Below are 144179 nucleotides of genomic sequence, written 5' to 3' on the forward strand. Positions count from 1 at the left end.
CCACTGAGTTACTAGGGAGTCCACCGCCACTGCTTGTGGGTCTCTCGACCTGGAACAGTACCTCCGAAGCTTCTTGTTGAGGCGGGAGGCCATCATGTCTATTTGAGGTACGCCCCAAAGACTTGTCACCTCTGCGAACACCTCTGGGTGGAAGCCCCACTCTCCTGGATGAAGATTGTGTCTGCTGAGGAAGTCTGCTTCCCAGTTGTCCACACCCGGAATGAAGATTGGTGACCGCGCCACCGCGTGCTTTTCCGCCCACAGGATGATTCTTGTTACCTCTGACATTGCAGCTCTGCTCTTCGTTCCGCCTTGTCTGTTTATGTAGGCCACAGTCGTTACATTGTCCTACTGAACTTGAATGGCTTAATGTTTCAGTAGATGTGCCGCTTGTAGAAGACCGTTGTACACGGCCCTTAGTTCCAGAATGTTTATTGGAAGGATGGATTCCAGACTTGACCACCTTCCTTGGAAGTTTTCCCCTTTGGTGACTGCTCCCCAACCCCTGAGACTTGCATTCGTGGTTAGGAGGATCCAATTCTGAATCCCGAACCTGCGGCCCTCTAGGAGGTGAGAGGTTTGCAGCCACCAGAGGAGCGAGATTCTGGTTTTCGGTGACAGACGAATCCTCTGGTGCATGTGAAGATGAGATCCCGACCATTTGTCCAGGAGATCCATTTGGAAGGACCATGCATGAAATCTTCCGTACTGTAGAGCCTCGTAGAAGGCAACCATCTTCCCCAGAAGGCGAATACACTGATGAACCGATACCCGGGCCGGCTTCAGGACATCCCGGACCATTGTTTTTATCACCAACGCTTTCTCCTCTGACAGAAACACCCTCCATACTTCCGTGTTGAGGATCATCCCCAGGAAGGACAGTCTCCTTTTCGGCTCCAGATGCGACTTTGGAAGATTCAGGATCCATCCATGATCCTGGAGTAGCTGAGTTGAGAGAGCAATGCTCTGCAACAGCTTCTCCCTGGAAGACACTTTTATCAGCAGATCGTCCAGATAAGGAATTATGGGGGTCATTCTGACCCATTCGCTCGCTGCTTTTTATTGCAGCTGAGTGAACGGGTATTTACTGCGCATGGGCCGGCGCCGTAGTGCGCCGGTGCATGCCAGACGGCCGAAGGCTGTAGCTGGGCTACGATCGCCTCTGCCATATCGACAGGCAGAGGCGGTCGCTGGGCGGAATGGAGGCATTTGGGCACCTTTTCGTGGGCACGGTCTGGCCAACGCAGGCGTGGCTGGACCGTTCGGGGAGCGGCCCGCAGCGGCTGCGTGACGTCATATGCAGCCGCTGCGGGCCAGGGAGCGACGAGTAGCTCCCGGCAGCACGCTAAAGCTGCGCTGGTCGGGAGCTACTCTTGAACTGCAAAGGCATCGCCGCTGTGCAATGCCTTTGCACTTCTGCGAGGGGGGGGAGGGGCGGCCAATTTTCCAATGGCTTCCTGTAGGATAGCACTTACTGTCAGCGAAACTGGTAAGCCGGATTTCAAGAACCTGTGAGGTGGGAGTTCTTGAAACTCCAGTCTGTACCCCTGGGTAACAATATCTTGTACCCAGGGGTCTATGCCTGATGACGCCCAGACATGACTGACATTTCTTAATCTTGCTCCCACCTGCCTGTTCTCCAGGCTGGGAGGTCCACAGTCATGCCGAGGATTTTGAGGAAGCAGAACCAGGTTTCTATTCCTGGGAACCTGTTGGTGCAGGTTTTCTGGATTTCCCCCGACCTCTGAACTATGTTTCCACCGAATGTATGAAGGAGGGATCGCAGCAGGTATCTCAGATACCTGCTGTGATCCCTCCATTACCACATGCAGGCTGCCCCATGCTTTGCATTTCTAATATTAAACCCCGCAACTACCGCAATCTACTGACAAATCACATGCAATATGCGATCCTTGATAAATGGGCCCCAAAGTCTCTTGGATAACATTTCTTCCACATTCTGGTGTTTGGTCTGAACAACAACTAAACCTTTTGACCATGTCTATATGCTTTTAAGCATTGAGTTGCTTATTAGATATTTGCAATAACAAGCAGATGTACATACTGTCTAGGTAAGTAATGAATTCTGCTAATTTTCTGTAATCATTCAAGGTCCAAAACAGCGACAGACTGGGGCTCAAAAACGACCCAAGCATTTGTGAGCACGCGCGCCTTGCCGCGAGTCATGAAGGCGTGGACTCGCAGCACGCCCACATCTCCATGGAGACCAGTGGGGGTGGCTGAATCAGAGAGCCGGAGGCTCCGCAGCACGCGGCCTTCCCGGCTCTCTTTGTAACCGGATCGGTCCACCTGCCCATCGGCCGTTCTGGCATGTGCCAGATGACCAGTCGGCCCTGGTCCAAAATTATATACTTATTAGTTACAGAGGATGCTCACAAGGGCATACATACAAATCGTCTAGAGGTACTATGTCTACAGACTGTCAACATGAGAAAGCTGGCATCAGGAACCAACCTGACATGGTTGAACTGCTGCAAAAAGCATACTGCAGCGCTGCCATTCTCATGTTAATATAATTTGCGTTGACATTGTGACTGTAGACTTTATATACTGAATAACTACAACCCAGTCCCACCTCCTGGAACTTGTGTATTATTATAATCAGGAGATTAAGTGGATGATGAAATGTATTAACAATAACATGTTAAAATGGGTGTTGTTATGGCCAAATGACCGTAATGAAACCCTTGTTAAATAAGTAATAGTAAAGGAAAAGAAAAGAAGGAAGTCCAAGTGTACCATCTGAAGCACTACACCTTGCCTGGCAACAGCCTGTTATTCAAACAACAAAAGCTGGGAAAGCACTAATTGCACACTTGCCTACTTTTGAAAAAGCATTTCAGGGAGATGTGAAAATAACACCTATCAGTGCAGACCTGTACTGCTACATCTAAGAGGCCTGTCATGAAAATGACTTACATCCTAATGTAAATGGGCCCCAAAGTTAGTAAGATCTACTTGTTGAAGAAGACTCTTATATTTTGCAGGATTTGTTTGTGTATTATGCTTTACAAGAGGTTCCATATACTGTGAGTGGCCACAAGAAATGCATGTAGCCATAAGGATCGTGTCTTATAACCAATATAGGGAAATGGCACTGATGATACCATTTAAATGTATGTATCTATGATTTTTTTTTCAAGGAAGATTGAGGGACCATTCAGGGAGTGAGGGAGATTGCTACTATTTCAGGGAGTTTCCTGTCGAATGAGGGAGGGTAGGCAACTATGACTAATTGCAAAATAACCGAGCCGGCAAGGGTACTTTTCGGGTACCCTGTTCGGGCGTGGCTCCTCCCCCTCGTGACGTCAAACGTCCCTTACCCCACTCCGATTTAGGGGGATTTATGAAACATTAAGAAGTGCTGCCCATAGCAGCCAATCAGATGCTAGCCCTCATTTATCTAGCGTGTCTGACGACGATAGCAAGCAGCTGATTGGTTGCTACGGAAAAAAAAACCATTTCCCAGAAGGTTTGACGCAACTCCCGAATGAAGCCACATACGCGCATGCGCCACTAGCTCGCGCATCAGCCACATGATCATCGGGCACGCGCCGAAGTTTTGAGCCGGGCTGCTGGCAGCGCGTGCGATGGAGCGAAAATGCGCATGCCCAGAGACGACGTCACGCCCCATAGCGCAGGCGCAATGCTACAGTGGTTCCTATGTCGCGGGAGAGAGACAGAGAAGATGGCGGCGGCTGTAGAAAAGATGTAAGTGAGAGTGTAGTTCTTGGCTTAGGGATGGTGAGGCTGAAGGGTAGCGGCGGATACCCGACCTGGCAGCTAGCACGTGCATCAGCAGACCCTCCAACATGACCCGCCCCACTAGGTACAAAATGCTCTGTTTCTGGACTTCCCTCTTAATTTATGATTTCCATCACCTGTGTTGAACTAGTTAAATGATAAGAAAGCTGTTTCTTCACAGGTGATGGCAATAATAAATTAAGAGGGAAGTCCAGAAACAGAGCATTTTGTACCTAGTGGGGCGGGTCATGTTGGAGGGTATGCATCAGGGTTTGACTGGGTAGTGTTACAGATGCGGGTGTGAGGTGGGACGGTGACTCTGAAAGTAGTAGCAGCGCTATTGGTGAGTGATGTGAGGTTTGTACATAGAGATAAGCGATGTGCATCAGCACGGTGCCTCCACGGAGATCTCCCACTCGTGTTCCTGATGGAACTCTGTGTATATGCGCCCTACTGGCTTATGCTGAGCTCATCACTGCAGAGTGCTGCTTATTACACTTGTGTGGGGTGGTTCTCTTTCAAGCTCTTGTGTCTTCTGGTCCAGTAAGGGAGTGGCCCTGCTGAGGCGCACAAGGAGTCAGTAGTGTTTGCAGGACAGCAGTTAGAGGCCTGGGACCTCATGGCACCCCTTTGTGAGCAGCAGCAGTGTGCTGATGCACTCTGGTTTTAGTTGTACCCCTTTCACACCGAGCCTCTTACATGGGTTATTGCTGGGGCAAGCCTGCACGACCTGGATCCTGGCTCTGTATGAAAGGGTCATCCTGGGTCAGGACCAGGGTTATTCCCGGTTCTGACACGTGTTGGCTGCAGTGTGAAAGGCAGACTTGGCTCATGGTTGAGGCTAGATCCAAGTGGCCTAAGGGACCTTTTCCGTCAGGGGGAGGAGCCACGACTCAAGGTGGAGGAGCTAGGTCAGCGGGACAGTTGCCCTACTATCCCCGCCACCAACTATTACCTTTAGTAATTAGGTGGCGAGCGAAGCGGAGCGAGCCACCGAGCCCGAAGCGTGGCGAGCGTACTTTTCGGGTACCCTGCTCGGCCGTAGCTCCTCCCCCTGGTGACGTGTCTCCTCCCCTAGGTACGTCACAAGGTCCCTTCTCCCACTCCGATATAGAACCAACCCTTGGCTCATGCCTACAGGCTCTTTATTGGGTGACTCAGGATGCTTGTAGATGATGTCATCTGCATGCGCCCTGTATTGACGATGATGACCGGGGAATGAATATATATATATATATATATATATATATATATATATATATATATATATATATATATATATATATATACATACACACACACACACACACACACACACACACACACACACACACACACACACCAGGACTTTTGTGGTCAAAAAGCTTGTGGATTAAAGCGTTACAAAAAATGCAGGTGTCAAGCTGAGCATACTCGCCTTGACAAAGGGGCTGCAGGCCCCGAAACGTTGGCACCTGCATGTTTTGTAATGCTTTAATACACAAGCTGTTTGACCACAAAAGTCCTGGAGTGCTGCTGTTTTCTTCTGTTTCTATACCCATACTATCTGACGGAAGGCACCTGGGCACCATTACAGATACTTCAAGGAGTGCCGTACTATATATATATATATATATATATTAGTGCATGGAAGGCGGCACTCAGGAGACTTTAAAGCACGTTTTTCTACATTCTTGAAAGTCTCCTGAGTGCCGCCTTCCATGCACTATACATAGAGCCATCCTGCTCAAGGAGGGCACCGGAGCATATTCCCAGCGGGTACGAGGAGTGCCAGACCCAACAGAGCTATATATATATATATATATGTGTATATGTATATGTGTGTATATATATATGTGTATATGTATATGTGTGTATATATATATATATATATATATATATATATATATATATATATATGTGTATATTGGCAAATGTCCCGTCACTCGCCTAACACTGTGTATATGCTGCAGTGCCTTCCCAGGGGAACAAGTCCTCCATGTATTGATGTGGAATAAAGGTGGCACTCAGACAGACTTCATAGGCAAAATGAAAAGGTCAGCTTTAATCGACCAACATGTTTCGGGGCTCAACCCCTTCCTCAGGGCCTCAACAACCCTAGCTGAACCACAGATGATACATATATACACCAACATTAACAAACAATCAGAAAACCCTAATGTGACTCACCTGCTCAACGGCGCCATCCTGACCGTCCAGACGCTCGGCAGCGTTCCCACGTCGCCCGTCCGTGACGTCATCAAGCTGAGCCTGGAGTCCGTCACCATGACAACTCCAATGCCCACTCATCCGCCGCTTAGGGCTGTATTCAGGGTCTCGCGCTGCCGGCCCATGACGTCATCCGGTGGCGCGTCGCAGAGCGGTAACTAAGCAACCTAAAATACAAAAGTGAAAAGAGACATAACTAAAACATGGAAAAACACCAGAAAAATAACTGTTACAACTCACTGCACAAAGTAGATCAATCCCGGCCTTGATGAAAATAAAGATGTATATTATATAAGCATGGGACCGCAGGCAGAATTTAAACAGGAGAAAGCGTCACTAGAACTGACTAAAACAATGTTACAGAGGTGACTCCCACTCTTACTAGTCATACTGGTTAAAATGCCAGTTACAAATGAAGGTCTGTATGGGATAAAGGTAGCTGACTAACTCTATAGGGGCTAGATTAGAGAAAACACTGTAGACCAAGGTTATATATATATACTGCATTCAGCTTGGCACTCAGGATGAAGAAGTACAATATAGGGGTGCCTTCCCAATATCTTAATTCATAGTTACCAGTGTCTTTGTATACCAAAAAATGAGGCGGCACTCGTTTTTTGGTATACAAAGACACTGGTGTATGTATGTATGTATGTATATATATATATATATATATATATATATATATATATATATATATATATATATATACATATACACACACACACGTGGGCCGTTTTGTGGGTCGTCCCATCGAATGTGCTGCTTATCACATAGGGTCATCCGGTGTAAGACGGCAAGCAGTTGTTGCATGTGATGATATATTGTGGAGTGTGTACGGCAGCGCACTGTAGCATTACATTGCGTCATTGTTGGCTGCGGCACATCGTACACACCGCAGTTGTTCATTTGAGAATTTATGCACATTGAAATAATGTCCATAGCATATACGGTTTAAGGAAGAGGTTGGTTGGGATTTTAGTGGTCAGCACAACCGTTACTGCTGCTGTTTCAGTAACACATTGCTATGAATTAATTACTATCTTGTGCTTTAAAGCCCAATAAACAGATAAATGTAGTTTAATGTATGTACATGAACATAGTGAAGGCACTGCCGACACGATGAGTTGCATTGTTTAGCTAGTGCCGTATAGTATGGTTATGTTTTGGCCAAACAAGGCAAGTCCTCTATTTTGTGTTCCTCATCTTAAACATTATATAATAGTGTAGCGAATAAAGTTTTGGGTGGACATTCAGTTCAGGGCAAAAGGCATGATTTGCTTTAGTGGAATGGCAAACTGTGACTGTATACATCACAGGATTTTCCTAGCAACCCATAGAAGTGTGCAGTTGAACTTGTGATGCCAGGACTTCATGATATGCTGATACAGGAGACACCCTTTGTGCTACCTGTAATATCTATGTATAAGTGTGTGTATTATGTATATTCGGTCCATCAGTTTGACTATGCATAAACTATAATACCCTTATCTGTTCCACACAGGCTCGGTGAGCAGTATTATAAAGATGCCATGGAGCAGTGTCACAACTACAATGCACGTTTGTGCGCAGAACGTAGTGTTCGGATGCCCTTTTTGGATTCCCAAACTGGTGTGGCTCAGAGCAATTGTTATATCTGGATGGAGAAAAGGCACAGAGGTCCAGGTATGACAGGAAAACGGCTGTTTTGGTAGTTGATGGATTAATATCGAGGTAGCCTCAAATTGTTTTTACTGGTCAGTTTTCTTGTTGAGCCCCTGAGTTAGAACATTCAGAATTGTGCTTGTTCTAAGTTAACGTGACCAAAAGTGGCACTTTTGTCTGGGCACCTCCTATCAGCAAGATAATCAAACAGTACGAGTGAAGAGATACAAAAAAAATAATAATAAAAATAATGGTTTGTACACATATTCAGAGACACTGGGAAGACTTACAGAAAATGATATAAGCGGGGTACACACTACACGATTTATTATGGTACCTGCGGCCACTCAGCATTACCATTGTGTGGTGTGTACACGTGATTCATCTTTGGTAAATCTGTGGTTGCCTCTTCCCATATGAAGTGCTGCACATCAGATGGGAGGATATGATGTAGTAGCGTTTTCTGCACGTGATTTATTGTCCTCGTACGATGGATCATGCAGTATGTATCGATGCATCAGGCGGACGCTAGGTGTGTGGTACAGGTAACCGGTTCTTGGGATGCCGGCGGTCAAAAGACAGACATCAGCATCCCGATGGTGAGACTCCCAACAAGGATTGGGAAAGTATGCTTACCCTAGCCCTCCCTCCTTGAAGCCTAACCCCCATCACTGATTTAACCAATGTGTTTGACAGTTTTTGTCAGTTTTCCAGTGTTTGGGAGCAAATGGTCGATTGTTATCATCCATCACCAGATTTTCATTCCAATCAGCCAGATCTGGCATATGATCTGCCAGATAATTGTATAGTGTGTGCCCTATTTCTAGTGTCTTATTGTATTATTATAAAGCCTCTGCTTTTTTTTAGATTTTGTGAGATTTGTATCCTTAGTACTGCCTTTGCCATACTGGTTCGTTCACAACACAAAGAAAACCCATTATTGCTACAAAAAGCTGTTGTGCTACTGATTTATGTAACATGGCTGAACTACCGGGAATGTTAGGGAAATCTTTAAGTCACTATGGGTTTTTGAACACCTGATTGTCCAAGGTAATGTGTTGATGGTCCAACCTCCTATAGGGTTAATGGTCCCGTTCCCCGCTGGCAGGACACTGAGTTCCGGAGGGTTCTGTTCGCAAGCCCCACCACGGCGAGCGTACAGTCCCGCAGCATGCCGCCACCCCTAACGGAGGCAGAAGTAAGAAGAGTGGTCAGTAGGTGGCCGGCATCCCGGTTAGCGGGTCGCCGGCTGTATGGCGGCATCAGTGTATGGAGCGCAGCACTGACATGCAGGCTGCGTCTCCAGGCTCAGTACTACATGCTGTATGTGTGTGTGTTTCCGCTGTGAGGGGCGAGCTGAGCTTTTTAACATTACCCTCTACTGGCAAACAGCTTACAGAGGGTTCTAACCCGCTGTTAAGCTTCTCGGGCACCTCAGCCAGTATAATTAAACCGGGAAGACTGCACGCCATTATGGGAGCGGGGCTTCACTATGAGCGGATCCAGCAGCTCACCAGCGCCATTTTCCCTCTGCAGCTCACACTGACAGGACTTGCAGGGAAGCGCAGCTCCTCCACAAAGACTCCACGTTTCCTCAGCGGTACCAGGGGGTCATAGTAAGGGGGGAGTGGTGTTAGAATACTAAGTCCTATTAAGGAGCTTAGTTTGCGACCCCACTTGAGCCTGGCTATAGCATAAAGGGCGATGTGTGGCTAGCTGGCTCCATCTTCTCTGTGTCTCCCTGCGGGCTCTGTGTGGGTTAACTTTGTTTTCACCTTTACTGTGTGTGTGTGTCTGTCCCTTCACATTACCATGTCAAGGGAGTGTGTTTCCTGCATAGTAGAGTGTTTGTCTTCCCCAGGGGATTCATTATAGTGTACCCAGGATAGTACACATTAGAAGGCTAGTGTGTCTGAACCCGTGTGGTTGGATTCCCTTAAAGGGATGATCTCACATATTTCTAATAAATTATCCCATAATGAAAAAGAGATGCAATACTTAAGACAGTCTGTGGAGGACCTGATGACTAGAGATTCAGTTCCTATACCATCGTCTCAGACCACTGCCATTTGTCCACAAAAGCGTACTCTGGCCCAGATCCTGTAGGCCGGGCCTGACCAACCTGTGGCTCTCCAAATGTTGTCAAACTACACATCCCAGCATGCCCTGCCACAGTTTTAGCATTCCCTAACAGCAAAACTGTGGCAAGGCATGATGGGACCTTTAGTTTTACAACAGCTGGAGAGCCACAGGTTGGCCAGGCCTTTTTTAGGCGGACACTGATGATGACGTATCAGACGCGGAGAAGGGTAAAGTGGACTCGTGGGGGAGGATGCAGCCCTGTCACAAGGAATACATGCCCTGATAGAAGCTATTAGAGAAGTCCTGTACATTCCTGACAAGGTGGGGGAGGTGGATGAGGAATCTTATTTTAATGTAAAAAAGAAATCCTCTGCTACTTTCCCTGCTTCAAAGGAGTTAAAATCTCTGTTTAAAGAAACTTGGGTTAATCCGGACAAGAAGTTTCAGATCCCTAAAAGGTTAATTACATCCTTCCTGTTTCCTCAGGATGATTTGAAAAAGTGGGAAAATCCACCGATTGTTGACGCATCGGTATCTAGGTTGTCACGTAAGATAGTCTTACCGGTCCCTGGGGCAGCCTCTTTAAAGGACACGGCTGACCGCAAAATTGAGACCACTCTCAAATTCCTGTACACAGCTGCTGGGGTGGCCCAGAGACCCACTATTGCTTGTGCATGTATCACTAGGGCTATTGCAAAATAGTCCGGTAATCTAATTGATGGTTTAGATTCCTTATCAAGGGGGGAGATAATTTTACTCCTACAGCATATACAAGACTGCTAATGTTATGGTTGAGGCCATAAAGGAAATTGGTTTGCTCAACGCATACACCACTGCCGTGGCAGTGTCAGCACACAGGGGCTTGTGGCTACGCCAGTGGACTGTGGATGTGGATTCTAGGAAAGGCGTAGAAAGCCTACCATTCACAGGAGAAGCCTTTTTAGGAGATGAACTGGATACGTGGATATCCAAGGCTACGGCGGGTAAGTCTACATACCTTCCTTCCGCAGCACCCCGAGCTAGGATGTCAGCGTCCTGAGTCTTACCGGTACGCTGGGGCCGCGGGGCTGGCTTCCTTGGCGATGTGCGGGCAGCGGCGGAGATGGGCTGCTGCGCCGGATCCGTGGACAGCAGTAGCGGCGGTGAGGGGGTCCGCTCGTGGCAGCCGGATGTCGCTACAGTGGGTCGCTCTTGCTGAGCCGTTGCTAGGAGACCAGGGGCAGTGAGCATTGTGGCTTTGCAAAAAGGTCTGCATTACTGAGCGCCGCCATGTTGGAGACCAAGTTTTAAGCATAGTTCCTGTTTCTTCCAGCCAATCCAGGGGAAGCTCTCCCTATAAAAGGGGGCTGGTTTAGGACAAGGATGCCAGTGCTTCAAGTTACAACCCTGTTGTAGGTGCTTTAATCTGTGCTCCCAGGATTCCTGCTGTATTCTGGTTCCTCCTGATCCTGTTTGGTCGGTTCTCTGTTGCTGCTGCAGCCCTGCCGTCTCTAGCCTGTTACTGCCTGTGGAAGCGCTCCTGGAAAACCCGGTCCAGTAAGACTCTTTGGGCACAGTCGGCCCCGGGTCTTCTGCCTCGTCTTTCAAGCCACACTCCACAGATCTCCTTCACCAGCCACGCCTTTGTACCACCGCCCACAGCCTGCAGATTATTATCTTCAGCCTCGTTTAACAAACCACAGTCCTGGTCTCCAGCCACGTCTTCAACCACCATCCACAGTTCATCATCTACAGTCTCGACTTTCAAATCACAGTCCACAGTTCTTCGCTCCCTGCAACGTCTTTAACCATCGTGCTCCAGCCTCGGTCCTCTACCTCAGCCCTGTACATAATAAATACTTTCCATTGACTCTCAAACCCCGCCTACGTTCTTCATTGCTCCGTGTTCCATGCGAAGGAACTATATTCAACCCCCTCATCTGGTTCATTCACAGCCTGCTACCTCCTTGGGCAAATCTCAGCTGCCGGATCCTCAAACTTTGCTAGACGTGACAGTAAGCACTGGCCACATGGATTCGACGGGTGATCAGGCCTCAGGAGGGGATTCAACTGCAGATATCTGGTCTCGCTTAAATAAGCAGGAGGCCACACAATCTCAAATCGTGCAGTTCATGCAGAGTATGTCCGAACGTCTCGATTCTCTGTGTTGCCATCACGGCCCCTCAAGTATCTGCAGCTGCTCCCACATTAGCACCTCCGGTCCCGTTTCCTCCTGTACCAGTACCACTTCCACGGTTGCATTTGCCACCTCCGAGTAAATTCGATGGGAATCCAAAACAATGCCGCGGGTTTCTTAACCAGTGCGAAATCCAGTTCGAACTGCAGTCGGCCAACTTCCCATCAGCACGAACCAAAGTAGCCTATATAATTTCTTTACTTACCGGGCAAGCGTTGGAATGGGCTTCACCATTGTGATAGAGGATGGATCCCATGTTATCTAACTATCCAGAATTCGTGGCCACCTTTCGAAGAATCTTCGACGAACCGGGCAGGACTTCTGCCGCCTCATTGGAGATCCTGCGCCTGCGTCAGGGCACGCATACGGTCAGTCAGTACATGATCCAGTTTCGCACCCTTTCCTCAGAACTGAACTGGAACGAGGAGGCTCGCATTGCAGCTTTCCTTAGCGGTCTTTCCGAAAAGATCAAAGATGACCTCGCAACTCAGGACGTACCTGATAAGTTGGATAAACTAATTTCTTTATGCAATAAGTTAGACCTAAGGTACAGAGAACGCTGTATGGAGAGGTTGCGGTCAGATCGTCCTAAGCCTAGAGTTGTTCTTCCACCAACACCATCATCACCAACTGCGGAAGAACCCATGCAGATTAATCGCTCCCGCCTCTCCAATGAAGAACGTCAGAGACGGCGACAAGGGAACCTCTGCCTGTATTGTGGTGCATCTGATCACTTTGTTAAAACTTGCAATCTACGTCCGGGAAACGCCCGCGCCTAGTTTGTGCTGGAGAGGTCAAGCTAGGAGAATTCTCAGAATTACATACCAAGAAAGAGTCTGCCCTGTTAACCCAATTGGAGCTCCCTTCTTCTTTTCTTCTCATCCCTGCACTACTCGACTCCGGAGCCGCCGAAAGTTTCATTACGTCAGCTCTGGTCAAACGACCTGGAATACAAACGGTTCCTTTGGATCATACCATTTCTGTTACCGCAGTGGATGGAAGTTATATCCTTGAGGGGATTATATCCTTTCGTACTATTCCTCTCAAGATGAAGGTCGGAGTTCTCCATTCAGAAAAAATCTCTTTCCTTGTAATTCCTAAAGCCTCTCATGAACTAATCCTAGGGTTTCCATGGTTAATCAGACACAACCCCCACATAGATTGGCAAACTATGGATGTTCTCTCTTGGGGACAAGACTGCTTCCAGAACTGTTTACCTTCAGTTAGACCTCTCTGTTCTTCCAGCCTTCCTGTGGAGTACCAAGCTTTTCAAGATGTTTTCAGTAAGCATGGGGCGGACACCATGCCTCCGCATCGTACTTGGGATTGTCCCATTGAGCTAGTACCCGGTAAGACTCCTCCCCGAGGACGAATTTACCCCCCCTCACTTCCCGAGATACAGGCCATGTCGGAGTATATCCAGGAGAACTTGGAGAAAGGGTTTATCAGGTCTTCTACATCTCCGGCCGGAGCAGGATTTTTCTTCGTCAAAAAGAAGGATGGGGGGTTGCGGCCCTGTATTGACTATAGAGGTCTCAATGACATAACAGATATCCGTTAACTCTGATTCCAGAACTGTTCGACCGTGTTAAAGGAGCTACTGTATTTACTAAGTTGGACTTACGGGGGGCCTACAATCTTATACGTATTCGCCCAGGGGGCGAATGGAAGACGGCATTTAATACCCGCAACGGCCATTACGAATACCTGGTAATGCCTTTTGGCCTATGTAACGCCCCAGCCGTCTTTCAAGAGTTCGTTAACGAAATCTTCAGAGATCTCCTCTACGACTGCTTGGTAGTGTATCTGGATGACATACTCATTTTTTTCTAGGGATCTGAAGACCCATCGGGAACAAGTCAAAAAAGTGTTAACTCGTTTACGAAGGAATCCGTTATTCTGCAAGTTAGAGAAGTGCACCTTTGAAGTACCCACGATTCCATTCCTCTGTTACATTCTCTCAGGGCAGAGGTTACAGATGTACCCCGCTAAAGTCCAGGCGATTCAGGATTGGGCGCTTCCAGCTACCCTTAAAGGAATTCAACGTTTCCTGGGGTTTGCTAACTTCTACCGAAGATTCATTCAAAATTATTCTTCTATCATAGCTCCTATAACCGCATTAACTAGGAAGGGAGCCGATCCTGCCAAATGGTCTCCTGAGGCTTTGGAAGCTTTTTCATCTTTAAAAGAGTCCTTCACGACTGCTCCAGTTCTTCGACAACCTGATCTCAGTCGTCCGTTCTTGATGGAGGTTGATGCCTCTACTGTGGGAGTGGGAGCAGTATTATCCCAGCTTTTCGAGGACAAGAAGGTCCATCCTTGTGCATTCTTCTCGCGAAGATTCTCCCCTGCTGAAAAAATTACGCTATTGGGGAACATGAACTACTGGCAATTAAGTTGGCCTTTGAGGAGTGGAGGTATTTGTTGGAGGGAGCTCAGCATCCAATTTCGGTGACCACGGATCACAAGAACCTCCTGTATCTACAGTCAGCCCGATGTCTGAACCCATGCCAAGCAAGATGGGCACTCTTCTTTACCCGTTTTAATTTTAAACTCTGTTACCGACCAGGTTCCCTCAACAAAAAGGCAGATGCATTATCTCGCTCCGTAAGTTCAGAAGAACCCTCTGATCTTTCAAAAGAGCAATTTATCCTGGAATCCACCTCCTTTTTCTGCAACTAATTCCTCTCCACTTCCTCCTCCAGGGAAGATCTTCGTTGCACCAAATCTTCGCAAAAAACATTCCTTCATGGGCCATGCGGGCGGTCATAAGACACTTAAATTCATTCAGCGTTCCTACTGGTGGCCTCATCTCAGGACTGACGTTCAGGAATTCGTAGCTGCCTGTCCAAAATGTGCTCAGCATAAAAGTCCCAAGGGTCCACCAGCTGGGTTACTCCATCCTTTGCCGGTACCACTAAGACCATGGACGCATATTTCTAGGGACTTTATTACAGATTTACCTACGTCTGGTGGGCGGAACACCGTATGGGTCATAGTTGACCGATTCTCTAAAATTGCACACTTTGTTCCTCCTGGCTAATCTTCCATCTGCATCCCAGTTGGCAAAATTGTTTATAGCAGAGATCTTTCGACTCCATGGTCTACCACTGGAAATCGTGTCTGATAGAGGTCCTCAATTTGTGGCCAAGTTTTGGAGATCCCTATGTTCTGCTCTTGGCGTGAAATTAAACTTCTCCTCAGGATGTCATCCCCAAACGGATGGTCAAACAGAGAGAGTGAACCAGGATCTGGAGACTTTTCTGCGTTTATTCATGTCCTCCTCACAGGACGACTGGCTGGACTTCCTCCCATTCGCAGAATTTGCCCACAAAATCTTCTTCATTAATTATGGTTACCATCCAAGAGTTCCTGACTTCCAACTTCTGCCTACGCTCGAGGTTCCTACCGCAGAGTCAACACTTCGACAATTTACTGAAGCCTGGAAACAAGTTCACAAGACTTTGCTCAAGACATCCAAGAGATATAAGACCTATGCAGATCTGAAATGAAAAGCTGTACCAAGCCTTAAGGTAGGAGATTGGGTTTGGGTTTCCACACGTAACCTAAGATTAAAGGTTCCTACAAAAAAGTTTGCTCCCAGATTTATTGGGCCTTACCCAATCAAAAAAGTGTTGAATCCTGTGGCTTACAAAGCGAAATTACCTCCGCAGTTGAGAATTCCTAATGCATTTCATATTTCTCTCTTAAAACCATTGGTACTTAATCGGTTCAGAGCCGCTGTGCCTAAATCACCCACGATCCAATCAGCACATGGAGACGAATTTGAGATTCACAAGATCCTCGATACTCGCAGACGTTATGGTCGCATCCAGTACCTTGTTGACTGGAAGGGGTATGGGCCAGTGGAGAGATCTTGGGTAGATGCAGTGGATGTCCATGCTCCAAGACTTCTTCGGACATTTCATGCCAAGTTTCCAACTAAACCACATAGGTGTCCGGAGTCCACCAGCAAGGTACTGTCAGCGTCCGGAGTCTTACTGGTACTCTGGGGCTGGCTTCCTTGGCGATGTGCGGGCAGCGGCGGAGGTGGGCTGCTGCGCCGGATTCCGTGGGCAGCAGTAGCGTCGGTGAGGGGGTCCGCTCGTGGTGGCGGGACGTCGCTACAGTGGGTCGCACTTGCTGAGCCGTTGCTAGGAGACCAGGGGCAGTGAGCATTGTGGCTTTGCAAAAAGGTCTGCATTACTGGGCGCCGCCATGTTGGAGACCAAGTTTTAAGCATAGTTCCTGTTTCTTCCAGCCAATCCAGGGGAAGCTCTCCCTATAAAAGGGGGCTGGTTTAGGACAAGGATTCCAGTGCTTCAAGTTACAACCCTGTTGTAGGTTCTTTAGCCTGTGCTCCCAGGATTTCTGCTGTATTCTGGTTCCTCCTGATCCTGTTTGGTCGGTTCTCTGTTGCTGCTGCAGCCCTGCCGTCTCTAGCCTGTTACTGCCTGTGGAAGCGCTCCTGGAAAACCCGGTCCAGTAAGACTCTTTGGGCACAGTCGGCCCCGGATCTTCTGCCTCGTCTTTCAAGCCACACTCCACAGATCTCCCTCACCAGCCACGCCTTTGTACCACCGACCACAGCCTGCAGATTATTATCTTCAGCCTCGTTTAACAAACCACAGTCCTGGTCTCCAGCCACGTCTTCAACCACCATCCACAGTTCATCATCTACAGTCTCGTCTTTCAAATCACAGTCCACAGTTCTTCGCCCCCTGCCACGTCTTTAACCATTGTGCTCCAGCCTCGGTCCTCTTCCTCAGCCCTGTACATAATAAATACTTTCCATTGACTCTCAAACCCCGCCTACGTTCTTCATTGCTCCGTGTCCCATGCAAAGGAACTATATCCAGCCCCCTCATCTGGTTCATTCACAGCCTGCTACCTCCTCGGGCAAATCTCAGCTGCCGGATCCTCAAACTTTGCTAGACGTGACATAGGAAAACCTACTCTGCTCCAACTCTTCAGTCCTTTCGGACAGTGAAATTTAAAAGTAAATCCAAAGGTTCTTCTACAGCCTTCAAAGGCAATAGTGGTAAACCCAGAAAACCTGCAACTGCAGTTTCATAGGAACAGACCTCTGGTTCTGCTTCCTCAAAGCCTTCAGCATGACGGTGGACCACACTGCCTGAAGACAGGCAGGTGGGAGCCAGATTAAGATATTTCAGTCACATATGGGCAACATCATGCCTGGATCCGTGGGTCAAAGATCTTATCGCCCAGGGCTACACACTGGAGTTTCAGGAACTCCCACCTCACAGATTCTTCAAATCAGGCTTACCAGCATCTCAAGAAGCAAGTATGAGTTTACAGGCAGCAATTCAAAAACTTGTACAGACTCAGGTCATTGTTCCAGTTCCACTTCAACTGCAAAACAAGGGTTATTAAGCCAACCTGTTTGTGGTACCAAAACCGGACGGTTCGGTAAGGGCCGTTTTAAACCTCAAGTAACTGAACCCATACTTTGGGGTGTTCAAATTCAAGATGGAGCCTCTGAAAGTGATCATCTCAGGTCTGGAGGAGGGGGAATTCCTGGTGTCTCTGGATATCAAGGATGCGTACCTTCATATTCAGATTTGGCCGCCTCATCAGGCTTCTCTAAGGTTTGCATTACAGGACTGTCGCTACTGGTTCCAGGCCCCTTCCATTTGGCCTCTCCACAGCACCGAGGGTGTTCACCAAGGTTATGGCAGAGATGATGTTTCGCCTCCAAAAGCAAGGAGTGAAGATAATACCGTACCTCACTGATTCCCAACCGCAGTGCCGCGGCACACTAGCGTGCCGCCAGCGGTTCTCAAGTGTGCCGTACAGCCGCCAGAGATGCCGCTGCCTGACTGCCGCAGTCATGACTAAGAAGATCGGCCAGCGCTGGGCACTTCTGCAGCCCAGCCTGCGACCTATGCTGATGAGCCGTGACTCACAGGTCACGCAAACACCACATCGCGTTCCCGCCTGGAGTGCCCGCCCACTGCTGATCTGTGCTGCTGCCTCCATTCGTTTTCGGCGCTCCTCACTGCTCCCACTGCTGACAGTGAAAGATTTAACAGGTTAGTGTGACATTCCTATGTGGGCAATGTGTGGAATTACTGTGGGGGCCAGTGCATTTGTGTGTTTCCCCCTTAGGGGCCAATATTTGTTTGTTCTATATCCCCCGTGTGTGTGTGTGTGTGTTTTTTTGTTTTTTGTTTTTTTGCATGGTACTGATGGTGTGCCCTGGCAATTTTCAAATCATGTTTGGTGTGCCGCGAATTGAATAAGGTTGTAAATCACTGCTGTACCTGGACGATCTGCTGATAAAAGCACCATCCAGGAAGAGGTTGTTAGACATCTTTGCCCTCTCAACACGACTACTCCAGGATCACTGGTGGATTCTGACCCCGCCAAAGTCTCACCTGGAACCAACACGGAGGCTTACGTTCCTGGGGATGATACTGGATATGGAGGCACAGAAGGTATTCCTTCCATTGGAAAAGGCATTGGTAATTCAGTCCATGATGCGGGACGTTCTAAGACTGACCCGGATATCAGTGCATCTATGCATTCGCCTCCTGGGGAAGATGGTAGCCTCTTACGAGGCACTGCAGTACGGAAGGTTTCACGCAAGGCCTTTCCAGCTGGATCTGTTGGACAAATTGTCCGGATTACATCCTCACATGCACCAGAGGATACATCTGTTGCCAAAAGCCAGGATTTCTCTTCTGTGGTGGCTTCAGACTTCTCAACTGACCGAGGGCCAAAGGTTCAGAATTCAAAATTGGATTCTGCTAACCACAGACGCAAGCCTCAGAGGTTGGGGAGCAGTCACCCAAGGGGAACAGTTCCAAGGAAAATGGTCAAGTCAAAAAAACATTCTTCTGATCAACATTCTGGAACTAAGGGCCATATACAACGCCCTTCTACAGGCATCACATCTTCAAGATCACGCCGTTCAGGTTCAGTCGGACAATGTGACGGCGTTAACGTACATAAACCGACAGGGCGGAATGAAGAGCAGAGCAGCAATGTCAGAGGTAACAAGGATTCTCCTCTGGGCAGAACGGCATGCTGTGGCGTTGTCGGCAGTCTTCATTCTGGGAGTGGACAACTGGGATGCAGAATTCCTCAGCAGTCACGACCTCTACCAAGTGGAGTGGGGCGTTCATCCGGAGGTGTTTGGGTGCTTGACATGTCGGTGGGAAATTCCACAAATCGACATGATGGCCTCTCGTCTCAGCATAAAGCTCAAGCGGTATTGTTCCAGGTCATGAGACCCACAAGCAGTGGTGGTGGACGCTCTGGTGACTCCATGGGACCACCAGGTGGTGTGCGTGTTTCCACCACTTCCATTGATCCCAAGAATTTTCAAAAGAATAAAAATGGGAAAGGTTCAAGCAATTCTCATTGCTCCGGACTGGCCAAGAAATGCCTGGTACACGGATCTACTGGAGATGCTCCTAGAGGACCTGTTACCTCTCCCTCTTCGCGAGGATCTTCTACAACAGGGGCAGTTTGTCTATCGCGACTTACCACGGCTAAGTTTGACGGCATGGAGGTTGCGCGTAAAATTCTAGCCCGGAAAGGGATCGCGGACAGGGTTATTCCAACCTTGATCCAAGCCAGAAAGGGGGTAACGTCTAAACATTACCACTGTATTTGGAAAACATACGTCTCTTGGTGTGAGAATAGGAAACTTCCTGCAGTGAAATCTCAACTGGGACGTTTTCTCCTTTTTCAGCAGTCAGAAGTGGATGTGGGCCTACGTTTGGGCTCCATAAAAGTCCAGATTTCGGCCTTATCCATTTTCTTCCAGAAACAGTTGGCTTCTCTCCCGGAGGTTCAGACATTTTTGAAGGGTGTTCTGCACATCCAACCGCCCTTTGTGCCTCCTGTGGCACATTAGGATCTCAACGTGGTGTTGCAGTTCCTGCATTCGGAGTGGTTTGAGCCTTTACAGGACGTTGACATCAAGTTTCTTACGTGGAAGGCCGTCACACTGTTGGCCTTGGCCTCAGCAAGGCATGTGTCGGAGCTGGGGCCGTTGACTCACAAAAGCCCCTATTTGATTTTTCATGAAGATAGAGCTGAGCTCAGAACTCCTCAGCAATTTCTTCCAATGGTGTCTGCGTTTCATATCCCACCCAAATGTAACTCTCTCTGCACATGTTATATCTGTGCCCCCTGCAGTGCACATGGTTTTGCCCAACTGCTAACAAATTTGCTGCTGTGATCAACTCAGAATTAGGCCCAATATTGGGTGTCCTGCTTCAAAGCAGTCTATTGCTTGCTGGATCAGGCTTTCTATACAGCATGCTTATTCTACGGCAGGTTTGCCGGTTCCAAGATCTGTACAGGCCCACTCTACTAGGTCGGTGGGTTCTTCCTGGGCAGCTGCCCAGGGTGTTTTGGCTTTACAGCTCTGCCGAGCAGCTACTTGGTCAGGTTCGAACATGTTTGCTAAGTTCTACAAGTTTGATACTTTGGCCTCTGAAGACCTTCAGTTTGGTAAATCTGTTCTGCAGGAACCTCAGCACTGTGCCACCCGGTTTGGGAGCTTTGGTACATCCCCATGGTACTATTGTGGACCCCAGTATCCTCTAGGACGTAAAAGAGAAAATAGGATTTTAATTAACTACCGGTAAATCCTTTTCTCGTAGCCGTAGAGGATACTGGGCGCCCGCCCGGTGCTTCGTGTTTTCTTGCACTGTGACTTGGTTCAGTGTTGTTGTTGGTTCAGCTGTTGCTGTTCCTGTTCAAGTTTGGTTAGCATGGCTTTCCTCTTGTTTGTGTCTGCTGCTTCAAATCTCACCACTGTTCTTTTAAATACTTCTCTCAAAGTATGTCCGTCTCCTCGGGCACAGTTTCTAGACTGAGTCTGGTAGGAGGGGCATATATGGAGGAGCCAGCGCACACTATTGCTTTCTAAATGTCCAGCGCTTTGTTTTCCTGCATTTGTTACTTAAGTACTGCGTTGTTACTTGGTTAAGTACTGCTGTTCAGCCGTTGCTGATTTTTCAAGCTGGTTAGCTTGGTTTTCTGTTATGTGTGAGCTGGTGTGAATCTCACCACTATCTGTGTATTTCCTTATCTCAAAGTATGTCCGTCTCCTCGGGCACAGTTTCTAGACTGAGTCTGGTAGGAGGGGCATAAAGGGAGGAGCCAGCGCACACTATTGCTTTCTTAATGTGTTCAAGGCTCCTAGTGGACCAGTCCCATGGTACTAATGTGGACCCCAGTATCCTCTACGGACTATGAGAAAAGGATTTACCGTTAGGTAACTAAAATCCTATTTTCTTTGTAAGGATCTCCTTATGTCTCTACAGTCTTAAGGTGCATACACACTAGACGATATCATGTACGATGTGCCCGATTAGGACACATCGTTCACTATATCGTCCAGCGTGTATGAACTATGTTGCTGACAATGCGCGCTCCCGGTGCCGTCACCCCTGCGAGTCCTGTTGCTGATGGCATAGCATTGTTTGCGAGTCGTCTAATGTGTACATAGCATTAGCCTCTACCACCTCTTATGGGAGGCTATTCCATTTGCCCACTACCCTTACTGAGAAGTCATTTTCCTTAAATTTCAAATGAACTGTTCCTGGACTTTGTTAAAACCCCTGATATATTTGAAAGTATTTATCATGCCTTACCAACCCCTCTTTTCCTTCTCTGCTCCAAACTATTGATATTGAGTTTTATTTATTTTTTTGGCTCTCTGGGTAAGTTCTGTGACGTAGGTCATGCACCATTTTAGTTGTCCTTCTTTGAACAGTCTCTGATTTATTAATATCCTTATGAAGATATGGCCTCCAGAATTGAGCAGAGTATTCCAGATGAGGCCATGCTAATGACCTATACAGTGGCATTATTACTACTTTTTTTCTGCTGCCGATTCCTCTCCCAATGCAATCAAGCATCTGACTTGCCTTTCTCTGACTTGCATTGTTACATTGCTTACCTGCCTTTAAGTCACCTGCTCTGCAAAAAATACATAATTCTCCTTTAATGTTATTTGCAATGTCACCAATAAAGATATTAAAAAGCACTGGTCCAAGTACAGATGCCTGTGGAACTCCATTGGTAACCTTTCCCTCCTGTGAATGCACACTACAAATCTTTTCTATCTTGCAACCAAGATCTTATCTGACTGTGACTCCCAGGCCGGCCACGACCCCATATCTGGTGCGGACAGCGAACCTATGCCCGCTTGTCTGCGCCCTGCCCACATCCTGGCGGGAACACTAAATATTAAAGTGAACAGATGTTTCCGTTTATGTTATGTATAAATGTGTATATATTTCACTTTTTTTGGCTTATTGTTTAAGGCTTTTCTTCCCTGTTATGCATTATGCACATACTGTGAGTGTATGCATTGACAGCATGAACTGCTGATAAAACTCTATTCATGGCTGGTTGTGTGGAAGTGGAGAGGTGTCTTAACATAGGATCTATTGATGTAGTAGCAACCCACATTTTCAAAGTTGTATGTGTTGTCTGTGCAGATTTCATTACACTGGCATATCATCTCTGAAGTCTAGTGGTAACGTACTTGCTTGGCTATGTTTTGTCGTTACTGCTTATCTCCTGGATTTTGTTTTCACAAAATGTATCCATTTTATCTAAAATGAATTTATCTAAATAGCACTTTGGTTCTATTTCTACTTTTTGGCTTTTCTAGGTTCAGCCCCTGGCCAGCTTTATACCTATCCATCTCGTCGCTGGCGCAAGAAACGGAGGGCACACCCCCCTGAGGACCCTAGACTTTCCTTCCCTTCTCTTAAACCAGGTAATTCAACGAAGAGCACAATTTTGCAAACCGTTATGGACGAACGGTTTTTGTATACTGTATACGCTCCTTTAGGATTAGGACACATCTGTACTTTAGGTGTATACACACGGTGAGATCCTTGCTATGGCCGATTTTCACTTTGCGATTTACCCTGAACTCCCCGGAGCCCAGCACCACTGATTTTGACTAACTTTTCTTGAGATATGGACTATGTGTCCTTACGATTTTGGCTTATGTGAGATGTAATTGACATGTGAGATGAACTACACCGATCTAGCAAGGATTGACTTGCCTGCACAGTCTATCTTTTTTTACGATGCCGACCTGGCGGGACCGCGCATCGGGATCGCAAGGTGACTTTCACCTTGCGATCTGCACTAACTTTTCTTTTGATTTTGACTATATAGTCAAAATTGAAAGAGAAAATCTCACCGTGTGTACACACCTTTATATAATTTGACCTGTCCCATCACACAGGTTGCATGATCTGTAATCAAGAGTTTCATTGTCCCCTGCTACACTTCTAAATGTCTGTATTTTGTGTGACACATTTGCATGTGATCAATTGTCATTTCCTTGAATAGTATTCTTGTTGTCCTTTTTGTAATCTATAGTTCAAATGTAGCTTTAGCCTTAGCAATATTGTCTGATACATTTTGTATTATGCACACAAACACTAAGTTGAATAGTACATATAATAGTCGTATGCATTGATAGAAGTGTGTATTGATATAAAGAATTCCATTCTGGAACAGCAAATTTCATCCATCCCTTTTGCATTTTATTTCCCCCTATGTTTCTTTGGTTTAATGAGTTTAGAGGTAAGCTAATAATTTATCACATTGTTGATTACCTGCAAATAAAAATCTTGATTTAGATAACCATGTGACGTTTTTATTGTCATACGACCAGAATGAGATATTACTAGCAGGGGCAAACGCAGGATTTATTCAGGGGTGTTTCCGTGGGCATGTGTATGTATGTATGTATATATAGATATATATAGAGAGAGTGATATATCTATCTGTGTGTATATATAGGTATATAGATAGATATGTATATATATATATTGTGTGTGTGTATATACATACATACATACATACATACATACATACATACATACATACATACATACAGTATGGTCGGCACTCCCGGTGTGTAAAACAGCTGTCCCGGTGCCGTCCTACTGAGAGATATGGAGATGGTGTTCTTCTAGAGAGGGGTGTTCCTCAACCCACTCTCAATGCTGAAAGAACAGGCGGTACTCCGAGGAATTGGTGAAGACAAGTGTATTGAGCAAAAAAATCAAACAGGTGGCATAACTCCGCAGAGTTATGCCACCTGTTTGATTTTTTTGCTCAATACACTAGTCTTCACCAATTCCTCGGAGTGCCGCCTGTTCTTTCAGCATAATATATATATTCACCTCTGGGCTGGCCACCGGAAACTGGTGCCGCCCAGCATTGTGTACCGCTCGTGTATATAAGGTATGCTTGTTACATGTATGTTGTATGTATGAAGCCTGACAAAGGGAAATAAATTCTGAAATGTTACTGCAGATTGCAGATTCCAGAGGGGTTTCTTTTAAATAAGACCAATGAGTGCCTACATTCGATTTGCTGTATTGTTTTACTACGGCACCGTGGCAATATTCCTGATAGAGGAGGTTGATAGTCTATTGGACCCGATAAATCTCTCTATATCTATCTATCTATCTATCTATCTATCTATCTATCTATCTAGAGTATCCCATATCCAAATATTCCGAAATACGGACTTTTTTGAGTGAGATAGTGAAACCTTTGTTTTCTGATGGCTCAATGTACACAAACTGTTTAATGCACAGTTATAAAAAATATTGGCTAAAATGACCTTCAGGCTGTGTATATAAGGTGTATATGTAACATAAATGCATTCTGTGCTTAGATTTACTATGATATCTCGTTATGGGATGCAATTATTACAAAATACGGAAAAATCCGATATCCAAAATACCTCTGGTCCCAACGTAGCATCTAGTTACCCTTCGACCAGGGGCTGGGAGGTGGAAGCAGCAGACTGGCGGACCTGTGAGGAGGGAGCTACTGCGGCTGAGCACATGAAGCCAGCAGCTTCCCCCGGACTTTCTCTGCTATGTAGCTCTCTGCTGCTGTTACTCCTGCAGCAGCTCCGCTGTCGTGATCGCGGCTTTTGCTGAGACGGAGACACTGCTGTCTCTGTCTCAAAAATTAAACATTTGGCTCATCAGGGGTGGTTTCCAGGTACTTCCATGAATACAACACCGGAGTCGCCAGATACTGCGTTATTTGGTAGAAAACACCGTTCTTCGGTCATGTATCCTTTTTCAAAGAAGCTGGATTATCAGTTGACGGAGGCTTGGAAAAACCCTTAGTATTTATCAGTTTCCATCGGCTATGACAGATAAATGGCAGAAGTCACCCTGAGTGGACTCCTTTCTTTCCACGTTGTCAGAACACCGCATTACCTGTTCCGAGAGCAACTTCTTTGAAAGACAAAGCTCTGAGTATACAAAAACTGGTCCGGGCTGTTCTCAAGCCACAACGGGTATTTGTTTATTTATGCATTCGTATGCTTGGGAAGATGGTAACTGCTTTCCAAACTCTGGAGTTCAGACGTTTTCTTTCACGTCCTTTCCAGCTGGAGCTGTTACATCAATGGTCGGGGTCGCATCTACACGTTCAACAGTAAGTTCATCTAACTCCGGAGACATGACTTTCGCTTCATTGGTGGCTCCAGCTGCACAATCTCACTGCGGGCAGGCGATTTGGTGTGTGGGACTGGACGCTCCTCACGACGGATGTCAGCCTCAAGGGATGGGGCGTGGTTGTGTTGGACTCCCATCTTCAGGGCCACTGGTCTCCACAAGAATCTCTTTTGCCAGTAAATGTGTTGGAACTGAGAGTGGTCTACAATTTGCTGGTACAAGCCACCCACATTCTTCGATCCAAGGTGGTAGAAGTTCAATTGGACAACGCGATTGCTGTAGTGTACATGAACAAACAAGGCGGAACTTAGTCGCCAGGCAATGCGAGAGGTATAACGTCTTCTCCAATGGGCAGAACGCAATGCAGTAATTCTCTATGCGGTATTCATTCTAGGAGTGGACAATTGGGAAGCAGGCTACCTTGGCCGTCATGATCTACATCCGGGAGAATGGGCACTTTACCCGGAGGTGTTCAACGATCTGATACAGCACTGGAGGTGTCCAGATGTGGCTCTCATGGCATCCCGTCTCAATCATAAGCTTCCAAGATCAAACGGGAGTCAATCACGGTGATCCTGGTGGCACCAGATTGGCCACGGAGGGCTTGGTATTCAGACCTGCGCTTTCTTCTAGCGGACGATCCTTGACCTCTTCCTCTGCGTCCGGATCTACTCCACCAAGGGCCTTTCGTGCATCCAGATTTACCACGGCTACGTTTAACGGGATGGGTATTGAGACATCCTGAAAAGGAATTCCGGAATGTGTGATCCCCACAATGTTGCGGGCGTGAAAACTGGTTACAGCATCCCATTACCATAGCATCTGGCGGTCCTATATAGCTTGGTGTGATCGAAGAGGATTTCCATCGGATTCTTTTAGTCTCTCGTGGTTCTTAAAACTGGATTTGATTCCAGACTTCGTCTAGGATCCCTGAAGGTTCAGGAAACGCCTAGCACTCCTGGTGGATGTGCAAACCTATCTACAAGGGGTTCTACGGGCACATCCTCCGTTTGTTCTACCTACAGCTCCTTGGGATTTAAATATGGTGCTGGAATTCCTGCAGTCAACCTGTTTTGAACCTTTGGAAGAAGCTGACCTTCGATATCTTACTTGGAAGACTGATTTTCTACTAGCCATAGCTTCAGCCCGGAGGGTTTCTGAATTAAGTGCCTTGTCTTGCAAACCCCCTCCTTTTCTGAATACTTTCATCCTGATCGGGCGGAGTTGTGAACACGTGCTTTTTCCTTCCCAAGGTCGTGTCGGCTTATCACATCAATCAGCCTATTGTGGTTCCATCTTTGCAGGACGATTCTGGGATACCTTCTTCTCTTGATGTAGTGAGAACCTTGAAGATTTACGTAGAGCGAACTGCGCCTTTCAGGAAGTCTGATGCTTTATTCGTGCTTTATGATGTCCCTCTTCGTGGGTGGCCTGCTACTAAGCAGACCCTGGCCCGCTGGATTAAACTGATTGTTCGTCAGGCATATCTCCACCAGTCTAGGTGACCGCCAGTATCCATTGCTGCCCACTCTACGCGTTCAGTTGGGTCTTTGTGGGCCGTTAGTAGGGGGGCTACCACGTCTCAACTCTGTTGTGCAGCCACTTGCTGCAGTATTCATACGTCTGCTAAATTCTACATGTTTGATACTTAATTTTCACTGTTTGGCCGCCTTGTTTTGCAAGGTCCTCAGCGATCTCCCGCCCAGGGGGGAAATTTTGGGACGTCCCCCACAATCTTGAATTTGTGCCAGTGTCCCCTAGTGGCTGACAGAAAAAGGAGGATTTTGGTACTTACCGTTAAATCCCTTTTTCGGAAGCCATAGGGGACCCTGGCCACCCACCCGTCACTGTTCTCTTGCCTTCATTGTTGTTCTGTTGTGTTTTAATTGTGTTATGCTCTCTTCCCTTGTATAGTTTCTGTTCTCTTGTTCCCGTCACCTCTCTGATAATTCATAACTGAGGGATGATGGGGGATAGAAAGGAAGAGCCTGTTTCACTTCTTAGGATTATTTAAAGTGCCAGCTCCCTGTAAGCCACCATCACCACCCCACAGTCTTAAAGTTGTGCCAGTGTCCCCTATGGCTTCCGAAAAAGTGATTTATCGGTAACTACCAAAATCCTCCTTTTGGATTGGGGGTATAATGAAATTACTATGACAGAGTGAAATCCTAGGTTGAAAATCAATGAGTAAAGTCACCTAAATTTGTGAATAAAGCATCATCAAGGTGAGATGGAATTTATCATGCTACATGGTGAATGCTCAGACGCCTCTAGGGTCTAACGATTTTCAGATAAAACCTAATTGCCATTATCAACCATTTATCTAACTTTGCACTGAAGATTAGGACTTTTAGAGAAACTCAATGTACATTGATTTGGTAAGCATTATTATTACTCATTGGGTAGTTCTGTCTAATGATTCTTTTTGTTTTGTGCTCTTTAACACCCCTTTCCACTCACAGACCCAGAACAGATTCTGAAGAAAGAAGGTTTGATGCCACAGGATGGCAGCAGCCTAGAAGCTCTACTGCGGTCAGACCCAACTGAGAAGAGAATCATCCCTGACCCTAGAGATGATGACAGCCTTACAGAGTTTCCTCCTGTTGCCAGCCGAGCACGGAAGGTACAGGCCTACAGCGGGAGGCAGCGTTACGTAGCGCGCGGGATGATCACGGTAAAGTTAGGGACAGACAGCCTGGGGGGAGGAGCTTTACCATGCACTGTCATCACTGTCTGTCCTTCCTTTTATGTATTATGTCTCCATACTAACCAGCTTAGGTACATTTCTTTAGCAAATTGTTTTTAGTCTGTTTCAAGTCTCAACATCCTTGACATTAACCAGTTATTGAGTATATATTTCTCTTGTGGCACTACAGGTTTGTGTCCACAGAATATACAACTTGTGTTACTGTGTAAACACAGGAGGAACGCTGCTTATAGGTGGATCAGTGATGTGCTGCAGAGTTAGCAAGTGTTCATTTGGCTGCACACCTAATTTGTCATGGAGACTGTTCCACAAGCAGAAAACTCTTGCTACGCTGTGTATTTAGTGCCTTATTTATTTTCAGGTTTCCTTCAGTAGCTGCTGAACTTCCATAGGCAATACATATAGTCCTCTTCCTCCAGTACACAATTGTACATTTGAAATCCATAATACAGGAAGCAATTGGCATGAAGATTTTCAAACCCATTGTTTGGAAATGGACTTGGCTGTGCTGGCAGCATGCATCTGCGTACAGAGTTTCTGCTTTCAGGTGCGGCCTTGTCTATTGGCGTGTCTCCTGTCGGCAGTAGTGTGTGACTTGCCGTCTTTACAATCGTTCCCACTCCCTTGTTACTGAAGAGCATTTTTGTATCTTAATTGTACATTTTTATTTTTTATCCCTTATCTCCTATTTTGCAAATGAGGGTTATGCCTGAAATATGTCTGATATTCTTAAATTGACTTGAGATTTTAAAAAGAACAAAAAACTATTTTGTCCACAGTTCTACTCGGCGCTACAGTCTCAACCTTCAAAATAACTTTGTTCAAGTCGGATGTTTATATAAAAAGTAGACTTTTAATAATGTCTCTGACTGCCAAATAGGGTAAAGTTGCAACAACCTGCAATAATGTAGCTATCCAAAGTAACTACGTAGCATAAAATTAACCACATTAGTATTGGTGCTGTGCAGAAGATTGTAAACAAATGAAAACAAAACGGTGGGAAACCTATGCAAATTACAATTCATTTAAGTCCAAAAATCACAAATTTATTCTCCAGAGGGTTTTTATTTTTTTTATTATTATTTTTGTATTTGATTTTTTGTAACCGTGTTTGTCTTTGTAGCTGCAGAGGCGAAGTCACACGGTGAACCTCGAATTGCAGCTTGTGTATTATCTGTGGTAGTATATAATGGTGCAAATTTCTGCGCTCCTTTTATATTGCTGAAAATTGTCATACAAAAGCGGATCATGACAAGAAATCAGCAGCTGTAATGGTAGAATACTTAATTCGGGATGCGGTCAAAATCTCAGCAGCCAGAAAGCCGCCGGGTTAGGGTGTGGCACTAGGGGGAGGTTATAGTTAGCCTGGGGAGGAGGAGGAAGGGGGGGGGGGGTGGAGTTATTAGGGTTAGGCTGCGGGAGGGAGAAGGTAGGGATAGTATAAACATACTGGGAAGTGTCGGGATTCTGGCTGTAGATATTTCGTACTCAACCCCTTAATTTCTTTGAATGCACTGAATCAAGGCCCACTCTAACCCACAGTTTGATTATATGACAAATCAGATGATGGAATAGTTTTCGTAATAATGTACTAAGACACATGAACACTTAGGGGTGTATTCAATAACTGTCGGAGGCTGCCGTCTTGTCAGAAAGACGGCAGCTTCCGACAAATAGGTCGGTAGGGGTTCCGACCTATTCAATACTGTCTGATTTTTTCCGACAAGTCGGGAATTCCCGACTTGTCGGAAAACACGTGGAACGACGGAATAGCTGTCGATCCGCGTACTTCTGTCGGAAATGGGGCCAAATACGACAGGTTTTGGCCCCCTTTCCGACAAACTCAATCTGACTTGAAAACAAGTCGGATTGAGGTGAGGAGAAGAGCGGTGCTGGGGTAGCTGAGATCAGCGGTTGGCGGGGGGAGCTGGCTGCTGGGGGGCATGTCTGCGGCGGAGGCGCTGCAGGGAGTGACCTCTCTCCATGCAGCGCCTCCCCCCGCAGCCAGCTCCCCTCGCCGGGCGCCGATCTCTGCTCCCCCGCGGCCTGCAGGCACCTTTTTTTCATGCAGCGCCTCCCCCCGCCGCCCCAGACATGTCCCCCTGCCGATCTCCGCCCCCTCCCTGCTGCCCAGCTTACCCCGCCGCCATCCCGCTCACGGCCGCCGCCATCTGCACTCCTGGCCGCTGCTGTCAGCGGATGCGCTGGATAGGACCCTGTGTACACCCAAATCCGACAGTCCGATTTGGCCGTCCATAGGGGTTGTCTGATCCATTCCGACAACTGCATGTCGTAATGGATCCGACTCTTATTGAATATACTCCTTGGTTGCAAAAAAATTCTGCAAGATAAAGATTTGCGATTTGAAGACTAAATGAACTGTAATTTTCCAATTTTTTTTTTATTCATAATTTTTTTTGTAATGGCACACCTAAAATGTATTTAAAAGACTAATAAACCTAAAACGTAAGCTATACAATATTAAGTAGCTACTAAGAGAACTCCCAGATATAAAGGTGAAAGTTTTAGGCACTTATTAAACCTGATGCATTTGATGTAAAGTTTCTGCTGAGAAGAGTCCTGGTTAAATTCATGATGATTTTTGCTCTTGGCTGTCAAGAAAAACAAAGATCTCTCAAATTTTTCCTAAATATGATGGCGTTATAGTCTTGAGTTTATTTTTATGCACATGAACTTGCATTCTCAGTCTTGTTGGTCCTTTATGCTATGCTGATATACTAATAATGTATTTCCATGGTATGTGCTAGTAGTGTCCCCTTTTTTTTTTTTCTCTAACGTCCTAGTGGATGCTGGGAACTCCGTAAGGACCATGGGGAATAGCGGGCTCCGAAGGAGGCTGGGCACTCTAGAAAGATCTTAGACTACCTGGTGTGCACTGGCTCCTCCCACTATGACCCTCCTCCAAGCCTCAGTTAGATTTCGTGCCCGGCCGAGGTTGGATGCACACTAGGGGCTCTCCTGAGCTCTTAGAAAGTTATAGTCTTAGAATTTGTTCTTTTCAGTGAGACCTGCTGGCAACAGGCTCACTGCAGCGAGGGACTAAGGGGAGAAGAAGCGAACTCGCCTGCTTGCAGCCGGATTGGGCTTCTTAGGCTACTGGACACCATTAGCTCCAGAGGGATCGACCGCAGGCCCAGCCTTGATGTTCGGTCCCGGAGCCGCGCCGCCGTCCCCCTTACAGAGCCAGAAGCAAGAAGATGGTCCGGAAAATCGGCGGCATGAAGACTCAGTCTTCACCAAGGTAGCGCACAGCACTGCAGCTGTGCGCCATTGCTCCTCTCACACACTTCATACTCCGGTCACTGAGGGTGCAGGGCGCTGGGGGGGGGGGCGCCCTGAGGCAGCAATAAAAACACCTTGGCTGGCAAAAAATACCTCAATATATAGCCCCAGGGGCTATATATGAGGTAAATACCCCTGCCAGAAGTCCATAAAAAACGGGAGAATAGGCCGCGAAAAAGGGGCGGAGCCTATCTCCTCAGCACACTGGCGCCATTTTCCCTCACAGCTCCGTTGGAGGGAAGCTCCCTGGCTCTCCCCTGCAGTCTACAAGGGTTAAAAAAAGAGAGAGGGGGCACTAAATTTAGGCGCAGTATACATTATATATATAGATATAAAGCTATAGGGGACATAACTCAGTTAGTCCCTGCAGTATATAGCGCTCTGGTGTGTGCTGGCATACTCTCACTCTGTCCCCCCAAAGGGCTTTTGTGGGTCCTGTCCTCGTTTAGAGCATTCCCTGTGTGTCTGCGGTGTGTCGGTACGGCTGTGTCGACATGTTGAATGAGGAGGCTTATATGGTGACGGAACAGAGGCCGATATATGTGATGTCGCCCCCTGTGGGGCCGACACCAGAGTGGATAGAGAGGTAAAAGGTATTAACCGACAGTGTCAACTCCTTACATAAAAGGGTGGATGACGTAACAGCTGTGGGACAGCCGGCTTCGCAGCCCGCGCCTGCCCAGGCGTCTCAAAGGCCATCAGGGGCTCAAAAACGCCCGCTCTCTCAGATGGCAGACACAGATGTCGACACGGAGTCTGACTCCAGTGTCGACAAGGTGGAGACATATACACAATCCAATCCGTGACTTGATCCCGGCAATAAAAAATGTGTTATACATTTCTGACTTTAACCTCTATAAATGGGTTTTAGGTTTGGGGAGAAAAAACAGGCAGTGTTTTGTTCCCCCATCAGATGAATAAATGAAGTGTGTGAAAAGCGTGGGTTCCCCCGTTAAGAAACTGGTAATTTATAAAAAGTTACTGATGGCGTACCCTTTCCCGCCAGGAGGATAAGTTACGCTGGGAGATATCCCCTAGGGTGGATAAGGCGCTCACACGTTTGTCAAAAAAGGTGGCACTGCCGTCTTAGGATACGGCCACTTTAATAGGTACCTGTTGATAAAAAAAACAGGAGGCTATCCTGAAGTCTGTATTTACACACTCAGGTACTAGACTGAGACCTGCAGATAGTGCTGCTGCAGCGTGGTTGGTGACCCTGTCAAACAGGGATAATAGTTGGCAAACATAAAAACATATTAAAGACGTTGTCTTATATATGGGGGATGCACAGAGGGATATTTTGCCGGCTGGCATCCAAAATAAATGTAATGTCCATTCTGTCAGGAGGGTATTAGAGACCTGTCACTGGACAGGTGATGCTGACTTAAAAAGCGCATAAAGAGCCTTATAAGAGTGAGGAATTATTTGGGGATGGTCTCTGGGACCTCGTATCCACAGCAACTGCTGGGAAGAAATAATTTTACCTCAGGTTTCCTCACAGAAAAAGGTACAGTCCTTTCGGCTTCAGAAAAGCAAGCTGGTCAAATGGCGCTTCCTTTCTGTACAGAGACAAGGGTAGAGGGAAAAAGCTGCACCAGTCAGCCTGTTCCCAGAATCAAGATTCTTCCCCCGCCTCCTGTGAGTACACACCATGACGCGGGTGCTCCACAGGTGTAGCCAGGTACGGTGGGGGGCCGCCTCAAAAATTTCAGCAATTAGTGGGCTCGCTCACAGGTGGATCCCTGTTTCTTCCAAGTAGTATTTCAGGGGTACAAGCTGGAATTAGAGATGTCTCCCCCCAGCCGTTTCCTAAAATATGCCTTGCTGACAACTCCCTCAAGCAGGGAGGCTGTGCTAGAGGCAATTAATAAGCGGTATTCCCAGCAGGTAATACTCAAGGTGCCCCTACTTCAACAAGGACGGGGTTACTATTCCACACGGGTTGGGGTACCGAAACCGCATGGTTCGGTGTGACCCATTTTATATTTAAAATCCTTGAACATAAAAAAATTCAAGTTCAAGATGGAATCGCTCAGGGCGGTTATTGCAAGCCTGGACGAGGGGGATTACATGGTATCCCGGGACATCAAGGATGCTTACCTGCATGTCCCCATTTACCATCCTCGCCAGGAGTACCTCAGATTTGTGGTACAGGATTACCATTACCAAGTCCAGACACTGCCGTTTGGACTGTACATGGCACCGAGGGTGTTTTATCAAGGTAATGGCCGAAATGATGATACTCCTTCAAAAAAAGGGAGTTGTAATTATCCCGTAATTGGACAATCTCGTTATAAGGGCGAGGTCCAAGGAGCAGTTGGTAGTCGGGGTAGCACTATTTTGGTAAGTGCTACAACAGCATAGGTGGATTCTAAACAGTCCAAAGTCACAGCTGGTTCCTATGACACGTCTACTGTTCCTGGGGATGGTTCTGGACATAAACCAGAAATAGTGTTTCTCCCGGAGGAGAAAGCCAAGGAGTTGTCATCTCTAGTCAGAGACCTCCTGAAACCAAAATAGGTAGCGGTGCATCATTGCACGCGAGTCCTGGGAAAAATGGTAGCTTCTTACGAAGCAATCCCATTAGGCAGGTTCCATACAAGAACTTTTCAGAGGGACCTGTTGGACAAGTGGTCCGGATCGCATCTTCCGATGCATAGGCTGATAACCCTGTCTCCAAGGACCAGGGTATCTCTACTGTGGTGGCTGCAGAGTGCCCATCTTCAAGAGGGCCGCAGGTTCGGCATACAGGACTAGGTCCTAGTGACCATGGATTCCAGCCTTTGAGGCTGGGGGGCAGTCACATAGGGAAGAAACTTCCAGGGACTTTGGTCAAGTCAGGTTATTTCCCTACACATAAATATTCTGGATCTGAGGGCCATTTACAATGCCCTGAGGCCAGCAAGGCCTCTGCTTCAAAACCAGCCGGTACTGATCCAATCGGACAACATCACGGCAGTCGCCCATGTAATCAACAGGGCGGCACAAAAAGCAGGATGGCGATGGCAGAAGCCACAAGGATTCTCCGATAGGCGGAAAATCATGTGTTAGCACTGTCAGCAGTGTTCATTCCCGGAGTGGACAACTGGGAAGCAGATCTTCTCAACAGACACGACCTCCACCCGGGAGAATGGGGACTTCCTCCAGAAGTCTTCCAATAGGATTGTACACCATTGGGAAAGGCCACAGGTGGACATGATGGCGTCCCGCCTTAACAAAAAGCTATAATATTGCTCCAGGTCAAGGGACCCTCAGGCGATAGCTATGGACGCTCTGGTAACACCGTGGGTGTACCAGTCGGTTTAGGTGTTCTCCCCTCTGCCTCTCATACCAAAGGTACTGAGAATAATAAGAAGGCGAGGAGTAAGAACGATACTCGTGGATGGCCAAGAAGAGCTTGGTACCCAGAACTTCAAGAATTTATATCAGAGGACCAATGGCCTCTGCCACTCAGTCAGGACCTGCGGCAGCAGGGGCCCTGTCTGTTCCAAGACTTACCGCGGCTGCGTTTGACGGCATGGTGGTTGAACGCCGGATCCTGAAGGAAAAGGGTATTCCGGAGGAAGTAATTCCTACGCTTACTAAAGCCAGGAAAGAGGTTACAGCAACTCATTATCACCGCATATGGCGAAAATATGTTGCATGGTGTGAGGCCGAAAGGGCCCCAACAGAGGAATTTCAACTAGGTCGATTTCTGCATTTCCTGCAAGCAGGAGTGACTATGGGCCTTAAATTGGGTTCCATTAAGGTACAGATCTCGGCTCTGTCGATTTTCTTTCAAAAAAGAACTAGCTTCAGTACCTGAAGTTCAGACATTTATAAAAGGAGTGCTGCATAGTCAGCCCCCGTTTGTGCCTCCTGTGGCACCTTGGGATCTCAACGTGGTGTTGAGTTTTCTTAAAATCACTTTGGTTTGAACCACTAAAAACCGTGGATCTGAAATATCTCACATGGAAGGTGGTTATGTTATTTGCCTTGGCTTCTGCCAGGCGAGTATCAGAATTGGCGGCTTTGTCTTGTAAAAGCCCTTATTTGATTTTCCATATGGATAGGGCAGAATTGAGGACTCGTCCCCAGTTTCTCCCTAAGGTGGTGTCAGCGTTTCACCTGAACCAGCCTATTGTGGTGCCTGCGGCTACTAAGGATTTGGAGGACTCCAAGTTGCTAGACGTTGTCAGGGCCCTGAAAATATATGTTTCCAGGACGGCTGGAGTCAGAAAATCTGACTCGCTGTTTATCCTATATGCACCCAACAAGCTGGGTGCTCCTGCTTCTAAGCAGACTATTGCTCGTTGGATTTGTAGTACAATTCAGCTTGCACATACTGTGGCAGGCCTGCCACAGCCAAAATCTGTCAATGCCCATTCCACAAGGAAGGTGGGCTCATCTTGGGCGGCTGCCCGAGGGGTCTCGGCTTTACAACTTTGCCGAGCAGCTACTTGGTCAGGGGCAAACACGTTTGCAACATTCTACAAATTTGATACCCTGGCTGAGGAGGACCTGGAGTTCTCTCATTCGGTGCTGCAGAGTCATCCGCACTCTCCCGCCCGTTTGGGAGCTTTGGTATAATCCCCATGGTCCTTACGGAGTTCCCAGCATCCACTAGGACGTTAGAGAAAATAAGAATTTACTCACCGGTAATTCTATATCTCGTAGTCCGTAGTGGATGCTGGGCGCCCATCCCAAGTGCGGTTTATCTGCATTACTTGTACATAGTTATTGTTAACTAAATCGGGTTATTGTTGAGCCATCTGTTGAGAGGCTCTATTGTTTCATACTGTTAACTGTGTTTCATATCACGAGTTGTACGGTGTGATTGGTGTGGCTGGTATGAGTCTTACCCGGGATTCAATATCCTTCCTTATTGTGTACGCTCGTCCGGGCACGGTACCTAACTGAGGCTTGGAGGAGGGTCATAGTGGGAGGAGCCAGTGCACACCAGGTAGTCTAAGATCTTTCTAGAGTGCCCAGCCTCCTTCGGAGCCCGCTATTCCCCATGGTCCTTACGGAGTTCCCAGCATCCACTACGGACTACGAGAAATAGAATTACCGGTGAGTAAATTCTTATTTTTTTTTTTGGTCACATCATGCATGACTCTTTGCCTGCCATAGTAGCATGACTTATTGTAACTGGGCATTACCCAGGACATGTTCTAATGGTTCTTTGCAGATGCAATATAGAGTAGAGAGGAACTAGAAACCAATTGAGCGTCTGTTATAAAGTGCTGAGGGAACAATTTTTAGAGTACAGTTATGTGCTGGATATTACAAAGTTTTAATGTGCTTCATCATATAATACTTGCGTGCCCAGGACCATTGCAAACTGCACAAACCGTTTTAGGATTGTTTACCCAAACGTTTGACAAGTAATGTAGCATCATAACACAAAGGCCAGTATTACTCTCTGTATGTTATTGGGGTACTATAATCTTGCAGTGCACATCTGGCATATACTATGTGCATTGCATAACCCTAAATAACATCCAGGCTTTTTTTGTTATCAGACTAGGCTGACTTAAAATCTATTCTCTTTTTACCATCATGATTGGGCTAAAACATTGCTGAAGTAGTTTTTGAGGGGTCACAAAGCTCTTGGAGGAATCACATGATCCTTAGAGAACGAAGTTTCTTTCCAATATTAATAAAATCTGAAGGTTGGAGACCCCATGGAAGATTATCTTCCTTCATTGTGTGAGTAGTCATGACTTTATCATAGCAGGTTATGTCCTGTCAATGCTTCTTGTTAAAATGCTACTATGTAATCATCAGCAGTTGGATTTAGTACCTGGCAGTGTGCAGCTGGGCACCCATATAAGACAGTTATTGTAGGCCGTATATCACAAGTAACTTGTGGTGCCAGCAGCCATATTGTGACGTCTACCCCCCAGATCATGTAATAGTTTTTGAATTATTTTACAAATCTGTGTTGTCAGAAAAATGAATCTGTGTTTTCTGACTGTTCACTTCAAGCTAGCTCTTCAGCTATGTTTGCTTTTATCACACAGCGTATTCTGGAGCCTGATGATTTTTTAGATGACCTGGAGGATGAAGATTATGAAGAAGATACACCGAAGAGACGTGGAAAAGGGAAAGCCAAGGTGAGGAAAACTGGAGGACCTGTGATTGCGTTACTTATCGTAGATCAGAGTATGTTTCAATAGTATGCACACTGGTTCTGAGAGAACCTGTAAGCCTTCCACTATTTTGTCAGCTAGGGTGGCTACCTGGGAATGACAGTGAATGGGAGTACACTCTATGGAATGTGGTCTTCCTGTAGATGTAATAATTCAACATTCTGACTTTTGTTAACTAACTTGTAATGACTGAAAGAAAAAAAAATTCTAACCATTTGCTACAATATAGGTCATGGGTCTTCAACCTGTGTTCCTCCAGCTGCTGTGAAACTACACATCACAGCATGCCCTTCTACAGTTTTGCTATTAAGGTATGCTAAAACTGAGCCATGGTATGCTGGGATGTATAGTTCCACAGCAGCTGGAGGGCCGCAGGTTGCAGACCAATGGTCTAGGTAAATGTTACTATGTGCTCTATCAATGGGTGTGCTACCAAGTGTCCACATTCAGACCATATTGGCATTCTGAACGTGTATACACTATTAATTTAGGTTTGTTTTCCACTGGTTCTCATTCCAAAGAAATCTTTTAAGCTGGATACACACTATAATGTTATCTTTCCAATCTTTCTTGTTGGAATGAAAATCTGGTAATGTGTGGGAAAAAATTACAATTGACCATTTGCTACCAAACACTGGAAAACAGATAAAAATGGACATTAAGACAAATTTATTAAATCCATTTATCCAAACAAACATTTTCCTGCATTTGAGAGCAAATGGTTGGTTGTCATTTGCTCCCATACATTACCAGATTTTTCTCTAGCATCCATAAGGGATATTTGGGGAAACTAGTACGATGGGGCATAGACGGGGTCCAAAGGAGCTAGTGTACTTAAAATTTTCTTCACTGGGTATGATGGCTCCTCCCCTCTATGCCCCCTCCCACAGGTCGTTTAGAAAAAAGTGCCCTCAGGAGAGGATGCACATCTCTGCAGATCTAGAGTTTTCTTCAGTTTCATTTAAATCTTTTTTTTTTTTTTTTCGGTATGCTGTCTGGGCAACAGCATACCTGCGCCATGGGAGTTGAGGTGGGACGGTCAGCGGCCTTCCGAGGTGCAGAGCCGCTTCCCCGCTACAGGACCACCGTCCTGAGGGGCTGTTTGTTCAGCGGGGCACTGCACCTTGACTGCTGCAGCACGCCGCACACCCCTATTGCTGCCTGAAGGTGACATCGGTTGTGAGTACACACCGGGGGGTCCGCAGTTCAAAGTGCGGCTGATCACGGGCGCGATATATCGGACCCTCCCTGGGGTGTCCCGCTAGGATCCTCCGTGACTGCACTGGCACAAACATGCTTAACCAAGCACTTGTGTGAGGTTTTAAGCTTATGGGTGACTTTGCCAGTATAAATATTGCTCTGGCGCCATTGGAGGGGCGGAGCTTCCTCAGAGCGGGACCAGCAGCGTTTGGCGCCTTCCTCTGCTTACAGAAGCCATCAGCAGCACACACTCAGCACTTCCTGCCTCAGACACGCTGGAAACTGGTACAGGGTGTAGCTAAGGAGGAGAGCTGCTGTTGTACACTATTCTGAGCCTATTCAGGACTGCATTTATTAGTGTTATTGTGATAAAGAGCTGACAGTCTCACTGGGGCTGTGCAGCTCTGGGTGTGCTGGTATTTCTCCCTCTCTGTGTATCTCCTCTCGCATACAGTAGGAAAAGCAGGCTTGCATTATAACTGTCTGTGTAAATGTATGTGTTTGTACTTACTATGAAATATGGATAAGCTCAAGAATCGCACCAGATTCTCTCCATTATCTAATGACTGTTTCCTGTGAGCAATGTAGTCAATCTTCACAAATTAGTGAAGAGGTTGGGGGAGAGGGTACAGAGCCCCACTGGTAAGGGTCTCTTAAAACTATTATGTCAGATATGTCATTCCAGCTCAATGCTAATGTGCAGGAAACTCAGCAACTACAACAAGCTGTTGCAGATTTAGCTGCTAGGGCTGATGCACAGCCCCCCCTCTCTCATGCAGGTCCCCAGAAGCGTGGTTTTGCTTTCTGATACAGATGATGATGTCCAGGATGATGGGGATGACCCGGATCCCGTTAGTGGGAATCCCGATTCTACTCAGGATATTGAACCCCTCATTTTGGCTATAAGGGATGTGTTGCAGCTCCCTCTAGAGGACGCTTCTTCGCAGCAGTAATTTTTCTTTGTACAAAACAAGCCCAATGTAGCTTTCCCTGAATCTCCAGAGTTAGATGACTTATTCAAACAGGCCTGGAAGAATCCAGACAAAAAATTCCAAGTGTCCAAAAAGTTTTTGCGCACTTTCCCATTTGCTCCTCAAGGTAGAACATTTTGTGAGGAACCCCCTGGGGTGGATGTCTGTCTCTCGCCTGTCTAAAAAGGCGGTACTGCCTGCTCCAGGCTCCTTTACCATGAAGCATCCTGGGAATAGGAAGATAGAGACTACCCTAAAATCTATATACACTGCAGCCGGCCTTTCACAAAGACCGGTCATTGCGGGTTGCTGGATGACACATGCCATTCATTCTTGGGCCATGCAAATTCAGGGGGGCCTCTTGGGGGATATGTCCTTAGTTACCATGGTTACCCTCCTGGAACACATTCAGGATGCTGCTCGTGTCCTCTTAATTCCTTCAAGGAGATGGGGAACATCAATGCTCATACGTCGGCCATGACGGTGTCAGTGCGCAGGGCCTTGTGGTTGCGTCAGTGGATTGCGGACGCAGAATCCAAACTTGTTGTGGAGTCCCTCCCCTTTTCTGGGGAATGTATTTTTGGGGTTGAGCTGGATGCCTGGATTTCAAAGGTTACTGCCAGGAAATCCCCACCGGCGAGACGTTCCTATCCGGCACAGTCTGTCCAGTCCTTTTCGGTCTTGCACATTTCGATCAAAGGCCAGAGGGGAACCTGTAAGTACCAGTCCTCAGGAACAGTCCACCAGTTCTGCTTCCACTAAAGCCTCAGCATGACAGTGCCAACCCACCCCGAGGGGATCTCAAGGTGGGAGCTCGACTGCGTCACTTCAGCCGCGTCTGGGAGTCCTCCTGCCAGGAAGCCTGGGTCAGGGAGCTCGTTTCTCGGCTACAAGCTGGAGTTTGACAGTACTTCCCCCCCCCCCCCCACCCAACGATTGTTTCAGACCCATTCTGAATCTGAAAGCCTTAAATCCTTATTTAAAGGTGTTCAAGATGGGATCCCTGCATGCAGTAATTACGGGCCTGGAAGAATAAAGGAATATATGGTCTCCTTGGATATCAAGGACGCCTATCTCCATACTCCGATTTGGTCTCCTCATCAGGCGTACCTGCAGTTTGCCCTGCTGGACGATCACTTCCAATTCCAGGCACTACCCTTCGGCCTGTGAACAGCACCGAGGATAATTCACTAAGGTGATGACGGAGATGATGCTTCAACTCCGGATCCAAGGGATTGATGTGGTGCCTTATCTAGATGATCTCTGATAAGGGCAAGATCCAGAGAACTTTTTTCTCCATATCGACCACACCATCCGTCTAATGTCCGACCATGGGTGGATCCTCAACTTACATAAGTCCCACCTGGAGCCAACTCAGAGGCTCCTGTTCCTGGGAATGTTTCTGGATACTGTGGCCCAGAAGGTGTTTCTGCCAGAGGACAAGGCGAAAACACTCCAGGAGATGGTCCGCATGGTGCTCCGACCTGCTCGAGTATCCATCCATCTTTGCATCAGATTATTGGGGAAGATGGTTACCTTATACGAGACGATCCAATATGGGAGGTTCCATGCCAGAACATTTCAATTGGATCTTCTGAACAAGTGGTCCGGATCACATCTCCAGATGCACCGGATGATTCGGCTGTCACCTCAGGCTAGGATTTCCCTCTTGTGGTGGCTTCAGTCTTCCAATCTCCTGGAGGGCAGGAGTTTCGGAATTCAGGATTGGATCCTCCTCACGACAGATGCGAGTCTGCGAGGATCAGGAGCTGTCACCCAGGGGGCGCAGTTCCAGGGCAGGTGGTCATCCCACGAAAACCTCCTTCCAATCAACATTCTGGGACTTAAAGCGATCTACAATGCTCTGCTTCAGGCGTCTCCTCTGCTCAAGGATCACGCGATCCAGATAGTCGGACAACGCTACGGCGGTGGCGTATATCAGTCGAGAAGGAGGGACAAAAAGCAGAGCCTGCATGCGAGAGGTGTCAAAGATACTCCTCTGGGCGGAAAGAAACGCAAGAGCCATGTCGGCAATCTTCATTCCGGGTGTGGACAACTGGGAGGCGTCACGATCTCCACCATCTGGTGGTCCAGCAGATCATCGACCGGTGGGGTTGCCCACAAATAGACTTGATGGCTTCTCGTCTCAACAAGAAACTTCCCTGGCATTGCTCGCGGACCAGGGACCCTCAGGTGAGGGCAATGGATACACTAGCGTCTCCTTGGCCGTACCGGCTGGTCTACCTGTTTCCTTCGATCCCATTGCTCCCAAAAGTGCTAAAGCGAATCGGGAATCAAGGTGCCCAGGCAATTCTGATTGCCCTGGATTGGCCTCGGAGGGTGTGGTACGCTGATCTTCTGGACATGTCTGTCAAAGACCCTTGACTTCTACCACTCAGAGATTTTCAACAAGGACCGTTCGTCTAACCGGACTTACGGGAACTTCGTTTGACGGCATGGAGGTTGAGCGGAACATCCTAGCTCACAAGGGCCTTCCAAGAAGGTTATTGCAACCATGGTTCAGGCCAGTAAACTTGTGACGTCAAAACACAATCATATCTGGTGGAGATATGTGTCTTGGTGCGACGAGCGCATGTATCCGCCTGCAGTGTGTCACTTGGGACGTTGCCTATGTTTCCTGCAGGCTGGTGTGGATAAGGGCTTACGTCTAGGTTCTATTAAGGTCCAGATTTCAGTTCTCCATTTTCTTTCAGAAGAAATTGGCAGTGTTGCCAGAAGTTCAGACCTTCTTGCAAGGGGTACTCCACATACAACCTCCCTTTGTGCCACCTACGGCACCCTGGGATTTGGATGTAGTGTTGACATTTCTACAGTCCTCCTGGTTTGAACCTCTGACGGTAGAAGACAAGTACCTCACGTGGAAGACGGTGAGGTTACTGGCCCTGGCTTCTACTTGACGTGTTTCTGAATTGGGGACCTTATCGTGTAAGAGACCCTACTTGGTCTTTTACGAGGACAGAGCGGAGCTCTGGACTAGACAGTTCCTGACGAATGTTGTCTCCGCGTTTCATCTGAATCAACCTATTGTGGTTCCATCCAGTTCTGACGCTTCTGCTACTCCGGAGGCATTGGATGCTGTACGGGCCTTGAAGATATGTCAGGCGTAGAGCTCGGATCAGAAAGACTGATTCCTTGTTTGTGCTCTATGATGCGCAGAAGAAGGGTTGCCCTGTTTCAAAGCAGTCCATTGCTCATTGGATTTGGCTTACTATCCAACAGGCCTGTGTGTCGGCAGCCTTACCTGTTCCTAAGTCTCTAAAGGCCCACTCTACTTGATCAGTGGGCTCTTCGTAGGCGGCTGCCCGTGGAGTCTCGGCCTTGCAACTATACCGAGCTGCTACCTGGTTGGGGAAGAACACTTTTTTATGAAGTTCTACAAATTTGATACCCTGGCCAAAGAGGATACCCAGTTTGGGCAGGCGGTGCTGCAGCAGTCTTTGCACGTTCCCACCCGTTCTGGAAGCTTTGGGAGGTTCCCATCGTACTAGTTTCCCCCAATATTCCTTATGGATGCTAGAGAAAATGGGATTTTAATACCTCCGGTAAATCCTTTTCTCATAGTCCATAATGGATATTGGGTGCCTGCCTCAGTGCGTGGACTTTTCTGCAGGATCTTGTCTCTAGTTACCTGTTCAGCTGTTGCTGTTAGTGTTACCAGCCGTTGCTGGTTGTTAAATGTTTGTGGTGTGCTGGTGTTTAAATCTCACCACCCTTTGTTCTCATGTTCCTTCTCTCATATACAGTTGTGTTCATAAGTTTACATACCCTAGCAGAATTTGTGATTTTCTGGCCATTTGTCAGAGAATATGAATGATAACTCACAAACTTTTCTTTCACTCCTGGTTAGTGATTGGGTGCAGCCATTTATTGTCAAACTGTGTTTACTCTTTTTTTAAATCATAATGACAACAGAAACTACCCAAATGACCCTGATCAAAAGTTTACATACCCTGGAGATTTTGGCCTGATTAACATGCACACAAGTTGACACAAACTGGTTTGAATGGCTACTAAAGGTAACCATCCTCACCTGTGATCTGTTTGCTTGTAATCTGTGTGTGTGTGTGTGTGTGTGTGTGCTGCACTGACGTGTCTGGATTCTGAGTCATGGGGAAAGCAAAAGAATTGTCAAAGGATCTGCAGGAAAAGGTAATTGAACTGTATAAAACAGGAAAGGGATATAAAAAGATATCCAAGCAATTGAGAATGCCAATCAGCAGTGTTCAAACTCTAATTAAGAAGTGGAAAATGAGGGATTCTGTCGAAACCAAATCATGGTCAGGTAGACCAACAAAAATTTCAGCCACAACTGCCAGGAAAATTGTTCGGGAAGCAAAGAAAAATCCACAAATAACTTCAGCTGAAATACAGGACTCTCTGAAAAAAAGTGGTGTGGTTGTTTCAAGATGCACAATAAGGAGGCATTTGAAGAAAAATGGGCTGCATGGTCGAGTCGCCAGAAGAAAGCCATTACTACGCAAATGCCACAAAGCATCCCGCTTACAATACTCCAAACAGCACAGAGACTAGCCTCAAAACTTCTGGAACAAAGTCATTTGGAATGATGAGGCCAAAATTGAACTTTTTGGCCACAACCATAAACGTTACATTTGGAGAGGAGTCAACAAGGCCTATGATGAAAGGTACACCATTCCTACTGTGAAACACGGAGGTCGATCAATGATGTTTTGGATGTGTGAGCCACAAAGGCACTGGAAACTTGGTCAAAATTGATGGCAAGATGAATGCAGCATGTTATCAGAAAATACTGGAGGAAAATTTGCACTCATCAGCCCGGAAGCTGCGCATGGGACGTACTTGGACGTTCCAACATGACAATGATCCAAAACACAAGGCCAAGTCGACCTGTCATTGGCTACAGCAGAATAAAGTGAATGTTCTGGAGTGGTCATCTCAGTCTCCTGACCTCAATATCATTGAGCCACTCTGGGGAGATCTCAAACGTGCAGTTCATGCAAGACGGCCTAAGAATTTACAGGAACTGGAGGCTTTACCATCCCCAAGAATTTACAGGAACTGGAGGCTTTACCATCTGAGAAAATAAAGAGCCTCATCCACAACTACCACAAAAGACTTCAAGCTGTCATTGATGTTAAAGGGGGCAATACACGGTATTAAGAACTGGGGTATGTAAACTTTTGATCAGGGTCATTTGGGTAGTTTCTGTTGTAATTATGATTTCTCTGACGTCCTAAGTGGATGCTGGGGACTCCGTCAGGACCATGGGGAATAGCGGCTCCGCAGGAGACAGGGCACAAAAGTAAAAGCTTTAGGATCAGGTGGTGTGCACTGGCTCCTCCCCCTATGACCCTCCTCCAAGCCTCAGTTAGGTTTTTGTGCCCGGCCGAGAAGGGTGCAATCTAGGTGGCTCTCCTAAAGAGCTGCTTAGAGTAAAAGTTTTGTTAGGTTTTTTTTATTTTCAGTGAGTCCTGCTGGCAACAGGCTCACTGCAACGAGGGACTTAGGGGAGAAGAAGTGAACTCACCTGCGTGCAGGATGGATTGGCTTCTTAGGCTACTGGACACTAGCTCCAGAGGGACGATCACAGGTACAGCCTGGATGGGTCACCGGAGCCGCGCCGCCGACCCCCTTGCAGATGCTGAAGAGAGAAGAGGTCCAGAAATCGGCGGCTGAAGACTTCTCAGTCTTCATGAGGTAGCGCACAGCACTGCAGCTGTGCGCCATTGCTCTCAGCACACTTCACACCAACGGTCACTGAGGGTGCAGGGCGCTTGGGGGGGCGCCCTGGGCAGCAATGAAAGTACCTATGCTGGCTAAAAATACATCACATATAGCCCCTGGGGCTATATGGATGTATTTAACCCCTGCCAGGTTGTCAGAAAAACGGGAGAAGAAGCCCGCCGAAAAGGGGGCGGGGCCTATTCTCCTCAGCACACAGCGCCATTTTCCTACACAGCTCCGCTGCTAGGAAGGCTCCCAGGCTCTCCCCTGCACTGCACTACAGAAACAGGGTTAAAACAGAGAGGGGGGGCACTTATTTGGCGATATTATTATATATTAAGATGCTATAAGGGAAAACACTTATATAAGGTTGTCCCTGTATAATATAGCGTTTTGGTGTGTGCTGGCAAACTCTCCCTCTGTCTCCCCAAAGGGCTAGTGGGGTCCTGTCCTCTCAGAGCATTCCCTGTGTGTGTGCTGTGTGTCGGTACGTGTGTGTCGACATGTATGAGGACGATGTTGGTGAGGAGGCGGAGCAATTGCCTGTAATGGTGATGTCACTCTCTAGGGAGTCGACACCGGAATGGATGGCTTATTTAGGGAATTACGTGATAATGTCAACACGCTGCAAGGTCGGTTGACGACATGAGACGGCCGGCAAACCAATTAGTACCTGTCCAGGCGTCTCAAACACCGTCAGGGGCTTTAAAACGCCCATTTACCTCAGTCGGTCGACACAGACACGGACACTGACTCCAGTGTCGACGGTGAAGAAACAAACGTATTTTCCATTTGGGCCACACGTTACATGTTAAGGGCAATGAAGGAGGTGTTACATATTTCTGATACTACAAGTACCACAAAAGAGGGTATTATGTGGGGTGTGAAAAAACTACCTGTAGTTTTTCCTGAATCAGATAAATTAAATGAAGTGTGTGATGATGCGTGGGTTTCCCCCGATAGAAAATTATTGGCGTTATACCCTTTCCCGCCAGAAGTTAGGGCGCGTTGGGAAACACCCCTTAGGGTGGATAAGGCGCTCACACGCTTATCAAAACAAGTGGCGTTACCGTCTCCAGATACGGCCGCCCTCAAGGAGCCAGCTGATAGGAGGCTGGAAAATATCCTAAAAAGTATATACACACATACTGGTGTTATACTGCGACCAGCGATCGCCTCAGCCTGGATGTGCAGCGCTGGGGTGGCTTGGTCGGATTCCCTGACTGAAAATATTGATACCCTTGACAGGGACAGTATTTTATTGACTATAGAGCATTTAAAGGATGCATTTCTATATATGCGAGATGCACAGAGGGATATTTGCACTCTGGCATCAAGAGTAAGTGCGATATCCATATCTGCCAGAAGATGTTTATGGACACGACAGTGGTCAGGTGATGCAGATTCCAAACGGCACATGGAAGTATTGCCGTATAAAGGGGAGGAGTTATTTGGGGTCGGTCCATCGGACCTGGTGGCCACGGCAACAGCTGGAAAATCCACCTTTTTTACCCCAAGTCACATCTCCGCAGAAAAAGACACCGTCTTTTCAGCCTCAGTCCTTTCGTTCCCATAAGGGCAAGCAGGCAAAAGGCCAGTCATATCTGCCCAGGGATAGAGGAAAGGGAAGAAGACTGCAGCAGGCAGCCCATTCCCAGGAACAGAAGCCCTCCACCGCTTTTGCCAAGTCCTCATCATGACGCTGGGGCCGTACAAGCGGACTCAGGTGCGGTGGGGGGTCGTCTCAAGAGTTTCAGCGCGCAGTGGGCTCACTCGCAAGTGGACCCCTGGATCCTACAAGTAGTATCCCAGGGGTACAGATTGGAAATTCGAGACGTCTCCCCCTCGCAGGTTCCTGAAGTCTGCTTTACCAACGTCTCCCTCCGACAGGGAGGCAGTATTGGAAACAATTCACAAGCTGTATTCCCAGCAGGTGATAATCAAAGTACCCCTCCTACAACAAGGAAAGGGGTATTATTCCACACTATATTGTGGTACTGAAGCCAGACGGCTCGGTGAGACCTATTCTAAATCTGAAATATTTGAACACTTACATACAAAGGTTCAAATCAAGATGGAGTCACTCAGAGCAGTGATAGCGAACCAGGAAGAAGGGGACTATATGGTGTCCCTGGACATCAAGGATGCTTACCTCCATGTCCCAATTTGCCCTTCTCACCAAGGGTACCTCAGGTTCGTGGTACAAAACTGTCACTATCAGTTTCAGACGCTGCCGTTTGGATTGTCCACGGCACCCCGGGTCTTTACCAAGGTAATGGCCGAAATGATGATTCTTCTTCGAAGAAAAGGCGTCTTAATTATCCCTTACTTGGACGATCTCCTGATAAGGGCAAGGTCCAGAGAACAGTTGGAGGTCGGAGTAGCACTATCTCAAGTAGTTCTACGACAGCACGGGTGGATTCTAAATATTCCAAAATCGCAGCTGTCTCCGACGACACGTCTGCTGTTCCTAGGGATGATTCTGGACACAGTCCAGAAAAAGGTGTTTCTCCCGGAGGAGAAAGCCAGGGAGTTATCCGAGCTAGTCAGGAACCTCCTAAAACCAGGAAAAGTGTCAGTGCATCATTGCACAAGGGTCCTGGGAAAAATGGTGGCTTCTTACAAAGCGATTCCATTCAGCAGATTTCACGCAAGAACTTTTCAGTGGGATCTGCTGGAAAAATGGTCCGGATCGCATCTTCAGATGCATCAGCGGATAACCCTGTATCCAAGGACAAGGGTGTCTCTTCTGTGGTGGCTGCAGAGTGCTCATCTACTAAAGGGCCACAGATTCGGCATTCAGGACTGGGTCCTGGTGACCACGGATGCCAGCCTGAAAGGCTGGGGAGCAGTCACACAAGGAAAAAATTTCCAGGTAGTGTGATCAAGTCTGGAGACTTCTCTCCACATAAATATACTGGAGCCAAGAGCAATTTACAATGCTCTAAGCTTAGCAAGACCTCTGCTTCAAGGTCAGCCGGTATTGATCCAGTGGGACAACATCACGGCAGTCGCCCACGTAAACAGACAGGGCGGCACAAGAAGCAGGAGGGCAATGGCAGAAACTGCAAGGATTCTTCGCTGGGCGGAAAATCATGTGATAGCACTGTCAGCAGTGTTCATTCCGGGAGTGGACAACTGGGAAGCAGACTTCCTCAGCACGACCTCCACCCGGGAGAGTGGGGACTTCATCGGGAAGTCTTCCACATGATTGTGAACCGTTGGGAAAGACCAAAGGTGGACATGATGGCGTCCCGCCTGAACAAAAAACTGGACAGGTATTGCGCCAGGTCAAGAGACCCTCAGGCAATAGCTGTGGACGTTCTGGTAACACCGTGGGTGTACCAGTCGGTGTATGTGTTCCCTCCTCGGCTTCTCATACCTAAGGTACTGAGAATTATAAGACGTAGAGGAGTAAGAACTATACTCGTGGCTCCGGATTGGCCAAGAAGGACTTGGTACCCGGAACTTCAAGAGATGCTCACAGAGGACTCATGGCCTCTGCCGCTAAGAAGGGACTTGCTTCAGCAAGTACCATGTCTGTTCCAAGACTTACCGCGGCTGCGTTTGACGGCATGGCGGTTGAACGCCGGATCCTAAGGGAAAAAGGCATTCCGGAAGAGGTCATTCCTACCCTGGTCAAAGCCAGGAAGGAGGTGACCGCACAACATTATCACCACATGTGGCGAAAATATGTTGCGTGGTGTGAGGCCAGGAAGGCCCCACGAAGAAATTTCAACTCTGTCGATTCCTGCATTTCCTGCAAACAGGAGTGTCTATGGGCCTCAAATTGGGTTCCATTAAGGTTCAAATTTCGGCCCTGTCGATTTTCTTCCAGAAAGAATTGGCTTCAGTTCCTGAAGTCCAGAAGTTTGTCAAGGGAGTACTGCATATACAACCCCCTTTTGTGCCTCCAGTGGCACTGTGGGATCTCAACGTAGTTCTGGGATTCCTCAAATCACATTGGTTTAAACCGCTCAAATCTGTGGATTTGAAATATCTCACATGGAAAGTGACCATGATGTTGGCCCTGGCCTCGGCCAGGCGAGTGTCAGAATTGGCGGCTTTGCCTCACAAAAGCCCATATCTGATTGTCCATTCGGACAGGGCAGAGCTGCGGACTCGTCCCCAGTTTCTCCCTAAGGTGGTGTCAGCGTTTCACCTGAACCAGCTTATTGTGGTACCTGCGGCTACTAGGGACTTGGAGGACTCCAAGTTGCTAGATGTTGTCAGGGCCCTGAAAATATAGGTTTCCAGGACGGCTGGAGTCAGGAAAACTGACTTGCTGTTATCCTGTATGCACCCAACAAACTGGGTGCTCTTGCTTCTAAGCAGACGATTGCTAGTTGGATGTGTAGTACAATTCAGCTTGCACATTCTGTGGCAGGCCTGCCACAGCCAAAATATGTAAATGCCCATTCCACAAGGAAGGTGGGCTCATCTTGGGCGGCTGCCCGAGGGGTCTCGGCTTTACAACTTTGCCGAGCTGCTACTTGGTCAGGGGCACACCCTGGCTGAGGAGGACCTGGAGTTCTCTCACTCGGTGCTGCAGAGTCATCCGCACTCTCCCGCCCGTTTGGGAGCTTTGGTATAATCCCCATGGTCCTGACGGAGTCCCCAGCATCCACTTAGGACGTCAGAGAAAATAAGAATTTACTTACCGATAATTCTATTTCTCGTAGTCCGTAGTGGATGCTGGGCGCCCATCCCAAGTGCGGATTGTCTGCAATACTTGTACATAGTTATTGTTACAAAAATCGGGTTATTATTGTTGTGAGCCATCTTTTCAGAGGCTCCGCTGTTATCATGCTGTTAACTGGGTTCAGATCACAGGTTGTACAGTGTGATTGGTGTGGCTGGTATGAGTCTTACCCGGGATTCAAAATCCTTCCTTATTGTGTACGCTCGTCCGGGCACAGTATCCTAACTGAGGCTTGGAGGAGGGTCATAGGGGGAGGAGCCAGTGCACACCACCTGATCCTAAAGCTTTTACTTTTGTGCCCTGTCTCCTGCGGAGCCGCTATTCCCCATGGTCCTGACGGAGTCCCCAGCATCCACTACGGACTACGAGAAATAGAATTATCGGTAAGTAAATTCTTATTTTAAAAAGAGTAAACACAGTTGTTTGACAATAAATGGCTTCACCCAACCACTAACCGTGAGTGAAAGAAAAGTTTGTGAGTTAACATTCATATTCTCTGACAAATGGCCAGAAAATCACAAATTCTGCTAGGGTATGTAAACTTATTAGCACAACTGTATGTCCTTTGTCCTTCGGGCAGGTTTTTTTTTTTACCTATAACTGCCTGTGGGAGGGGGCATAGAGGGGAGGAGTTAGCACACCCAGTGAAGAAAATTTTACAGTGCACTGGCTCCTTTGGACCCTGTCTATTCACCATCGTACTAGTTTCCCCCAATATCCCTTATGGACTACGAGACCAGGATTTACCGGTAGGTATTAAAATCCTATTTTCGATCCAACCACAAAGATTGGATAGATAATCTAATCTTATATTGTGTATCCAACTTAAGTCACCTTTTTTTTTTCTTCCAGGGAAAAGGTTTGGCCAGTGCCAGGAAGAAGTTGGATGCAGCTGCTTTGGATGACAGGGATAAGCCATATGCCTGTGACAGTGAGTCCTATTTCCTCTGCTTTTTCTGGGAGTATTTAAGTCCTATACCACAACTCACTGATTGCCCAGGGTTTTCTGTTCCAGTAACACTTAAGCTGCATGCTATATTTCCTTAAAGGGGTTATATCATGTGAAAATGGCCTGATGTCTCTGGTCAGAAGAATGGTATGGTGTAAAATATTTAATCTGTTTTCAGTTTGTAGCCTGCAGAGGTCACTGTTTCAGCTGCTGTGCATGGAGAGTTCTAGCTGGCAGCCAAATGCTCTGTCTAGATGGCAACAGAAACTTCTGCAGACTAGAGAAGGCTCTGCTCCGTAATAAAATACAGGATTCTTCAAACCTGCAAAACAATATATGGCGCACTATAATCCGATTTTAAATTAAGATTAAATTTTAATCTTAAATTATATTTCTCTGGAATCCATAAGGGATACTGGGGTTTACGTAATACGATGGGATATAGAAGAGGTCCAAAGGAGACTGTGCACTTTACATTTCTTCCACTGGGTGTGCTGGCTCCTCCCCTCTATGCCACCTCCCACAGGCAGTTTAAGAGAATGCACACTCTGGGAGCTCCAGAGGAATTTTCTTCAGTTTATTTTTAAGCTTTATTATTGTAGGTATACTGTCTGGGCATCAGCATACCTGCACCGTAGGAGTTAGGGGGGGGGCGGTTATTGGCCTCTGTAAGGCCCCAGAGCCACTTCCCAGCTGCAGGACCACCGTCCTGAGAAGTTGTTCTGTGTGGCACTGCGCCTTTGCTGTCACAACCGCAGCACGCCGCACATTCCTAACGCTGTGAGAAGAGTGGTAAGTACAAACCGGGTGCCCCGATTCTTGGTGCGGGCCAATGCGGTGGCGGCGTGTGGGACCCTCCACGGGGGGGCCCGCTAGAGCTCCCCTATGTACGACTGGCAGCGGTGGTGCAAACTAGCAAGCAGTGTGAGGTTTGTACATTATTTGGAGACATTGCCAGTATAAAGATTATCTGTAGCTCTGCGCCATTGTTGGGGGCGCAGCTTGCTCAGGGCAGGACCAGCGGCATTTTGGTGCATTCCTCTGCATACTCCAGCAGCAGCAAGGACACAGCTCCTCCAGGGCTTCGGGAGACACTGGAAATTGGTACAGGGGTGTACTAACAGGGTGAGAGCCGCTATTGCACACAATATAGTTTCCTGGAAAGGATAGATAATCCTGTTGTTGTTGTACTTGTCTGAGTTTGTGTGTGAGAGAGTTGTTTCACTATCACTATGGTTAAACACACATTATGCAAAGTTTGTCAGACCAGATTCTCCCCTTTTACCACTAGTTCCCTATCGTGTGACCAATGTAGTCCGTCTTCTCAAGTCAGTGTGGGGACTGGGGGGGAGGGTCAGGAGCCTGCTTGGCTCTGGGCCATAAAGACTATGATGGCTGACATCCCAGCTTGATTCTAATAAACAAGCAACGCTACAGCTGCAACAGGCTGTTGCAGACCTCACAGCTAAGGCTGATGACAGATGTCCTTCCCTTTATAGTTCAAGGCCACTTAAGCGTGGGCTTCCTGCTCTTCTAGCAAACTCTGAGGAGGATATTCTGGAAGAGGGGGAGGAATCGGAACCTGATATTGATGATTCCACTCCTGCAGAGGATATTGAACACCTAATTCTTGCTATCAGGGATGTTCTGAAAGTCCCTTTGGAAGATGCTGCTTCACTGCAGTCGTTTTTTTGTTGCACAGAAAAAAATCTGCATCACCTTCCCTGATTCTCCGGAATTAGATGAGGTTTTTAAACAAACCTGGAAAAATCCTGATAAGATAGGTTACTAGGAAGTTTTTACGCTCTTTCCCGTTTACACCGGAGGGTCGCAAACATTGGGAAGAACTCCAAGCCGTAGATGTGTCTCCCGCCTCTCGAAGAAGGCAGTTTTACTGGCCCCTGGTTCCTTTCAGCTCAAGGACCCTGGGGATAGGAAAATAGAAACTATATTTAATTCTATTTACACAGCGGCTGGCTTAACATAAAGACCTGTGATAGTGGGTTGCTGGATTACCCATGCCATCCACACCTGGGCTACTCAAATTCAAGAAGGCCTTGCAGGAGATATGCCTCTGGTCCTACAGTGACCCTCATTAAGCACATTCAGGACACTGCATGAGTATTGTGTGACTCTCTAAAGAAAATAGGCACCATTAATGCTAGAACTACTACCATGGCGGTGTCGGCGCGCAGAGCTTTGTGGTTGCGTCAGTGGATTGCAGACGCGGATTCCAAGTGCAGTGTGTAGTCTCTCCCTTTTTTTAGAGGACTGGCTTTTTGGGGTTGATACATGGATTTCTTAGGTCACTGTTGGGGAAATACACTTTTCTCCCGTCTGGGGCTACTCATTCTTTTCGGACCGCCAGATTCAGGTCAAGGGCCAGAGGTGCCTCCAATGCGGCACGAGGCACCAGAGGTAAGACTAGAAAACCAGCTGCTGCCGCTGTTTCCCAGGAACCAAGCACCAGTGCAGCTTCCACAAAAGTCTCAGCATGATGGTGCCTCCCCACCCCGAGGGGATCTCAAGGTGGGAGCTCATCTGCGTCATTTCAGCCACGTCTGGGCATCCTCCTGCCAAGATACCTGGGTAAAGGGTCTCATTTCCCAGGGCTACAAGCTGGAGTTCAACAGCGCTCCTCCCCTACGATTTTTCAAATCGGGCTTACCAGTTTTGGTAGATACAAGAGTTACGCTACAACAGGCTATCCTAAAATTAGTCCAGTCCCAGGTGATTGTTCCAGTACCACTGGTACAACAAAGAAAGGGTTACTACGCCAACCTGTTCGTAGTACCGAAACCAGACAGTTCGGTAAGACCCATTCTGAATCTCAAATCTTTGAACCCTTGCCTCAAGGTTTTCAAGTTCAAGATGGAATCTCTGCGAGCGGTGATTGCAGGCCTGGAAGAATGGGAGTTCATGGTCTCTCTGGATATAAAGGACGCCTATCTCCATATCCCCATTTGGCCTCCTCACCAAGCTTACCTGCGGTTTGCCCTCCTGAACGATCACTACCAGTTTCAGGCGTTACCCTTCGGCCTGTCTACAGCCCCGAGGGTCTTCACGAAGGTGATGGCGGAGATGATGTTCCGAGTCCAGGGAGTCAATGTTGTCCCTTATCTGGACGATCTCTTGATTAAAGGCAAGATCCAAGGAGCTTTTATTGCTCCATATAGACCGCACTGTCCAACTTCTGTCACGCCATGGGTGGGTCCTCATTTTTCAGACGTCCCAACTGGAACCGACTCGGCGACTCCTGTTCCTGGGAATGTTTCTGGATACGGTGACCCAGAAAGTGTTCCTCCCAGAGGACAAAGCGAGAACGCTTCAAGAGTTTGTTTGAATGATCCTCCAACCTACGCAAATATCCATCCTTCTTTGCATAAAATTGATAGGCAAGATGGTAGCCTCGTACGAGGCGATTCAGTATGGTCAGTTCCACACCTGAGCGTTTCAGTTGGATCTCCTGAGCAAGTGGTCCGGATCTCATCTTCAGATGCATCGGACATTTCGTCTGTCACCTCAGGCAAGGATTTCTCTCCTGTGGTGGCCACAGTCCTCCAACCTACTGGAGGGTCGAAGTTTCGGGATCGAGGATTGGATCCTCCTCACGACGGATGCGAGTCTGGGGGTCTCGGGAGCTGTCACCGAGGGGGCTCAGTTCCAGGGCAGATGGTCAACCCACAAAGCCTTACTTCCAATCAACATTCTGGAACTTCGGGCGATCTACAATGCTCTGCTTCATTCCTCTCCTCTGGTCAGGAATCGGGATTTCCAAGTTCAGTCAGACAACGCCATGGCGGTGGCTTACATAAATCGACAAGGAGGGACAAAAAGCAGAGCCTGCATGCGAGATATGTCGAAGATACTCCTCTGGGCAGAGAGAAACACAAGAGCAATGCCCGCCATCTTCATTCCGGGGGTGGACAACTGGGAAGCGGATTTCCTGAGTCGTCAGTCTCGACCCATGAGAGTGGGGTTTCCACCAACAGGTGTTTCAACAGATCATCGACTTGTGAGGTTGCCCACAGATAGACTTGATGGCTTCTGGACTCAGCAAGAAGCTTCCCTGGTATTGCTCAATAACCAGGGACCCTCATTAGACGTGCTGATGTCTCCTTGGCCTTATCGGTCGGTTTACCTGTTTCCTCCGATTCTGTTGCTTCCGAGGGTGCTAAAATGAATCCGAAATCGGAGACCAGGCAATTCTGATTTCCCCGGATTGGCCTCGGAGGGCGTGGTACTCAGATCTTTTGGACATGTCCGTGACAGACCCTTGGCCCCTGCCACTGTGAAAGGATCTTCTACAACAAGAACCGTTCGTCTACCCGGACTTAAGGTGTCTTCGTTTGGCGGCTTGGAAGTTGAGCGGAACATCCTAGCCCGGAAAGGCCTTTCCAAGAAGGTTATTGCAACCATGGTTCAGGCCAGAAAACCGGTGAAGTCAAAGCACTATTGTCCTATCTGGAGGAGATCTGTCTCATGGTGCGAGGAACGCATGTATCCGCCTGCAGTGTGTCACTTGGGACGTTTCCTGCGGTGTTTCCCTTAGGACGTCTCTTAAGTTTCCTGCAGGCTGTTGTGGATAAGGGCTTATGTCTGGGATCCCTTAAAGTCCAGGTTTCGTCTCTCAATTTTCCAGAAGAAGTTGACAATGTTGCCAGAGGTTCAGACCTTCCTGCAGGGAGTTCTCTGCATACAACCTCCGTTTGTGCTGCCTATGGCACCCTGGGACTTGAACGTGCTGTTAGATTTTTTACAGTCCTCCTGGTTTGAACCCTTGATGATGGTAGAAGACAAGTACCTCACGTGGAAGACTATGATGTTGCTGGCCCTGGCTTTTGCTATGTGTGTCTTCGAATTGGGGGCCTTATCGTGTAATAGTCCCTACCTGATCCTTTACGAGGACAGAGCTGAACTCGGGACTAGACAGCAGTCTCTGTAGTCCACTTGTAGTCCCGTCCAGTTCTGATCCATCTGCACTGCCGTAGTCTCCAGATATCGTGAGAGCCTTGAGGATTTATGTTAATTGAACAGCTCGGATCAGAGACTGATTCCTTGTTCGTGCTATATGTTGCGCAGAAAAAGGGTTGCCCTGCATCTAAGCAGTCCATTGCTCTTTGGATTAGGTTGACTATCCAACAGGCTTTTGTGTCGGCAGCCTTGCCTGTTAAACAGTCTCTGAAAGCCCACCCACTCTACAAGATCGGTGGGGTCTTCCTGTGCAGCTGCCCGCGGAGTCTTGGCCATGCAACTGTGCCGAGCTGCTACCTGGTCGGGGATGAACACCTTTATCTACAAGTTTGATACCCTGGCTAAAGAGGATACCCAGTTTGGGCAGGCGGTGCTGCAGGCATCTCTACATGTTCCCGCCTGTTCTGGAAGCTTTGGGACATCCCTATTGTATTAAGTAAACCCCAGTATCCCTTATGGATGCCAGAGAAAACGGGATTTTAATACCTACTGGTAAATCCCTTTCTCGTAGTCCCATAAGGGATATTGGGCGCCCGCCTCAGTGCGTTGACGTCTCTGCAACTTCAAAATTTTACCTGTCAGCTGTTTTGTTCCAGCTGGTTGTTTTATGTGCTGGTGTGTGAATCTCACCACTCCTTGTTTTATGTTCCTTCTCTCAAGTATGTCCTTTCTTTTTCGGGCACTATTTTGCTTAACTGCCTGTGGGAGGGGCCATAGAGGGGAGGAGCCAGCACCCCCAGTGGAAGAAATTTAAAGTGCACCAGCTCCTTTGGACCCCTTCTGTACCCCATCGTATTAAGTAAACCCCAGTATCCCTTATGGACTACGAGAAAGGGATTTACTGGTAGGTATTAAAATCCTGTTTTTAATGATATAACTCCTTTTATGTGTGATTCCGTTAAGGATATTATCTTCCTACGCTTGAGGCTGTATTCAATTCAAGTCAGATTTCCCGACTTGTCGGATAAACGGGAGTTCAAGGTCGAATCCAGATTCAACCTGTTCAGTCGAACTCCTGTTTATCCGACAAGCCAGAAAATCCTACTTGTCGGAAAGCACGTCGAGCGGGGGATTTGCTGCGGATCCACATGTTTTGTCGGATCCGCGGCCAAATCCGACAGGTTTTAGTCCCGTTTCCGACGATGTCAATCTGACTTTTAAAAATCGGATTGGCGTTGTCGGGAACGGCCAAATGCTGTCGGATTTGCCTGCTAATTGAATACTGAAATGTCGGATGCTTTCCGTCGGAAAAGATCTGACATCAATTGAATACACCCCTTTGTATGTTCTGTGAATGGGGATATAATTGTGTGTCTGTCTGTACCATCATAAATAATGGGTCAATATCTAATGATTAGAAACATTAGCGAATACTACTTTCTCTGCAGGCTTAGCTGGCACCACATGCTAGTGCTGGCATTGACCTTGTAATTGGCAGTCTGGGGATACGACATGTCCTGCAGTTCATGAGGTGCTCGCCAGGACTCTTCTGTGTTGCAAGTAAACACTCTTATCGCCATCACTGGGATTCAGCTGCCATTGGGGATTAAAACATGTTGCCTGTGTTGCTCTTCAGATGAGCGTTTCATGGACAATGGCTCAGTAATGAAATTCTACTTGTACTAATCACAATTCAGAAGACAATTAAAATAGTATATATTTTTTTTACTGGTACAGAACACATTCACAATAGTGAAGTTGCTGTGTGTTTGTTTCTTTTTTGGTATAAATGTATTTTTATTAATATGCAAGATTGACACTCCATTGTACCTGCAGATACTTAAATATTGCCGGTTGGAATATCCCCATTAACACTGCTTTTCCTGAAGAAGGGAGAAGCTGGGTTTATGTAGAGATCGCTGAGCTGTGGTTTGTTACATAACCATACAACAGAGTTGATTACCCTTCCAGTTTTTCATGGTAATGTTTCAGTGGTTTTCCTCTTAATGCTAGTACTCTTAATACGTGAGACAGCATAATGGCCCCACTAAATCCAATTTCCTGGGATGGTACATCATTTTCATGACCGCTCTGATGGAATTAAACTCCCCAACACTTAAGGTGTAGATTCTATAAAATGCAAGCCCCTTTCTTACCTGCATAGACGATGGGAAAACAACGCAATGCTTGTCCGGATTTCCCTTCATCCCCAGAACAAATTATATAATGCAGGCCTGCCCAACCTGTGGCTCTCCAGCTGTTGTATAACTGCAAGTCTCATCATGCTTTGCCACAGTTTTGCTATTAGGGAAGCTAAAACTGTGGCAAGGCATGCTGGGATGTGTTTTACAACATCTGGAGAGCCACAGGTTGGCCAGGCCTGATATAGTGGGTACAAACCGCATTCCTTCAAATGACTGAATGAGATATCTTGCATTGTTTGGTCGTATGCTTGTTAACTAATACATACATATAATATATGATCTATGTCCAGTTTGGGCGTACACACGGTGCGATTTGCACAAAATCGTTAGATATCTAATCTGCCTACACGGCAGGCAGATGAGAAGATGTGAGGAACGACGCAAGGGAGTGTGCAGTAGTGTGTACACATCAGACGATGTGGACGGTTTGACGTTCAAATTTGGCTCAAAATAACAAATCGTCTAATTCATTATCTATTGTGTACAGGGTGGGAAAAAAAGAATGATTTAAAAAAACAAAAAAAAACAAACCTGTTTGTTTTTGTCTTTTTCTCTGACGTCCTAGTGGATGCTGGGACTCCGTCAGGACCATGGGGAATAGCGGCTCCGCAGGAGACAGGGCACAAAATTTAAAAGTTTGACCACTAGGTGGTGTGTACTGGCTCCTCCCCCTATGACCCTTTTCCAAGCCTCAGTTAGGTTTTTGTGCCCGTCCGAGCAGGGTGCAATCTAGGTGGCTCTCCTAAAGAGCTGCTTAGAAAAAGTTTGTTAGGTTTTTTATTTTCAGTGAGTCCTGCTGGCCACAGGCTCACTGCAACGAGGGACTTAGGGGAGAAGAAGTGAACTCACCTGCGTGCAGGATGGATTTGCTTCTTAGGCTACTGGACACTAGCTCCAGAGGGACGATCACAGGTACAGCCTGGATGGGTCACCGGAGCCGCGCCGCCGACCCCCTTGCAGATGCCGAATAGAGAAGAGGTCCAGAAACCGGCGGCAGAAGACGTCTCAGTCTTCATGAGGTAGTGCACAGCACTGCAGCTGTGCGCCATTGCTCTCCGCACACTTCACACCAGCGGTCACTGAGGGTGCAGGGCGCTGGGGGGGGCGCCCTGGGCAGCAATGTAATATACCTATTCTGGCTAAAATATATCACATATAGCCCCTGGGGCTATATGGATGTATTTAACCCCTGCCAGGTTCCAAAAAACCCGGGAGAAGAAGCCCGCCGAAAAGGGGGCGGGGCCTATTCTCCTCAGCACACAGCGCCATTTTCCTGCCCAGCTCCGCTGCGAGGAAGGCTCCCAGGACTCTCCCCTGCACTGCACTACAGAAACAGGGTAAAAACAGAGAGGGGGGGCACTTATTGGCGATATTTATAATATTTGAGCTGCTATAAAGGGAACACACTTATTAAGGTTGTCCCTATATATATTTATAGCGCTTGGGTGTGTGCTGGCAAACTCTCCCTCTGTCTCCCCAAAGGGCTAGTGGGGTCCTGTCTTCTATCAGAGCATTCCCTGTGTGTCTGCTGTGTGTCGGTACGTGTGTGTCGACATGTATGAGGACGATGTTGGCGTGGAGGCGGAGCAATTGCCTGTAATGGTGATGTCACCCCCTAGGGAGTCGACACCAGAATGGATGGCTTTGTTTATGGAATTACGGGATAGTGTCAGCACGCTACAAAAGTCGGTTGACGACATGAGACAGCCGGCAAACCAGTTAGTACCTGTCCAGGCGTCTCAGACACCGTCAAGGGCTGTAAAACGCCCTTTACCTCAGTCGGTCGACACAGACCCAGACACTGACACTGAATCCAGTGTCGACGGTGAAGAAACAAACGTATTTTCCAGTAGGGCCACACGTTATATGATCACGGCAATGAAGGAGGCTTTGCATATCTCTGATACTGCAAGTACCACAAAAAGGGGTATTATGTGGGGTTTGAAAAAACTACCGATAGTTTTTCCTGAATCAGAGGAACTGAATGAAGTGTGTGATGAAGCGTGGGTTACCCCAGATAGAAAACTGCTAATTTCAAAGAAGTTATTGGCATTATACCCTTTCCCGCCAGAGGTTAGGGCGCGCTGGGAAACACCTCCTAGGGTGGATAAGGCGCTCACACGCTTATCAAAGCAAGTGGCGTTACCGTCTCCTGATACGGCCGCCCTCAAGGATCCAGCTGATAGGAGGCTGGAGAATACATTAAAAAGTATATACACACATACGGGTGTTATACTGAGACCAGCAATCGCCTCAGCCTGGATGTGCAGTGCTGGCGTGGCTTGGTCGGAGTCACTGTCTGAAAATATTGATACCCTGGATAGGGACAGTATTTTACTGACTATAGAGCAGTTAAAGGATGCATTTCTTTATATGCGAGATGCACAGAGAGATATTTGCACTCTGGCATCAAGAGTAAGTGCGATGTCCATATCTGCCAGAAGAAGTTTATGGACGCGCCAGTGGTCAGGTGATGCGGATTCCAAACGACATATGGAACAGGTGGACCCCTGGATCCTGCAGGTAGTATCTCAGGGTTACAGGTTGGAATTCGAGAAGTTCCCTCCTCGCCGTTTCCTAAAGTCTGCTTTGCCAACGTCTCCCTCCGACAGGGCGACGGTATTGGAGGCCATTCACAAGCTGTATTCTCAGCAGGTGATAGTCAAGGTACCCCTCCTACAACAGGGACAGGGGTATTACTCCACGCTATTTGTGGTACCGAAGCTGGACGGCTCGGTAAGACCGATTCTAAATCTAAAATCTCTGAACCTGTACATACAAAAATTCAAGTTCAAGATGGAGTCACTCAGAGCAGTGATAACGAATCTGGAAGAAGGGGATTTTATGGTGTCCTTGGACATCAAGGATGCTTACCTTCATGTTCCAATTTGTCCTTCACACCAAGGGTACCTCAGGTTCGTGGTCCAAAACTGTCATTATCAGTTTCAGACGCTGCCGTTTGGATTGTCCACGGCACCCCGGGTCTTTACCAAGGTAATGGCCAAAATGATGATCCTTCTTTGAAGAGAAGGCGTCTTAATTATCCCTTAATTGGACGATCTCCTGATAAGGGCAAGATCCAGAGAACAGCTGGAGGTCGGAGTAGCACTAACCCAAGTAGTGCTCCAACAACACGGGTGGATTCTGAATTTTCCAAAATCCCAACTGATCCCGACGACACGTCTGTTGTTCCTAGGGATGATTCTGGACACTGTTCAGAAAAAGGTATTTCTTCCGGAGGAAAAAGCCAGGGAGTTATCCGATCTAGTCAGGAACCTCCTAAAACCAGGAAAAGTATCTGTGCATCAATGCACAAGAGTCCTGGGAAAAATGGTAGCTTCTTACGAAGCGATTCCATTCGGCAGATTCCATGCACGAACTTTTCAGTGGGATCTGCTGGACAAATGGTCCGGATCGCATCTGCAGATGCATCAGCGGATAAAATTGTCCACAAGGACAAGAGTGTCTCTGCTATGGTGGTTGCAGAGTGCTCATCTGTTAGAGGGCCGCAGATTCGGCATACAGAACTGGGTCCTAGTGACCACAGATGCCAGCCTGAGAGGCTGGGGAGCGGTCACACAGGGAAGAAACTTCCAGGGCGTGTGGTCAAGCCTGGAGACGTCTCTTCACATAAATATACTGGAGCTAAGAGCAATCTACAATGCTCTAAGCCTGGCAAAACCTCTGCTTCAGGGTCAGCCGGTGTTGATTCAGTCGGACAACATCACGGCAGTCGCCCACGTAAACAGACAGGGCGGCACAAGAAGCAGGAGGGCAATGGCAGAAGCTGCAAGGATTCTCCGCTGGGCAGAAAATCATGTGTTAGCACGGTCAGCTGTGTTCATCCCGGGAGTGGACAACTGGGAAGCAGACTTCCTCAGCAGACACGATCTGCACCCGGGAGAGTGGGGACTTCATCCAGAAGTCTTCCACATGATTGTGGTCCATTGGGAAAGACCAATGGTGGACATGATGGCGTCCCGCCTCAACAAAAAACTGGACAGGTATTGCGCCAGGTCAAGAGACCCTCAGGCAATAGCTGTAGACGCTCTGGTAACACCATGGGTGTACCAGTCAGTGTATGTGTTTCCTCCTCTGCCTCTCATACCAAAAGTACTGAGAATTATACGGCAAAGGGGAGTAAGAACGATACTCGTGGCTCCGGATTGGCCAAGAAGAACTTGGTACCCGGAACTTCAGGAGATGCTCACGGAAGATCCGTGGCCTCTACCTCTAAGACGGGACCTGCTTCAGCAGGGACCGTGTCTATTCCAAGACTTACCGCGGCTGCGTTTGACGGCATGGCGGTTGAACGCCGAATCCTAAGGGAAAAAGGCATTCCGGAAGAGGTCATCCCTACCCTGGTAAAAGCCAGGAAGGAGGTGACTGCACAACATTATCACCGCATTTGGAGACAATATGTTGCGTGGTGTGAGGCCAGGAAGGCCCCGACGGAGGAATTTCAACTGGGTCGATTCCTACATGTCCTGCAAACAGGATTGTCTATGGGCCTCAAATTAGGGTCCATTAAGGTTCAAATTTCGGCCCTGTCGATTTTCTTCCAGAAAGAATTGGCTTCAGTTCCTGAAGTCCAGACTTTTGTAAAAGGAGTACTACATATACAGCCCCCGGTTGTGCCCCCAGTGGCACCGTGGGATCTTAATGTAGTTTTGGATTTTCTCAAATCCCATTGGTTTGAGCCACTCAAATCGGTGGATTTGAAATATCTTACATGGAAAGTAACCATGCTACTGGCCCTGGCTTCAGCCAGGAGAGTGTCAGAATTGGCGGCTTTATCGTATAAAAGCCCATATCTGATTTTCCATTCGGACAGGGCAGAACTGCGGACGCGTCCTCACTTTCTGCCTAAGGTGGTTTCAGCGTTTCACCTGAACCAGCCTATTGTGGTGCCTGCGGCTACTAGCGATTTGGAGGATTCCAAGTTGCTGGACGTTGTCAGAGCATTGAAAATATATATTTCAAGGACGGCTGGAGTCAGAAAATCTGACTCGCTGTTTATACTGTATGCACCCAACAAGCTGGGTGCTCCTGCTTCTAAGCAGACGATTGCTCGTTGGATTTGTAGCACAATTCAACTTGCACATTCTGTGGCAGGCCTGCCACAGCCTAAATCTGTCAAGGCCCATTCCACAAGGAAGGTGGGCTCATCTTGGGCGGCTGCCCGAGGGGTCTCGGCATTACAACTCTGCCGAGCAGCTACGTGGTCAGGGGAGAACACGTTTGTAAAATTCTACAAATTTGATACCCTGGCTAAGGAGGACCTGGAGTTCTCTCATTCGGTGCTGCAGAGTCATCCGCACTCTCCCGCCCGTTTGGGAGCTTTGGTATAATCCCCATGGTCCTGACGGAGTCCCAGCATCCACTAGGACGTCAGAGAAAATAAGATTTTACTTACCGATAAATCTATTTCTCGTAGTCCGTAGTGGATGCTGGGCGCCCATCCCAAGTGCGGATTGTCTGCAATACTTGTACATAGTTATTGTTACAAAAAAATCGGGTTGTTATTGTTGTGAGCCGTCTGTTCAGAGGCTCCTACGTTTGTCATACTGTTAACTGGGTTCAGATCACAAGTTGTACGGTGTGATTGGTGTGGCTGGTATGAGTCTTACCCGGGATTCAAAATCCTTCCTTATTGTGTACGCTCGTCCGGGCACAGTATCCTAACTGAGGCTTGGAGGAGGGTCATGGGGGGAGGAGCCAGTACACACCACCTAGTGGTCAAACTTTTAAATTTTGTGCCCTGTCTCCTGCGGAGCCGCTATTCCCCATGGTCCTGACGGAGTCCCAGCATCCACTACGGACTACGAGAAATAGATTTATCGGTAAGTAAAATCTTATTTTTTATTTTATTTTTTATTTAAATCCTGATTAATTTTTTTACATTCTTTTATTGAATTTTAATAAAAAAACAAACTAATGAGGCGCTATCATATCGGAATAATTTTATATTATTTTTATTTCCGCAAAATCACATATATAGAAAAAACATACATACACACGGCCGGTGTTGATTTAAAACACAAAATTTCAATTTAAAACGCATATCAGAAATAAGTCACCATACAGCTGTTGCACAACCCCCATATATCTCAAATAGATATAATCAATGTTCGCGCAATTGGTAAATGAGCAACAGATGTAGGTGATTCTTAGACCATTATTACAGATAGTTAGATATCAATTTTCCAAAAAGAAACCCACGTTCACTATATACCCGCAGAAGTTAATTTGTTTAGTAGGTGGTGGTTACCATCTCCAAAATTTATTTATTCAGTAAGTGATCATTACCATCTTCATTCTGTCTTTATTTTTTACTGTATCAATCAACTAGCTATAATAACTATTATATTTTAATAAAAATATCAAGTAAACAAAAAGTAAAAACCATAATTAAAAGTTATTTTAAAATACTGAAACTTAAATATTAATTTAAATTACTTGAGTGTCACCATGAATCATAGCATGGCACAGCAAACTACACACATCACACAAACTGCAAAAGGAAAGAAACAGCAATGATGTTACGTTACAATAGTTGCTAATTTCATTGCCTGATTTGTAAATCTGAATTAAGCCTACACATTAGGTTTATTGAACACATGAAAAAAGGTATTTGACTGTGGGTATTTTTCTTTATATGTATATTGAATTCTTGAAACATGGCTGATAAAAATGTCCGTTATCAAAGTTAATTTTAACAATACTTTGAACACCTTGATTCTTTTTTTTTAAATTAAAAAATAAATAAATATTTTTTTCTTACGTCCTAGAGGATGCTGGGGACTCCGTAAGGACCATGGGGATAGGCGGGCTCCGCAGGAGACATGGGCACTAAGAAAGAACTTTAGGTATGGGTGTGCACTGGCTCCTCCCTCTATGCCCCTCCTCCAGACCTCGGTTTATTACTGTGCCCAGAGGAGACTGGGTGCATTACAGGGAGCTCTCCTGAGTTTCCTGGAAAGAAAGTATTTTGGTTAGGTTTTTTATTTTCAGGGAGCCTGCTGGCAACAGACTCCCTGCATCGAGGGACTGAGGGGAGAGAAACAGACCGACTTTAATGTTAGGCTCTGTTTCTTAGGCTACTGGACACAATTAGCTCCAGAGGGAATGGAACGCAGGTCTCACCCTCGCTGTTCGTCCCAGAGCCGCGCCGCCGTCCTCCTCGCAGAGCCGGAAGATAGAAGCCGGGTGAGTATGTGAAGAAAGAACACTTCAGAGGCGGCAGAAGACTTCAGATCTTCATAGAGGTAACGCTGTGCGCCATTGATCCCACACAGCGCACACACAGCAGTCACTGTAAGGGTGCAGGGCGCAGGGGGGGGGGCGCCCTGGGCAGCAATAAGGACCTCCAAATCTGGCAATAAGCATATATGCAGGCTGGGCACTCTATATAAGAGATCCCCCACCAGTTTTTTAATTTTTCAGCGGGACCGAAGCCCGCCACTGAGGGGGCGGAGCTTGTTCCTCAGCACTCGCCAGCGCCATTTTCTCCACAGCACAACGCTGAGAGGAAGCTCCCCGGACTCTCCCCTGCTTACCACGGTGAAAGAGGGTTTTAAAACAGGGGGGGGGGGGGCACATAGTTTGGCGCAAATAGATAATTACAACGCTACCTGGGTAAACATATAGTGTGTGTTTTCCTGGGTCATTAGCGCTGGGTGTGTGCTGGCATACTCTCTCTGTCTCTCCAAAGGGCCTTGTGGGGGAACTGTCTTCAGATAAGAGGTTTCCCTGAGTGTGTGGTGTGTCGGTACGCGTGTGTCGGCATGTCTGAGGTAGAAGGCTTTCCTAGTGAGGAGGTGGAGCAAATGTGGTGTCTCCGTCGGCAACACCGACACCTGACTGGGTGGATATGTGGAATGTTTTAAGTGCTAATGTGAATTTATTGCACAAAAGGTTGGACAAAGCTGAGTCCAGGAATTATGCAGAGTCAGGCCCTGCCTGCCCCTATGTCGCAGGGACCCTCGGGGTCTCAAAAGAGCCCACTATCCCAAATAGTAGACACTAATACCGACACGGATTTTGACTCCAGTGTCGACTACGATGATGCAAAGTTACAGCCAAAATTGGCTAAAAGTATTCAATATATGATTATTGAAATAAAGGATGTTTTACATATCACAGAGGAACCCCCTGTCCCTGACACGAGGGTACACATGTATAAGGAAAAGAAACCGGAGGTAACCTTTACCCCTTCTTATGAGCTGAACGAGTTATTTGAAAAGGCGTGGGAATCTCCAGACAAGAAACTGCAGATTCCCAAAAGGATTCTTATGGCGTATCCTTTCCCGGCTAAGGACAGGATGAGGTGGGAATCCTCCCCAAGGGTAGACAAAGCGTTGACACGCTTATCCAAAAAGGTAGCACTGCCATCCCAAGATACGACTACCCTCAGGGATCCTGCTGATCGCAAGCAGGAGGCTACCTTAAAGTCCATTTACACACACTCTGGTACCTTGCTCAGACCGGCGATAGCGTCGGCTTGGGTTTGTAGCGCTGTAGCAGCGTGGACAGATACCTTATCGGCGGAATTGGATACCCTGGATAAGGATACCATTTTATTGACCCTGGGTCATATTAAAGATGCTGTCTTATATATGAGGGATGCTCAAAGAGACATTGGCCTACTGGGTTCTAGAGTCAACGCTATGTCGATTTCTGCTAGACGAGTCCTATGGACCCGGCAATGGACCGGTGATGCCGACTCAGAGGCATATGGAGGTTTTACCTTACAAGGGTGAGGATTGTTTGGGGAAGGTCTCTCGGACCTGGTCTCCACAGCTACGGCAGGTAAATCAATTTTTCTTTATCATCCACTAGGGGTCACTGGAGTACTCTTGGGATATGGACGGGCGTAGCCGAACAAAGGCACTGAATATTTAAATTTAGGACTCTCCCCCCCTCCATATCCCCGAGTACCTCAGTGTACTCTCTGTGTTTTTTCGGTGCTCGCAGCACGAACATCGGCTTGTGGGAATGCCCACATTTGAGATTTTTTTTTTATTTTACTTTTTATTTTTAATTTTTACACTTCCCTTCCCAGTTTCTTGAAAAACATGGGTCCGGGAAAGTGCCGCTGCAAGGCAGCGCATGGCGTGTCGGTCCTCACAAAGAGCACCCTCACAGCCACAGGCGCTACAAGGCAGCGCATGGCGTGTCGGTCCTCACAAAGAGCACCCTCACAGCCACAGGCAGCCTCTGTCTCCTGCAAGCTGGACGGAGCTTACAGAAAGAAGCCCCGTCACAGCCAAGATGAGACAAAGAGCTGGAAGGAAGATGAGAAGCTGTACGGAGCTTACAGGAGAAGCCCCGTCACAGCCAAGATGATCTGAGCTGGACGGAGCTTACAGAAAGAAGCCCCGTCACAGCCAGGAGGAAAGCACCGTCAGAACGGAGCTTACAAGTGCGGCACAAGGTATAGTGGGGTGTCAGGGCGGTCAGCTCACGCTGCCGCCCTGCTGTGGGGGAAAGTGTGCTTTACTGTTTGCGCTGATTACAGGGGCCCCGCTGAACGAGCGCGCTATCTACAAACGGAGCGGCCGTACGTCACTCAGAGACGCCGGCCGCTCTCCCAACGATCACCGCCAGCAGCTACTCTAAGTACCCGCACAGCTCCGAGCGGCCGCACGTCATTCAGAGACGCCGGCCGCTCTCCCAACGATCACCGCCAGCAGCTAGATCACCGCCAGCAGCTACTCTAAGTACCCGCACAGCTCCAAGCGGCCGCACGTCATTCAGAGACGCCGGCCGCTCTCCCAACGATGAAGCAGCGCACAGCTCCGAGCGGCCGCACGTCACTCATAGACGCCGGCCGCTCTTCCAGCGCTCATTACCATCCGCTGCCCGCCGCTGATTACCACGGCCACTACTGTATGAGAGACGGAGCGGCCGCACATCAATCAGGCATGCCGCCCGCTCGTCCGGACCGTAACTCCCCGGCGCTATACAGCGCTTTCCTGCTTCAGCTAGGTCCCTGCACCCGGTTTTCATCTAGGTCCCTGCACTCGTTCCCGTCCGCTGCAGGTACATGGGAGCAGCGCAGCTGCAGGGGAGGGGGAGTAAATGCCATAGCAGCAGCACAAGACTGCATGGGTTAATAAAACATAGTTTTAACCAGATCATGACCTAAACTATGTTTCTATTTGTATGAATGGCAACCATTTTTAACATGCTTCCTGTTTTTCTGTAGGCTGCCATACAATGTAATAAGTGTTTTATTACTGGATTGTGATTATCACACTATAATAGGCTATTAAGCCTATATTACCTGTATAATAGGCTATTAAGCCTATATATATATATATATATATATATATATATATATTAAAAAGGTCCTGTGCTTTTCAGTGTATGGGGGCCATTTTTAATCATTACAGTTCTTCCAGTTTAGAATTCCAGAACATTCCGACATACACCTCTCCTCCACAAGGAGGCGCAGGGGTGTTAGTGGGAATTTTTGTTCAGGTTTCACATAATTCTAGAACATTCCTGCCCTACATCTCTAAGCCACTAGAGGCAAAGGGGTGTTAGTGGGAATTTGGTTCGGATTGCACACATGTGAACTGCTTTTCACATAAAGAATACTCTGGTTTCTCTTCAGATCTAATAAATCTTTCGCTGTTGCTAAGATGTCCGTAGAGAGAAATAACCATGAGTTTCATATAATTTTTTTTTGATGCCTGGCTACGGCTGGCTTTAATATGCTTTTCAGCAACAAAAATATATATATGACACAAAAGAACTTCAATAAGTCGTGCAAGTGTCTATCCGTTGCCTATTGTGGGTCGGTCTGCATAGCTAGTAAGGCTCTAGCGCAGACTAAAAATAACTTTAAAGATCCTATGTTAAGCATTGGCAATTCAAATTCAAAGAGCGGTAACATCGGAGACTCGAAGTACTCCGCCTGCTCTAACTAAAGTCTTTTCAAAGGGCCAATTCCCTTTGGGTACCAGGGTTAATGCACGATTCTATGTCAGATCTCACACAATAACTACGAGTGAGAAGGGTGCATTACACCAGCACTCATATAGTGCGGGGTTTTTGACAACATACATTGCTAAAAACCAGTGAGTCAAGGTCTCCATTTTTACACTTAGTAGACTTTGACCACTATTTAATCGTTTCCAAAAGGACGCCATCCGCCATTGGTAAGGGCGTCTGTGTCAATAACAATGAGCTTACTGTTAAAAGAAGCTGCAGAGTATATCTGTAAAGCTTCTTCTAACGACGGGTACTTCAATTATCACTTTTCATCGTCGCTAGTCCAGCACGACAAGGCCACACTTTGTTTGGTCCTAAATTTGATATTCAGCCATTACCGCATCCAGTATCAAAACGAAATACTTGTGCCGGCGTTTAATCCCTTTACACTTCAGTTTCAAGGCGGTAGTACAAAACACTCACGCCTTATAACGACAAGTCAGCAAGCCAGTGGTTTCATGACCTCTTTTCCAATTGTGGAAGCGCGTCTTTGCAATTTGCGGGGAGGTCTCCGCTATTCACAGATTCAAGGACAAGACTGCAGGTTTGGCAGGTTGCCATTTAGTCTCTGCTGGGTTTCAGCTGTCTTTAGAATACAGGCAGTAGTACACCAACAGAGTCAGGGTTGCTTATTCCCCTTTGTTTGGGGTAACAAAACCATACAGCTCCGTCGCAGTCTCAATCAGCAAGTCACTTACTGCAGTTTGAAAATAGATTGCTGCGGTTAGTTGTGGCATATTGGAGCCACAAAATTGCATACTTGCACTTGATCTTCACAATGCTTATTTACCCATTCCGGTTTGTTCATCACAGGTTCTAGCGTTTGCAAATCGCCACAACCATTAACCATTTCAGGTCTACCGGTTCTTATACTCGGGTTTTTACCAAAGTGATGTTGGACGATGATAGCTCATCTCACATAAGAACTCTGTCGCAACAGAGTTTCTCTATCTTACACGATCTGCTCATAAGAACTCTGTCTCAACAAAGTTCCTCTAACTTGCGCTACTAATGTATACTGCGGTGGCAGATCACGTTCAAAATAAGATTATAAATACGGTAAATCAAAGACATTTACCTACTACACCAGCAAGAACAAATGTACATCTAGTAATTAGTGCAAAGCACACTAGCGGTACATTGGTGTATTCACCTGTTAAGATAATAATACGTTTTCAAAGCGATTTAGTTCGCCGCCCTTAACTCGCAGTTCCCACAGAGGGACGAGGGTGTATATACTCTGGACGAGAGTCGCAGAGGTTCAGGAGTTGTAGTTAAAAAGATCAGCGACAGCGGTTCTAAAACACGACAGATTGCTGTTGATAAATGTCCTGGAACTCCGTGCATTTTACAATGCACTACATGCTTCGCTTTCAGTCTGACCAGGGGCAGTCAGACAACGCAACGGCAGTTGCATACACAACAAGAAGTCGCATGGCAATACGCCAGGTAACTCGAATCCTCAATGGCTCAGAAGGGATCATTCCGTGAGTGGACATCTGTTAGACAGATGATCTCACCCGTCAGGATTTGGATCCTGAAAACTGGACATTAATTCCAGAGGGGTTTCATATGTGAGTCCACAGAAGGGGGTTACCCTCAGATATACATGATGGCATCTCGCCACAATTACAAAAGCTCAGTATGTGTACAAAACAACAGATCACAAGGGCAGTGGCGGTGGAGTCTCTCACATTCATGTGGCATTCAGCATCGTGTAGCTGGCATCACCATTTTCAGCTGCTATCTCCGTTGCCAAAACGGATCATAAGACAGGTCGTCACAGTCATACTGGTGGTATCTCATGGGTTTCGGAGAAGTTTGCTTCTCGATTTTCCAAGGGATACTTGCATACGATCTTGACCGCTCATAATACGTCCAACCTGTTACAGCAGGGAACGGTCTTTTACCCATAGTTACCTATGTACCTATTACCTATGTACCGCAGATGCGGTTGACGGGGTGAGGGTTCAGACCGCCATCTTAAGAAATGGAGCATTACAGTATCGGTTACACCAACCATGTTACGAGCTAGTAAGCCGCTTAAGGCAGCTCATTATTACAAAATTTCGTGTGCTTACATAGGTGGTAAACCTCGGAAGTATCCGACATCATCCTTCAAGTTACCCGTATTCTGTTAAACGGGGTGGGATGGAAAACTGCGTTTATCTGCACTGAGGGTGCAGGTATCTGTATGGTAAACTTATTTTCAAAGACGTTTGCCTCTATTGCGTCTGTACACATCTTTCTACAAGGTGTAATCAAAGTTCAGACTCTATTTATCCCACCTACAGCGCCAGGTGGCTTGAGGTTGGGTTCAGATTACAGTTTTCATATTTTGAACCCTTACAACAAAGGGGGATTAAGTTTCTCATTTTGGAAAACATTTTTCTTCTAGCCTTGGCTTCGGCAAGGGTTTTGTTTTCATATTTGGGTGCCTTGTATTCCAAGCCACCGTATTTGAGTTTTCTCATGACAAAGCAGATCTTCGGACGAATTCCGCTTTCGTATTCTTCACATCAATATACCAATAGTGGTTCCTGTGTGGACAGCACATTCTAGAATTCTGAATGTGGTACACGCATTACGCGTTTATATATGTCCCGAACGTCTACAGTACGTGATATGAATACGTTGTTTGTTCTCTATGATACTGCCAACTGGGGTTAGCCAGTTTCTCAGCAGACATTATCCAGTGGGATAATAATAATGACTACAAGTCAGGCTTACTTTAAGGCTAAGTTACAATCGCCTACGTCAGTAATAGCTCATCCCACAGGTTCTGTGGGAATGTCAGACCCAGCGGGTCGTGGAGCGTCTACGACGCGGCTACATAGCCTTTAGTGCACCACGTTTGTGCACGTTTACACGTTATGAATGGTGGCGCCATCAGCATCTAGCTTTGGGCTGCCTACTGTTACAAGTATCAAACAGCTCTCCCGCCCACGAGGGAAGCTTTGGTACGTCCCAAGAGTACTCCAGTGACCCCTAGTGGATGATAAAGAAAATAGGATTTTGGTACTTACCAGGTAAATCCTTTTCTTTGAATCCATAGGGGGCACTGGACGCCCACCCAGAGCAGTTTTACCTGGGTTGTTTTAAGCTCAAGGGAGCTTAGGGTAACAAGTTTTACTTGATTGATATTAAGCTCAGAGGAGCTTATGGTAACACATTTTCACCGATTGGTTCAAATTATAAAGTTCTATCGGTTATGGTGTCAACTGTTTAGTTGACAGTAAGGTTATGGGTCAACATTGTTGTTGTCCGTTATGTTATGGTGTCAACTGTTTAGTTGACAGTAAGGTTATGGGTCAACATTGTTGTTGTCCGTTATGTTATAGGTATTCTCCATTGTCAACCTCTCTATATAGTTCCTGTTCGCTCAGTAAAAAACACTGAGAGAGTACACTGAGGTACTCGGGGATATGGAGGGGGGGAGAGTCCTAAATTTAAATATTCAGTGCCTTTGTTCGGCTACGCCCGTCCATATCCCAAGAGTACTCCAGTGCCCCCTATGGATTCAAAGAAAAGGATTTACCTGGTAAGTACCAAAATCCTATTTTTTGCCTTATATTCCCTCACAGCCTAAGAAAGCGCCACATTATCAAATGCAGTCCTTTCGGTCAAATAAAAACAAAACAAAAGAGTAAGGGCAGAGGAAAAAAGCTGCCATCCACAGCTAGTTCCCAGGAGCAGAAGTCCTCCCCGGTCTCTACAAAATCCACCGCATGACGCTGGGGCTCCGCTGAGGGAGTCCGCCCCAGTGGGGGCACGTCTTCGACTTTTCAACCACATCTGGGTTCACTCACAGGTGGATCCCTGGGCAATAGAAATTGTTTCCCAGGGTTACAAGCTGGAATTCGAAGAGGTGCCTCCTCGCCGGTTTTTCAAATCTGCCCTACCAGCTTCTCCCCCAGAAAGGGAGATAGTTTTAAATGCAATTCACAAATTGTGTCTTCAACAGGTGGTGGTCAAAGTTCCCCTGCTTCAACAAGGGAGGGGGTATTACTCAACCCTATTTGTAGTCCCGAAACCAGACGGTTCGGTCAGACCCATTTTAAATTTAAAATCCTAGAACCTATAATTGAAAAGGTTCAAGATGGAATCGCTCAGAGCGGTCATCGCCAGCCTAGAAGGGGGGGATTTTATGGTATCCCTGGACATAAAGGATGCATACCTTCATGTTCCCATATATCCACCTTATCAGGCGTACCTGAGATTTGCGGTACAGGATTGTCATTACCAATTTCAGACGTTGCCGTTTGGGCTTTCCACGGCCCGAAGGATTTTCACCAAGGTAATGGCGGAAATGATGGTGCTCCTGCGCAAGCAGGGTGTCACAATTATCCCGTACTTGGACGATCTCCTCATAAAAGCAAGATCACGAGAGCAGTTGTTGAACAGCGTGTCACTTTCACTGAAGGTGTTACAACAACACGGCTGGATTCTCAATATCCCGAAGTCACAGTTAGTATCTGCGACTCGTTTGACCTTCTTAGGCATGATTCTGGATACGGACCAGAAAAGGGTTTATCTTCCGATAGAAAAGGCCCAGGAACTCATGACTCTGGTCAGGGACCTATTGAAGCCAAAACAGGTGTCAGTGCGTCACTGCACTCGGGTCCTGGGGAAGATGGTGGCATCTTACGAGGCTATTCCCTTCGGCAGGTTCCATGCGAGGACCTTCCAATGGGACCTACTGGATAAGTGGTTCGGGTCACATCTACAGATTCATCAGTTGATCACCCTGTCCCCCAGGGCAAGGGTGTCTCTCCTGTGGTGGCTACAGAGTGCTCACCTTCTAGAGGGTCGCAGGTTCGCCAATCAGGACTGGATTCTGGTAACCACGGACGCGAGCCTCCGAGGTTGGGGAGCAGTCACACAGGGAAGAAACTTCCAAGGTCTTTGGTCAAGCCAGGAGACTTGTCTTCACATCAGCGTCCTGGAGCTGAGGGCCATATACAACGCCCTTCGTCAAGCAGAGACTTGGCTTCGCGAACTACCGGTTCTGATTCAGTCAAACAACATCACCGCAGTGGCTCATGTAAACTGCCAAGGCGGCACAAGGAGCAGAGTGGCAATGGCGGAAGCCACCAGGATTCTTCGCTGGGCGGAAAATCATGTAAGCGCACTGTCAGCAGTGTTCATTCCGGGAGTGGACAACTGGGAAGCAGACTTCCTCGGCAGACACGATCTACATCCAGGAGAGTGGGGACTTCATCAGGTAGTCTTCGCACAGATTGCAAGTCAGTGGGGACTGCCCCAGATAGACATGATGGCGTCCCACCTCAACAAAAAACTACAGAGATATTGCGCCAGGTCAAGAAACCCTCAGGCGGTGGCAGTAGACGCCCTTGTGACACCATGGGTATTCCAGTCGGTCTATGTGTTTCCTGTTCTTCCTCTCATCCCCAAGGTGTTGAGAATAATAAGAAAAAGAGGAGTACAGACAATTCTCATTGTTCCGGATTGGCCACGAAGGGCCTGGTATCCGGATCTGCAGGAAATGCTCACAGAAGATCCGTGGCCTCTTCCTCTAAGACAGGACCTGTTACAACAGGGGCCCTGTCTGTTCCAAGACTTACCGCTGCTGCGTTTGACGGCATGGCGGTTGAACGCCGGATCCTAGCGGAAAAGGACATTCCGGATGAGGTCATTCCTACTCCGATAAAGGCTAGGACGGACGTGACAGCAAAACATTATCACCGTATATGGCGGAAGTATGTTTCTTGGTGTGAGGCCAGGAATGCTCCTACGGAAGAATTCCATCTGGGCCGTTTCCTTCACTTCCTACAGACTGGAGTGAATTTGGGCCTAAAATTAGGCTCCATAAAGGTACAGATTTCGGCCCTATCTATTTTCTTTCAGAAGGAATTGGCTTCTCTCCCAGAAGTACAGACTTTTGTGAAGGGAGTGCTGCATTTTCAGCCTCCTTTTGTACCTCCAGTGGCACCTTGGGACCTGAACGTGGTGTTGAGTTTCCTTAAGTCACACTGGTTTGAACCACTTCAAACGGTGGAGTTAAAATATCCTTGGAAAGTGGTCATGTTGTTAGCCTTGGCTTCGGCTAGGCGAGTGTCGGAGTTGGCGGCTTTGTCTCATAAAAGCCCCTATTTAGTTTTCCATATGGATAGAGCGGAATTGCGGACCCGTCCTCAATTCTTGCCAAAGGTGGTTTCGTCTTTTCATATGAACCAACCTATTGTGGTGCCTGTGGCTACGCGAGACTTGGAGGATTCAGAGTCCCTTGATGTGGTCAGGGCTTTGAAAATTTACGTGGCCAGAACGGCTAGGGTCAGGAAAACAGAAGCACTGTTTATCCTGTATGCAGCCGACAAGGTTGGCGCTCCTGCTTCCAAGCAGACTATTGCTTGCTGGATCTGTAACACGATTCAGGAAGCTCATTCTACGGCTGGATTGCCGTTACCAAAATCAATAAAGGCCCATTCCACCAGGAAAGTGGGCTCTTCTTGGGCGGCTGCCCGAGGGCCTCGGCATTACAGCTGTGCCGTGCTGCTACTTGGTCGGGTTCAAACACTTTTGCAAAGTTCTACAAGTTTGATACCCTGGCTGAGGAGGACCTTGTGTTTGCTCAATCGGTGCTGCAGAGTCATCCGCACTCTCCCGCCCGTTTGGGAGCTTTGGTATAATCCCCATGGTCCTTACGAAGTCCCCAGCATCCTCTAGGACGTAAGAGAAAATAAGATTTTAAACCTACCGGTAAATCTTTTTCTCCTAGTCCGTAGAGGATGCTGGGCGCCCGTCCTAAGTGCGGACTATTTCTGCAAGACTTGTATATAGGTTTTGCTTACATAAGGGTTATGTTACAGTGTTCCTCAGTCTCGGACTGATGCTGTGTTGTTTCGTACTGTTAACTGGTTGGTATATCCCAATTTATATGGTGTGGGCTGGTATGAATCTTGCCCTTAGATTAACTAAAATCCTTTCCTCGTACTGTCCGTCTCCTCTGGGCACAGTTTCTCTAACTGAGGTCTGGAGGAGGGGCATAGAGGGAGGAGCCAGTGCACACCCATACCTAAAGTTCTTTCTTAGTGCCCATGTCTCCTGCGGAGCCCGTCTATCCCCATGGTCCTTACGGAGTCCCCAGCATCGTCTACGGACTAGGAGAAAAAGATTTACCGGTAGGTTTAAAATCTTCTTTTTTTTAATTTTATTTTTATTTATTTTTTATAAACAAGTTATTTTAAATCCGCACACCCTGATTATGTACCCAGCTTTAGTCATGGTCATTGATAGCAATAATGCTAACTGAATTGCTGAACTATTAGGGGCAGATTCAATTCATTGCACATTGATGTAAGCATCCAAGGTGCAATGCATTGAATCTGCCCCTAGTGGTTTTCAAGCAGGAAGTTTGATCCCCACAGAGCTTTTGGGAGAAGAATGCATTGTGGAAAGTGCCTATACCCTCTACTTCATTGTTCATATAGTTTCGGATGAATCAAAGAGCATCTGTACAGGGTGTAATACTTTTTATTTCCAGCTAATTTTTCTTTCCTTTCTATTCAAACAGAAATAACCTTAAGAACTCACTCACACGGAAATATTTTTCCTGTTTTGTGTTCCATTGTATAAAGCTCATGCAGATCAGATAGGGAAACATTTCAGAATGCATAAATACACTTAAAAGCTATTTAAAGCTGCATTGCCCAATACTCGATCACTCTTACAGAACCTCTCTCAACAGAACTGGCAAATATACTTCCGTTGACTTTAAAATTGTATCTGAGGGGAGAGGTGCTGTGAGAGGAGGACCAAACACACACAGCCAGTCGCGAATACACACACGTTCTAATACACTACAAAAATGATCTCTGTAACGGTTGCTATTTTATGTTGCAGCTATTTCAGGCTCTGTCAGATATATGTATAATTTTTTTACAACAGGATTTTTTTTGGGGGGAGGGGATCTATTCCTTTAAAAGAGTGTTTCCTATGTACACCCTGTCCTATATCTGCCAGTGGCCTATTTTGGAACAATGGAATAGGTTCTCTGGGGATGTGTTAATGTTGTATGGTGTATGAATAATTTATTTTCGGAAGCAATAAAATGACTAATGCCTTTGTGCTCAAGTTCCTTAATTGATTTGGTTTATTAAATGAAAATTGACACTTTGTTGTGCCTTTTTATGTCCATTTAATTTTAAAGAGAAAGTACAAGTTGCATGCATGAGTTATTTCCATTGCCTTATACAATTCTGAATTTTATATCCTGCATAACCTGTGAAAAAATGTGCATTTTGCATAATAGTTATACGTACATTATTCAGGTTGAGTCTCCCATATCCAAATTGAAGGAATATTCTGAAATGCAGAATTTGTTGAGAATGATAGATAGTGACACCTTTGCTTTGTGATGTTTTTTATGTAACAACTCTGTTTAATGATGAAACACATAATTGCCTTTAGACTGTATAACGAGTATATGAAACATACATTTCCTGTATAGATGGAAACTTTGTTTCATGCACACATTTATTACAAATTATATAAAAAATTACCTTCAGGGTGTCTATATAAGGTGTACAGTATATGAAACCTAAATGCATTCTTTGTTGAGACTTGTGTACCATCCCCAAGGTGTCTCATTATGGTATTCCCAAATATGTCAAAATTAGACATCCAAAATACATCTGGTCCCAAGCATTTTGGGTATGGGAGAATCCACCTGTAATTAGGAAACACATTGCCTGCTCATTTTATTTTTTAAATTATATATTTTTGCTTTAAAAAATTTGGGCTCCTTACAAAAAAGTAAAATTCATGTAAACACTACAGTATACTGTTTTGTCAGAAATGGCATCTGAAAAAGAAATAAAATAATTAAGAGTTGTTCATTGCACACTGCAATATTGCCATCAGTTTATTTCTAGAACTGAATCTAATCAATAATTAGGCTACCATATAGCCAACAATGTATGATGTAAACTTATTCCATCATCCATCTGGGGGATGCTCCATTACTCTTGGTCCTAGGCATATGATCATTGTAGTCTGGCATTAAAACTGTTAACTGCTGACTCCCTCCCCTACATAACCCCTCCTACTTCCGGCAACCCCTCTGTCTTGTTTCATTGCTTTGGAGCAAGGGACAATGTTAGAAGCATAGCTTTTTATTTCAGTTTTATTTAAGTTTATTTTCATCTTAAAGTCTGGTGCTTAGCCCCTGGTTCCAGACGGCAAGCACTAACAGAGTGGGGATAGATAAAGTAGAGGCTGGAGCCTGAGACCCCACTCTCCTAGCCTCTGCAGAAGTCACCAAACTGTGACTGTGATAAGGAAGGCACAGTTGTGCAGCATATCCCCCTTTAAGTGCTATACTGCAGGCTACCGGAAGCTGCGGCCAGGTCCGTTTGGTACTGTGCATGCACCCTCCCTCTGTTCTCCCCAAAAACACCGGTAGCTGCAGTTTTCCAACCCCAGCGACTGGTGAGGTGGCTGATGTTGAAGGCTGTCGCTTACTTTAAGTGACGGGGATGGGAGGGTACTCATATCTGTCGGGGGCACTCTTCCCCCTCTATTAAGGGATAACTGCAGCCAGTCTGGTTTGGCACAGAACACCAGAATGCCCTTATAACTGAGGCACCCGATCCAGGCAGCTCAACCGCAGCACATTGGGCCAGCTCTTCCGGGTGCTGCGTTAGACCTAGCCGCCATACGGAGCTAGTGGGGCGTATGGCGCCAAGTTAGGTTCCACCCAAAACAAGGCTAGTGTTTAGTACTTGGTGTTTGGTGCTGTTTTAAGCCCTGCTTCCAACACTTTAAATGTGGAACTCTGAGTAGCACACTGTGACTCTGCTGCTTCCGGGATCGGTAGGGAGCACAGATAAGCAGGGCTGGAATTTGTTACTGTTGTACTAAACCTAGCATGTTTATAGTTGCTGCTTATTATATAACATATACTGCTGGATGTTATAAAGCAACATAACACTGCACTTTTTCCCTGTTAGGGACTTAGGCAGTCCCCCCCCCTCACTCACACACACACACACACACACACACACACACACACACACACACACACACACACACACACACACACACACACACACACACACACACTGGTTGTGAAAACATTAATGTGTGTGTTATGAATTTAAATGGGTGTATACTACAGAACAGACAGGGTTGCCTGATTGGGCCAAGTCTATGGCGAACGACATTGCTGATTTTCATCATTCTCAGGCTGGTGTTATACCCTGCGCTCAGTTGCAGCCTATAGTCATCTTGGGCCTGTAATTTGGGAAGATTCCTTGCAGGGATGGCCACATTTTTAAATCAGATGGTGGCATCTGTGGGGGCCTCAGACACTAAGAAACTGACTGTTCAATCTTGTATTGATTTTTCTTTGGAGGATTTGGAATCTGCCGCTTCATCACAGGAGGAAGGGGAAATAAATCCTTATTGGGAAGGTACTTCTGCTTGGGTGGGGGATCCCCAACCCAGTTCTGGAGTACCTCTTTTAACTGAAGCAGTCCATCAGATTCTGTAATTATAAGATTTGATTCTACTGTTCCAGAGACCAATTCAGATTCTTTTTTCAAGCACAAGAAGTCTGTTTTTCCAGCCTTTTTCTCATTTTTGGGAGGCATTGAAAGAAACCTAGCTCAAAGATCTTTTATCTTTTTTTTTTTTCACTGAGGATGACGCAAAGCTTTGGGAAGGTGGATGCTTCTATCACTAACTTATAATCGTAACGGTTAATACTATGGTTGCCTGTTTCTCTTAAAGATCCATCAGAGCGAATCCGTTTTAAAATCTCCTCTCTCTCTCTCTCTCTCTGGTCTCTGCAGCCTATATTGGCTAGCGCCTAGGTAGTAAAGGCTGTCCTGGATGGCTCAGGTGGTTGAGGGATTCCAGTCAAGGGCTCCATCTGAGGCTATTTCCTCAGCTGACCGAATCACGCAGGGTTTGGTCTACGATGCCATCCAGGTGCAGTGTCTTATTTCAGCCAGATGTTCTTTATGGCTTCGAGCATGGAATGCTGACCCTGCTTCGAAACAAACTTTGGCAGCAGTTCTATTTGCAGGCGATTTCCTGTTCTCACAATTATTTCCCAGGCTATGGGAGCCCTTACATTCCAGTCTCTGCTCCCAAAACCAAATCTCCCAGGTTCTGTCTTTAGGTCAGAAGGGAGAGTAAACTTTCAGGCCTTCAGAGGCACTTCAAGAGATTCCCATTGAGGGACATTTGGGGGACGGGTTACCCACTATCCTGCGGTTAAGGCACCAGTCAAAGATTCTGCATGATGCTTTGGGGGCACCGGTCCACGTTCAGGTGGTGGGGGCCAGTTTACTCAAGTCTCAGGAGGTCTGGATTTAATCTAGTGTGAACCATTGGGTTAGCGTGTGTATCCAGAATTTACATTTTAGATCTGGAGGGTCCAGTCCCAGACCATTTCTTTGTTGCCCCTCTTCCTCAGTGTAGAAGGACCATCATTCAGGCAGTCTTTACTCCTTTTAGATTCTGAGGTAAATATTCTAGTTCCAGTAGACAAACAGGGCCGGGGATTTTATTAAAATCATTACTTGATGGACAAACTGGACGTCCAATTCTCAGTCTAAAGTGGTTGAACCCTTCCCTTCACCTTGAAAAGTTCAAGATGGAGTCCGTACAACCAGTCTTCCATGGAGTCTCCATGGAAAAGGGAGAATATCTGACTTCCTTGTGCATCGAGGATGCCTATCTACGTATCTTCATCTACTGAGATTTGCCGTGGGTCAAGGCTCTGTCAGTTACTCTGTTGCAGCAACATCTTCAATTGACGTTGGACACACTCCAGAAATTCACAAAGAATGGAGTTTTTGGGTCTCCTTTTCAACACTGTCAAAGTGGTTTTTCTCCCACAAGGGAAGGTACACGATATCCAGTACGGAGTGAAAACTCTTGTTGCTTTTGTAAGTGTCTAGTCTCAGGGCTATGCAGCTGCTGGGAAAGATGGTGGCATCCTTCGAGACAGTCCAGTTCTCCAGATTTCATGCCAGGCAGCTGCAAAACCAACTGCTACATTGTTTGTCAAAAAAAGATGTTTGACTGGACAGGCAATCGCTGGACTGATGATTGTTGCCACAGATGTCAGCTTAACAGGCTGTGGCATGGTAGTGCAGAACAAGCATCTGCAAGGGCAGTAGTCTGCTCAGGAATCCACACTTCCAATCAACATTCTCGAGCGGAGGGTGATTTGTTTGCCCTTGGTGCAGGCCCAGTCCTTTCTGCTAGTCCTACCGGTGCAGATCCAGGCGGACAATGCCACGACAGTGGCTTATATCAAACAATGTGGCACACACAGTTGGCGTATAATGCAAGAAATTTCGCACATCCTCAGGTGGGCAGAAGTTTAGATACCAGCAGTGGACAATTGGCATCCATCGGGAAGCTCAACCAGTTATTCTCATTGCACCATACTGGCTGCACTGTCAGTGGTTCACACATTCTACAGGAGGATCCACTCCACCTTCCTCTATGTCCAGATCTGCTTCATTAAGGTCCATGTCTACACCCTGATTTGCATCAGTTGGCTTTGACGTATTGGTTCTTGAAACCAATATCCTGAGTGTTAAATGGTTTTTACAATCCTGTTGTTGAGATCATGATCCAGGTCCGGAAACCAGTTTTAAGCATAAAACAATCATTTTTTCCGAAGGAAGTAACTCAATTTCATATGAACCAGGACATTGTCCTTGAAGTATTTACGCAGGCTTCAAACCTCCTGAGGTTTGTTAATCCTCTGCACTTTTGGAAGAGGTTCGTGCTTTACGCATTTATCTGGCTCGTATGGTTTCTCTACGACAGATTCTTTGGTGTTAATGGATGTACCAAAATTAGATTGGCCAGCCTTGAAGGCATCTATCGCTAGGTGGGTCACTTAGCCCATTCGTCAGGCATATGTATCATCAAATGTGACTGTTCCAGACACCATATGGGCCCACTTAACTCGTGCGGTTGGGACATCTTGGGCTGTGCAGCACTGTGCATCTGTGGAGCAGTTGTGCAGAGCAGCAACCTAGTCATCCATACACACCTTCACCAAATTCCACTTCCATATGTTTTCACAGTGTTGGACGTAAGATTCTGCGAGCAGCTGGTTCAGATGCTCCCCTTCCCTGATTAGCTTGGTTCGGGAAATCCCAGAGTAATTGAGCGTCCTCCCAGATGGATGATGGAGGAAATTGGATTTTTTTTTTTTTACTCATCGTAAAATCCTATTAGTCGAAGTCCATCTGTGGGTCACTGAGCTCCCTTCCTGTTTTTGTCTTTCTTTTTTTTTTTTTTAGTACCAGTTTTGTATATTATCATTGTAGATTGTCGGTCTAATTTAATCATAGTTCTTTTCATTCTTCCTTCAGGTGGCTCTGCTAAGTGTATACTAAGAGGTTGCTGGAAGTGGGAGGGATTATGTAGGGGAGGGATCCAGCAGTTTAGTGCCAGACACCAATGGTCATATACATATAACCCAGAGTAATGGAGTGTCTTCCAGATGGACTTCGAGGAAGGGATTTTACAGTAAGCCAAAAATCCCAAATTTTTATATTTTTTCACCTATGTTCAAGTTAAAAAAAAAAAAAAAAAAAGTGCCAAGCATTCACTGTCCCATTTATTTGTGCGCAGTAAATACAGCTTTGTACCACTTTGCGAGAAATCATCATGTTAACTCACTGTCAACAAATCTGTATATACATTACCCATGCATCCTTATAATGGGTGACTAGATGCATCGTTTATGGTTTGTCCACACTAACAGCTGTTAATGTGATATTCAGTCATAGCTTGTTTCCTATAGTCCTGTTCCCACCATTGTTCTGAATTAATGCCACTAAACTATAGAACACAGCCCAAGTTATTTTATTATGAGATAATGCAGGCTTGTCCAATGCGCGCATTTATCTTCATGCATTTTACCAGAGTACTGTATGTTGGTATTTTAGGATGCATATATATCTAACAGTTTCTAAGAACATGGAACATAAAATGAGTTATCCAATTTGAAGTCCTATCTGTGCTCACACATCCATAAACCAACAAGGTACACACAACAGCTGCGAATCGGAGAGCACCATCTGTGCTATAGTATGCATCTGTAATAAAAATCTGTTGTACTGAAGCACAAGGATGCTGCAAATTACCAAACCGAAAGAAACCATTGTGTCATTTCTGCATCTTCTATTTTTTTATTTTTTTTATATACGTACATTTCTTACTTTTGACTTCATATCACAATTATTAGTATTTTCTGCAGCAGCATAAGAATAAATGTAGAATTAAATTCCAACCCATACCCACTAGCTCTGGCAATCACACAGACTTTCCATATGGCTGCAAGTGTGGTCTTATTTAAAGGAAGATTGTGGAAGTAACCTGTGAAGACAGTCATAGAAGAGTATTGAACATTGAGGGTTACTTAAACGTTGCATGTAGGTACGATCTGAGCGAAGCCATAGTGACCAGTCAGGTTTTTGCTTTCATTTCCTATTTTAAAACAGCCATTTGAAAGCGAATTGCAGACTCCTTTCAGGATAGTGGCTACGGTATATACCAAGCAATATGATTAATGAAAAGTAGTGTTCATTCTAGCAACCTACATCTGTCACAAACCATGCAGTTCTTCTTTCCTGCCTGGGGTGTCACTCCTGGCTTTGGTGCTTCTAACACACTCTGGTCTGTATCTCAGTGCTGAAATACAGACCAGTGTGTGCTAGAAGCACCAGAGCTGAGTGACTACCCAGACAGGAAAGAGGAACTGCATGGGTTGTGATAGGTGTAGGGTGCTAGAATGAACACTAAAAGCCATCCTAGTGACCCACCTGCTAATTCTTAGAACAGGTTGGAAACATTGTGATGATCCTGTCTTCTCAGAAGACATCAATTATTCAGTTTTATATGCTAATCTGCACTATTTATGGGATAATTGAGTGTGCCTGCAACATCTTCCATGTTAATGTATTTGTAGAACTGGAATTTGAAGAATATTCTGTTTCCCTGTCAGATTGCATGTTCAGAAACCATCATACAGTGAAAAGAAATTGACTACTGCTACAGCAAAACGAACATGGAGAATTGTTAAATTTTTCTCTTTATAAGCGTAGTATTTTTTTACCTTGTGCATCTGTTGCCTCTATGTTGGATAAATTTCCATACCAGTGTATGCAAAGTGTAATTGTTTGACCTTATAAGAGTGGATGTAACATAAAGTTGCTTTAAGAGCATTTGAAAAATTCCTCTAACAGAAAACTTGTGGTCTTGGACCTCTTCTCCCCACTCCACCCCCACTAAAGACTTACTGCACTCGCTGCTCCCCAGTCATCTTCATTGGTACTTTGGAATGCTGCCTTCTCTCAGTACAGATTGCAGCCCTCAATCTCCCCCATCCCTACCTACCCTCAGTAGTTAGTCTTTGCTTCACTTGCTCTTTCTGCTCTTTATGTGTCGGTAGCCTACTCACCGCTATCTTTCTCTCTTTTCTCTCCTCGTTTCAGACAGTTACAAACTAAAGCAAACTTCGAAATTCACCGAAAGAGGTAGTTTAAACTTGCTCGCTTGTGGCGCTAGTTTGCTATCTTCCCCACTCTGCCGTCTTTCCTAGCGCTATAGCTTAGCATGCTTTGTCTTTCAGCCATGCCAGTCGCCGTAACGGTGGTGTTTGTAAACTCGTGACCATCTGTCCATCATATCCCATCTTAGTAATTTTGCCTGGCACATTGGTTCCTTGGAGGCCACTGTGCATGTTCTTCGAGGTAGTAAGGTTCAGTTTCAGTAATAACACCCAGATACGTTTAGTGTATATCACCTTACATTATAAACTGGCACTTGACATGTTGAATGTTAAAAATAGCTTCCATTATACGGTCTGTTATTAGCCTACACTGCTCTTCCTTCTCTATTTCTGTTATGCAGAAACATAATGACATGTAGATTTCTTGCAAACTGACACAATTGGTGGTTTGAGTCTTTTCAGAACAATTCTTGTGAGTACGACTCTGGGCCAGGGTAACGTCTTCCTGGAAAATGGCTCTGCAACCTATTCCATACTGCAAGCTTGTTTTCTGCTGCATAAGATGTCATGGCTTATTGCCCATCAAAGATATGTGTCAGATGAAAAATCATAACTTTTATTTAATGATTCAAACTAACACTGACGAAGCAGTTTCTCCATTCAGAGATCCATGCATTGGGCTTTTCATTGTGAAATAGACATACATGGATTTATCTCTGCTTTATTGTCCTCAGCTGTTGTTGCTCCTATTCTCTTTACTAAACCACCACCGGCAATTTCATGCGCTTTCTTTTCCAAAGACTACTTGCAGTTTGGGTTTGCATTTTCCTCTGTTTAAAGATCAGCTACACCCCAAAGTTGAGAATTATTTAAGTATATATTTCCACTGCACTGTAGATCAGGGTTTCCCAACTTGTCGTCAGATGCAGTGCACGTTTTTCTATGTGCAACACCGGTGTAAGCATTATGGTCTGCCACATTTTAAAAGATCCACAGTTGGAGCTAAATATGTCACTTGTGATACGAAGATGTGTAAAACATGCACCGCTAACACCGGTATACATCAGAACAATGTATTTTTCTTGCAACTGGACAGCCGATGTACTGATAAATATTGTGCGGCTGTACAAACTGCACAATCCAGTGTTCTATGGCACAATATGGTGGTACATGCTGCATGGAGTCAGTAGGGTTGTCCCATCTGACGTGCAGGACATCAGATGGGACGGCATCTGTGACGACGCACGTGAATGTGCAATTAAGCATACAATGTGCGATATGCTCAATATATCGTTCTGATTCACTTCAGTACAATATATCAGCCAATATTGTTTAATGTTTACCTAGTATTAGGTTTCTCTAAGGACTAGAGTTGGAAAACACTACCGAAGACATTTTATGCCTCCTTATCACAAGCATGATGGTAAGCTAGCTAAACGCATGCTGCTCCTATTATCTTACCATACATTGAAATTGAGCATTATTACTATCTAAACTTATTTGCAACCTGACTAGTTTGCGTATTAAGCTTCAGTGCGTGATAATTATTTATAAAGTGACACAACAGTGACATGCTATACTGGTGGTATTTATAATCTATTCTAGTCCAGATTTAGTTTCCCATATCCAATAATCAGGTATCCCAATTATTCTGAAATCCAAATTTTTTCAGCACGACAGATAGTAACACATTTAGCTTTCTGATGGTTCAGTGTGCGTTTCATGCTCAATTATTCCAAAATATTCTTTATAATTACCTACAGGTCATGTGTTTATAAAACATAAATGTATTTTGTGTTTTGATTTGGGTCCCATCCCCAGGATATCTCTTTACGGTGTACAAATATTCCAAACTAAGGAAGAATCCAAAATACTTCTGGTCCCAAGCATTTCATATACATGCTGCATTACTTTGGCAAGATTTTGCCTGAAGCTTCTCTAATATATACAGTATAGGGGGGGAGGGGGGGGGGGGGTGTAATTCAATTAGGTGCGGAAAAGGGCGTGTTTAGTTATTTTTCCCCAAAGTTTCTCCATTTTTTTTTTATTTTTTTTTCTGGCAATCCAATTTGGTCATCAGGTTAAAAAATAATAATTCTCCCAAAAACATGCAGGTTTAGTGAAACCTGTGTATTTTCACTAGAAACAGCCCCATTTTCAGCCGAAAACAGGGCTGTTTCCAGGGGACTTGGTTTGTCTGCCTCAGGCAGGTGAGACAATATCTCTGACTTAGCCACGGCTCGTACCAGCTTATCATGGCTAATTGAATAGCCACCGGCGATTTAAATTGCCCGTGATCAATGATCACGGGTAATTGTATTCTTCCCATATGTTTTTTAGTCAACCCTTCCAAAAACATTTTTAAATCTGTCACTTGGGGTGTAGCTGTCTTTTATGTCATTTCTACAAATTGAAATGTTTCTGCTGACTTCTCTTTTGTGTACTTCTTGCAGTGTAAATGTGATTTTCTAGTTGATGTACACTTTTTTGGTGTGATGTTTGCGTAAAACGCTACTTCTCTAGTCTTGGAAGTTTTTGATGGTAAAATAATAGGTCTGTTTAGTGTAGGGAAACAGCAGGTGCTGCAGATCAGCCAAACTTTCAGATTGAAACCCCCGCTTTTACTTTTTCATTGATTTTCTGATGTTTGGTTATCCTATTTTGTCATGACCAATCGATGCTTTGCATTAAGTGTGCTATCTTATACGCCTAAGGCCTGATGTAAGATTGACTAGAAATATGGAAATTGCTGTAACCTTCTGTTGTCCACTTATACTAAATTGTCCGCAGTATACGAAATAGGGGTTGTTAAGTAAAAATATAATTCTCTAGGCAAAAGTGGGGTGGTGACTTTCTGAGTATTTAAAGAACTGATCATTAAGATCTTGTCCTATAAATCTGATGTGACTGTGAAGTTAAGACATTGTTCAGCATAAACTTTAACATTCCATAGCAGCTTTGTATGAGAACTACAGTATCTCCTTCCCTCTCCATTACAGATGGTTGAAGCCCCTTTTTTATTACGTTAAATCTATAATTTACTATACATAACATTCAGTGATCTGATTATTAAGATAGACCAGCAATTACGTACAGGACTTTGGAGTGCACCCTGTACATTTTGGGTGGGAGTAATAGATTACGAGCTTATAGCCTATAGTTTTTGCTTTTTCCTTGTTTTCCAGTCCCATCCAAGCTTTGCCATTTCATGTTAACCCTTACATTTCCAGTGGGGTTTTGCAAGCTTGTTCCGTCCTCCCTTTCTCTGCATCCTCACTTTTCACTGTTTTTTTTTTGTTTTTTATATTCATATTTCTCCATTCTCATCTCATTTCTCTATATTGCTCCTTCTGCTATACGCTCACTTACTGGTTTTTGTTTTCTTATGTTTTACCAGTCTGTGGGAAGCGTTATAAAAACCGGCCTGGCCTGAGTTACCACTATGCGCACTCTCATTTGGTTGATGAGGAGGGTGCAGGAGCAGAGGACAAGGAAGATTCCCAGCCCCCTACACCGATCATGCATAGACCAGAGGAGCAGAAATGTAAGTTTTGGTCTCCCATATTATCTTTCCATCATTTTTATTGGTGTACTTACACATTTTTACACAGTTGTGGTTATCTAATCAATGTAATATGTTGTAATCTTATTGCATGGCTTTATTTCCCTTCTAGGATGATGTTTGCAGAATAACCATGCATCTCTCATACCGAACTTGGCCACCCCTGATCTATTGTTTGGCATAGGTGTTCACCAATGCTAGGCACCTGCAGTTAAGGAAAGAATCAGTATTTGGGGGGGGGGATTTGTTATTCTGCAGCAGGTTACATTGGTTTCCACAGGGCAATATCGGGTGTAGAGTGGATCTTGATCCAGAGGCACCAACAGGCTAAAGCTTTAGGCTGTCCCAGGATGCATTGGGGCCTCCTCTATAACCCCGCCTCTAGGCACTGTGAGCTCAGTTTCAGTTGGTGTCTGCAGCAGCAGGTCACTTAACAGGAGGGTTGCACTGGGTAGCCCTGAAATAAAAAATAAAATATATATATATATATATATATATATATATATATATATATATATATATATATATATATATATATATTCATAATAAAAACAAAAATACCCTTCCTGCGCTGAGATTGAGCAGCACTACTGAAAGGTCCCCTGTTGGGAGGATCTTAGAAACAAAAACATATAGTAAAAACAGAGTGCGCTATGACAGTATGACTGGTTGAATAGTAATCACTTCCAGAATCAAGGTAGGAACTTCACTTGGGTTCTTTCCTCTTACGGCACTCCTAATTGGAGCCTATAGAGAAACCCTCACACAAAAAAATCACCCGACAAAAATTCACAGTTTAGTAAAAGAATTTTATATATAAAAATAATTTTTAATCCATAGTCATATATCTGACACAACATAAAACATAATGAGAAAATTTTCTTTCCAATTGATTGGACACACACCGTAATGCTAGAGATGTTACAATATCAATCCTCCTCACCTTAACGGTGTGAACTCTTGGAGGAATGATTAAAGCAAAGGTATAGTGTACAATAATTGATAAACCCTACGCGTTTCGTCCAGTCGGACTTCTTCAGGGGTGAAACGTGTCTAAAATTATGGTATAAAGAATTCCGACAAAAAACCTTTGAGTCAGAAGTAAATGGCTGGAATACAGTGTAACATAAATAGAATTGGATCTAAAAATAATTCAGCCAAATGACACTTGTAATTTAGAAGTGAGTGGCTGGAATTCAATGTATCGCTAGCAACAATTGGATCTAAAAGAGGGACGTAGACCGCATTAATTAAAAGCCGTAGGGGGTGATAAATACACTCTGCCTCCGTTTAGAAAAACAAAAGATCCATAGTGGCTGGCGGCGACCAGGATGAAGGGTTGAAAAACCAACAATAAATAAATGAAGAAGATTCTCTTCCTGACACAGCTAGAATCCAATGAGTAGCACCTTAAATGCAATGTGGATACAGCACACCAGCTTGGATATGTGTTTGCAGCACATAGGCCTTGGCTCGCTATCCTCTCCCTGCAGAGTTATGTAGCAAGTGGAAAAATTCACCGCCGGTGGATTCTCAGGTCACCCGCCTAGTGGTGTCGTCCACTCTACCTGTCACCACTGTCATTTCACTGAAGGAACCAACAGATAAGCGTGTGGAGGGATGCCTTACAGGTGCTGTACATAGACCCACTATTGAGGCCTTGTGGGCTGCAAAAGGAATTGAAGCATGGGTTCAGGCATTAAAGGAAGAGCTGCCCGAGGATATATCTGAAAATGCCAGACAATACCTATCTCACATTACCACCGCCACCTATTACATTCAGGAGGCGTCTTCTGAGGCGGGTGTGTTGGCAGCCGAGGCGTCGACTAAGTCTGTCCTGGCTCGCCGTATTCTGTGCTTGAGGTCATGGAAGGTGGACCTAGACTCCAAAAAGACCTTGGAGGTACTCCCCTTTAAGGGGGACATTTTGTTTGGGGAAGACCTAAATAAAATTGTCTGAATTGGTGGCTGCTAAGACTGCCTTTCTCCCAAATACTAATCCTGCACAGAAGGCTAAAGGTACCACTTTTCGTTCCTTTCGGCCTCAAGGGAAAGCAAAAGGTCAGGCATACCAGAGAGAATCTCGTGCTCCCAAAACCACCAAGCCCAAGTCAAAGCAGTCCTAAGTGGCCTGTCAGTCTGCTTCTAAACAAGACAAGCCTGCTGCATGACGGGGCTGGCCTCCCCCTGGGAGACCCCAGGGTGGCAGTCCGACTTCTGCAGTTCACCCAGGTCTGGTTAAAGACCACTTCAGATGCATGGGTGCGGGAAGCTGTCTCTCATGGGTGCGCAGTCTCCTTCAAGAGATGTCCCTCTTGCCAGTTTTGCACCACGGTTATCCCTTCGGATCCGTTAAAGGCGCAAGCTTTGCAATAGGTTGTGAGATCTCTCATGAATACAGGAGTGGTAATGCCGGTTCCTCTGTCCCAGGTTACTACTCGACCCTGTTTCTAGTTCAGAAACCCAATGGGTCTTTCCGGCGTATACTCAACCTCAAATCACTGAACAAGTTTGTGATAGTGACCAAGTTCCGTATGGAAACACTGCACTCAATTATACTAGCTATGGACTCCGCAGACTATATGGTATCCCTGGATATACAGGATGAGTACCTGCATATACCTGTTGCCATGTCACATCAGCAGTATCTGTGGTTTGCTATTGGCAACCTCCACTATCCGTTCTAGGCTCTGCCATTTGGACTGGCTACGGCTCCACGGATCTTCACCAAGGTCATGGCCGTAATGACCCATCTCCGTAGCCAGGGAGTCAGGATATTGCCATATCTGGACGACTTGCTGATTCTGGAAAACTCCCACGATGTCCTCAGTCATCTAGAACTAATGGTAAACTTCCTACAAGCCCACAGATGGCTCATCAATTGGAAGAAATCCTCGCTGGTCCCAGCTAAGAGTATGGTGCACCTGGGGGTCACTCCAGGACACCCACTGTCAATGACTGTTTCTGTCTCCAGAAAAAGTCCTGAGACTTCAAGACAGAATAAGATGCTTCCTTTGTCGCCCCAGAGTGTCGATACACTCGGCGATGCAAGTACTTGGCCTGATGGTGTCGGCATTTAATATGGTAGCGTACGCTCAATTTCATTCTCTCCCTCTGGAGAGGTTAATCCTTTCCAAGTGGAATGGCCTGCCTCATCGGATCAGATCTCACATGATCACTTTGACTCCGGAGGTTCGTCTGTCGCTGACTTGGTGGCTACAGGACCAGCAGGGGCCGTCCCTTCTGGATCCCCGATTGGGTCCTGCTGACAACGGACGCCAGTCTGAAGGGATTGGGTGCTGTGATGGAACAACACTCTTTTTCAGGGTCGCTGGACCAAGGAGGAGTCACTCCATCCAATAAACATTCTGGAGTTGCTGGTGGTGTTCAATGCATTAACTCTCGCCCTGCCTGTGGTACAGAACAGGCCGGTTCAAGTATGGTCAGACAATGCCACTACGGTGGCATACATAAACCATCAAGGCGGCACTGAAAGCCGCATGGCTATGATGGAAGTGTCAAAAATCCTTCGTTGGGCTGAACACCAGCTACCAGCAATATCGTCAGTGTTCATTCCGTGCGTCCTAAACTGGGAAGTGGACTTCCTCAGTCGCCAGGACGTGCACGCCGGAGAGTGGTGTCTTTATCCAGAAGATGTTCAACTCCTAGTGGACAAGTGGGGCCTACTAGACGTAGACCTGATGGCGTCTCGACACAATCACAAGGTTCCGGTCTTTGGATCAAGGACCAGGGATCCTCAAGCGGCGTTCGTGGACACACTGGCAATTCCATGGAACTTTTTGCTGCCCTACGTGTTCCCACCAGTGTCACGCAATCAAGGAGGATTTCTACTTCTAGTCATTTCAGTGTGGCCCAGACGGCATTGGTTCTCAGACCTGCAGGGTCCATCTACAGAGCGTTCTCTTCTACTTCCTCAGCTCCCAGACCTCCTTGTACAGGGCCCTAGTCTTTATCCGGACCTGGCCAGACCGGCTTGGACGGCGTGGCTCTTGAGGCATCACTCCTGAGAGCCAATGAATTCTCTGAGGCGATCATCCAAACTATGTTAAAAGCCTGCAAACCGGAATCTGCTTGGTTTTATTACAGTGTCTGGAATTCTTCACCTGGTGTGCTGATAAGAATTATGATGCATACAGATTCAGAACTTCCAGAATTCCGTCTTTTTTTATTTTATTTATTTATTTATTTATTTTTTCCTGTATAGAGTCCTGGACTAGGCCTTCGTCTGGGCTTCCTCAAGGTTCACATTTCTGCCTTTATCGGTATGGTTTCAGAGAAAAATTGCATCTATACCTGACGTTCATACATTCACTCAGGGTGTCTTACGGATTCAGTCTCCCTATGTCCCTTCTGTGGCTCCATGTTGTCCAGAATGCCCTGCAGGAATCTCCATTTGACCCACTTGAGACACTGGACCTTAAATGGCTCACGGCTAAGGTCTTGTTTTTACTGGCTATTGCCTCTGCAAGAATGGTGTCAGACTTGGGCGCATTGTTCTGTCGTCCACCCTTTCTAATATTTCATTGTGACGGCGTGGCTCTTGTAGCTTTACTCCTAAGGGCATAAGGATTATCTGAGGCAGTCATCCAAACTATGTTGAAGGCCCGCAAACCGGCATCTGCCTGGATCTGTTACACAGTCTGGAATTATTTCACCTGGTGTGCTGATAAGAACTATGATGTTCACAGATTCAAGACGTCCAGAATCCTGGCTTTCCTGCACCAAGGCCTGGACTTGGGCCTTCGTCGGTTCACATATCTGCCTTGTCGGTGTGGTTTCAGAGAAAAATTGCGTCTATACCTGACGTTCATACCTTCACTTAGGGTGTATTGCGGATTCAACCTCCTTATGTCCCTCCTGTGGCTCCATGGGATTTGTCGGTTGTCCTGAATGCCCTACAAGAGTCTCCATTTGAACCTCGAGTCAGTGTTCTATAAATGGATGGCTTACAGCAAAGGTCCTGTTCTTACTTGCTATTGCCTCTGCCAGAAGGGTGTCGAACCTAGGCGCTTTGTCCTGTCGTCAGCTCTTTCTGATATTTCATCGTGACTGAGCAGTTCTTAGAACTCGCCCAGGTTATTTACCTAAGGTGGTGTCATCTTTTCACCTTAACCAAGAGATTGTGGTTCCGACCTTTATCTCTTCCAAAGAGCGGTCTTTGGATGTGGTACGGGTCTCCGTATATATGTGGAGAGGTCTGCCTCTATCAGGAGTTTAGTTTCCCATTTTGTTTTCACAAATGTGGCTGGCCTGCGAATAAGCAAACCTTGGCCAGATGGATCAGAATGGTGATTGCACAAGCTTATGTGCAGGCTGGTCTCCCAGCTCCTGCTGCTATTAATGGCCATTCTAGTCTGTCTGTTGGACCTTCGTGGGGGGGCTCGCCGTGGCGCGTCCACAGAACAATTGTACAAGGCGGCTGCTTGTCTGTAAATACGTCTATTAGGTTCTATGCCTTTGATACTTCCGCCTCCCAGGATGCTTTCTTTGGACACTGGGTTCTCATACCTGATATGGCGCGTCCCGTCCCTTGAGGAACTGCTTTAGGACATCCCCGATGTTTCCCTGTGGAAACCAATGTAACCTGCTGCAGAAAAGGAATGTTATGGTAGACTTACCACCGTTAACTCTTTCTGCGAGATACATTGGGTTCCACAGGGCGCCCTCCCTGACGCACCTGGCTTCTATGGGTATGTATGGCATTAGTCTCTGGTACCTTCTCCTGTCGTGAGAATGTGGTTCTATGTGACTAAAATCTGCCTTCTCTCTCACCTGCTCCTGTATTGGTTTACGAAACTGAGCTCACAGTGCCTGGAGGTGGGGTTATAGAGGAGGCCCCAATGCATCATGGGACAGCTGAAAGCTTTAGCCTGTTGGTGCCTCTGGATCAAGATCCACTCAACACCCGATGCTTCCCTGTGGAACCCAATGTACCTCGCAGAAAGAGAGTTAACAATGGGAAGTCTACCATAACTCTCCTTTTCTCTCTGTGGCTGCCCTAGATAACGCCCGACACAGTGATTAAATTGTTGCTCCGTTTGAACGTTAATAGCATCAGGGGACATGTTTCATCACGCAGCCTCCATAGTTGGCGCGCTGAAATGTGTGAAAAGTTGGTTGTTTGGGCTCCCAAACAGCACTTGTTGAGTCCCGGCCATTAGTTGAGATGCTCTACGCAGCTAAACCCGATCTCTTTGGGTGCGACTTGAGCCGTAAAAATAAATATTACCCTGTTAAAAGTTGAATCGCCCCCACAATGTGATGATTGCAGAGGGCTTTGGAAACCACGCATGCGTTGTCTGCACATCCCTACTATTCACACAGCTCTCGCTATTGTCTGACTGACCTGCAGGAGCTGATTGACCTGATGCTTGCTTGACTTCAAACCATTTTTCTTCTGCTTGCAAAATATGAATGAGTCCTCAATCTTTTTATTTCTAGCCCCTTTCTACCTCTGAGTTCTTGTGTTTATATCTCTTCATTATTCTTTTTTCTGTCTCGTTTTTCAATCTAGCAAAGAAGGGTCCAGACGGTATTGCATTGCCCAACAATTACTGTGACTTCTGCCTTGGAGACTCAAAGATCAACAAGAAAACAAACCAGGCAGAAGATCTGGTATCTTGCTCAGACTGCGGTCGCTCGGGTATGAGAGGCAGGGGAAAGAGGGTGATATACTGAGCACCTACAGCAGTGCGAATCCCACAGTGTGTTAGAGCACAGCATTTTCCTGGTGTCCAAGATGGATGGGTGGCATAAGCTTTCTGCAAGTTTACATTTTAGCAAACTGTCCCATCCGTTGGGTGAAACGCATGCTCTCCGCTTCCCCCACCTTCTAACTAGTGTTATTCCTATTGCCTCTCCTTGTTAGAAAGAGTTGACAATTGTAAAGAAAAATGGTTAATATATATAAAAAGAAAAAATTATTTTGTGGTGCAATAAAATAACCTGAAACTGTAAAATCAATGATTTCAAAAACACCAAATGTCTGCTAGTTTGATAATGAAATGCAAACTGATAGAACTATGCAAATAAATGTGAATTCAATACAATAGAGCAGTCTGTATAAAGGAAATCTTTGTGGGTTTATGTTTTTGTTATGAAATTGAAAGTCCTCGTGTTTAAAGTAGGTTTAAACCCAGAACAAGAAAGAAATTAGCGATACATTTTGTTTATACTGACTTGCGTCCATTCCAGAACTTCTGCATTTGTTGGTTGGAGGCTGCTGTGATCATTGCTTTGTTGCTCACACTGTTCTGTATATATTGAGGTCAAATCATAATTTTTTTTTTTTTTTTTAATTCATTTACGTTTTAAATGACATACAAATTGCATGTTAAAGCCTATATTGCTGTTAAGTTTACTAAGCGATGTTGATGACTACTTATGTGATGAATTTACACAGAAATATGGCAACCTTCAGTTAGCAACCCCTGAATGATTTAGGGAAAAAAATTATCTTTTAAAACATTTAGAGAAATATAATACCGCATCAACGCAGTTTATCCTCCTTTTATAACATCCTAAATATTTCTGGGAGATTTACATAGACTTTAAAAAAGAGGAGCTTGGATCATCGTGTAGAAAAATAGGAGCCTGCCTTAGCTGCTTTTGTCTTCGTACAGCAGTGTTCCATGGGGACTTCCTCTGTACACTCAAGTGGCAGAAGCATAGGCCTTATTACATAAGAGAACTTACATTTTAATCCTTGCATGCTTGTTTGGACTAGAACCAGCCTTCTTGGCATTGTAGTACTTTTGTTGCACATTTAAATGGTTTTCATAATTACTTTATAGTTAATGTGGAGCTCCTTTATAGTTAGAACACGACATAGAGGATTCATGAGCAGGAATGTAATGCTATTTAAGGTACTCTAGTCAGCTAATCTTCCCCATAGAATAAACTGTGTATTTCCTTACTGTGAGTATTGTAGTAACATCAGATCATATGTCGTATTATACGGACATACTTGTTTTGCAACACTGATGAATCTGTGATATAAAATTGGGCAATAATCCTTATTGAGAGGAGCAGAATACATAAGGTATAAGTAGATCTCGTCAATGGAAAAACTGGTTACAGAACACTGCTCTAACTTGTCATTTGGGTGATGGTTATGGTGTTTTAAGTCCTCGGTTTGTTTGCGATTCAGCATGATCTGTATGTGAAGACAAGACATTACTCTTAATTGTTTTATTTTTTTTTTTTCCCTACCATTTCTCTTCTCCCTCCCACAAGTACCAAGTCGTCATGTCACCAAACCAATACTAGGCATGTCAAGTACATTTTCCTATACACATTGCTAGAACTCAATCCCAGAAGTGTCCGTGCGTTTATGGCAACTTTATCATGGTTCATGCTGGACATGTGCGTTTCAGAAGTGTTTTATACCTTGGAATAACACAACAGATGAATGTTAGTTGCTGCCAGGCTTCTCTACCTGTCTCCTTTTTTTGCTGTTAGGTTAATGTCCTACTTCCAAAAAAGAAAAGAAGACATTCCCCTTAGAGTAGAATTTGATGCTCATATTAAAATATTAGCAGTATAGAGTCACCCGTAGTCCAGAATCCATTATGTAACCACACCCTTGTAATACTATGTCAAGGATGTGACAACATAAGATATTTGGAACCATACAAATATTCAGACTCCACTCTGAGCCCCATTTTTCTTGCGGTCATAGGACACCCTTCCTGTTTGCAGTTCACGCCGGTGATGATGGCTGCAGTGAAGACTTATCGCTGGCAATGTATTGAGTGCAAGTGTTGCAACATCTGTGGGACGTCTGAAAATGATGTGAGTAAATTATAGCTGTATTCTATGCAACATTTGCAGCCACTTGAACTTTCTATACATCACCATGCCGACAACAGCTTCTGTACTACCATTCCAGGTAAAACTTGCTGATACAGTGCCTGCATAAAGAGCCTGTGCCTTAATTTGCTTTTTCTTAAGAGTTCTCAGGGCCAGTGCTCTTTATAGTTTCCTTTGCTACATGTGTTGTAATGTGCCCATTTCATTCATCCATTCTGTAGCCCCAGTGTCTCCAGACACCGTGTACTTTTCCCATTCCCACAAGTGTTCTGAGCTCCCTGTTTCCGTAGGATCAGTTGCTGTTTTGTGATGACTGTGACCGTGGATATCACATGTACTGCCTGTCTCCACCCATGGCTGAGCCACCCGAGGGTATGTGACAATGTTTCCCTATCTCTTCTCCCTGGCTATACATAGTTTTTGTTCCCCCCTAAATATGTTATGTTTGCTTTCGAATTAGTGTCGTTTTCTTTTCTTTGATTTCTCAGTGATCTTTTCCTTTTTGTACCATAGGAAGTTGGAGTTGTCACTTGTGCCTGGATCTTCTTAAGGACAAGGCTTCAATTTTCCAGAACCAGAATTCCTGACAGTTTCCTTATAGTCTATACAGGGTGAGGGACATGACAGACCCAGATTACCTGATCATTCAACCCCTTACGGAATAAAACTTTTTTTTTGTTTGTTTTTTATATATACATATATATATATATATTGCTCTATTCTCAAATGATGTATACATATAAGAACATACATGCATAAATATGCACAGTGTGTCATTTGGCAGTCTTATTCTTTGACAACGTGTAATGGTTTAGTAGTAGACCGAACACAGTTTTCTCTAAATGGACATTCTACCTGCTGGAGGTTTATCTTATGATTGACATGCTACAGAAAATATAAGTATTAGGAACTTCTTTAAATGAAGACTGGTTGTACTCTGGTTTACCAGAGTTCTAGTGTTAGTGTTGGGCCACACATAGCGGCCAAGCGGGTCCTGTTCAGCAGGACCTGCTTGGCCACAAGCGGACTATGCAGGCGCCCACACGTGCGACAGTCCCGTCGCCACCGGATCCAACTGCAGCATACTGCGGTTGAGCCGGATGGCAGGACAACGGGATTTCAAGGTGAGCGCATACATTTCACTGTGCTTTTGAAATCCTGTGGGTCACTGGCCGGATTCTGTTCTGCGGGATCTTGCTGAACAGGATCTGTGTGCACACAGAACCCCCTTCCCGGCCAAGAACAGGACCCGCTTGGCCGCTGTTTGTGACCCTACGCTTAGAGGTATATAGATATTTTTTAACATTCATTTATGGACACATCCACACCTGCGCGCGCAGATGTATACACTGTTACACTTATTGTATAGCTATGCAGGATGATCAGTAGCTTGCAAATATCCCATATGGTGTTTCTTCTTCCTTGGGGTAAACTGGTGTGTATTTCAGTAGTGAAATATTTGTGTGCAATTTTCTGCAACAGATTTATCAATGATATCAAAAGTTGTTGGCCCTTCCCAAAGAACCTGCTCTCCACTACTGTAATTGCTGCATCTCTGGTACCTGGAACCTACAACACTTTCAAAGTTTAAAGATGTTTTAATATCCATTATTTTTCTAGTGTATACATATATATATTTTTTTAGATACCCGGACTGAAGGGGAAGTGGCTGGTGGCCAATTAGTTCTATGGTCTCATATCTTTACACAGATATTACTGTAGTATAGAAACAATTACTTGAAATAATCACAATGTATTTAGTACACTAGACATTTATTTTGCTTAGTGGACATAATGTTTGCCAAATTGCCATATCCTGTCAACGTCTTTGATAAATGTTACTTCATATTGCATGTTCACCAAAAGAAGTGGCTTGTAGCACAAGTCCCTGGACTCTTAGCGGGCAATGTCACATTAGGCCCATCACAGCACACCACAGAAATAAAGGGAATCTATTGTGGAAATATGGAGTATTTTCTTCTTTTTTAATTTTTTTTTCTTTATCCAATTTTATATCGAATGTGCCACATTTATGTTAATGACTAGTCCTTCTAGTGCATTTTTTGTATATTAGAACTATGTTTTCCTGCATGTCTCAGAATAACATGCTGCTGACAACCACATGACTACAATGCTGAGAGATGAAGGCAATGGCATTGATTGGGTGGTCGGAGTAATAAGCTTCCTAAGAGCGGTCCCAAAACTACCTATGTTTATAGGTGGCAAAAAAAGGAACAATTGACAGTATACATGTATGGCTGCTGTAGGGTATTTGCCTTTGACTGATATATATATATATATTTTTTTTCTCTAATAAATTCAGTTGAAAGTGGTTTTGAAGATCCTTTCCAATGGTTAATACAGAAGTAATGTATTAGCGCATTATGACAAGCTAATTTGGAGTGAGTGCTTTCATCTGACATAGCTTCAGTGTTTCACTTTCATTATGATATGCAAGTCTGGAATAGCTGCATAAACAGCTCAAAAGTGCCTGATTGGAACATCTTAAGAAAATGATAGCAACATAACCGTATTTGCATGATTACACGTTACTCAAAATATAAGTTCTACAAGACTGACACAGTTTTGTGGCGATTTTCTTTACATTTTGGAACCTACTTACCGAAGGTAGAGCCAGGAATTAATCTGGCAGCAGGCATGGAGAACACTAAACATGGTAGCACACAAGGAGATTGCAATGTCCAGTAGGGATGAGGATTTACCTGGATTATATTATTTATATATATAGCTTGTTTTAATATCCTAGAATCCTAGAGTTATTAAGTTACACGAAAACAGGTCATTTTTTAATCTGGTATAGCTTTACTTTATTAAGACAGAAATGCACTGTGCTGCTTTTCTATATTTCTTTTTCCACTGCAGTTTGTTAAAAGAAATCCCAAAATGAAAATTTAATCGGTGGATTTATCTGTTTTACTTAATATGGGAAGGAAGTGGCTAGGAGAAAATGCATTTAAAATTATGTTCATGCCACTATTTGTGGATGTTGGTAGTAACAAAAAATGCTGTTTTTAAGGCTTTTTTTTTTTTTTTTTTTTATCAATTTTTATTGAAGTTTGTTCAATTGAAATCAGGAATATAACGGGAGGGCAAGACAAAGAAAAATGCAATAAAAAAGGGAGACTTGTTACACAAATTATAAACAGTGGTATACCACACAGTCATGAAAAAGTCCTGAAATATCATATGGCTATGCTGACAAAATGGAAGATTGTCCAGTATAAAGTGAAGATGTAACATAAAAATTTATATATAAACTCAACAATATAAGAAACAGGGTGGTTAACACAGTGATGAACCACAAATGGTTAAACAAGCTTATAGTAAGGGCGTGATACCTAACAAAAAAACAAAACGCAAGACTCAACGGCCAGTGACTCGTGCCGATCATAACGCCAGCTTACGGGACTGCCCTGTCTAAGAGCATGGTAGTCTAGATGGCCAATATTCAATCAAAAGTTCATATGGAAGTTTCCATGATGCACATGAAACAACGCTAGTAGTGAGTGCGAAGAGATATGAGTGTGTCGAGAACCTTACATTTCAGAGAAAAGACTGATGCCCAAAGGCCCGACAGTGCTGGGCAGGACCAAAAGATATGCAGTAGGGAACCCACCGGTCCACAGTTAAGCCAACACAAGTTGAACATGGATGGCCAGATGTCATAAAGCAAAACCAGTGTCAAGTACAAGCGACAGATTTTATAGAAGTGTTCTGTGTGGGATATGCCTTTTAGACAGTCAAAACAGGACTGGAATGACTTTGTTCCACTCCTCCTTAGGGAGGGAGCTGGAAAGGTCAGCCTCCCATTTCACTATAGATGAAAATTGATGAGATTTCTGAACCTGAATCAGGAAATTATACCACCTAGTAATGCCCCCTTTACCCAGTTATATCAGAGTGCCATGGCTGAAGGTATTATGAAAAACATATGTGGGAACTTGGTAAAGCTAAATAACCAATGCCGGAGTTGGAGGTATTTATAGAATACTATGACAGTAATTGCGTAAAGTACATCAGTACACCTGATGATGTGGCCTCTGACAAGGAAAGGGCTACCCTTATCCATGTATCAAACCTAAAATGTGGAATAAGATGTCACTTCCACCAAATAAAAGTCAACTGAGGGGGGAGAGACCTCGGGAGACCAGTTCCAGCCTCAATGTACAAGAAGCCCTGACCACTGATGATTGTGCTGCAGAAGGAATGGCTGCAAAATGCGGTAGCCATAAAACATCTGTCAAAGGAACCGATTTCATACTGCATTCCAGTAGAATCTGTAAGAAAAAACTCTCCAGTTGGTCACAACATAAATCAGGGAGCGCTAATCCTCTGTCCAGTTTAGGCAGTGTCAGAGTACTGTAGGCCAACCTGCGCCTTTTACCATTTTATATGTATTTGAGAAAAGTGGTGCGAAAATTACGTAAAAGGTTCTCGGGTACAAGTACGGGTATGGATCTAAATAAAGTAATTTGGGAACTAGGACCATTTTCAGTGCAGCATACGACCCATCAATGAGACATACATCCAGTCAGACATCAGTTTGGTTATCTGAGATAAGAGGGAGATAGTTGTGTAAAATCAAATCGGAGGGGGGTGGGGGGGTGACAAACATAGGAATACTCGGCTTGAAGGTTCTGGAGGAGGTCTGGGCGAAAATGGAGCTGTAAGGCCTCCATCTTTGAGCTATTAGGCTTATAATAAGATGTTAGAATAAAGCTCAAACACCTCATAAAGATGCAGTAAAGTTGAGGATTTGTTGGTAAGGGTTAGAAGAACGTTGTCAGCAAATATGCATACTTTATATCAAACTCCATATAGAATAGGGCCTTGAATATTGGGATGAATTCTGATGGCCTCTTCTAAGGGAGATAGTGGGCACCCTTGGTGAGTGCCATTCGATATGGAAAACAAAATAGAAAGCATACTGTTAGTGAGTATCTTGGCCGAGGGATTAGAATATAGGGCAATAATGGCATACAAGGCAATACCACTAAACCGAAATTTGCTAAGGACTGTACTAAGAGAGCCCCAGTGGAACCTGTTGAATGCCCTTTCGGCATCCAATGATAACTGATTAGCTTGAAGCAGAGAAATCATCAATAATATTCATAATCCGTCTTATCTGGTGTTTGCCGTTCCTGTACAGATCCTACCTGGTCCCGAATTATTAGGGTAGGAGGGGATTGAGTCTATTAGCAATGAGCTTGGCAGACATTTTTACATCAGTATGGAGCAAGGCTATCGGACGATAGTTGGCTAATAAAACAGCGTTCCATACTCACAAGGTTCGTGGGTAAAAAGTGTACATAAAGGTATCTTTAAGCAAAAACGTGGAGCGTATCCCAACTCAGTCTATCAAGAAACAGCATGCATATAAAGATTTATTTTTAGGAGATCAAGAGAAGCATACCCCACCTTAGTCATGGATGCTGGAACATTTACTGTATTATTATTATCCTTTATTGGCACAAGGGTTCTGCTGCACCCAATTACAGAGTACATAAACAAATAATCAAATAGGAAAACAGCAACTTACAGTTGATGACAGTATAGGACAAGTACGGGGTAAATAAACATAGTTACTTATTCCAGTGTCATCTGCTGATGTATCAGGTGCCAGAAGACTGCTGGATTTGGTGCAGTTGAAGATTATTAAAGAAAGGCTAAGCACATGAGGGAAGAGGGACCTGCTCATGAGAGCTTACATTCTAAAGGGGAGGGGTAGACAGACGGGTGACACAGATGGGGTACATCAGGGTTGGGGAACCTTCGGTCCTCCAGCTGTTGTTGAACTACACATCCCAGCATGCCCTGCAACAGTTTTAGCATGGCCAAATAGCATAACTAGCAAGGCATGCTGGTATGTGTAGTTCAATAACAGCTGGAGGACCGAAGGTTCCCCATCCCTGGGGTACATAGAGAGCGTTAGGATGAGATTTGTCTGGGTTTGGTGAAGAAGTGGGTCTTAAGAGCCTGTTTGAAGTTTTGTAGAGAGGTGGAGAGTCTGAGGGGGAGAGGTAGGGAATTCCAGAGAAGTGGTGCAGCACGTAGGCAGGAGAGTTGGTGTGCATTAGCAGAGCGAAGAGGACGGGTGGGGGTGTAAAGGGAGATAAGGTCAGAGATGTAGATGGGAGAGGAGTGTGTGAGGGCTTTGTAAGCGAGTGTGAGAAGCTTGAAATGGATTCTGAAAGGGATGGGGAGCCAGTGAAGGTCTAGTAAGAGGAGAGGTGGACGTAGTGCGTTTGGTGAGGAAGATGAGCCGAGCAGCAGCATTGAGGATAGATTGGAGTGGAGAGAGGTATTTGTCAGGAATGCCAGTCAGGAGGAGATTACAGTAGTCCAGTCTGGAGATGACCAGTGAGTGGATAAGAGTCTTGGTAGCAGCATCCTGGGTCAGAAAGGGTCTGATCCTGGAGATATTTTTTAGATGAAAACGGCAGGTTTGTGAGAGGTGCTGAATGTGTGGTTTGAAGGAGGAGTCAAGGATTATTCCAAGACCGTGCACTTAGGGGCTAGAGGAGATAGTAGTGCCATCAATAGATAATGAGATTGTAGGAGGTGTGGTTATGTGGGAGGGAGGGAAGATGATCAGCTCGGTCTTAGTTTAAGAAAGCACTGGGACATCCAGGAAGAGGTAGCAGAGAGACAGTTGGAGATACAAGTGAGGAGAGCAGGGGAGAGGTCTGGAGAGGAAAGATAGATTTGGGTGTCATCAGCATAGAGATGATATTGGAAACCAAAAGAACTAATGAGCTTACCTAGTGAGGACGTATAGAGAGAGGAGGACCAAGGACAGAACCTTGGGGTACCCCTACAGTTAGTGGAAGTGAGGGGGAGGTGGAGTCATGAGAGGAGACAGAGGATGAACGGTCAGAAAGGTAGGAAGACGGCCAAGAGAAGGCAGTGTCACGCAGACCAATGGAGTGAAGGATTTGCAGTGGAGTGTCAAGCAGCAGAGAGATCAAGTAGAATAAGTAGAGAGTAGTGGCCCTTAGCTTTAGAAGCATGGAGGTCATTGCATACTTTTGTAAGGGCAATTTCAGTGGAGAGGACGGAAGCCAGACTGGAATGGGTCAAGCAGCGAGTGTGAGGAAAGAAAGGAAGTAAGGCGGTTGTAGACAATACGCTCAAGGAGTTTGGAGGCAAAAGGGAGGAGAGAGATGAGTCGGTAGTTGGAGAAAGTGTTAGGATCAAAGGTAGTTTTTTTAAGAATAGGAGAGATGAGTGCATGCTTGAAGACAGAGGGGACAGTGCCTGATGAGAGGGAGAGATTGAGAAGGTGGGAAAGATGGGAACAAGCAGAAGGAGAGAGGTAGCGGAGGAGGCAGGAGGGGATAGGGTCATGTGTGGAGGTAACAAAGCTGAAAAAATTGTCCTTGCGTGTCGCGCCACTACACCAAAGGGCTGCCCTGTAGTTTCTGCAACCAAAGACAGTGTCTCTCCAAAACACAGTATTAAACAAGTGGCCCTTGCAGCCATATATTTTCTTTTTCCTCATGTGGGGAGGTGGTGAGGAGACAGGAACAAATGAGGGCCATGACTTCCTCTCCAGATGCATGGGAGAAAGATGTCAGAGTAGGTGCGAGGGATGGGGAGGGTTGGTAAGGGATGGGAGACGGCTGGTTACTGATGGACTGGTATGACGTATGGAGTCAATTTTGGATGTGAAGTAAGTGGCAAAGTCGAGCAGAGTGTGAGGAAGGGAGACGAAGTGGAGGTAAGCAGAGGAGTTGAGAGTGGCAAAGAGGCGCCGGGGGTTGGAAGACTGGGATGAGATGAGGTTCTTGAAGTATGACTGTTTAGCAAGAGAAAGGGCAGCACTGAAGGATGAGAGAATAAGTTTGAAATGGAGGAAGTCGGCCTTAGAGCGTGATTACCTCCAGTGTCGCTCAGCAGTACGTGAGCATTTTTGCAGATATCTGGTGCATTTGGTGTGCCAGGCTTGAGGTGTTAATTTGCGAGGGTGAATACTGGTTGGTGGAGCAACAGAGTCAAGAGCAGAAGTAAGGGATGCATTGTATGTGGAAGTGGCTTGTTCAGGGCATGAGAGAGAATAGGAGAGAGAAGTGAGTCAAACGGAGAAAAGGATGTGGTGTCAATAGCTTCAATGTTACACTTAGTGATGGTAGCCTTAGGAGGTAGAGATGGGGGAAGTCATGAGAGATAGGTTAAAGGAGAGCAGGTGGTGGTCAGAGAGGGGAAATGGGGAATTGGAAAAATCAGAAATATCACAGCGGCCGGTGAAGACCAGATCCAGTGAGCTCCCATTCACATGGGAGGGTGAGGAGGTCTACTGGGAGAGACCAAGTGAAGAGGTGAGGTTAAGGAGTTTAGAGGCAGGGGATTGTGTGGGGATGTCAATAGGGATGTTGAAATCGCCTAGGATAATGGAGGGAATGTCAGAAGTGAGGGAGCCAGGAAACAATTTTGTCGATGAATTTGGAAGCAGTGCCAAGGGGGCGATAAATGACAGCAACTCTAAGATGGACTGGTTGGAAGAGGCGTATGGCATGGACCTCAAATGTAGAGAATGTAAGGGATAGTTCTGGTGGTATGAGTTGGTAGGAGTAACTAGAAGGTAAAAGGACCCCAGCACCACCCCCATGGCGACCCCCAGGTAGGGGTGTGTGAATGTGAGGCCCCCATGTAAAGTTTGTTTTGACAGTCTCAATTCCCAAGTAAAAAAATAAACTTGAAATATAGTATAAAAATAAGAATTTACTTACCGATAATTCTATTTCTCGGAGTCCGTAGTGGATGCTGGGGTTCCTGAAAGGACCATGGGGGATAGCGGCTCCGCAGGAGACAGGGCACAAAAAAGTAAAGCTTTACTAGGTCAGGTGGTGTGCACTGGCTCCTCCCCCTATGACCCTCCTCCAGACTCCAGTTAGGTACTGTGCCCGGACGAGCATACACAATAAGGGAGGCATTTTGAATCCCGGGTAAGACTCATACCAGCCACACCAATCACACCGTACAACTTGTGATCTAAACCCAGTTAACAGTATGACAACAGAAAGGGCCTCTTAAAGATGGCTCCTTAACAATAACCCGAATTAGTTAACAATAACTATGTACAAGTATTGCAGATAATCCGCACTTGGGATGGGCGCCCAGCATCCACTACGGACTCCGAGAAATAGAATTATCGGTAAGTAAATTCTTATTTTCTCTATCGTCCTAAGTGGATGCTGGGGTTCCTGAAAGGACCATGGGGATTATACCAAAGCTCCCAAACGGGCGGGAGAGTGCGGATGACTCTGCAGCACCGAATGAGAGAACTCCAGGTCCTCCTTTGCCAGGGTATCAAATTTGTAAAATTTTACAAACGTGTTCTCCCCCGACCACGTAGCTGCTCGGCAGAGTTGTAATGCCGAGACCCCTCGGGCAGCCGCCCAAGATGAGACCACCTTCCTTGTGGAGTGGGCTTTTACAGTTTTAGGCTGTGGCAGGCCTGCCACAGAATGTGCAAGTTGAATTGTGTTACAAATCCAACGAGCAATCGACTGCTTAGAAGCAGGTGCGCCCAACTTGTTGGGTGCATACAATATAAACAGCGAGTCAGATTTTCTGACTCCAGCCGTCCTTGCAATGTATATTTTTAAGGCTCTGACAACGTCCAACAACTTGGAGTCCTCCAAGTCGCTAGTGGCCGCAGGCACCACAATAGGTTGGTTCAGATGAAATGCTGATACCACTTTAGGGAGAAAATGCGGACGAGTCCGCAGTTCTGCCCTATCCGAATGGAAGATTAGATAAGGACTTTTATAAGATAAAGCCGCCAATTCAGATACTCTCCTGGCAGAGGCCAGGGCTAGTAACATAGTCACTTTCAATGTGAGATATTTCAAATCCACCTTTTTCAATGGTTCAAACCAATGGGATTTGAGGAAATCTAAAACTACATTTAGATCCCACGGTGCCACCGGAGGCACCACAGGAGGCTGTATATGCAGTACTCCCTTGACAAAAGTCTGGACCTCAGGGACAGAGGCCAATTCTTTTTGGAAGAATATTGACAGGGCCGAAATTTGAACCTTAATGGATCCCAATTTGAGACCCATAGATAATCCTGATTGCAGGAAATGTAGGAAACGACCCAGTTGGAATTCCTCCGTCGGAACCCTCCGATCCTCGCACCACGCTACATATTTTCGCCAAATGCGGTGATAATGTTTCACGGTGACTTCCTTCCGTGCCTTAATCAAGGTAGGAATGACTTCTTCTGGAATGCCTTTCCCTTTTAGGATCTGGCGTTCAACCGCCATGCCGTCAAACGCAGCCGCGGTAAGTCTTGAAAAAGACAGGGACCCTGCTGTAGCAGGTCCCTTCTCAGAGGTAGAGGCCACGGTTCGTCCGTGAGCATCTCTTGAAGTTCCGGATACCAAGTCCTTCTCGGCCAATCCGGAACCACTAGTATTGTTCTTACTCTTCTTTGCCGTATGATCTTCAATACCTTTGGTATGAGCGGCAGAGGAGGAAACACATACACTGACTGGTACACCCAAGGAGTTACCAGTGCGTCCACAGCTATTGCCTGTGGATCTCTTGACCTGGCGCAATATTTGTCCAGTTTCTTGTTGAGGCGAGACGCCATCATGTCTACAATTGGTCTTTCCCAACGGTCTATTAACATGTTGAAGACTTCTGGATGTAGACCCCACTCTCCCGGATGAAGATCGTGTCTGCTGAGGAAGTCTGCTTCCCAGTTGTCCACGCCCGGGATGAACACTGCTGACAGTGCTATCACGTGATTCTCCGCCCAGCGAAGAATCTTGGCAGCTTCTGCCATTGCACTCCTGCTTCTTGTGCCGCCCTGCCTGTTTACATGGGCGACCGCCGTGATGTTGTCCGACTGAATCAACACCGGCTTTCCTTGCAGGAGAAGTTCCGCCTGGCTTAGAGCATTGTAGATTGCTCTTAGTTCCAGAATGTTTATGTGAAGAGACTTTTCCAGACTCGTCCATACTCCCTGGAAGTTTCTTCCTTGTGTGACTGCTCCCCAGCCTCTCAGGCTGGCGTCCGTGGTCACCAGGATCCAATCCTGAATGCCGAATCTGCGGCCTTCTAATAGGTGAGCCTTCTGCAACCACCACAGAAGTGACACCCTTGTCTTTGGTGACAGGGTTATTCGCAGGTGCATCTGCAGATGCGACCCTGACCATTTGTCCAACAGATCCCTTTGGAATATTCTTGCATGGAATCTGCCGAATGGAATTGCTTCGTAAGAAGCCACCATTTTTCCCAGGACTCTTGTGCATTGATGTACTGACACTTTTCCTGGTTTTAGGAGGTTCCTGACCAGATCGGATAACTCCTTGGCTTTTCCCTCTGGAAGGAAAACCTTTTTCTGAACCGTGTCCAGAATCATTCCTAGGAACAGCAGACGAGTTGTCGGGATTAAATGGGATTTTGGAATATTCAGAATCCACCCGTGTTGTCTTAGCACCTCTTGAGATAGTGCTAAAGCTGTCTCCAGCTGTTCTCTGGACCTTGCCCTTATTAGGAGATCGTCCAAGTATGGGATAACTAATACGCCTTTTCTTCGAAGAAGAATCATCATCTCGGCCATTACCTTGGTAAAGACCCGAGGCGCCGTGGACAATCCGAACGGCAGCGTCTGAAACTGATAGTGACAGTTTTGAACAATGAACCTGAGGTACCCCTGGTGTGCGGGGTAAATCGGAACGTGTAGATACGCATCCTTGATGTCCAAGGATACCATAAAGTCCCCTTCTTCCAGGTTCGCTATCACTGCTCTGAGTGACTCCATCTTGAACTTGAACTTTTTTATGTAGAGGTTCAAGGACTTCAGATTTAGAATAGGCCTTACCGAGCCATCCGGCTTCGGTACCACAAATAGAGTGGAATAATACCCCTTTCCTTGTTGTAATAGGGGTACTTTGACTATCACCTGCTGAGCGTACAGCTTGTGAATGGCTTCCAACACCCTCTCCCTTTCGGAAGAGACGGTTGGTAAGGCAGACTTCAGGAAACGATGAGGAGGATCCGTCTCTAATTCCAACCTGTACCCCTGAGATATTATCTGCAGGATCCAGGGGTCTACCTGCGAGTGAGCCCACTGCGCGCTGTAATTTTTGAGACGGCCCCCCACTGTCCCCGAGTCCGCTTGAGAGGCCCCAGCGTCATGCTGAGGTTTTTGCAGGAGCCGGGGAGGGCTTCTGTTCCTGGGAAGGAGCTGCCTGTTGGTGTCTCTTCCCTCTTCCTCTGCCTCGTGGCAGGTACGACAAACCCTTTGCTCTCTTATTTTTGTAGGAGCGAAAAGGCTGCGGTTGAAAGGTCGGTGCCTTTCTCTGTTGGGGAGTGACTTGAGGTAAAAAAGTGGATTTCCCGGCAGTAGCCGTGGCCACCAAGTCTGATAGACCAACTCCAAATAACTCCTCCCCTTTATACGGCAAAACCTCCATGTGACGTTTTGAATCCGCATCGCCTGTCCACTGTCGTGTCCATAAGGCTCTTCTGGCTGAAATGGACATAGCACTCACCCGAGATGCCAGTGTGCAAATATCCCTCTGTGCATCACGCATATAGATAAATGCATCCTTTATTTGTTCTAACGACAGTAAAACATTGTCCCTATCTAGGGTATCAATATTTTCAATCAGGGATTCTGACCAAACTACTCCAGCACTGCACATCCAGGCAGTTGCTATAGCTGGTCGTAGTATAACACCTGCATGTGTGTATATATTCTTTTGAATAACTTCCATCTTTCTATCTGATGGATCCTTAAGTGCGGCCGTCTCAGGAGAGGGTAACGCCACTTGTTTGGATAAGCGTGTGAGCGCCTTGTCCACCTTAGGGGGTGTTTCCCAGCGCGCCCTAACCTCTGGCGGGAAAGGGTATAATGCCAATAACTTTTTTGAAATTATCAACTTTTTATCAGGAGCAACCCACGCTTCATCACACACGTCATTTAATTCTTCTGATTCAGGAAAAACTGTTTGTAGTTTTTTCACACCATACATAATACCCTGTTTTACGGTATCTGTAGTATCAGCTAAATGTAACGTCTCCTTCATTGCCAAAATCATATAACGTGTGGCCCTACTGGAAAATACGTTTGAATTTCTACCGTCGTCACTGGAATCAGTGCCCGTGTCTGGGTCTGTGTCGACCGACTGAGGCAAAGGGCGTTTTACAGCCCCTGACGGTGTTTGAGGCGCCTGGACAGGCATTAATTGATTGTCCGGCCGCCTCATGTCCTCAACTGACTGTTTAAGGGAAGATAAACCATCACGTAATTCCACAAATAAAGGCATCCATTCTGGTGTCGACCCCCTGGGGGGTGACATCTGCATATTTGGCAATTGCTCCGCCTCCACACCAATATCGTCCTCATACATGTCGACACCACGTACCGACACACACCGCAAACTCACAGGGAATGCTCTAATGAAGACAGGACCCACTAGCCCTTTTGGGGAGACAGAGGGAGAGTCTGCCAGCACACACCACAAAGCGCTATATATACAAGGGATATCCTTATATTAAGTGCTCCCTTATAGCTGCTTTAATATATATATATATAGCCATTAATGTGCCCCCCCTCTCTGTTTTACCCTGTTTCTGTAGTGCAGTGCAGGGGAGAGACCTGGGAGCCGTTCTGACCAGCGGAGCTGTGACAGAAAATGGCGCCGTGTGCTGAGGAGATAGGCCCCGCCCCTTTTTCGGCGGGTTCTTCTCCCGCTATTTTTCCAGTCAGGCAGGGGTTAAATATCTCCCTATAGCCCCTATGGGCTATATGTGAGGTATTTTTAGCCTTGTATAAGGTTTATATTTGCCTCTCAGAGCGCCCCCCCCCAGCGCTCTGCACCCTCAGTGACTGCCCAGTGAAGTGTGCTGAGAGGAAAATGGCGCACAGCTGCAGTGCTGTGCGCTACCTTATGAAGACTGAGGAGTCTTCAGCCGCCGGTTTCCGGACCTCTTCACGCTTCAGCATCTGCAAGGGGGTCGGCGGCGCGGCTCCGGGACCGGACTCCACGGCTGGGCCTGTGTTCGATCCCTCTGGAGCTAATGGTGTCCAGTAGCCAAGCAGCAAATCCACTCTGCATGCAGGTGAGTTTACTACTTTCCCCCTAAGTCCCACGTTGCAGTGATCCTGTTGCCAGCAGGACTCACTGTAAAGAAAAAAACCTAAACTAAACTTTCTCTAAGCAGCTCTTTAGGAGAGCCACCTAGATTGCACCCTTCTCGTTCGGGCACAAAATCTAACTGGAGTCTGGAGGAGGGTCATAGGGGGAGGAGCCAGTGCACACCACCTGACCTAGTAAAGCTTTACTTTTTTGTGCCCTGTCTCCTGCGGAGCCGCTATCCCCCATGGTCCTTTCAGGAACCCCAGCATCCACTTAGGACGATAGAGAAATGGGGATGTTTGATAAAAGAAAATCCCATACATTAAATGGTAAAAAATATATTACGTAAAGTCCAATGTAAATACTATCTGAAAATACAGGTTGCACTTCATACACACCAACATAAGGGGAGACGGAAAACCTGACACAAAAGTTCTGACCTCCTTTTCAATAATCCTCTGATCGTCAAAAAAAAAAACAACTCAAAGATGAAGGCTCCATTCTGCTAATGCATTTTGTTGCTACTGGATCTCTAGGGTTAGAATACTCACACATGCTTTGTGACCTTCAGGATCCAGAACACTGGCATTTCATACCCAACGCATAAGGGGCCTAATTCAGAGTTGATCGCAGCAGCTAATTTGTTAGCAGTTGGGCAAAACCATGTGCACTGCAGGGGGGCAAATATAACATGTGCAGAGAGAGTTAGATTTGGGTGGGGTGTGTTTAAACTGAAATCTAAGTTGCAGTGTAAAAATAAAGCAGCCAGTATTTACCGGTTCCGGTATGAATGGTCGGCCATGTTATGGTTGACAGTCATTAGGTCGACACTGACATGGACACATGGTCGACACATGAAAGGTCAACATGAGGTATTTTTTAACTTTTTTTGGTGTCGTTTTTTGCGTAAAGTGACTGGGAACCCCAATTAGTGCACCGCGTCCCCTCGCATGGTGCCTTCGCGTCGCTCGGCACAGATTACCGTTCCAATTGTAGTCCACGTGGATCATAAAGTATGGAAAAGTTCCCCAAAAGAAAAAAAAGCTAAACACGTCGACCGTTTCATGTGTCGACCATTTTCATGTGTCGACCATGTGTCCATGTCGATTATGTCAATGTTGACCAATAGTGGTCGACCTAATGAATGTCGACCATAACATGGTCGACCATGTGAACGAATACCGTTGTTTTTTTTTTTTTTTTTTTTTTATAATTTTTATTCATGGGATCACAAATGCAAACAGATACCAACAGATAGTGGTTTCAGCTAATTACATTGCAAATATAGCATAACATTTGGTAATTATAAAGATAGCTGAAAAAAACAGTGACCCATTTTTGACCCAGAGAACGGGTGGTATAAAATAGAAAAAAGGCCAGTCAGTAGCACAGCTAACCGACTAACGTTAAAGAGTAAGAGTAGAAGGAGGTCAGGAAGAAAAAAAAACAGAGAAGAGAAAAAAGGAGAGGAATGGACAAAATAGAATAGGATAGAGTCCCCGGGAGGGTCCCATCAAATATGGTGCAGGGTATCACAAATTAAAGGGTGAAGGGGCATGCTGGGAGGCCAGCCATGGACTCCATATTTTATCGAATGACGTAGAGGAGCAGTTTATAATGCTAGTCATGTAGTCCATGCGGTAAACGTACCAGCTACGGGCAATTATAGACTACATGAAAGGCGGGATAGGGTTTTTCCAATCTGCAGCTAGTTGACATGTTGCTGCGGATACTATATGACGTAACAATTTATTTTGAAATTTTGTCAGCGTTGACAGGTTTAAGGGGAGGAGAATGTATTTAGGGTCAAAAGGAATAGAAATCTGCAACAAGCTAGATATAAAGTTAATCACTTCCCTCCACATATGCACTATTTTAGGACATGACCACCATATATGTAGAAAAGAGCCCTCTGCGCCACATCCTCTGCAGCACCTATCCGACGTATCTGGGTACATTTTGCCCAAGCGAGATGGTACATAATACCATCTATACAATAATTTATAGACATTCTCTTTGATTCTAACGCAGATGGAGCTAGACGCCGCGTTACCCCAGGTCTCAGACCATTCCTCGTCATCTAAAGCCGAGCCTAGGTCCGTTTCCCATGCTCTCTCATGAGGATCACGCTGAGAGGAAGTGTCCCCAGTGAGAGTAGTATATAAGAGGGAAATTAGGCCTTTGGTTGAGTGACGTCTGAAACATATAGTCTCAAACGTGGTCAGAGGTCTACTAGAGAGGATGCGGCCCATTGAGGAATGAAAATGTCTGAGTTGTAAAAATTGATAAAAGTACCTAGAGGGAATGTCAATAGTTTCTTGAATCTGAGAAAACTGTGGAAAACTAGTATCCCTGGTAATATCATTCAGATATGATACCTCTATCTTGCCAAGGAGCAAACAGTGATTTATTTGTACCAGGAGGGAATGCAGGGTTGTGTAATATTGGGATGAAAGGGGCTGGGGCCAAGCCATACTTCCTATTGGCCAAGTCCCAAACCGTTAGTGAGCGGGAAACCACGGGGTGGGATGCTATAGTTCTGGGGCGGCAGGGTTTCGAAAGCCAGAGAAGAGAGTAGAGAGACCCATTTCGGCGGCTTCTATAGATACCCAGGCCCTTCTAGATTCGGGGTTGCACCATTGTACGCAGGATGAGAGCTGTGTGGCTAAATAATATCTTCTAAAATCTGGGATGCCTAGGCCGCCACTAAATATGGGGCGCTGTAAGAGTTTCAATCGGACACGGGGATGCTTATTTGCCCATATGAATTGTGACGTATGAAATTGTAAGAATTTAAAAACAGATGGAGGAATAAATATTGGGAGGGTCTGGAACAGGTAAAGTATCCGAGGGAGCACGTTCATCTTCACCGAGTTAACCCTACCTATCCAGGAGATAAAGAGGCTAGACCAAGAAGACAAATCCGACTTAATACGATCTAAAAGCCTAGGGAAATTAGCTTGGTAAACTTGATGATGGCTATGCGTTAGAAAAATACCTAGGTATTTAATCTTTTGCTTGTGCCATTGAAATGGAAAGGAATTTTCCAAAGAGAGCTTAATCGGTCCGGGGATATAAAAATTAAATACTTCAGTCTTACTCGTATTAAGTTTATAACCTGAATGTTTAGAGTAGAGTTCTATCTCAGAAAGGAGCGGCTGCAGCGACTGAGATGGGGATCCCAGAGAAATTAGGACATCGTCAGCGTATAACGCAATTTTATGTTCAGTAGGGCCCACCCGCACTCCAGCTATATCTATATTGGCTCGGATCCTTGCTGCCAGCGGTTCCATAACCAGGGCAAATAGCAATGGGGAGAGCGGGCATCCCTGTCTGGTGCCATTAGTGATATTGAACGCGGAAGAGGTGAGGTGATTAACAGAAACCGTGGCAGTAGGGGATCTGTAAAGCGCCGAAACACCCTCCAGAAATTTGCCAGAAAAGCCCATCCTCCGGAGTACCGAGAAAGCGAAGGGCCAGGAAATTCTGTCAAAAGCCTTCTCGGCATCTAATGCTAGCAACAACGAGGGTAGTTTCTGTTTATGGATAGAGTGAATCAAATCTATGGCTCTCCTGGTATTATCGGATGCCTGGCGGCCAGAAATGAAGCCCACTTGGTCCGGGTGTATCAGTTGTGTAAGTAGGGGAGCTAAGCGGTTGGCTAAGATTTTAGCGTATATCTTAAGATCTACGTTCAGCAAGGAAATCGGGCGATAGTTGGAACATCGCGTGGGATCCCTTTCTGGCTTCGGAATCACAATGTCAGCTTGTACAGTCGCTGGCGCAAATGATGCTCCCTCTAGAACACTATTAAAGAGCGAGGTAAGGTATGGAGCCAATTCCATATGGAATGTTTTGTAATACTGAGCGGTAAAGCCGTCTGGACCAGGGGCAGCTGACGACCGCATAGATTTGATAGCGACAACCGTCTCTTCCAGCGATATATCCGCATTAAGAAGAGAAATCTGTTGCTCTGTCAAATCCGGCAAGGGAGCACCCAACAAATATGAACGTGCTCCCTCCAGACCATCGGAGGGAAGAGGGGGGGCAGGGAGATTATAAAAGGAGCTATAATAGTTCCGAAATTCCTCCACCATCAATTTAGGATCATAAGTGAGTGCGTCAAGTGTAGAAGAATGTAGTTTTTCTGTCAGTCCTACAGCTCGCTTACTTCTTAACTTATTAGCTAAGAGACTATTTTATCCACTTTATCATAAAATTTTTGACGGAGCTTCTGTAGTATAGCTGCCGCTCTCCGCGATAAAAGGGTGTTTAACTGACCTCTGAGGTTATTTATCTGGGAGAGTAGAGAGTCGCGTGGGACAATTTTATGTTGGGCTAAAAGCGTAGAAATTTGAGATTTCAATGAGGAAACTTCCTGTGCTGCTTTCTTACGTATGGCTGAGGCCTTAGAAATAAAGTGGCCGCGAATAGTGGCTTTACGTGCTTCCCAAACTAGGCTAGGAGAGACTTCTGGGGAGGCGTTTTCCTCCAAAAAAAAATTCAGGTTCAATTTAGTGCCTGAGAGAGTGGAGGGGTGCGAAAGAAGAGTATCATCAAGACGCCATTTACGGGACTTATTAGGGGTTCCATAGAGGTCGACCAGGATATACACTCCTGCATGGTCCGTCCATGAACAGGGAGTGATGCCTGAATCAGATATCAACGTCGAGAGTGAGTGAGATACATGTATCATATCTATTCTAGAGTAATGCTGATGAGGTGCAGAGAAGTGGGTATAGTCTCTAGCGTTGGAGTGTTTAAGACGCCAGGTATCTCGTAAATCAAGTTGCGTGAGGGAGGATGTCAATGTGATGGCAGCATCAGACAGGGATGCTTCCTTCTTAGTTTTAGGAGGAGTAGATTTATCTAAGAAGGGATCAAGCACAGTGTTAAAGTCCCCACCTAAAATAATGTGGCCTTGTGCTACTCTATTAAGACGCACAAAGAGTGTGCGAAAAAAACGGGATTGGTCTTGATTAGGGGCGTATACAGACACGAGCGTTACAATATCAGTGCGGAGCGTTCCAATCACTATCGGGTATCGGCCATCTGGATCAGCTATGGTTGTAGTGTGGACAAATAGGATATTGCGGTGGATCAATATCTACCCCCCTTTTTTTTCAGTCAGCAGAGGCAAAAAAGGTCTGGGTAAATTGCTTACCGTGAAGTTGAGTGTGTGTGTACCGGTGAAATGGGTCTCTTGGAGTAAAACTATATCAGCCTTCTCTCTCCGACAGGCGGACAACATCACTGTACGTTTCTTGGGAGAGTTAAGCCCGTTAACATTTATAGAAAACAGTTTAAGCGCCATGTGATACCAAAGAACAAAAGAGGAGCAGTGTAAACCCGTCCCGGGGAAGAAGGAAAAGGAAGAACAGCAGAAAACAAGAATCAGAAATATAGAAGAAAAGAAAGTGATAGAGAACCCATACGGGAAAAAAAACCCTGAATGATAGGGTCCCAATCAAGGACCGCTACACAAATATAAAACATCATACTTTGAAGTAGCAAATAAAGGGAGCACGGGGGTAGTGGGAACAGCAAACTAATGCAGGAGAAGCGGGTCCCTCTGGACCGCAATAGTTGAGTCGGCTGGAGCCGAAGATACAATAATGTAACCCAAAATATGAAAAACAATACACAAAAACATACTGTGTCATAACCAACAAAAAAGAGGGGGAGAAAAAAAAAGGGGGGAGGGGGGACAAGGGGGAGACAAGGCAAACGGGATAAGCCCAGCGTAGTAGTACCAGGCTAGGCGAAACACATGACAAACATTAAATCTTGGTGAGCAATATCAGAGCCCATGACAAGCACATTAAACGATGGAAGATGACAGCAAGAGTCTCCTCTCGTCAGGAGACACATTTCTAAAGTGTTGAGAACTGTCCAAGTGTAATCAGAAAGAGTTCGCCAAAATCAAGGAGGGTCATTGGTGTCGTTGCGGTGATGAGTTACCCTTGTCCATTCAGGCGGGGGCATCTGGGAGTGTCGTGGCCCAGAGGAAGAGGCAGTCCCACCATCAGGTGACGGTGCAGGGAGGAGACCAAGTTTAGCCAACAGATCCTGACCTTGATTTAAGGTTTTGATGGAGTAAGTAGAATTGTTCACTGTAACTTGTAACATGAAGGGAAATCCCCACCTGTATCGTATTTGTTGTTGGCGTAGTATACGAGTAACAGGTTGGAGGTCCCGTCTCTTTTGAATGGTGGAGGGGGCCAGATCCTGAAAAACTTGCAATTGCATATCCCGGAAGTCGATCACTGGAGAGTCTCGTATTGACATCAGAATACGTTCCTTTGAACGAAAATAATGTAGACGAACTATGACATCCCTGGGCGGCTGTGTCGGGCCGGTTTCGCTCGGAGCGCTCTGTGGGCTCTATCACAAAGACAATCAGCATCTGAAAGGTCAGGTAATATGTGTTGAAAGAAGTCTTTCAGAAAGGACGGTAGTGCAGAGCTAAGGATTGATTCCGCCACATTACGGATGCGCAAATTGATGCAACGGGAGCGATTCTCTTGATCTTCTTGACATTCCTTGAGGTCCTCCAGCTCATCATGGAGTCTGGAGAGCTCCGAATCAAGACGCTGCTGAGAGCGGCAAAGGTCGTCTGTCTTCGATTCAAGAGCGTCTGTACGATTACCAAGGACTGTGAGATCAGATTTGAACTCGGCGATAGCTGTGGAAAGTTCTTGCTTAAAGGCGGACTGTACCCCTTCAAGTAAACTGGTCATAACTGCTTGGATCTGTGGGTCAATACCCATCTCCGATGAGCAGGGGGAGGAAGGAGAATCCGTGAGCAATGCAGGAGTTGGGGGGCCCTTAGATTTCTGTCCAAAAAAATTTGTCGGGGCCTGCGTGTTTTTCTTGTTTCTTTGCGCCATTATGGGAAAGTGGAGAGGGTAGGCGGGGTATCACAAATGTAAAAAGAGACACAGACGTTGTTTGTTGGATGTATGTTAAGTAGAAAAGGGAAAGGTATAAAAAAAAAAACTATTGCGGTCCAGGTAGGACAAATTGCTTTGCTAAGCCAGCATCCCAGACAGTGCAGAGGGGGAGATAAGGGCCAGTGACCCTAACGCTATCCACCTAGGGCAGCTGATAAATAGTGAGTGGCACTAACAGCAGAGCCGGGGAGAGTAAGGACCAGGCAGCGTCGGAGGGAGGAACAAGAGTAGGCGGTCCCACAATCGTACCTGGTCGTCTGTAAATGAGTGACCCCAGAAGCCGTCTATTGCAGTGTAGCACCGGAGCTTGTCCTCTGTTAGGTCTGCCGGCAGGCAGCGTGCGGCAGCCGGAACCGGCGGTTACAACACGGCCTCAGATGCTTCTCTCCTTCCGGGCGGCTGGCAGACAACAGGTGGTGTAATAGGCTGGGAGCTGCACTGTAGTTCTGAGGAGAGCAGGGGCTATGAGAGCTGATTAATAATAAAACAAAACGGATCCTGCATGCCACCCCTAAGATGGCCGCCGCTGCTGAGCTCCAGCGGGTCCGCAAACAATCAGTGAGTCAGCCCAGGAGCCCCTTGGGCTGATGCACGCCGCCAGCCCCACAGAAGTACCCCCACAGCCTGAAAGTTCCGGCCAGTATGAGCCGTTCGGGCGCGCACTTCGTCCGCGCGGCTCTCCCTGCCTCCTCCAAGATGGCCGCCGGCACCGGACGTCCACCGGCACTTCGCGGCTCCAGTCAGCGCTCGGCTCCAGGGGCCCATGCGCGCCTCCTTCTACTCTCGGTAAGGGTCCACGGGGGGTGGGGAGAGTGTGATCAGTGAGGGTCACTGTAATCCTCGCGTCTCCCGCAGGACCGAGTCGTCTGGCCAGGAGGGATGCAAAATTTAAGTCCCGGCTTCTAGATAGGGGGAAGGCCGCAACCTGCAAGAACAGGAAAAACCTGTTCCCCGGCTCCGCAGCTTTTCTACCCTGATTGCCCTGCCTCAGGGACAATATAACCGTGCACCAGGATCAAATAAAGCGCAGGTGGCTTAATTATAATGGGGTGATGTGAGGCTTTTTCTAGGAGCTCTCCAGGGACACCTCTGCTCAGTCAGGCCGTAAGCCCCCCCCCCCCCTTCCCCACGGATACCGTATTTACCCTGCACAGAAACATAATAACCCACCCACATCTAACTCTCTCTGCAAATGTTATATGTGCCCCACCTACAGTGCACATGAGGGGTAATTCTGAGTTGATTGCAGCAGGAACTTTGTTAGCAGTTGGGCAAAACCATGTGCACTGCAGGCAGGGCAGATATAACATGTGCAGAGAGAGTTAGATTTGGGTGGGGTGTGTTCAATCTGCAACCTAAATTGCAGTGTAAAAATAAAGCAGCCAGTATTTACCCCTCACAGAAACAAAATAACCCACCCAAATCTAACTCTCTCTGCACATGTTATATCTGCCTCCTCTGCAGTGCACATGGTTTTGCCCAACTGCTAACAAAGTTCCTGCTGTGATCAACTTGGAATTACCCCCATGGTTTTGCCCAACTGCAAACAAATTTGCTGCTGCGATCAACTCTGAATTACCCCCAAGGTCTAAAAGTTTTGTAGCTTTATAGAAATAAGCACTTAACATCAGTGGTTTTTTGAGACTTTTTAAAGTAGATCTGTCACCTATGATTAAAGTTAAACTTTATAAAGTGCGATCTGTGGTCCGCAGCACTGTACATGGGTGTACATTAAGGCAGTCATACAGTAAGACAGTATGCAGTAAAAAAAAAAATACAATAAACACATGGTACACTACAGTAAAAAAAAAAAACAAATACTACAACAATTCTCAACACTGCTACAGAGTTAGGCAGGTGAGCAAGAGAAATAAGTAGTGAAAATAGGGAGGAGGACTTTTACAATATATAGGGGAACGGAGAGAGAAACGCATAACACAAGGGGTAGATGTACTAAGCCTTGGAGAGAGATAAAGTACCAACCAATCAGCTCCTGTCATTTTTCAAACACCATGTAACATGGCAGGATTGACCGGTAGTTTATATCTCGCCACGACTTAGTACTTATGCCATGGAGCAAGCTGATGGTAGGAAGGATAAGTGGGTGAATTGGCAGAGGCAGGAGGGTGAGGTAGGCTACGAGGTGACATGGCTTGGTGGGGTTTCAGTGCCTGGTTTAAGCTATTCAAGCTGGGAGATTGTCCGTTAGAATGAGTGATATCATTCCAGTTGTAAGGTACAGCATGGGAAAAGTCTTGGATTCGAGAGTGAGATGTGGAGGAAAGTGCCATTGGCAGAGGTAGTATGTATGTATGTATGGAGAGCAGGTTGGATACGTAGGGAGTAGGGGACTTGGAGGGTGCCTTGTATGTAAGGGTGAGGAGTTTGAAGAGGATTCGGTAGGGGAAAGGGAGGAAGATAAGTCTCACTGCTGAGTATGGATTGGAGAGAAGTGAGATGGGAGCAGAGATCGGTGAGAAGTTTGCAGTAGTCGAGACGAGAAATGATCAGAGTAGACTCGTTTTGGTGGCATCACGTAAAGGAAGGGTCTGATGCAAGCGATGTTGCAGTGCTGGAAACTACAAGATTGGGCAAGGGATTAGATGGGGGCCAGGGAAAACGAGAAGTTAATAATACCACCCAGGCAGCGGAGTAGACTTTATACAGAGGCGAGACCGTTCAGTTTTGGCCATGTTTAGTTTGAGAATGCGGAGGAGATGGTGGAGAGGCAGCTGGACATTCGACAAAGGAGGAACAGAAAGAGGTCTGGAGAGGAGAGGTACAGTTGAAAGTCCTTGGCATAGAGGTGATATTGGAGGCTGAAAGAGCTGATGAGTTCTCCCATGGAGGAGGTTACAGAGTAAAGAGCATAGGGTTGAGGAGAGAACCCTGTAGGACGCCCACGGGTAAGATGAATCGAGGGGGGAGCGTGTTGAAGAGGTGGAACCTGCTCACAGAGGCATCCATTTTGTGGGCTTAACCAGTATGGAAGTTATGGCTTTTCTGTTAAATAGACACTGGCTTAATATTTGCGAGAAATGTTGAAATATATCTGTACTGTTTCGTCTCTGAAATAGTTAATGAATGTGAGACCTGACATTCATTATGTATTGGTTCTAGTCGCATGAATATTAGTTCAGCTTACACAATGTATGTGTTCACTGTACGAGTATGTAGGTGACCTTTCCACCGTAATACAGTAACAATAATTACAGTACATTTTCTCAGTTCTATCCTGAAGGCTCATCAGCAGTGGATGCAGGATTCTTCCCAGGAGTGCAGGTGACCGCATTACTGCTTTAAACAATTTGATTATGTTCACGTTTACTGCCTGAAGACAGGGTTGATAAGCACTAAGTTAAATTATAGTAAAATTGTATTATTGCTTATTCCAAACTAACCAAATGCAAAAAAAATGGCTGCACACTAGTTGACTTGTAATGGGGAACCTAGAGTACATATACTGCACACGCATTTCTCGTGCTGCTAAACCAGAGAAACGGCATCCGGTCTCTAGGTCGACCACACTTAGGTTGACAGTAAGTAGGTCGACATGGTTTCTAGGTCGATATGACAAAAGGTCGACATGAGTTTTTCACTTTTTTTTTTTCATTTTTGAACTTTTTCATACTTTACCATCCACGTGGTCTACGATTGGGAACGGTTACCTGAGCCAAGCTCAGCGAGGCACCTTCCCGAAGCATGGCGAGCGAAGGCGGTGCACTAATTGGGGTTCCCGGTCACTGTATGGAGAAAACAACACCATAAAAAGTGAAAAAAATCTTGTTGATCTTCTGTCATGTCGACTTAGTACATGTTGACCTAAAAACCATGTCGACCTACTTACTGTCGACCAATAGTGGTCGACCTTGCATACCACACCCAGAGAAACAGCATGGGTCTACAGAGCACAGTTTGTTTTATAGTACCATTTACCATGTTGCTATTTGTTATGAGGTGCTGAACATAGAGGACATGGTGTCATTGCTATTGGCTCTCATTATTCCACATACCCAGGGCACTTGTTTTGCATGCAGTTTAATTCCCCCTCTAGAGAGAATGCACTGGCATTTAGATGGCATCAAACTAATAGTACATAGTGTTTTAACAAGATTAAAGCACATTGTCTCAATAGAAATTTAACATAGCAAAGGGGAGACAGATTTTGATTTTTTTCTATTTTAGCAAATAATTACAAGCATTTTAAACTGAACCAGATTCTGCTCTGTGGGGGTAATGTAAACTTGTACTTATTTTTGTAGCCCATGCAAATAAGCTGAGACACCAGATAAATATATACATCCATATTTGGAGTTACATTATGCTTTGTCTCATCTCAACCCTAATGTGTAACATATTTTCAAGTTAGTATTTGCATGTGTGTTGAACTTGCTCTTTGGAAAGACACAACAAACACAAAAGTGTAAGGGGTCCGCAAGTGTTAAGATGTGTGCATCAAATATTACTGTGCACAGTTGAACATATTCTGTATGGTGCAAATACTGTTGTGTCCAGCTGTAAGTCTGTGTACACAAATCGTCCGTATACCGATGTAATGATTGGTAAGGTGTATGCACAAACGAACTTGTGCATACACCATGCCTCCGCCAGATATGTCTTGTGCATATGACTTGTAATGTAATATTCAGTTCATTCTGCAACTGAACTATTGTGTGTTCGGTGGGTCTCCTGTGCACACAGGCAGATATACCGATATATATTTACATGATATATCAGCATCGGTTGTGCTGCATGGTCGGCCTGGTATGTTAGTGAACGTCTTCGTTCACAAACATATTGGCTGTACACACCTGCCGATGTCCTAGTGATATATCGTCGTTGGCTGTACAAACAATATATCTCATAGTGTGTACCCAAACTATGGGGTATATTTACTAAAGGTCGATTTTCAGTTTAAGTCTATTTTGTGCTACATTTGACAATCAGGTATTTACTAAAGGCACTCTGGCTACATAAATGATTAAAAAAAATCAGGATATGCAAATTAGCAGAGGCATGAAGGTGTTTGTGGGTAATAGTGCATGTGACATGTTTTGGTCAATAGGAATTTTTTTGCATAATTTTGACTATTTTAGGTCATTTTTTAATCAATTTATTTTATCGACTTTTGGTACATTTTTGTTGAATAGTACACATTTAGAACTTCAAATAGAACTCACATAACCCAGCAATTTTAAAATGGGACTCAAAATTAGCATTTTAATAAATTATACCTGTTTTACACCGCCAGCTTTGAACATGGGTTATTGCACATGGGCGCGCATAACCCGTGTTTCTCTAACGTCCTAGTGGATGCTGGGGACTCCGTCAGGACCATGGGGATTAGCGGGCTCCGCAGGAGACAGGGCACATCTAAAAAAGCTTTTAGGTCACATGGTGCGTACTGGCTCCTCCCCCTATGACCCTCCTCCAAGCCTCAGTTAGGTTTTTGTGCCCGTCCGAGAGGGTGCAATCTAGGTGGCTCTCTTAAAGAGCTGTTTAGAAAAGTTTTTTTTTAGGTTTCAATCTCAGTGATTCCTGCTGGCAACAGGATCACTGCATCGAGGGACTTAGGGGAGAGATTTCCAACTCACCTGCGTGCAGGATGGATTGGAGTCTTAGGCTACTGGACACTTAGCTCCAGAGGGAGTCGGAACACAGGTCAGCCTGGGGTTCGTCCCGGAGCCGCGCCGCCGATCCCCCTTACAGACGCTGAAGAGACGGCAGAACGGAGGTCCGGAAAACAGGCGTCAGAAGACTCCACAGTCTTCATGAAGGTAGCGCACAGCACTGCAGCTGTGCGCCATTGTTGTCACACGGCTCACTGACTCAGTCACGGAGGGTGCAGGGCGCTGCTGGGGGCGCCCTGGGCAGCAATATAATTACCTTTAGTGGCAAAAGAAATACATCACATATACCCATTAAGGCTATATGTATGTATTTTGACCCAGGCCAGTTTCTTAAAAACCGGGAGAAAAATCCCGCCGAAAAAGGGGCGGAGCTTATTCTCCTCAGCACTCAGCGCCATTTTCCTGCTCAGCTCCGCTGGTGAGGAAGGCTCCCAGGACTCTCCCCTGCACTGCACTACAGAAACAGGGTAACAAAGAGAAGGGGGGCATAAATTGGCGATATTTATATATTAAGAGCGCATATATAGTAAACAACACCTTCTAGGGTTGTTTATATACATTTATAGCGCTTTTGGTGTGTGCTGGCAAACTCTCCCTCTGTCTCCCCAAAGGGCTAAGGGGTCCTGTCTTCGATTAGAGCATTCCCTGTGTGGCTGCTGTGTGTCGGTACGGGTGTGTCGACATGTATGAGGACGATGTTGGTGTGGAGGCAGAGCAATTGCCGATGATGGTAATGTCACCCCCTAGGGAGTCGACACCGGAATGGATGGCTTTAGTTATGGAATTACGTGATAATGTCAGCACACTACAAAAGTCAGTTGACGAAATGAGACGCCCGGCAAACCAGTTAGTACCGGTTCAGGCGTCTCAGACACCGTCAGGGGCTGTAAAACGTCCTTTACCTCAGTCAGTCGACACGGGTACCGACACAGATGAATCTAGTGTCGACGGTGAAGAAACAAACGTATTTTCCAATAGGGCCACACGTTATATGATCACGGCAATGAAGGAGGCGTTACAGATCTCTGATACTGCTGGTACCTCAAAAAGGGGTATTATGTGGGGGGTGAAAAAACTACCTGTATTTTTCCCAGAATCAGAGGAATTGAATGATGTGTGTGATGAAGCGTGGGTTACCCCCGATAGAAAATTGCTAATTTCAAAGAAGTTGTTGGCATTATACCCTTTCCCACCAGAGGTTAGGGCGCGCTGGGAAACACCCCCTAAGGTGGATAAGGCGCTCACACGTTTATCAAAGCAAGTGGCGTTGCCGTCTCCTGATACGGCCGCCCTCAAGGATCCAGCAGATAGGAGGCTGGAAACTACACTGAAGAGTATATACACACATACTGGTGTTATACTGCGACCGGCAATAGCCTCAGCCTGGATGTGCAGTGCTGGGGTAGTGTGGTTGGATTCTCTGACTGAAAATATTGAGACCCTGGATAGGGACAGTATTTTATTGACTCTAGAGCAATTAAAGGATGCTTTTCTTTATATGCGAGATGCTCAGAGGGATGTTTGTACTCTAGCATCAAGAGTAAGCGCGATGTCCATATCTGCCAGAAGAAGTTTATGGACGCGACAGTGGTCAGGTGATGCGGATTCCAAGAGGCATATGGAAGTATTGCCATATAAAGGAGAGGAATTGTTTGGGGTCGGTCTTTCGGACCTGGTGACCACGGCAACTGCCGGCAAGTCCACCTTTTTACCTCAGACCCCTTCACAACAGAAAAGGACACCGTCTTTTCAGCCGCAGTCCTTTCGCTCCTATAAAAAGCGACCAAAAGGACAGTCTTATCTGCCGAGAGGCAGAGGAAAGGGTAAGAAAGGGCAGCACGCAGCCCCTGCCCAGGAACAGAAGCCCGCCCCGGCTTCTACAAAGCCATCAGCATGACGCTGGGGCTTTACAAGCGGACCCTGGAACGGTGGGGGGTCGACTCAAGATTTTCAGCAATCAATGGGCTCACTCACAAGTGGACCCGTGGGTCCTGCAGATAATATCTCAGGGTTACATGCTGGAGTTCGAAAGGTTTCCCCCTCGCCGGTTCCTAAAGTCTGCTTTACCAACGTCTCCCTCAGAAAGGACGTCGGTTTTGGAAGCCATTCACAAGCTGTATTCTCAGCAGGTGATAGTCAAGGTACCCCTCCTACAACAGGGAAAGGGGTATTATTCCACACTATTTGTGGTGCCGAAGCCGGACGGTTCGGTAAGACCTATTCTAAACCTGAAATCCTTGAACCTGTACATACAGAAATTCAAGTTCAAGATGGAGTCACTCAGAGCAGTGATAGCGAATCTGGAAGAAGGGGACTTCATGGTGTCCCTGGACATAAAAGATGCTTATCTGCATGTCCCAATTTACCCCTCACACCAAGGGTATCTCAGGTTCGTGATACAAGACTGTCATTATCAGTTTCAAACGCTGCCGTTTGGTTTGTCCACGGCCCCTCGGGTCTTTACCAAGGTAATGACCGAAATGATGGTTCTTCTACGAAGAAAAGGCGTATTAATTATCCCTTACTTGGACGATCTCCTGATAAGGGCAAAGTCCAGAGAACAGCTGGAAGTCGGTGTAGCACTAACCCAGGTAGTGCTTCAGCAACACGGGTGGATTCTGAATCTTCCAAAATCTCAATTGTCCCCGACAACTCGTCTGCTGTTCCTAGGAATGATTCTGGATACGGTTCAGAAAAAGGTGTTTCTCCCGGAGGAGAAAGCAAGGGAGTTATCCGAACTTGTCAGGAACCTCCTAAAACCAGGAACTGTGTCAGTACATCAATGCACAAGAGTCCTGGGAAAGATGGTGGCTTCGTACGAAGCGATTCCATTCGGCAGATTCCATGCACGGACATTTCAGTGGGATCTGCTGGACAAATGGTCCGGATCGCATCTGCACATGCATCAGCGGATAACACTGTCACCGAGAACAAGGTTGTCTCTCCTGTGGTGGTTGCAGACTGCCCATCTGTTAGTGGGCCGCAGATTCGGCATACAGGACTGGGTCCTGGTGACTACGGATGCCAGCCTACGAGGTTGGGGAGCAGTCACAAAGGGAAGAAACTTCCAGGGCGTGTGGTCAAACCTGGAGACGTCTCTTCACATAAATATACTGGAGCTAAGAGCGATCTACAATGCTCTAAGTCTGGCAAAACCGCTGCTTCAGGGTCAGCCGGTGTTGATCCAGTCCGACAACATCACGGCAGTCGCCCACGTAAACCGACAAGGCGGCACGAGAAGCAGGAGTGCAATGGCAGAAGCTGCAAGGATTCTGCGCTGGGCGGAGAATCATGTCATAGCACTGTCAGCAGTGTTCATCCCGGGAGTGGACAACTGGGAAGCAGATTTCCTCAGCAGACACGACCTTCACCCGGGAGAGTGGGGACTTCATCCAGAAGTTTTCCACATGATTGTGAACCGTTGGGAAAAACCAAAGGTGGACATGATGGCGTCTCGCCTCAACAAAAAATTGGACAGGTATTGCGCCAGGTCAAGAGACCCTCAGGCAATAGCTGTGGACGCTCTGGTAACACCGTGGGTGTACCAGTCAGTGTATGTGTTCCCTCCTCTGCCTCTCATACCAAAGGTACTGAGAATTATACGGAAAAAAGGAGTAAGAACGATACTGGTGGCTCCGGACTGGCCAAGAAGAACTTGGTATCCGGAACTTCAAGAGATGCTCACGGAGGATCCGTGGCCTCTACCTCTAAGAAGGGATCTGCTTCAGCAGGGACCTTGTATGTTCCAAGACTTACCGCGTCTGCGTTTGACGGCATGGCGGTTGAACGCCGGATTCTAAAAGAAAAGGGCATTCCAGAGGAAGTTATTCCTACCTTGATTAAGGCTAGAAAGGAAGTGACTGTACAACATTATCACCGCATTTGGCGAAAATATGTTGCGTGGTGTGAGGCCAAGAAGGCTCCAACGGAAGAATTTCAATTGGGTCGATTCTTACATTTCCTGCAAGCAGGATTGTCTATGGGCCTAAAATTGGGGTCCATTAAAGTTCAAATTTCGGCCTTATCAATTTTCTTCCAGAAGGAATTGGCGTCAGTGCCTGAAGTACAAACTTTTGTCAAAGGTGTACTACATATACAACCCCCAATAGTGCCTCCAGTGGCACCGTGGGATTTGAACGTGGTTCTAAATTTTCTCAAATCTCATTGGTTTGAGCCGTTAAAATCGGTAGAATTAAAATACCTTACATGGAAGGTAACCATGCTGTTGGCCCTGGCTTCTGCCAGGAGAGTTTCAGAGTTGGCAGCTTTGTCATACAAGAGCCCATATCTGATATTCCATTCGGACAGGGCAGAATTGAGGACACGTCCTCAATTTCTCCCTAAGGTGGTTTCGGCATTTCACTTAAACCAGCCTATTGTGGTGCCTGCGGCTACTAGCGACTTGGAGGACTCCAAGTTACTGGACGTTGTCAGAGCATTAAAAATATATATTTCAAGGACAGCTGGAGTCAGAAAAACTGACTCGTTGTTTACATTGTATGCACCCAACAAGATGGGTGCTCCTGCGTCTAAACAGACGATTGCACGTTGGATCTGTAGCACAATCCAACTTGCACATTCTGTGGCAGGCGTGCCACAGCCTAAATCTGTAAAGGCCCACTCCACAAGGAAGGTGGGCTCATCTTGGGCGGCTGCCCGAGGGGTCTCGGCATTACAACTTTGCCGAGCAGCTACGTGGTCAGGGGAGAACACGTTTGTAAAATTTTACAAATTTGATACTCTGGCTACAGAGGACCTGGAGTTTTCTCATTCGGTGCTGCAGAGTCATCCGCACTCTCCCGCCCGTTTGGGAGCTTTGGTATAATCCCCATGGTCCTGACGGAGTCCCCAGCATCCACTAGGACGTTAGAGAAAATAAGAATTTACTTACCGATAATTCTATTTCTCATAGTCCGTAGTGGATGCTGGGCGCCCATCCCAAGTGCGGATTGTCTGCAATGCTTGTACATAGTTATTGTTACAAAATCGGGTTATTACTGTTGTTGTGAGCCATCTTTTCAGAGGCTGCTTCGTTTTGTTATCATACTGTTAACTGGGTTCAGATCACAAGTTGTACGGTGTGATTGGTGTGGCTGGTATGAGTCTTACCCGGGATTCAAGATCCTTCCTTATTGTGTACGCTCGTCCGGGCACAGTACCTAACTGAGGCTTGGAGGAGGGTCATAGGGGGAGGAGCCAGTACGCACCATGTGACCTAAAAGCTTTTTTAGATGTGCCCTGTCTCCTGCGGAGCCCGCTAATCCCCATGGTCCTGACGGAGTCCCCAGCATCCACTACGGACTATGAGAAATAGAATTATCGGTAAGTAAATTCTTATTTTCTGTGTGGTGTAAAAGGACCCAGTTGGAATAATCTGAGTATTCCAACTCGGGTAGCAAGTAGGGTTGAACACGTGTTCAACCCGGCTCGCTGTGCTGTGTAAACGGGAAGCCAGGACGATGCAACCCATTTCCCGTTCACTCTGTGTGGACGTGCGGCGCTTGCAGATCATGTGATCTCGCCCCCGCCGCGTCACCAACCCGGCAGTATGCCAGGTTGGAAACAGCGGCGGAGAGAGGCCAGAGGCGGGTCGCTGCCCAGGAAGCACCCTTATCAGGCTCTGGCCTGTGACGCACCTCAGGCGGTATAAAAGGGGTATGAGCTATTTGGAATAGCTTTGTGGGGACGCTGGTTCTATTCTGATAGACCCAAAATCGACTTTTAGTAAATACACTCCTATGTCTCAGTTAAAATCATCAGCTTGTTAAAAATAAACTGACCACACATATAATGATTTTCTTTCCAACCAACCAACCAACCAACCAACTAGTTGCTGGTTAGAACGCGAGCCTGGTAATGTATGGCACAAATGACATTTGAGAGCCATTTGCTGGAATGCTGGAAAACAGGCACAAGTTTGTTATATTAAATGAACTTAACCAACTTGTCTGAATGACCTTTTTCGTCTTTTTTTTCCGGCATTTGGGAGAAAATGCCAGATTGCCATTTGCTCCCATACATTTCCAGATTTTCGTTCCAACCAGCCAAATAGGAGGCTGGTTGTAAAGATAATCTTTTAGATGTATGCCCATTGTACTGTACATGACAGATTTGATCTGATGTATTTTAGTCTGCATTGTTTAGACAAATAAGCGTTTTAGGTAAGGTAAGATTGTATTGTAGGGATGAGCACTGCACATATATTTGGAATTAGGACAGGATGCTGATTTTTCAGTGTAATAGTCAGAGGTCTCTGGGTACAGTAACCAGATGGGTAAACAGATGCAAGTGAAATGCTTTATACTGTTGGGAAAATTTTATTTTTAAAACATAGAGGTGCGTTCTATTTACAGGATTTCCAAGGTTTTGGTTTGTTTGTTTTTTAAGTAGTTGATTCCCTTTAAAAACATATTAACGAGTAGTGTAAGTGTAATTATGACATTGAATAAAGTTTGTAAGGGACATGATCTTATAATATTTATTTTATTTTAATCCTTTGTTTCTTTTTTTTCTTCTCTATTTATAACATGAAATCTTTCCGGATTCTGTTACAATGCAATTTTGGTTCCTTTTCTTTTGTTGGTGTTGTTGATTTTCCACGCTTCTCCCATACTGATTTATTTTTAATTTCCTGTCCTAGGAAGATGTTTTTTATGACACTGTAAACATAACGAGGATAAAAGGTTTTGTCACGTTAAGTGCCAGATTTAAATGAGGTTGCATTATTTCCTTGCCTTCCTCTTTAATTCTTTTTTCTCCCTGTATTGTATCATGCTAGTCTTCATATTTGTAAAGTATATATATGATTTGCATATTTTGGCTTGCTTCCAACACCTGTGTAGTGTAAAAAATGGAAACCCCTTTTTTTTTATAGTCATCTCTAGCGTTTACTGTGGCAGACCTATATCTTAATGTACTGAATGAGTTAAGGCAGAGACCTATTTGATTTGCCGTATATGGTGATTACCACGTTAATGCTTCAATCCACCAGTAGAGGTCATGCACTGCCTGCCCTCTCCTGTATGTTTGCTGGGTACCAAGCTGCAAAGGGTTGTTTAACGCCTACTGTTACTGTTGTTAGATTACTATTAACTACGCTCATTTTATATTTCAGTCTACGCACTTATTAATCATACTTTTGTGTTAGAATTACATTTATTAAATGCCACAATCTCAGACATGGAACCCGACCATTTCCAACCAAGACATAGGGGTCAATCCAATTAGGTGCAATTTACTTACAGAAGCGAGTAAGTGTGGCTATATGCCGCACTTACAGTACCACCAGGTGAGATAGGACTGCGAGTCTTGATGCCGTTGCCAGTGTTTACATGCTGTCCCAACAGCATCTCGTCCCCCTTGCATGCGGGGCGAGTTAATTGGATTGGGCCCATAATCAATCATCCTACTCACTATTTTGCTACAGTGTGATTACCATCATATATACAACAGGTTGTAAAGCTCCCATGTTACCACACCTGCATGTGATATCAGCAAAGGGATTTAATATATCTGCATGTGTTCACCCAAAATAATTGAATTGCCTAAAATGGGCTTATGTGGCCATTTGGGAGACAGTGTTGTCCAGTTTGCATACTTACATGGAGACTTGGTTGTGTTGCCAGGGTTGAATGGTAGGATTGGCCCATTTGTAACCAATGGCGAGGGTTCCAAAATGTTGGTTTATAAAGCTGGTTTATTTTTACTGTCAGGATTCCTGCAGCATAGGCAGTCAACTTATTACTCTGGGTTGTTGAACTACAACTCCTGGCATGCCACGCTGACCTATATGGTATAATTTCTATGCTTACTGTAACTGCAGAATTTAATTTAAAAACGTGTGTTATTGTGAGATCCACATAGGTCTGGTAACTTTTACTAGTACGGTATTTAAATATTAATACATAATGAAAGATTTTCACACACGTTTGGAACAACACCTTGGGGTCTATTTGAGAATTTGTGCCCATTTACTATCCTCTCATTGCTGCTATTGTATTAATAAGTCAGTGTATCATTAAATTCATTCCAGGACAGCTGCTTATTGGAGAAAAGCAAAAAACACTCTAGTGATTGCAGTGACAAAGGGGTTGGGGTTATGTGGACGGTGCACGGGATCCCTGCAGTCAGCATACCAACGCCGCGATCCTGGCCACCAGAATACCGGCAGGGTGACGAGCGCAACAAAGGCCCTTGCAGGCTCGCTGCGCTCGCCACAGGTTCTGTTCCCACTCCATGGGTGTCGTGGACACCCACGAGTGAGAATAGTCCCTGTTAGCCGGTATTGTGGCTGGCGGCATTGTGAGTCTTCTGGATCCCACCATAGGTATGCTGACCGCCGGGCATGTAACCGCATCCCAGACAAAGATCACTCTCCCCGGCTGTGTTGATTGCACATACGCAACCATACAGTAGGTCAGCACATTCACCTACACTCTTTAGGAAAGGCGAAAATATCTGAAGAGTTCCCTCAGTCCATCGATAAGAACTGATGATGCAATATTCAGATGATGATAGCTAGATAAAAATTCCATAAAAATTAAGCTTTTTAGAGCTCGTCAAATTGGCCATGATTGCTGTTCTATTTGAGAGCTATGGGTACAGTCAGTATTCAGTGGTACTTTATTTGACACAGGAGAGATCTGCAATAAATACTGTCTTAAATATATCTGTTACTTTAATGAATGCAAATAGAAGGTTTAATAAATAGGCCCCCTAGTCCTTTTTTTATCTATACCCGTGAAGCCAGTTTCAAACCAGTGTGCATCAATGTACAGGTCTACCGAGATTTATCAATCAACTTGAGATTTTTACACATTTGTTAAGTATAGTAATTATGTTTTTCTGTAGTCGAGTTTTGAGGTTTTTATATAAGAGATTGCATTGATCTTCTATTATCCTGCTGCTTTATACCAGCATTTATAAATGACACAATATTTGAATGTATATTTATTAAGAAGGACTTGATCCATTCATATATATATATATATATATATATATATATATATATAGCCCAGAACTGGTTAATTTATGGGTATTTATTATGAGAATTATTTGCTTTAAAGGCTGATTGTGATCAGGATCTATTGCACCAAGGATTACTTTTTTCTTGTCAGTCATGGTGTTTGGCTTTCACTAAATGTTAAGAGGAAATGTTTTTATTCGGAATAATGCCTACTTTGTCTTAACTGTTCATTTTACCAGTGCACTAACCCAATTAATCAGCCACTGTATTGGACAAATGATCCCACTTCATAGCTGTCCTTCATTTCTAGAACCTGTCTATTAAACCGATTTTGTCCTATACGGTAGTCTTCTACTGACCCTTGTTTGTATTAAGTCTTCTAAATGGTTGGGGGATAAACTATGTCTTCTTTTGGGCATATTGGTTTTATGTATACATCATGGATTGTATTCACAGCCCACATCTCTTCTCCCTCTCTGCCAGGAGAGCAGTTAGCAGAGCCAGCAGCGGGCTGTGACAGAAGCCGTGAGATAGACAGACAGGTAATGGGAGTTACTTAGACTGTAACGTGTGACCAAGCTTAAGCTATTAAAGTGGCAAATGCACCATGTGTCAAATGAGTTATGCAGTGTGACAGCTGAACATGCAACACACACTGATTAGAGCATAGGTAATGACGATGAACAATCCCCTAATCATTTAACCTGGATTTATTTATTTTAACAAAAAAGGCTGAGAATGATCACGCTGGAATGTAGGAGTGTTTTATCTGTTTGTTTGTTTTTTGTAATACTAGAACAGCATGAGTGATCAGCAAGGTGACAACTCTTCACAACACAATACAATGTTACATGAGCAGATTTATGTGTTCTAGCTGTGCATGTACAGTAAGAGTGATGCCAGTGACACTGCAGCTCCATCACAGCTGTGATGCAGGAACATAGGCGGCACAGCTGTACGTGTCAGTGTCTGGACACGCATCCAAATCAGCTATGTTCAGTGCAGGTGTAGAATGACATTGTGTCACTGCTGTATGCTGGATAGTAACTCAATGCTATCTATTGATTTCTGCCTGTATTGGTGCAAATTCACGACTGGACATGTTAAGGATACAGAAGTCGTGATGGACACAACAACCATATTGGAGCTGAAGCCAGTCCTCAGTGATGACAGGTAGCTGTGCATATGTATAGTGTTGAATTGTGATAGAGCTTCCCTGTTCACAAAACAATCTCCTCCCAGAGGCCTTGGTTACACACACACAAACACGCACTCAAACATACACAGATCCGTGAACAAACACTCAGTCCCTTGTCCCGTGTGAAAACTCTGTTTCCTGACACCACCACCTAGCTTCTGTTTGCAAAGTTAATCAAGAAGCCTAATGAGATGTGTAACTTCAAGCAGGAACTTTGTATCGGTATGCCTGCACTCCCCCATATGGTATGCTTAATGACCAGATAGCAGTCTGTGGGTTTGGGCAGCAAAGGGGCAAATTGGGCGCAGTATTTAGTGGATTACTAAAGGCATATTTAAATGTCTGTTGCCAAAATGTGAATTTCTCTGACGTCCTAGTGGATGCTGGGAACTCTGTAAGGACCATGGGGAATAGACGGGCTCCGCAGGAGTCTGGGCACTCTAAAAAAGAATTAGGACTACTGGTGTGCACTGGCTCCTCCCTCTATGCCCCTCCTCCAGACCTCAGTTAGAATCTGTGCCCGGCTTGAGCTGGTTGCACACTAGGGGCTCTCCTGAGCTTCTAGTAAAGAAAGTATTTATTAGGTTTTTTATTTTCAGTGAGATCTGCTGGCAACAGACTCACTGCTACGAGGGACTTAGGGGACAGAAGCGAACCTACCTGCTTGCAGCTAGCTTGGGCTTCTAGGCTACTGGACACCATTAGCTCCAGAGGGATCGAACACAGGCCCAGCCTCGGTCGTCCGGTCCCGGAGCCGCGCCGCCGTCCCCCTTGCAGAGCCAGAAGCAAGAAGAACGTCCTGGAAATCGGCGGCTGAAGACTCCGGTCTTCATTAAGGTAGCGCACAGCACTGCAGCTGTGCGCCATTGCTCCCTATGCACACCACATACTCCGGTCACTGATGGGTGCAGGGGGCTGGGGGGGGGGGGGGGGGGGCGGGCGTCCTGGGCTGCAATTAGAGTACCTTAAAATGGCAAAAAAACACATAATATAGTCTAATAAACTATATATGTGTAAAAATCCCCTGCCATAATATTAATAAAAGAGCGAGAGAAGCCCGCCGAAAAAGGGGCGGGGCTATCTCCCTCAGCACACTGGCACCATTTCCTCTTCACAGCTCCGCTGGAAGACAGCTCCCCAGGTCTTCCCCTGCAGTTTCCAGGCTCAAAGGGTAAAAAAGAGAGGAGGGGCACTAAATTTAGGCCAAAACTGTATTGTATAGCTGCTATAGGGAAAATCACTTTGTGTAGTGTAAATCCCTGTTTATATAGCGCTGTGGTGTGTACTGGCATACTCTCTCTCTGTCTCCCCAAATGACTTTGTGGAGTCCTGTCCTCAGTCAGAGCATTCCCTGTGTGTGTGCGGTGTGTCGGTACGGCTGTGTCGACATGTTTGATGAGGAGGCTTATGTGGAGGCGGAGCAGGTGCCGATAAATGTGATGTCACCCCCTGCGGGGTCGACACCAGAGTGGATGGATATGTGGAAGGTATTAACCGACAGTGTCAACTCCTTACATAAAAGGTTCGATGACATAACAGCTGTGGGACAGCCGGCTTCTCAGCCAGTGCCTGCCCAGGCGTCTCAAAGGCCATCAGGGGCTCAAAAACGCCCGCTACCTCAGATGGCAGACATATGTCGACACGGAGTCTGACTACAGTGTCGACGACGACGAGACTATTGTACATTCCACTAGGGCCATCCGTTGCATGATTACGGCAATGAAAAATGTGTTGCACATTTCTGACATTAACCCAGGTACCAGTAAAAAGGGTATTATGTTTGGGGAGAAAAAGCAACCAGTGGTTTTTCCCCCATCAGATGAGTTAAATGAAGTGTGTGAAGAAGCGTGGGCTTCCCCTGATAAAAAAACTAGTGATTTCTAAAAAGTTACTAATGGCGTACCCTTTCCCGCCAGAGGACAGGGTACGTTGGGAGACATCCCCGAGGGTGGATAAAGCGCTCACACGCTTGTCAAAAAAAGGTGGCACTACCGTCTCAGGATACGGCCGCCTTAAAGGAGCCTGCCGATAGAAAGCAGGAGGCTATCCTGAAGTCTGTATATACACACTCGGGTACTATACTGAGACCGGCTATTGTTTCAGCATGGATGTGCAGTGCTGCAGCAGCGTGGTCTGATTCCCTGTCTGATAACATTGATTCCCTTGACAGGGACACTGTATTGCTAACCATAGAGCATATTAAAGACGTAGTCTTATATATGAGAGATGCACAGAGGGATATTTGCCGGCTGGCATCTAGAATAAATGCAATGTCCATTTCTGCCAGGAGAGTATTATGGACTCGGCAGTGGACAGGTGATGCGGATTCTAAAAGGCACATGGAGGTTTTGCCTTACAAGGGTGAGGAATTGTTTGGGGATGATCTCTCGGACCTCGTTTCCACAGCGACAGCTGGGAAGTCGACATTTTTACCTCAGGTTCCCTCACAGCCTAAGAAAGCACCGTATTATCAGGTACAGTCCTTTCGGCCCCAGAAAGGCAAGCGGGTTAAAGGCGCGTCCTTTCTGCCCAGAGGCAGGGGTAGAGGGAAAAAGCTGCACCATACAGCCAGTTCCCAAGAACAAAAATCCTCCCCTGCTTCCACTAAATCCACAGCATGACGCTGGGGCTCCACTGGTGGAGCCAGGTGCGGTGGGGGCCCGTCTCCGGAACTTCATCGACCGGTGGGTTCGCTCACAGGTGGATCCCTGGGTTCTACAAGTGGTATCTCAGGGATACAAGCAGGAATTCGAGACGTCTCTCCCTCGCCGTTACCTCAAATCAGCCTTGCCAGCTACTCCCCCGGACAGGGAGGTAGTGCTGGCGGCAATTCACAAGCTGTACCTCCAGCAGGTGATAATAAAAGTTCCCCTCCTTCAACAGGGACGGGGTAACTATTCCACAATGTTTGTGGTACCGAAACCAGACGGTTCGGTGAGACCCATTCTAAATTTGAAATCCTTGAACACTTATATAAGGAGGTTCAAGTTCAAAATGGAATCGCTCAGGGCGGTTATTGCAAGCCTGGAAGAAGGGGATTACATGGTATCACTGGACATCAAGGATGCCTACCTGCATGTCCCCATTTATCCACCTCACCAGGTGTACCTCCATTTTGTGGTACAAGACTGCCATTACCAATTCCAGACGTTGCCGTTTGGTCTGTCCACGGCACCGAGGGTATTTACCAAGGTAATGGCCGAAATGATGATACTCCTTCGAAAGAAGGGAGTTATAATTATCCCATACTTGGACGATCTCCTTATAAAGGCGAGGTCCAGGGAGCAGTTGTTGGTCGGAGTAGCACTATCTCAGGAAGTGCTACAACAGCACGGCTGGATTCTGAATATTCCAAAGTCGCAGCTGGTTCCTACGACGCGTCTGCTGTTCCTGGGTATGATTCTGGACACAGAACAGAAGAAGGTGTTTCTCCCGGAGGAGAAGGCCAAGGAGTTGTCATCTCTGGTCAGAGACCTCCTGAAACCAAAACAGGTGTCGGTGCATCCCTGCACGCGAGTCCTGGGAAAGATGGTAGCTTCTTACGAGGCAATTCCATTCGGCAGGTTCCATGCAAGGATCTTTCAGTGGGATCTGTTAGACAAGTGGTCCGGATCGCATCTTCAGATGCATCGGCTGATCACCCTGTCCCCGAGGGCCAGGGTGTCTCTGCTGTGGTGGCTGCAGAGTGCTCATCTTCTAGAGGGCCGCAGATTCGGCATACAGGACTGGATCCTGGTGACCACGGATGCAAGCCTCCGAGGTTGGGGGGCAGTCACTCAGGGAAGAAACTTCCAAGGACAATGGTCGAGTCAGGAGGCTTCCCTACACATAAATATTCTGGAACTAAGGGCCATTTACAATGCCCTAAGTCAGGCAAGACCCCTGCTTCAAAACCAGTCGGTGCTGATTCAGTTAGACAACATCACGGCGGTCGCCCATGTAAACCGACAGGGCGGCACAAGAAGCAGGATGGCGATGGCAGAAGCCACAAGGATTCTCCAATGGGCGGAAAATCACGTGATGGCACTGTCAGCAGTGTTCATTCCGGGAGTGGACAACTGGGAAGCAGACTTCCTCAGCAGGCACGACCTCCACCCGGGAGAGTGGGGACTTCATCCAGAAGTCTTCCAACTGATTGTAAACCGTTGGGAAAGGCCACAGGTGGACATGATGGCGTCCCACCTAAACAAAAAGCTAAAAAGATATTGCGCCAGGTCAAGGGACCCTCAGGCAATAGCTGTGGACGCTCTAGTGACACCGTGGGTGTACCAGTCGGTTTATGTGTTCCCTCCTCTTCCTCTCATACCAAAGGTGCTGAGGATAATAAGAAAGAGAGGAGTAAGAACTATACTCATCGTTCCGGATTGGCCAAGAAGGACTTGGTACCCGGAACTGCAAGAAATGATCTCAGAGGACCCTTGGCCTCTGCCTCTCAGACAGGACCTGCTACAGCAGGGGCCCTGTCTGTTCCAAGACTTACCGCGGCTGCGTTTGACGGCATGGCGGTTGAGCGCCGGATCCTGATGGAAAAGGGCATTCCGGTTGAAGTCATTCCTACGCTGATAAAAGCTAGGAAAGATGTGACAGCAAAGCATTATCACCGCATATGGCGAAAATATGTTGCTTGGTGTGAGGCTATGAAGGCCCCCACAGAAGAATTTCAGCTGGGTCGATTTCTGCACTTCCTACAGTCAGGAGTGACTATGGGCCTAAAATTGGGTTCCATTAAAGTCCAGATTTCGGCCCTGTCTATTTTCTTTCAAAAAGAACTGGCTTCACTGCCTGAAGTTCAGACGTTTGTTAAGGGAGTGCTGCATATTCAGCCCCCTTTTGTGCCCCCAGTGGCACCTTGGGATCTCAACGTTGTGTTGGATTTCCTAAAATCACATTAGTTTGAGCCACTTCAGACCGTGGACTTAAAATATCTCACGTGGAAAGTGGTCATGCTTTTGGCCTTGGCTTCGGCTAGGCGGGTGTCAGAATTGGCGGCTTTGTCCTGTAAAAGCCCCTATCTGATCTTCCATATGGACAGAGCAGAATTGAGGACGCGTCCCCAATTCCTCCCTAAGGTGGTATCAGCGTTTCATTTGAACCAACCTATTGTGGTGCCTGCGGCTACTTGAGACTTGGAGGCCTCCAAGTTGCTGGACGTAGTCCGGGCCCTGAAAATCTATGTTTCCAGGACGGCTAGAGTCAGAAAAACTGACTCGCTGTTTATCCTGCATGCACCCAACAAGCTGGGTGCTCCTGCTTCTAAGCAGACTATTGCTCGCTGGATCTGCTCCACGATTCAACTTGCACATTCTGCGGCTGGACTGCCGCATCCTAAATCAGTAAAAGCCCATTCCACGAGGAAGGTGGGCTCTTCTTGGGCGGCTGCCCGAGGGGTCTCGGCTTTACAACTTTGCCGAGCTGCTACCTGGTCGGGATCAAACACGTTTGCAAAATTCTACAAGTTTGATACCCTGGCTGAGGAGGACCTTGAGTTTGCTCATTCGGTGCTGCAGAGTCATCCGCACTCTCCCGCCCATTTGGGAGCTTTGATATAATCCCCATGGTCCTTACGAGGTTCCCAGCATCCACTAGGACGTCAGAGAAAATAAGAATTTACTCACCGGTAATTCTATTTCTCGTAGTCCGTAGTGGATGCTGGGCGCCCATCCCAAGTGCGGATTGTCTGCAATACTTGTATATAGTTATTGCCTAACTAAAGGGTTATTGTTATGAGCCATCTGTTAGTGAGGCTCAGTTGTTATTCATACTGTTAACTGGGTATAGTATCACGAGTTGTACGGTGTGATTGGTGTGGCTGGTATGAGTCTTACCCGGGATTCCAAATCCTTTCCTTGTTGTGTCAGCTCTTCCGGGCACAGTTTCCCTAACTGAGGTCTGGAGGAGGGGCATAGAGGGAGGAGCCAGTGCACACCAGTAGTCCTAATTCTTTCTTAGAGTGCCCAGTCTCCTGCGGAGCCCGTCTATTCCCCATGGTCCTTACGGAGTTCCCAGCATCCACTACGGACTACGAGAAATAGAATTACCGGTGAGTAAATTCTTATTTTTTCAGAAATGTTAATACAAATGTTTTTATAAAATGCTAACTAAATATAAAGTGTACAAAAGCTATTGTTCTCCCATCACAGATAGCAGAAACAGGTGCTGTACAGCTTTTGTTGCCCTGTTGCAAAAAGCATAGAGGAATTAATTTCATGCTGCACAACCAGGTATGGATAGGCCCGTGACGATGATGGTTCAGGAACAGCTCAGGTATTGAAGTTGCCCCACCTTCAGATACGGTAATCAGAATGAAATGAGGAAGGGGTGGGGGGGGATAATTGCTTCATTTTAAATGTATGATGTGTTAGGTCATATAAGATTGTAGAGTCCAATTTTAAATAAACATAGTTTACTGAAATGTTAATGGTACTTCAAGTTATATGTAATCAGGTTGGCGTAGTTTGTTTAGTTTTTATGCAAAGTCATTTATTAAATAAGGTGCGTTCTAATTGCAGTTATTAGTATGTGTAGTCTTATACATACAAAAAGTACCATCTGAGGCTGTGAGATCAATATTGATTAAAATGCTATTACTAAACCCATTGGCACATATGACATGCAGTACATAATAGGCGGGCAACATATAATGAAAGACGTGTGGCTGGGGGGGAGGGGTCAGAATGGGTTTGCAGCCAGTTAAGTCCTTTGTGCTGTCCACCTGCTGATGTAATGTGTAAAGTGTGCTAACCACCTCCTTCCACCGACTGCATTATGCATGCTGATGTAATCCACATGCAGATAGGAAAAGTCGGTTTAGAGAGTGAAACACATTAGTATCAATGCTAATCAGGATCAGGAGTTGGGTTGTCTGTATGTGGCAGCTTGTCCTGACTGCAGTCAGAGAAGCCATCTCTGATACTATCTGTTGTCTGTCTGAACAAGAAAGTGAAACAAATGACTACATTTATGCCTAGCATAAGTCTGGATGCTAAGTTTAAACACTTTGTACAGTATCCTATTACCCGCAGCCATTGTCTGCAGGTAGGCGAAACCAAATCCCCTAAAGCATCCCCACTTTCATGCGAAAAGGCAGCTGTGGCTGCCAAAAACACAGATTTTCACTAAACCTGTGTGTTTTCGGAAGGAAAAGTATTTTTTTTACTGGCTATCCTAATTGGATATCCTGTAAAAAAAAAAAAAAAATTGGGAAAACATTGGGAAAAAGTATGAAAAACAACATTGTGGCTAATAGGATAGCACAATAAACAATAACTGTGGCTAATAGGATACCACCCTCTGAGGCTGATGCACAGTTTATTGGAAAATGGGCATACTATACTCTAAAAAAATGCACACAAAATGTTTGGTTCTGCATTAGTAGCATATGCAGGGCCGAAACTAGGAGTTTTGGCACCCGGGGCGAGCCATTAACTTAGCACCTCCCCCTCGCATTCAAGTGTGTGTGTATATATGTATATGTATATATATATATATATATATATATATATATAGCAAAAGGTGCTGCACTGAAGGTGCGGCATTTGAAAAGCAGGACCGTGTGTGTCTCTTAATTACAGAGAATCAGCTTCAGTGCAGCACCTTTTGCTTCTGTATCTACTTACACCTGTGAGGGCACCAGTGAAGTAATTCATACTGCACTGGGAGAGCCGGACCTATGGTTACACAATGTGTATATATATATATATATTTCTCTTACGTCCTAGAGGATGCTGGGGACTCCGTAAGGACCATGCGGTATAGACGGGCTCCGCAGGAGACATGGGCACCTAAAAAGAACTTTTCCTATGGGTGTGCACTGGCTCCTCCCTCTATGCCCCTCCTCCAGACCTCAGTTAGATTCTGTGCCCAGAGGAGAAAGGGTACACTGCAGAGAGCTCTCCTGAGTTTTCTGTAGAAAAATAATTTTGTTAGGTTTTTTATTTTCAGGGAGTCCTGTTGGCAACAGGCTCCCTGCATCGTGGGACTGAGGGGAGAGAAGCAGACCTACTTAACTGATAGGCTCTGCTTCTTAGGCTACTGGACACCATTAGCTCCAGAGGGAGTCGGAACACAGGTCTCACCCTGGGGTTCGTTGCGGAGCCCCGCCGCCGTCCTCCTCACAGATGCCGGAAGATAGAAGCCGGGTGAATATGAGAAGATAGAAGACATCTCAGGCGGCAGAAGACTTCAGATCTTCGTGAGGTAAGGGCGCGCCATTGCTCCCAGACACAACACACAGAGGCAGCACTGATGGGTGCAGGGCGCAGGGGGGGGCGCCCTGGGCAGCAGTAATCCTCAATTTTGGGCACAATAGAGTATGATTAGGCTGCGGAGGCAGTAAATCACAGATCCCCCGCCATTTTATTACAATTGCACTGGGACCGAAGCCCGCCGTTGGGGGGGGCGGAGCTTGATCCTCAGCACTAACCAGCGCCATTTTCTCCACAGAAGCTGCATGAGAACGCTAGCTCCCCGGTCTCGCCCCTGCTGAACACTTCACAGGCTGGAAAAAGAGGAGGGGGGGGCACATTGGTAACGCACTGAGTGGGAATTTGGATAGTATATAAAAAAGCGCTATCTGGTCATTTTTTTCCCCAGTGTTATTTGAGCGCTGGGTGTGTGCTGGCATACTCTCTCTCTGTCTCTCCAAAGGGCCTGGTCGGGGATTTGTCCCCTTATTGGTATATCCGTGTGTATGGGGTGTCGGTACGTGCGTGTCGACATGTCTGAGGCGGAAGGCTTCTCCAAGGAGGAGGTGGAGCAAATGAGTGGTGTGTCCCCGTCGGTTGTGCCGACTCAGGAATGGATGGACATGTGGCATGTGTTGAATGCAAGTGTGGCTTCTGTACATAAGAGGCTTGATAAGGCTGAATCGGGAGGCATCAGGGGGTCAATCCTCGGATTGGACCGACTCACAGGGCCCGTCGGGGTCTCAAAAACGTCCCTTGGCACAAATTGTGGACACTACTACCGACACGGACTCTGATTCCAGTGTCGACTATGATGAAGTAAAATTGCACCCTAAGGTGACAAAAAGCATTCAGTGTATGATTGTGGCAATAAGGGATGTGTTGCATATTGCTGATGAACCCTCTGTTCCAGACACAAGGGTACACATGTTTAAGGGAAAGAAACAGATTATAAATTTTCCCACATCTCATGAACTAAATGAGTTCTTTGAAAAGGCTTGGGAGACTCCGGAAAAGAGACCGCAGATCCCCAAAAGAATTTATATGGCATACCCCTTCCCTAAACAGGACAGGGTGTGTTGGGAATCACCTCCCACTGTGGACAAGGCCTTAACGCGCCTGTCCAAGAAAGTGGCGCTACCGTCTCCAGACACAGCGACCCTCAAGGATCCTGCGGATCGCAGGCAGGAGATTACTTTAAAGTCTATTTATTCGCATACTGGAGCTGTGCTAAGACCGACAATTGCGTCGGCATGGGTATGTAGCGCAATTTCAGCATGGACAGATGATCTAACGGCTGAATTTGGTACCATGGATAGAGATACTGTATTGTTAATTCTAGCCCATATTAAAGATGCAGTCTTATTTATGAGAGATGCTCCAAGGGATATTGGATTGCTGGCTTCCAGAGCCAATGCCATGTCTATCACAGCGAGACGATCCTTATGGACTCGCCAATGGATGGGTGATGCGGATTCAAAAAAGCATATGGAAGTCCTACCCTATAAGGGAGACGGATTGTTTGGGGATGGGCTAACGGACCTGGTTTCCACAGCTACCGCAGGTAAATCCAATTTTTTACCATTTATTCCCCAACAGCAAAAGAAAATACCAGCGTATCAGATGCAGTCCTTTCGGTCGCAAAAGTCCAGAAGAGGTCGGGGGTCCTCCTTCCTTGCCAGAGGTAAGGCTAGAGGGGAAAAGAGCACCCGCTTCGGCCGGTGCCCAGGAACAAAAGTCCTCCCCGGCTACTACAAAATCCTTGGCATGACGCTGGGGCTCCCCTGCGGGACTCCGCATCGGTGGGGGCACGTCTTCGACTTTTCAGCCAGGCCTGGGTCAGCTCAGACCTGAATCCTTGGGTGTTGGAAATAGTTTCCCAGGGTTACAAACTGGAATTCGAGGAGATGCCCCAGTGCCGATTTTTCAAGTCGGCATTACCAGCTTCTACACCAGATCGGAATGCAGTGTTAGCTGCAATTAGGGAGGCCAATCCCGGGATCGGCGGGATCCCGGGATTTGGGCCCAAAAACGCCGGGATT

The 144179-nt window shown here is 46.1% G+C and overlaps 1 protein-coding gene and 1 non-coding gene across 8 annotated transcripts; both read left to right on the top strand.

Moving 5' to 3' along the window:
- Positions 1-3506: 3506 nt before the first annotated feature.
- On the top strand, positions 3507-99052 carry DPF2 (double PHD fingers 2). Of its 7 annotated transcripts, none has more exons than XM_063944862.1 (12): positions 3507-3732; positions 7478-7638; positions 22539-22646; positions 27837-28048; positions 37390-37482; positions 50968-51046; positions 84678-84719; positions 88092-88238; positions 94792-94920; positions 96958-97070; positions 97385-97460; positions 97602-99052. In XM_063944862.1, exons 1-12 carry the CDS (start codon positions 3623-3625, stop codon positions 97673-97675), a joined length of 1344 nt encoding a protein of 447 aa, XP_063800932.1. In that variant the 5' UTR covers positions 3507-3622; the 3' UTR covers positions 97676-99052. The 7 variants fall into 7 exon arrangements, with proteins under 7 accessions (XP_063800932.1, XP_063800931.1, XP_063800933.1 ...); XM_063944861.1 differs by having other exon boundaries at positions 3508-3732; positions 97379-97460; XM_063944864.1 differs by having other exon boundaries at positions 3512-3732; positions 27837-27997; positions 97379-97460.
- LOC134971090 (U5 spliceosomal RNA) lies at positions 68784-68899 on the top strand. Its single transcript, XR_010190226.1, has one exon. It is a non-coding gene; the product is annotated as a U5 spliceosomal RNA (small nuclear RNA).
- Positions 99053-144179: the final 45127 nt, after the last annotated feature.

This window comes from Pseudophryne corroboree, chromosome 11, assembly GCF_028390025.1.
Source record: "Pseudophryne corroboree isolate aPseCor3 chromosome 11, aPseCor3.hap2, whole genome shotgun sequence".
Taxonomy (NCBI): domain Eukaryota; kingdom Metazoa; phylum Chordata; class Amphibia; order Anura; family Myobatrachidae; genus Pseudophryne; species Pseudophryne corroboree.

Bases quoted from the DNA above. Each gene is read 5' to 3' on its own strand.
- DPF2 (XM_063944861.1), top strand. From the start codon at position 3,623: ATGCGCATGCCCAGAGACGACGTCACGCCCCATAGCGCAGGCGCAATG. The intron at 3,733-7,477 runs GTAAGTGAGAGT...TGTTCCACACAG, and splicing joins GCGGCGGCTGTAGAAAAGAT to GCTCGGTGAGCAGTATTATA. The intron at 97,461-97,601 runs GTATGTGACAAT...TTTGTACCATAG, and splicing joins CATGGCTGAGCCACCCGAGG to GAAGTTGGAGTTGTCACTTG.